We start from the raw sequence: 144179 nt of genomic DNA on the forward strand, positions 1-144179 counted from the left end.
GTGGAAGAAGAGGGGCGAGAAAAATAAATTATTTGACTATTCCTGAAAACAAACCCCTGTTCCCAGCTGCATCTAGAGATGGTGACAGCCCCTTCTTTGCCTGAAAAGAAAAACCCTTATGCACCCAGGAATGGGGGAACCCCTAACTGACCTTCCTCCCTAGTTCATCTGGGATCTCCCCAAGGCCCCAGCAGCCACCTCAGCACCCCAACACATGTGGTGCTCCAGGGCACCCAACCCCCCCAAACCCCAGTGTTCTTCCTCAGCCTCATCCCACAACACTGACATGAACCTGAGATTTGGTTTATTGGGGCACAGCTAGTGGCTGATGTCAGGAGTGAGCCTACCTGCACTGCTAATACAGTGGGAAATAAAACCATGGGACAAAAAAAAATGTTTCACTGGAGTCAAGATCAGCTGGCTGATGGCTGCGCAGGGTTCAAAAATAGCCAGTCTCATTCTCTGCCAACACTCCCCATTTTCCTTTATTCCCTCTGAAGATAACAGCAAGGTAAACCTTCCACAAGCGTCTCACAGCATTGGATGGGTTTCTCAGTCCAGGACCAGCACTGAGCCCAGAGGGGCAGCTCAGCAGCCAAGGACTCAAGAGCAAGATGAAAGAAGCCCTCTTCTTCCATCTCATTCTTTTTTAATGTTGTTGCTTATTTGGGAGCTGTGAGGACTAAATACATATAGAAATCACTGTCAGCTGGAAAGGAGGTGCTGGTGCCTCTGGCAGGGTGGGTCCAGCCCTGTGACAAGCTGGGCACAGTGATGACACAGACCCAGCAGCAGAGAAGCCAGGCCCACTGCTGGCAGTGACTTCCCTGCTGGGTTAGACAGAAATCCCTGTGAAATGTCCCCACCCTGTCTGGGCTCTGCTGCCCACACAAGTCTGCTCTGCAATTTGTGGAGGAAAAGGGAGTCAAACAACCAACCCCCTCTCCAAATCTCCTCCCTGGCCATGTTGCTCCAACACAATACCACAGGGAGCATAAAACCAGGTAGGGCCTGCTGTGATGTACTGAAAATTCTTAGAAGCTGAGGAGCCTGCAGGTATTTAAGTATCAAATTTCTGCTTTTAAGGGGAGGGAAGGGGGAGGATGCCCAGATAACTCAGGGGCTTCTGGCCCTGCTGGGATGGCTGGGGCAACTGGTGCCAGGGGACAGAGCAGTGCTGCCCACTCACTGGAAGGGCTGAGGGTGCTTTCTTAAAGGAGCAAGTTCAGACAGAGTTACAGGAATGCTGATCCAAGCTGTGCTCCGGGGTTACATATAAGCCTTCTTAGCAAAGACCCTTTCTCATTTGCAAAGGAAAGAAAAAAAGAGGAAAGAGGAGTAAACAGGCTGAGCAGCCAAATAACTAGCCTCTAACTGCCCCTAAAAAAAAAGGGGAAAAAAAATCCCTTTTTATTGAAACCATTTCCTTTGGTTATATCATTTCTCTTGAGGCTGGAAGCGATTTTAAGTCTTAAGTGCATTCCCTGCCCTAAGTCCACAGGGACAAGGCTGATGCTTGGCTGCCCACCAAGGGGTGCCCTGGAGAGCAGCAGGTCTTGCTGTGCCCTCTGTCATTTCCCCACACCACCTCTAAGCCCCAGAGCCTCCTGCAAGGGGGGAACCCCCAAGCCCAGCAGAGGCAAGGAGCTGCATGGGTCACCTTGGCACAGCCGAGTCCCACAAGTAGGACACAGATGGCATCCATTACGTGTCCCCATCCCTGTCCTCTGTCAACAGTGACAACCAGATTAAGCTGAGTTCTGCCCAGAAATCCCACAGTGAAGGGACGTGCCAGTGCCAGGGCTTTGCTGCAAGCACAAGCAGAGAATCACTTGTGCATTGGGCACTGGGATTTGATGCTGGAGCAATGTGACTGGGATCCCTTGTACCAGTCACTGGCTCCAGTCTAGGTCTTCTGCAGGCTTGGAGGAGGCAGGGCCAGATCTGTGTTATTAAGAGAAAAGCAGAAGGAGTTTCAAGATCCTGTAGAAGGCTGGGGTGTCCCCAGCAGCTTGGCTTTAGCACCAGCCTTACCTGATTCACAAGACCAGTACAAGCACCAAGCTCCAGAGAGGACCTCTCTGAGGTGGTGGGGACAATGCAGCAAGGAGGAGGAACCGTGGTGTTGAGGCAGGTGTTACTTGCCAGGACTGCTCAAGCCAGTGCCAAACTTGAGCTATTAAAGCAAAGTAAAGCACTAAGCTCAAGTTATTAAAATATATACGTACACATCCTCTAAGGTGCCCCTCAAACTGGGACTGGCAGATTTGCTTTTCCTACAGGCCCCCTCAGCTGCTGCTGCTGCAGTTGTCACCCCTGGGTGCCCTGGCCAAGCAGAGCTGGCAGCACAGAGGCTGCAGCAGGGGAAGAACAGAGACACCCGAGGCAGGGCAGCGTGTTCTGACACCTCCCTGCTGGGGAGCTGCCATGCACAACCTCCAGCTCAGCAGCACCAGGCAATTTGTCCTTCATGACAAAAAAAAAAAAGAAGAGGAAGCTTAGGAAAAGAGGAGGCTACAGCTCTATTTTTCAGGGAGTGCTTTTCCCCATGCCTCAGCTTTCCCTGTTAGGGACCCTCAGCCACGTGTGGAACCCATGCAGGAGCCTCAGCTTTGCAGTGCCTCTGGGACACCAGAGCAGAGCTGCGAGCAATGAAACATCCAAGGCCAGCAGGCACTCAACACAGCTGAGAGTTGAGTGTTTTAGAGCTGGCAGGTCCTTCAATAAGGCATCATGGGGATCCTGACCTCCCCTTTTCCCTTCTCCAACATTCTGAAGGCAGATAATTAATAAAGGTGAGGCCTAGTGACATTTTTCAAATGTTTGATCCACTTCCTCATCTCCTGACTCTTCAGCATCTTATTATCTGGAGGACTCTATTACTTCTTCAATTTCAGTGAGAACTGGCTGCTTCCAGCCCCAAAAGCCTCCCTGACATGTCCTTGGTAGCACCAGATTGCCACCCTGGAGCAAGGACCTGAGGAGCCACTGGCCACAGCCTAGTGCCTGATCATCACCCAGACCAACCAGCAGCTCCTGGACTCGTTGCAGAGCAGTTGTTAATGTGTGGATGGTGACTGTGGGAGAGGCTTTAATCCTAACCTGAAACATATGGGTGACAAAACATTCTTGGTTAGGAAACATTGATTTTCCTGAAGCCCTATTAAAATTGTGTTGTCCAGCCCTGAATGGATGAGAAAAAAACAAGAAGTTCTACATGACAAGTTAGAACTAAAAACAGGCAGAGTCCGGGGCAAGAAAATCCACAGCATTACTCTTTTTTTTTTTTTACCCACTTTATTTATGTGTGTGTTTCTATAAACATTTCAATTACTGGACATTTCATAAACCGTAAAAACAAACCTTCCTGCCCTCAAAATGCAATCTAACCAGCTTTTTGGTCAGACACCAGCGATGCTGTCAGGGCAGGTAGGTGGTATCCCTAAATAACCTCCCACTGGGCATGAGCCAGCAGCACACTGCCTCAGATCCTGAACCTCTGAGCCATGGAGACAAGCCAAATTTAAAGACCTGGTTGCTCTGCTACTTTAGGAGCGGGAGAAAAGTGGGGTGAATAAAGAATTTCCCTTGGTGGAAAGTCAGAGTGTGATGGAGGGGCTGCAAGATCCAGATCAGAGGCAGTGACCTCGCAGGCTTTGGGGCAGCCTCGGGGCTGTGTCAGTGCTGGGGATTGAGACCACGGCCCAAATGCTCCTTCTTTCATTCCTTCTTTAATTCCTTCCTTCCCAGTGGCCGAAACGTTCCTTGTTGCCTTGTCTGCCAGGCACAGCAGTGACCACGGGTGCTCACACCTCCCATCCGCTTTGCTCGCTGGCAGGGCAGGGTTTGTGGGTGCTGACTCCTCGGGGCAGGCCCGGCTGTAAGGCACGGCGGGGAGGGCAGGGGGTGTCGGGGTGCCAGGGGAGGCCCAGCCCAGCCGGGTGAGCCAGCACCCAGTGCCAGGCACCCCGGTGTCCCGGAGGGAAGCACCCAGTGCCAGGCACCCCGGTGTCCCGGAGGGAAGCACGAGGGAAGAGAGCAGCACAGGCACTCTCAGTTGCCCAGGTTCATATCTGCGCCGTGGATGAGCCAAACCAGGCGGAAACAGATGGCCAGGAACCCAGTGCCCAGGAGATCACCCAGGGCAGTGAGGTAGGGGATGGAGAAATTATCTGGGTCCAGAGCCTTCCTCCACATCAGGCGCACAATCAGGTCGGCCACGTAGAGCAGGATCCCCACCTGGGAGAGCAAGGCAGAGAGAAGGTAACACACAAACCCTGGGCTCAGAGCCAGTGATGTGGCCATGGCCAGGGAAGCAGAGCTAACAGGGACCACTGAGCCTTCCACCTTCCCCAGAGAGCTGGGGTTCCTCACTGGGATGGGATGGGATGGGATGGGATGGGATGGGATGGGATGGGATGGGATGGGATGGGATGGGATGGGATGGGATGGGTGTAGCTGGCTCCTACCCTTTGGCATCACATAACCCACAGTGCCACAGCCCTCTGCTGCCAGCCACAAGTGCAGAGACCCTGCTTGAGCTGCTCACCAGCACTGCCTGCCCAAACCAGAGCCCGGCCACCAAAAAGCATCTCCCAAAGGTACAGTTCCTATCCCCATGCCTTGAATGGGAGTGCTCCCACTCATTCCACCAGATGAAGGGTTTTTGTGAATATGCAGGCAACCCCAAAGGACAAGTTCGTAGCCAGACTTTTTTCTCTTTGTCCTTCTTTTTTCTGTTAAAAATTCACATCATGTGTACTTTGTTTTTCCTAAAAGTCTCAGTGGACAACTGGAGTTTGAGGCAGTTTTTACATCAAAGATATCCCAAGCAGAACTGACATGTTAAGAAAAAAAAAAAAATCTTTTTTTTTTCATCTCAACAGTTTAAAAATCTTTGTTGTGATTTCTTTTAATTCTTATTTCATTCCCGATTCTGATAAACAGATGGCAGAAAAAAATACTTCGGTTAAAGATTAAAGACTATCTAGTTAATTGAATTAAGAAGGGAGAGAGAATTTGTACCCCACATCTGTGGTCCCTCCATGGGAGACCACAGCACATCAGGAACCAAAGCCTGAGGCAGCATTTCTAAAGGTGAAAACTGCAAGCTGGGTTGGGAGAAAGGGAGGAGGAGAGATGGGGGAAGTAAATTAAATAACAGAATCACAGAAACTAACACTGGCTGGAAACTTGAGAGTTTTACACAGATTATTTGTCTTCCTTAATTCAGGATCAAATACATCCACATCTTTCCTGATGGAAAATTTGTTTAACTTGTGCTAAACAACTCTCAGATGGAGATGTCACACTTAAAGCAATCATCCCCATGTTTTTTTTCCCCTCCCATTTTTGTTTTTCCCAAGGCCTAACATAAATCTGCCTTTTTCCATTTGAAATCCGAGATTTCATGTTTCCTCCCCTAATAACCACATAGCAAATGTTATTCTGCCCCTTCCTGCAGAAATTTGGCAGTTTAAAGGCTGTTAACCAGACTTTTCTCAAGTCTCTCTACTGTGAACTAGCTAACCCCAGTCCATTCAATCACTCCTCTGAGGTCATGTTTTCTGGGCCTCTGATCTTGGGCTTCCTCCAAGTGACCCAAACTTTCCCTCCAATCCTTTTTCTTTCTGTCTTTCTTTATAAAGTATAACAGAGGGGAGAAAAGGGCCAGGCTGAGTGTACCCTCCTCCACTGGCCTCCACAGGAATCTTTCAGGGTCAGTGGTGTTGCTGGGATGCTTCTCTTTATGCTGTCATTTACTCTTGTTTTTTCATGCTTGGCTTTGGTTGAGGAGTTACCTCAATGCATAAAATGAATAAATATTTTCATTTAAACTGTGGCTGTGCTTCTGGGCTTGGGGCTGTGCAAAGTTGAGAAAAACTGATTGTTTACACACACAAGGAATTCACCCTCAGACACAAGGCTGCTTGTAAGGCAAAGTGAGAGTCAGCCACCTCATCATGCAAATGAATCACTCATTTAAAAGGGCACATGAAGTCAGAGTGTCTGTGAGTTCAGGCAACAGCCACGTGCACTTCTGAGTGTGAAAAATAAAATTTACAGGGTAAGAAAAGCAGCAAAAGAGAACAAGCAGAACAAATCAGATGATCTGCTCATTGCCTACCAGGAACTTTTACTTTTGAAGATGAACTGCTCAGAGCCTGGGCTTTCCCTTTGTTTTTTGCCCACATGGCCCTGCCCAGAGGGCTTCCCTAGGTCTTCACCATAACATCTGACAGTGGTTTCCAAAACGGGTGGGGAAAACTGCTGGCTGGAGTTCACTGCTCCTCACCTTGCTGGGGTGACAAGTGGCAGCCTGGAAATAACTTGGAGCTCAGAGACTCAAGGAGTGAACATTTTAAAGCAAGGTACTTCTTGCTAAGTGTGTCTCTGCACACTTGCTGCAGTTCAGTGGATGCTGAGAACTTTTTCCTCACTCACCCTAAAGCACGGCTCTGCTCACGTGGGAAACTACAGCCTGGCAATTTGGGTGAAGTATTACTGGAGCTACAGAATGTACATGATTCTTGGCAGAAGCACATCTGAAATGACAAGGAACAGAGGCTGCTGCTGAATGTTTTACTGTGGCTCCTCTTTAACCTGGAGAATGCTGGTTTTATGTTATCTGACAGATTCCTTTTGGATGAGAGTTTGGGGTTTACCTGCAGCAAAGCAGCAGCCAGATAGAACATCACAAAGGTGAAGGACAGGGATGTGTGGCCTCCCTGCAGCAGATGGATGGTGTAGAGGAACACGAGGTGCCCGGGGATAACCAGGAGGAACAGGACCCGTGCTGACTTGGAATTCACCCCTGCAGAGCACAGAGACAGAAACAGGGGTAACAGCAGCTGGGGAGGGTGAGAGGAGGACAGGACACTGCATATTTTAATGCATAAACCTGGGGCTGCACCCTCCCACCAGCCTCATTGCTAATGCCTTCTCTAGATCACACAAACATAGGGAGCATCTGCAGGATCAGCCCAGCAGCTTTGCCTAGCACTGAAACTACATGCCAAAGGCTTTGTGCTCCATGCTGATCCACTCTGATTCTTGCAAACACTCTTCTCAGCTGCTCTCTGCCTCCCACAACTTCTGCTCTGCCTCACTGCAACAGATTTTCCCAGTTTATAGTTTGATCTAGCACTAACTCTCAACCTAACAGGGAAAATCAAGAGGAACTCTGTAAAGACAATAGACCCAAAATTGAGTTTTGCTGATGCTTAAGTATTTTTAGTGCTGAAGACAGAGGAATTGCTGATTTTCAGCAAGATTATGGTCTATTCACTGCTCTGTCCACAGGTGATGGCTGTAGGCTGGCCATTAAAATGACTTTCTGTTAGATCAAATCTAAGATTCTTTTTCAATTACTTTCTTTAGAGCTCCCTGAAGGCCACTTTCTTTGCATGCCAGTGAGCAAATACGCCTTAAGCCTTTTTTTCATGCTGCCCACTGCAAGGATGTTTCCTCTCTGATCAGAATATTCTCTGAGGAAGGGGAATGTTCTGCCTTTGAAACCCAGCTAGTCCTTCACCAGCCATATTCCTTGGGAATGGGAATTCCTTGGGAATTGGGAATGTGATGACAGACCTTGAGACATGGACACCAAGGGTTCAGGGTCTACCTGATGAGAAGAATGTAGTGCAAGGGTTGGGCCAATTCTGCCTCATTTTGTATGGCAAAACCCCAGGCATGCTCCAGAAATGCAGGAATGTAGAAATTCGGCTAGCTTGGATGGCAACCAGATTGCCTCCAACACCTGTGAGGACAAAACACAGAAAACCTGTAAACCACCTTCATCACTCCAAAACCTAGCCTGAGGTGAGTCAATCTGCATTCACTGAGAGCAGCAGTGAGAAAAAGAGAAAACCTGATCCCTGCATTCCCTAGGGGTGCTGCACTGTTCACTTTGCAGGAACAGCTCCTAAAATTCACGAAGGCTCCAGTAATTGTATTCTTCTGGCTGCTGGCTGAAAACATTTTCCCTTTCTCCCCAGCACTGGATGTAAATGCCATGTGGCCTCTGAAGATGATGTGATTGCACCTGGTTGGACACAGTCTGTGAGCAACACCTGGGGAAAGCAGTGCAGATGCTGCCCATGGACACTGCTTGGATTTACTCACTCAGAGAAATATTATTGTTCAAAAGACAACAAAACATCACAGAGAGTAATTATATGTCTGTCTGAAGGTACCTAACACACTTGGTAAATGAGAAGGAATCATGAGAATTAATTAGAACCCAAAAATATTAGCAAATTAAAGTAAATTAATTCATTCCAGACTGATTAATTGTAGCAAACATGAAAAAGCAGCTACATTTTCCAGTAGGAAATAGAAGGATAATGATCTGTGGACCAAGCTTCCACCACCCTAAGTATTTTCAGGGTGGAAATGCCACAGAAAAGATAACAGTGAGCCAGATGCTACAGGCTTCTCATGCTTTCCCTTCCTTGGAGAAAAAAAAATCATTATTAAATGTGAGATTTTCCAGATAGGAATCAAAGTGAAAATATCCAGGCTGTCTCACCAGAGCTGAAGATGGGACCTGAGCCATGCACTGCCACGCTTTGCACGTGCAGAGTGAAGAGCTGCCTGTGCAAAGACACAGAGCACTGCACAACTCTGCCAGCAGCTCTGCCAAACAGGTCACCTGTCCCACAGAGCCATGTCTGGGGCTCTCCTTGCTCAGCTAAATGGCTGCTGACTTCCCAAGGAGGCTCCTTGACTAACCATGCTGGAAAGGCTTGTCAGCAAGGCAGTTGTCTTTCTGCAGATCCAGGCAGGTGGCAGCTGGGTGACACCCTCTGGCACTGCAACAGGACATCGTGCTTTCAGGGTGGCATGAAGCCCTAGGAACCTGGGTTTCCCTTGGAATGGGACTGCCCTACAAGAATGTTATAATAGCAGAAGAATAAGCTAGTGGATCTTCAGTGATACCAGGATCCCCAGCAGTTTGTGCTGATAGGTGTGTGTATACTGTGAATATAAATATAAGTATAAATATACACACAAAACACATTGATATATATATATATATAAATCCAATTATATCAAATCCATGCATATAATCTTTCAGATACATACACATGTATAATCTAATTATATTATTAGTTATCAACATTCTGTTTGGGGATGACTGCACCACACAAATTACTGAGTGGAGGAAAGGAAACAAGGGAAAATGGATTTATTGAGACATCCCAGTAGGTCTGATTTTATGAGAAGTGTCAACGCAGCTCTCAGAGATGCTGCTAACCTTTTTGCACAGCTCTGTCCTCACTGCTATATTGCTCAAAACATAAGCAGGAACATGATGGGGACCAGCAGCTTCACTTCCACTCGTGATGGGAGCAGGGACTTGGACACTGATCTCTGTGTAGTGGCAATGGTGGATGCCAGAAGGCTTGGGAGGAAGGGGAGGAATAAATAAAAGCATGCACAGAACCCCCATGCCCAACCTACCATTAATCACAGGTGTGAAAACTGCCATGCCTTCAAAGTTTGGGTCAGTTACAGTTTTGTCCAGGATGAGCCCACCAATGCTGTTAAGGAAAGGACAGCAAATGAGGTTGGACCAGTCTTTTCCCAGGGCAATTCCTACACTGAAAACAGCACACTGACATGGGTTACTGCATCTGCCCCATTGCCAGGGCTGGACTTTTCACCATGTACTCCTTTTACAGCTCAGTTTCCCCCTACAGAAAGCATTACAGATTTTGTTAACAGAATGAGCTCAGAAGGACCTCCTTTCCCACACCCAAGCAAAACTGGTAGTAGTGAGGAAAGCATTATCATCCTCCCACAAAGTTTTGTTACACTTCCATACTAGATTTAGCAGGTTTTAAAAATTCTCTTCCAGATCTCAGCTGAAAGATGTAGCACAGGAAGAAGGGACTACCTGGCTCTACATTTACCAGTATTTTCTCTTTACAGCTGGATAAGAATGAGGTTGAAGCCTGACAATTCGTGATGATCATCATCTGTGTTCAGTTTCCTGTCTTTCACCCATGTGGTGCCTGGATGTGCGAGTGAGACTTAGAATGATTTGCTTTTTCCAGTCCTTTGGGGGCTCCTTATCAGCTGTCTCACAAATAAGAGAGACAGATTGAAACCCTTTGGCACACTTTGTATCTCCTTTATGCAGGACTGAGAAGGACCAGAGGCAATTTAAAAAAACCAAAAAACCTAAGAATCTTCTCTGACAAGAGGTTATTTTGCAGAAGGAGAAGGTGCTGCAGCAGGTGGCACACAGTACTTCAAAATTTTACAGAATCATAAGAAAGTCTGTTGGAGAGTCAGCAATGGCTGGGAAGCTCTGGGCAAATACCCTCCTGCTGTCCCTGCCAGTGTCACCTTTGGTGGCCCTCTAAGTGAGCCCAGGGTGCACACAGGGCTGGGAGCTGTGCCTCCTTTACCTGCTGATGCTCATGGCAACAATAACCGGCTGCCACCCAGACTTCAGGACTTCGGCCAGGGAAGGACTTTGCTTGGCAATAGCAACCCAGAGAGGGATCATGACAATGAATACAGCACAGATCAGAGGAGAAAGGTACTTCACATCTGGCAAGGAAAAGAAATCTTGAATTAAATACCCGAAGCTTCACTGGTTGCCAAAATCGTAATGCACAAAGATGGGAAGAAATGCAGAAGGGCTCTTGCTCCAACCAAGTTATGTTAGAGGAAAAATCACATGAAGCATGATAGTCCCCACAAAACCACCTCATTCCACCACAGAAATCCATAATTAATCCCTGAAATTCGCTGCTAGAGGATGCTGTTTGAAAATCAGCAGGATTCAAAGCAAGTTATATTTGAAGACGAACAACTCTCCAATTCCATCTCCAACTAAGAAAGACAAAAAGTTACAAAATTTCTGGCTTCAGGGTATAAATCAAACAGCAGGGCAAGAGGGAAACTCCTGTGTGGAAGCTGTATCCCACTTAGGGCAGACACCTCATACCTTCACCTCACACAAGAGGTGGGTAGGAAATACTTTAGGAGGCAAGCTGACAGAATTGCTGAGCAGCTGGTCTGCTCTATAGGAACAAATGTTCTCTGGCACGTATAAGCCAGTTAAGATCTGGGATTTCTTTTGTGTGAGCTTGCATGTGTTTCCATTAGGTGCTTCTTTCATTCAGCAGAGGCATAGCCTTGGAGTGATCTCTAAAAGCAAAGAAATTAAAAAATAAGTAGATGTGCAGCACTAAAAGAAAATAAACATGACTCAGAAGCACGAGAAACACCTTCGAGCAATGGGGCTGATGCCAACCCCCTTTTGATACAAAAATGCTTCTTCAACAAAGCTCTCCATCTGGTCTCTGAGCTGGGGCCAAAGGCAGTGGGATGTAATGCTGGCTTTGCAGGTAATCTGGGAGATGAAGCAGCTCAAAGTGTGCATGTTTAAAAGCACCATTGCCAGGGCCTTGGGCTACCTGGATGTGACAGCACTGACATAATGGCATCTTCTCTGCTCATCAAAGGCTCTTACACAAAGAGGTGCAACTCTTCCTGAGTGGCTTCAGTGGGCACTGAAATGCAGCTCCTCCTGGGAGTTAAGAGCTTTGTCAGTGCACTTTACCCTCTGGAGTCATCCAGGACAGGAGGGTTGTACGACAGACTTAGCTGCTGTACTGGATCTCTTACCCACACCACATGTTGTTTTGAGCAATTAATTCCTTCTTAAATAATGCAGGCACAGAGCACAGGAGTTGATCAAACCTTACCAGAGCCCACAGAAAGGCTCCTGGTAGGATGAATGGTCTTCAGGCTCCACATTCCAGTTCTGCTACATTCTCTCACAGGCAGCCCATAAGCAAGCTGAAACCTTTTGGCACAGTTTGTATCTCCTTTATGCTGGACTGAGAAGGACCAGACGCAATTTAAAAAAAATTAGAATCTTCTCTGGCAAGAGGATATTCTGCAGAAGGAGAAGGTGCTGCATCAAGTGGCACACAGCACTTCAAACTTTACAGACTCATCAGTGTTTTTGAAGGATACATATACATTTTGGTAGGACCCAGAAGTTTGTAGAGTGTGACTTGTACCTCATTACACACTGGGCAGGGAAATGGATTTGTTCAAGCACCATCAGCAGTGCTATTCTTCTACCTGCTTCACTTCATGCTCCCAGTGACTTGGTGTCTGTGTGCTGACTATTTTCCATCTCAAGAGGGTCTTTAAATTATTCTGGCAACCCCAGAAATGCTCTCTGGTCACAGCCATAGAGGTTATCATGTTGTTCTGCCCTGTGCTCCCTGGGAGATACTATCTGAGGCACAGCAACTGAAAGTGAGATAAGCTTTATAGAGGCAGATGCAATGGCATCATGGAAAAATCCTATTAAAAAAAAGCACCTCTGAAGCTCAAGGAGGACAGGATGGAAGTGAATCATAGGCCTCTCCCTGCAGTGTGTGCTCCTTCACTCCCTCACTTGTTCTTGCACATGGAATGAGTTATGCAAACTGAGAACAGCTGCCTCACTGCTTCTGCTCAGTCTGAAGGAACAGTTTGGGTTTCAAATGGAATTGAGTTTGCCGGATCCTTTTATTTTCCCATTTCTGTTCTAGCTTAGGCTCACAGTAAACAGCCTAGCATTTAAAAAGCAACAGACATATATCACCAATGTTTTGAACTTCTGAGGGTCATCAGGTGCCCAAGCCTTTGGCAGCCAGCAGCACAGCTAACCCAGACCACAACTCCTGCTCAGAGTCCTGCAGGCACAAACGCTGCAGATACTTCCCTCCAACTGAATATCTTGTTCATCCATGACTCTCCACGTAAGAGGATACAAGAATATCTTACTAGTGCCAAACCCCTGGAATTGCCTTGTGAAGAGGGACCTGCTATTACCCATGCACAGGAAGAAGTTTTGCTTGGCCAGTGACAGATCGAGGAACAGAGTCAGTGTCACATATGTCAGCCTTCTGTTCCAAAGCTGCACAATACATGTTGGTCATTTCTTTGACAAATCCCAGTTGTGTTTACTAGGCTCTGCCTTCCAGTTTGCTACTAAAAGACAGTCTGGAAAAAAACCTCTTTGGTCATTTTTCTACCCCCGTGGCATGACAGCCTCCATTCTGAAACATGCCATAAATGCTGAGGCAGCCTGCAGTAATTTCCCAAGGATATGTGAGCTTCCTTGCTGAGCTGCAGTTCCCTGCTGAACACTGTACCTATGTATTTGAAGAGTGTGCTGCTGATCCCTGCGAGGAGGGAAAGGGTTATCAAATCTCCCAGGCTCGCTGCTATGGGTGTGGCGACATTGTCTGGATTGATCCCAACTTTCCTTGCTCCAATGATCACACCAATCATCACCAGACCTAGAGAAGACACAGAGCAGGCATCAGAGATGACATTTGGCTGTGTTTTACCCCAGAGCTGCTGTTCTGGTTCCCAGAGGGACGTGGGGGTCTAAGAGAAGAAAGAAGCATGTTACCCACAACAGCACCATGCAGCTGGAGACTGGACACCCCCAGGAATTTGTCCTTTTGTTTTCACCAACCTGAAGTGCACGACTCTGTCCTTATAAACTGCACCAAGGGCCCAGAGGCACACAAACAAATTCCAGGGATCAAAGCAGAATACCAGCAGGCAGCCCAAATGGAGAAGCTCCCCTCCTGAGCAGCCTAATCTTTGCTGCCTTGAAGCAGAACCAGGCACGAAGCACACTCATAGATAAGCACACAGCAGGCATGCAGCAGCCTCTTGGTGCCATCCCCTCCTCTGGATTCCACAGCACAAAGATATTTTCCATATTAGACTGAAATTTCTCAAAGTTTGAATCACCAAGGAGCAACAAGCATCCTTACAGTACCCTGCATTAGCCTTTCAGCCCAGCCACCAGACTGAGCCCTCGTGTCCCAGAGCCTTTGGGGCTGCTTTAATTTGCACTGGATGAATATTGATGCTGTGAGCAGCTCCCGAGTCAAGGGGTCACGGTGGTGGCCCACATCTCTTCCCTTGTCCTCTGAGGTGCACCTGCAATATTGAGCTGCTTTTCAGCATTGCTAGGGAGAAGAGAGGTTTTGCATGTCCAAGTAAGTTTAGGAGCACAAACCCCAACCCCTGATGAAGATGTGGGAATCCCTCAGCTGTCAGATCTCTCACAGGTCTGTGGAAGAAGCACCTGGAATAAGCCCTGGCCAGGCTCCACTGCTAAGTAGCAAAGGCAGCCTTGAGACAAGACATAAGACATTCTTTCAAAGTCCTTCTGTGGCTGACAGACTGCACCAAAGGAAGCCCAAGAAATGGGGATTTCCTCCAGCTCACAACCTCTCTGTGCCTGTCTGCACAGCCTCTCCAAAGCTGATCATGCACAGGAGCATCAGCTCTACCCCAAGAAATGCTCCATATGCATCTTCCCTGATGCAACATCCCTAACACAAAAACACATCCTCACACAACGTGACATTTCCACAGCAGCCCTCCCAGACACCCACGCTCCCCTCCCCTCAGCACAGTTCATGCTGCTTCCCTCCCTGGCCATAAAAACAGCAGCTTGCCATCGTGCACACCCACACTCAGGCTGCCTGTGACCATGTCCAGGGAAAAAACTGATGTCAAACCTGAGACAGGACAGCAGCAAAGCCTCTCTGTACCACACCAAGCAGGGAGATTGTAGGGAAGAGTAATGAAAGCTGAGCTGCTGGTATTTAACAACTGCCTCATCCCACGTTTTTCATCAAAGGTATCTACAACCAGCCTTTGATTCCAGTTTAGGGATATGCAGTTGTTCTAACTCATCCCTTTCATTTAGGAAACTTGCAGTATCCTTTGTGCCAGCTGCTCTATTCAGGTATCATGCTGCCCTCGTATGGCAGATCTACAAACTGGAGATCTTGAGACCACACAGAGCAACTCCAGCTGTCCAGCCCATCACATTCCCCTGGAAGAGGAAGGGCCAGGGGAGAGGACTGTCAGCTCACAGCAGGCAAACTGCAGGGCTGGCCACAGCCCTGCTCAGGGTGTGGGGTGACCCAAGCCCATCTGGAGCCTGGTCTGGATTTGTCTGCTAACAGACCCTCCATGGCCTGGGTGACGTTGTTTCACCCTCCCCTGGGAAAGGGCCGGTGTAGATGGCTCATGTGACACCCAAGGGACACGGAGTGGGGGTGTCTGTACAGCCATGCACAGCTTGGGGCATTTTCACGTGTCAGGTGAAGCACACTTTGATTGCTGCCTGTGCATGCCAGTGAGCAACAGATGATGGGGGAAGAGAAGCAAAGGCAGGATGCAGAGAGGATGAAAGCAGCAGACCCAGCTCCCCGCATCCCTCCTCCCTCTGCCAGACCAGAGGCATGCCAGCTGGGCCTCCCTGGTGGAACAGGGACAGCTCATTCCCCACCTGAGTGCTGCATGTTCAATCTGAGGGACCAGAACCACTCACCAAGGGAAAGTGCAGCTATGAAGGCCGTGGTGACGCTGCTGGCACACAGCACAGCAGCCTGGCTCAGCTCCACAGAGCCCTTGGAGATGGCTCCCAGGATCACAGCAGCGACAGCAGCCAGCAGTCCCACCACGGTGGCCTGGACCTGGGCACCAAAGGACAGCTGGTGAGCACACATCTTCTCCTGGCAGCTCCACACGGCTGCAGCACTGCCACACAGCTTGGAGGGCAAAGCCTGGCACAGATGCTGATTGTTTGAGTACTTAAACAGCAGCCCCACAAGGCTCCACTAGATCAGAAAATAAATCCTGACAAAGTTTGGAGAAAATCTCTGGGGGCCTGCAAAGGGCAGATAACACTTCAGCAAAGGACACTGAGTCCATCAGCAAAGGAATAGTCCTGGTCAAGACAAAAGTGGGCTCCCCATCAGCTCTGCACTCCTGGGAAGTTTGGGGCTGTGCAGGGAGATAAGGGAAAGCACACAAGACAGATGCTGCCAGCCCTGAGGTCTTGCCATGTGCAAACTCTAGGCTGGTTCTGGATTTTAACAAGCAGAAGAATTGCCTTTACAGAGGCAATTTCTCCCATCTCTCCCCTCCTGGCCAAGGCTGATTCCCACACACTGCCAGTAAATGACAGGCTTTATCCAGGGGCTGCTGTGGAACAGGGATTGTGCCACAGCTCCTGCTGCAAAAGGAGTTTTATTAGTTCAGTTTGTCCACAAAGGCAATGAATGCCTAGATGTGTTTTACAGCTAAACTACAAGCTCTGGGGCCACAAAGAGCTTTATTGGAGGTCAAGTCCTGGCTCTGCTTGGCTGTGTTGAGGATACCTGCCCCAAATCACCAGCTGTGCATTCAGCACTGCTGGAACAGATGCTGCAGGTCTGCAACACAGCAAGAGAAAAGGGACTTTTTCATCTCCCAGCTGAAGTGACTCACCTGGATAAGGGCTAAATTGCAGGTGGCCATTTTCCATTGTTTCTGGGCATCATCCATCTGTCCAGTGTTAGCCTAGGAGTAAAGAGAGACACTCTGAAAAGCTGTTTCTGTGGTACAGGTGGCTGCTGAAGACAGTTTCACCTGCTCCCTGGGGGAAAGGGGCTGCCAGAGAGAGGCAAATGCAGGTTACCATCTCCCACCTTTCCCTGCACTTCCTTCTTGACACTTTTCCACCAGCCCAGTGTCCCAGGGGCATCAGAGGCTCACACTGGAGGTGCAGAGGTGTTGCAGGGCACCCAGGTAGAAGTCAAGTGGGCATATCCACCACAGCCCACGCAGACAAAAAGCTGAACAAATTAAACTAATTTTTGTCCTTTGTTCCCCCTAAATTGCTCTGGTAAGCTACATTTTCTCCTGAGGCATTATAAAAAAAAAAAAAAAAAAAAGACCAAGGTAAACAAAATTGCTTAGGGAGATAGAAGAGATCAAATACAGAGCAGCAAAAGCTGCTGCAGGTTCCAAGAAGCCTCAGTCTGCTCCTCCCAAGGTAGGATTGCTGGGAAGCCCTCAAGGATCAATACCCACAGAAAAGCAATCCAGTAGTGAAGCTGACAGCTGTGGAGCCCTGGCTTTGTCTCCTTCATGTGTCACAGTGCCCCAAATATCAGCAAATGGCCACCCAGGGATTAATTCACCTTCAAAGTGCAGATGGAAATTCTCTGTTCCAGTTACAAAATGAGGGCAAACACATTATTTTAATGCTCACACCCCACTAGTTTCTAGTTAGCAGCAAAGGGCATCTCTCATACACAGTGTGATTACATAAATTAAGAATCTCCTGATGTCTCCTGCTAATCACCCCCCCCCCTCCCCTCCCAGCACTCCCCACCAGCCTGTTAACACTCACAGCAGTGGAGAGCCTGGATGCCAGTGTCATCTCCAGATTACCCTTCAGACCAACCAGGGCAGGAACCAGGATGAACACTTCTGTAATTGTCCTGAACACGTCCCAGTGCTGCAAGGAGACAAAGCAATGACCTCAGTTTGTGGTGCTGCCCAGCCCAGGGCAGCAGGTTCTTCTCTCACACCTCCAGGTGCCCTGTGCACACAGGGGCAGATGCTGCCCAGATGCATTTTATGTTTTGCATTTTGGGAAGGAAGGAAGGAATTTTCAGCTTGCAGTATTCTGTCTCATCTCATGCACAACAAAGCACTACCCTAAAGAGGAAGGAGCATTCCTTATAGGGGCAACAGAAGATTTTGGAAACCCACCAATTAAAACCTGCCTTTAGCATCAGCCAAGACCAATGTTAAAAGTAATTAAGATTCACAAGGCAACTTTAATAGAGCATGTTCTCCATCCTTTGCACTGGCACTAGAACCTCTATGACTAGAACCTAGGAAGCTCTACTGATAACCAAACTCATAAGAACAAAAACAAAGATCTGGAAAATGATCCCACAACAAGAAGCTGTGTCTATCTTTTCTTACCAAATCAAGCATCTAAGACTGATGGAGGGAGGGAATGAGATTTTTGCATTTCTTCTCCACAGGCAGTTCCTAAATCTTCCTGTTACCAAGCACAATTTCAGTACAGGTGGAAAAATGTTTTTAATTAAGATATCTCATAAGCCAGACTGCTAGGCCAATATCTTGACTGTTGTTGCTCCTCTGAAGCTGAACTGTACAAAGCTGTTGAATCAGCTGCAATGCCAGAGACAATCTGAAAACGTAAGAAACTTTTTTAACTGACATGTGTTCTCTAATTTTTGTACCATACAGTGCCTAGGAATAGAATTCATTCCTCCTCCGTGCATTCAAGGGTGTTGGCAAAGCCCTGCTGTAGCCAGAGAGGTTTAAATCAGGATGAAATCACAGAATGGGGCCACTCAGCATGAAGGAAAAGTAATGAGCCCAGCATCCAAGAGCAGAATACAAGGAAAAAAGGGTGGCTGCAATGAGTCAGATCAAAGGCCCATCTAACCCATCCTTAGCCAATAATCCAATTTGGGTGTATAAAGCAAGAAGCTACAAAAATGGCAAGTAAATGGGATAATTCTCCTGTGTATTTTCCAGACTATGACTATATGCCACAGGGTACTGAACTGGTGGGGGTTTGCTGCACAATGCCCAGTGTTGAAAGGCTTTCTCTTCCAGGTCGTCATCCAAACTCCCCCCTCCAACCCATGTGCCATCCTGTGGCAAAGATTTCCATCATTTAGCAGCACATCATGTGAAGGATTTGTTTGTTCTACCCACTGTGGTCCTGAATTCTGGCACTAGAGGACAAAACAAACCAGCACATCCCTACCCACTTTTTTCACATCCACTGGGATTCTATAAACCTGAATATCCAGGTGGTTGGACAGACACAAATGGTGACACATTCGGCTGCCAGGCTGTTAGGAAATACACACAGGGTGTAACAGCTTGGTGTTTTTCTCTGGCTGTGCCATGGGAAGCTGCAGGAAGCTGTGGGAAGGTGTCTGTCTGCTGGGAATTCATCACAGCTTCCTTCTCAGTCAGGATGAATGAAACTGGGGCTGAGCCAGTCCTGAGCATGTGGTGCAAGGCACCTCAGAAATGCACATAATAGGCAAAAATGTTATTATCAATATAAAAAAGGCACTTTTCCTGCCAGTGGTGGAAACAGGCACATTTCAAAATGTTCAAGGTATGTTACTGTTGCATAAACAACAAACAACACAAAAATTGTCCCCTTATTTGACATGCTACAGTTTTGTTTAAATTTGTTAACATGGAACTTAAATGCCTGAGAAAAGCTGGGGGTGGACATCTCTTTTAAAGATTCATATTCCCCTCTCTCCTCTCTCTTTAATTAAGAATAAATCCAAAACACATCTTTGATATCTTCCAAAGAAAGAGGAGGAAACACAGACTTCACAGTCACAATGTAAAACTCCCCAATCATCTAAAGCACAGAGGCATGCAGAAAATTCATACTTAAGACCTTGCATATTTTGCACATAAAAAGACATAAATAGAAAGCAACAGGAAAATTCGACTGTTTTTATTTTCTGTGCATGCCACCTTTGGGAAATATGACTTTGGTATATCTAGGTAAGGTCCAATCCTTGTGACATAATAGATTTAACAGGTTTCAAGCCATCAGAAGTTTCAGCATATGAGGTATGATTTGTTTTGGGACTTTGCCTTACATATAATTACACCTGAAAGCTCTGAACATTTAATAATCACACAACTGTACTAATTACAAAAAAAGCTGACTTAATTGCCTCTATTGGAGTCTCATTAGTGACTCACCTACAGCCTAAGGAAAGACTCTTAATGATTTATACCACAAGAGCCAGGACTTCATTGTGTTAGTGACTGCAGAAATACAGAATAAACAGATGATGCCTGTGCCATCAGCTTGCAGGACTGCCAGCTGGAGGAGTGATGAGTGGGCAGCTTGGAGCCATGTGGGCAAGGAGATGCCTGAATGAAGACACCTGGACAAAGCCTAGAAATGTCTCTGTCCTTTGAGATGAAAACTGGCCTAGAAAGAACAAAAACATTCCATGCAGCATTGCAAACCCACACAGGCAGATACACAGCCAGAGAGGGACCCTTTCCCACTTCACATTTTCATAATGGAGTTTCAGCCCTAGAACTCAGCTCGGAAGAAGTTTGGTTAATTCCATGTCCTACCCCTAGCAGCTGGATCTGCTCGTGGGGTCCCTCAGAGGAAGAGAGGTTATCATGGATGCACTGATCCAGCCCCAGTCTCATTGCAGCCCCCCAGCCCCATTGCAGCCCCCCAGCCTCATTGCAGCCCCCCAGCCCCATTGCAGCCCCCCAGCCTCATTGCAGCCCCCCAGCCCCATTGCAGCCCCCCAGCCTCGGTGCTGGAGCTCCTCACACTGTCCTCACAAACCCAACCTGTCCTGGTGCCTCCCAAGGACATCCATCTCCCATGGCAGCAACTCAGAAGCCTCAGGGGTTTTCCATTACTCTGAACAAGTCAACAGAAAGATCAAAATATCCTAGAGTATAAAATGCAAGCCAATTCGAAATCCTTTTCAAAGCTAATCATCCCATGGGCTTTTGTCAACAAAGAGATGTCTTATATCTGTGGCTTTTATTTGGACTGTGTCCCACTCCAATGGTGTGGAAAGGGAAAATGAAAGGGAAGCTTTCCTCCTGAATTCTCTGGTTTGAAATCTGATCAGCCAGCTTCAAAATGATTCTTCACCTTACTGTACAAAAGTGGGCCAAACACTGGCAGGGCCCTGTAAGATCTCCAGCAATGACAGCCAGCCCAGAATCCAGAAGGACCAGTGGGCCAAGGATCACTGGAACAGAGGCAAAAATGTCCAGAAGGAAAAAACCTGTGCTGTGCTATCAGCCCTGCAGAGAGACTGCATCCCCTGCACGCAGGAAGAGAAAATAGCAAACATCTACTTCATTGGGCATCCTTTTCCTACAGCATGGGACACCCAGGTCTGAGCCTTGGAGTCAACTAGGCTAGATAAATCTGTTCTGTTGATTTTTCTTTTAAACAGCAATATGAACAGTTCTTGGTTACTCATCCCAGAGTAGATCAGAAACTGCTAAAATCCTGAGAAGTTTGATAGGACACAAATGAGCAATTTACACTTTGTTCTCTTTACAGCAATATGAGCTCTGCAAAAGACAGCATCAGCTGGACTCACAACACAGAAACAAGTTATTTCAAGATATTTTGTATTAAATATCTTGATTAAACTCAGCAGGATTAAACTCAGTGTTATCTATGCTCTAGATACCATCCTTAAGCTTGCCCATATATCTCCCTTTCCAAGGAAGACACAGAGTTTCCTAAGAATGTTTTGCAGTCACTAGGGCAAAACATTCCTTAGCCAGAAGAACCACTAGAAAACGGGCAAACCACAGGCTCCTGGACTTGAAAAACCTGTAGTTTCAGTATGTGAGCCCTCATGCCTGGCAATATGAGTCTTATGGGACCTGGCCTCGAGCAAACAAACTTAGTGTCAGGTTTTAGTTGGACAGGACTGTGATTTTGTATCTCTCACACTTGCAGGAAGTTGAAAATAAACAGCTCAAAGACAAAGAAGCACTAAAGAACATCCCAAACCTTTAAAGGCTAAGATCTCTGCATTTTCCCAGCTGCTGGTTTTGTTTTTAGCTGTGGGGTTGTTGGTACCATGGTAGCTCACCTCACTAACATCTCTCCTGTGCCATTTGTGACTCTCAATGCACTGGGCTCCCTCCTCTGGGAGCTGAACCATGGACTCACTGTTTATATTTCAATATACTTCACCAAATTATACACTTCCTGTGGTTGTGGTTTACACCTGACCCCATTTCTATGAGTCAAGTGAGCAAATACACAAACTAGATTGCACATTGTTATTCAAAGGACAGTTGCAATGTAGGCATACATGGCCTGTGTTTCTCATCAGTTTGGATACAGTTACATTTTTGGGCACAGCTCAGTTCTTAGCAAGTGAATTGATTTCTTCTAAACAAAGACCTATTCACTCTAAAGTACAGAGTGGGTATGTGCTACGTCTTTCTCCTTCTTTGAGATAAATGCTAACTATCAACATAACATCTTGGGTAGTTTGAGAACTTCTGTAATGCTGCAAGACAGGTCTGTGCCTAAGCACTGCACCAAGTGGAGATGACAAACACAGCCCAGCAACAGCCTGTGCCACTCCAGTTAACCCTTCTTTGATATTCCTTGTGCTTTCTTTAGTTCGACTTCTCTGCCTTCTTTGTTTCTTCCAGTGCTAGAAAAAAACAAGCAAGGTATTGTCTTTCCAAACATTCATGTATCCATATTTAGCTCATCCTGTGGTATTAATGCCAGAGAATCCAATGTACTCCAGTGAGCTCAGAGTATAGGATATATCCTTGGGAAACTCTGCCAGACTTTTGATTTGTAAATCTACCAGCATTTGTAAATCTACCAGATCAAATTTTGCATTTCTATTTGTGCCACCGGTATAAAGAAAAACGGATGGGATAGATCCTGGTTGGGACACAATGGTGTAAATGCTGCAGCACTCCCCAACAGTCAGGGGAAGTTATTCTAAATTTATACCCACCTCAGAGACTGCCCAAGAAGCATTCACTTTGTAGGCAATGCTAATCATTTTATGGTGGCATGCCTCTCATCACAGTATCTAAATGCTTTCTAGACCAAAGATTATATTAGGTTGTTTGCAAAGACCTGAAAGCATGAACTTGCCTCTAAGTAAAACAGGTACGTAACAACAACCCTGACCTAGATCTCCTTATCAGCAATTTTTGAAGGAAAGAAATTATATCATGCAACAAGGGAATATGCTGCAGCCTGATCCAGTTGCTTCACAGGAGTCTTTACCAAAGAGTTTAGCTCCACAGAGAAAAAGGAGCGCCCAGTCTAACATACCCAGCAAAGTGCTAGGCAGCCATCTGAAAACCAGTGTCCCACATCACAAGGAACCCAGCTACTGATCTGAAGGAGATGGATGGTGTCCCTCCAGCACAGAACAAGCCCACAGCCATACTGCTGTCTGGCTGCTAGGACCACACTCATTAAAAACAAACAAGCTCAAATACTCCAGGTCAGAGCCTTAGCCCACCCTCTCACTACAGGTTGCCTAAGCACAGGTACCTACTTGAACAACATCCATCAAGAGGCCAGCAGCTACCATTCCCAAGCCAGCCAGAAGGAATGGCACAAAAATCTGGGAGGCAATGGAGAATGAAGTCTCTGGGAGAAATCCACTGGCCGACCTGGTCAACTTGCAGGTGAAACCTCTCAGCTTCTTGCCATGGAAGCACAGTTCCAGCTGTAACTGGGTGACCACCATGGTCACACGCTGTTACCCCATGCTCAGCAGGAAAATGGAGGGAGATTAGGACATGACACAGATCCTTTTTGTAGCTCTGTCCAAAGTCAGAAGGAATGTTTTTCCTCAAACTACAGCAACGATGCCAAATTCCTTTAGTTTCTTCTCCTCCTAGGAGCACGTCCAGAAGATTGCAGCAATGGTATCCTCCAAAATTGGTTCAGCTGGGTTGAGCCCAGGTGGCAGCAAACTCGATGGACACAATTTCTCTGATTTATATCCAGGGGGAAATTAAAAAAGAGAAGAGAAGATTGTAGAGATGCTTGTGGATGAATAGAAACGAGCCCACACCCCATTCAGCTCCCACCGCTTCGGTAAAAACCAGTAAGACCTGCTCAGGCTACAGCACTGAAAGAGTAACAAGTCATACAAGAATCTCTCAGCGTGCTCAAACACACTGGTGTCCTTTCTGCTCGGGTTACATTTCTCGTCGGAGCGCGGCGCGTTTGATACGATGGTTTAATGAGTAAGCCCGCCGCAGAGCAGCCCAGCTCGGCTCCCTCGCTCCCACCACAAGCTCTGCTGGACTTTCCTCACTGTCCCGAGGCCGAGGAGGTGGGGAGTTACCAACCACGATCCATTCTGCACTTCTCCAAGGTGAAGGAAGGTCAGGGGAAGCAGGAGCCCGCGTTTCTCTCAGCTGACGGCATTGCGCAGATCCCGTCCCCAGGCAGGTGACACGGCTGAGCCGCTGGTGACACAGGATCTGCCCTTCTAGACCCCGGCCCCTCGTGTCCGCTCCGTGGTCTCGGCGGGGCACAACAACCAGGCTGTGCCAGCTGTACCTCTGAATGACCGGCTCTCAGCGGGGAAAAGAAGTTCAGAGAACCAGCCAATAAGCTTCAAAAGCGAGCACCCTTATCTGCTGTCATCACTTCAACTTTCTGCTAGTTTGCAAAGGCCAAGATAAGAGTCCTAGCTGAGCTCATTTAAGGTAGCTCCATAATCTCTCTGCACGACAGGCAAGGCAGAGAAAGGGCACGCTGTGAGCTGGTCACCCTTCCTGTTCCGAAGTGAAACACACTGCTCCTGGGTGCTCTTTGAGAGAGGGGTCTCACCCCAAAGGCTTCATGGTTAAGCTTTTATACAAGGTAAAATTAGAGCTGTACCATGGCTACATACATACAACCAAAAAAAAATTTGTATCCTGCTCCGTAAAGGCTTCAGCTCAAAGTCAGGCATGTAGGGAAAAGAGTCATGGTATTATGCCTAGGCTCCTTTCCAATAATTATTTCGGGCAAACTAATTGAATCAGAGGGTGAGAAAGCTTTAAAAACCACCTTTTAGGATGGATCAACCCCTTCCTTCACATTCTCTGCAGAGAGGAAAAGGCTAATGGCTCGTGGACTCTGTCCTTGTGACAGGGTCCCCAGCACTGCGGGGGAGTTGGAGGGAACATGACATACTTGCAGCTAAATTGGGAACTGAGGAAGCTCTCGGCTGTTTAGACAGTGTTTCTTTGGTCTGAATTCACACCAAGTGAGGTGACAGAGCAGATCTCCCTGAAAGCAAGACAGAGTGGAAAACAAATGCAAGCTATAGAGGCTTTGTCCTTCGATGTTATTTTGGTACAGCCCCTAAAACCTTCTCCACTCCCAGCTGCCTTGGTGTGTACATGTGTCTCCACCACCTAACAATGGTCCAGTTAGCTGAAAGCTAACAGGACAGTACCTTTCAGCTAATCTAACTGGAAAAAAGGTCCCACCTTTTTTATGCCACCATAAAATATCTGGAAGAGTCAGGTTAATAAAAATCCTATAATAACTACACATGACCCAACCTCTTTATACCAGCTGGGAAGAGAGAAATGACAGTATGAAGGCCCAGTTCTAGTTAGTCATTCACAGAGGCTTCAAGGAAACAAAAGACAATTTCTTGACAAAATTTCTGGACAAACACATAGGTTTTCCAGTTCTAATAATGTGCCTACCTAGTCCCATATGTCACTCTATCAGCTAACTGGATTGATGACAGGCAGAAGCATTAATGTAAAGGAAATATCAATGAGACTGAATGACTCAAATGACATTAAAAAACACAGCAGCAACACATCCTGTACTAAAGCGTCAGCCTGACAGGGTTTATGAGTTTATCATGCTCCATCTCTCTCCTGCTAAGCAAGCACCATAAAAAGCCCTCAACCGATAAATCAGTATGCAGAGAGGTAATTGGTTCAGGTGACCCATGTGTGTACACTGGGCCATTTTATTATGCATTTAAGGAGCCTCTGATAAAGAGCCACACCATATTTATCAGCAGAGAGATGCATCACATTTTCCTGGCGAAGAAATATACCTTATTTGTCCAGAAAACATACATCAGGTTTGAGAAGAATGAGAGCATTGCTCAACAGTGGGAAAAAGATCGTAACTAGCTAGTGAAAAGACTAAAAAAAAACCCAACAGCTTATGGCTGTGCCACTCAAGAAGGCAAAACCTGGAGAAGTGCACTGCTGCCCTTCTCTGCACACAGATCCATCCTCATGTTGCCTGCTAGTCAACAAGTAGCACTGTCCTGGAGGACAGAAACAACCTCTTGGGTGAGTCCTGACCCTGATCTAGATGCCCCTCCACTGGCACAGTACAAAAAACAGAACAGAAAGATGGCAAGTGTCTGAGAGCACAGTTTCATACACACCCTGCCATCCCTGCAAAGAGGAGACAGGAATGACAGAATGCTCTCACGACGTGGCAGAGGTGGCAGCAGGCAGCACTATCCCAACACCATGGGCTCACAGGAGAATGAAGCTTTGTCCCAGCTGCTCAAGCACCACCACTCCTGACTCTGTGAGCTCTCTGTTACACCAAGCAGTGTATTTTTGTTTCTCACTTGCTCTTCTCCTCCCCATTTTAGGAAAGGGCAGAGAAGAGAACTTTTGTGGAGAGCTGGAAAGCAGGCAGATGGAGAGTGCCTGGGGCCCAGGGACTCTCAGGGATCCACTGGTGTCCCACAGAAACAACAGCAGCCAGGCAAAGGCCAGGACTGGCTCAGGAAGGAAGGGCAGCAGCAAGTCCATGATGAGATGTGCTCAAGAGTCCATGGTCATGTACAAACAGCCACTGTGCTAATTGCCAAAAGCCACATTTCCTATGAGATGTTGCATGGGTTGATTTCCCATACTTTAAGCACTACTATGATGGCTTTTAGTGAGCTCTGTATTTGCAAAACCAGAAAACAGACTTTTGCAGTTTCAGAGTAGAATGAGGTTTGCTTCACATTCTGTTCATATTAGTGGCTCAGTTCCCTCTAGGGAAAAAAAACTCCCAGGGAGGAAACATTGAAGGAAAAGTCCTCTTCCAACATCATAAACCCATCTGCAATCCATTTCACACTTTAATAACTCACAGTAGGAAGAAACATACATTTAATGTCAGAGGTCCATAGGAACAGGCAGCTCTAGAAAGTCTAAAAAATAAAAACGGAAGTGGCTGCTCAGTGTTCAAGGCTCTTGGGAATAATGTCTAAGGAGACAAAAATTAGTTTGACACTGGGTTCTGCATTTGCCTGGTGTTCCATGATCTGACTAGACATTCTGCTGGGTATCAAGTACATGCTAAGGTCAGTTAAGGATACTGTGTCACTCCTAAGCCTTTATAGCTCTTCTAGCTCAGGGAGATCAGCCCTGGGTTAATGACAAAGGAACACAGCTCCACATTTGTGAAAGTTGTCAGTGTAAGCACTGTAGCTTCTGTGTCACTGTATCAGATAGGTCAGGGTAGTTTGACCTCACAGCTAGTTAGTCAAATAACAAGGTTAACAAAAAGGCATGCTGTTAGAGGAACCCAGAGTGCAAAGGCATGGCAATTTATAATCAGCTTTAAACTGTCTAAAATTAGGTGCTGATCATTGCCTTAAATGTCTGTATTGCAGCACCACAGGAAAAAGGTCTTATCCTGATCCCCACAGTGGCAGGAATGGGACTTCAGGAATTCAAGTCTTCTGCTGTGAGGCCTCAGAAAAGGATGTGGTGCACAGGCAGGGCTGAGCTGTTGTATGAAATGTTAACAGTGCTGGGCTGGCTGATGCCCTGTGCAAGGAAGCAGCAGGTGCAGAACTGTCCAGAGCTACATCCACGAGATATGTCACCACTGTGTCTGCTGCAGGAAAGCACTGTGCCACCCCAGGCTGCCCTCACCCACCCTCTTCCCAGGACCAAGGGGAGATCTCTGCATATTCCTAATCACTGATCAATTAGGACTCCCCATTCCTAATCAACCTTCATGTACCCTTTAGTACCGTGTCCTCTTTTTTATCCAGAGAAGGAAAGGCACCAGAAAAGCACCAGGTCTCTTGAGAACTGCACAACACATAACAGCTGACTTTGAGGGAAGGCACAGGAAACTGCTGCAAATCCTCCCTTACTATGCCATTCCCAGACCAAATCCCCTGCCTGTGAAGGAAAGTTCCCCACTTATTCCACAACAGGTATGTCAGATGAGCTTCTTCCCCTTACCTGAACATAATCCAAAACCATGCCTGCCAAGACCATGCCAAGCCCAGCCAGGAGGTATGGCAGGAGCACTTGCAGGCAAATTGAGCTTGCTGACTCTTCCTGTGACTTTGCCATGGCTGCTTTCTCTTCAGCCAGCAGCTTCTGCTGTGTACGCAGAGAGACATCCTCTGCCTCCTGGCTGCCAAGTCGGCTCTCTCTGTGTTTACCCTTGCTCTTTCCTTTGTGCCGGGATCTCTCTCCATTCCTAGACCTGCCCTCTTTTCTCCTCTGCCGGACTTCATCACCTTTCATGGTGGCTTTCTTGACTCACAGTTTTTCTGAAAAATAAAGTCAGAAACAATGAGATAACAAAAAGAAGTATCAGGCAGATGAGAGACAGGAAATTCTGTGGTACTGTGTGTACTCCTGAAGGCAAGCTACCACTTACTCCCCTAACCCAAGATACTCTGCTGGCCCAAATACTAGTACTTAGTTTATCTTCAACTTTGTATAGTGCCAAATCAATCTCCCTTCCTGTAGCAGCATCTCTTCCTAGGCCTGTGCTCATGCTGCAATGCTTGCTGTGCATCCTGGCTGCTCCCCTGAGAACTCCCAGAAGAAAGCAGAAGGCACTGCACATGGCCTGAACTCTTGACCTACCAGCTCTCACACTGGGAGTCACAAAGAACTTATGAGCCCAGCAGAATCCAACCCCTTTCAGGACCTCACCCCTAGCCAAGAAATGGGAGAAATTGACTTCTTTATATCCTAGCATCCCACAGTCCAGCAAAGGACTAGGGTCAAGGTGTGTACTATGCTTACTACCTAGCATAGCTGTCCACCACTCCTCAATAACAAGACGATTCTTTGTTCTTCGTGCTAATCTGGATACTTTTCCTTTTGTGCCTTAGTTGACATGCACGCGCTACATGATTCATCTATCTACAGAGAAGTTGCCATGACCTCACAGCATCTTACAAGAAAAAAAATAAACATGCAAAATTCTAACCAGTAGCCCTTTTGCTGCCATCAAATCTCTTTTCTTGATGGAACTGTCACTCACACTGCCCGTCCCATTGTTGGCCCAGGCAGTGCCGCAAGTCCTTCACCCATCACCTCCTTCCAGCCCTCATCCGGATTAACCTCTGCCAGATGCTCTCATTTTCAGCAGGGGCCCTGCGCTATCCCAGGTAAGACCAGCCCCCTTCTTGCCGCAACATCTGGAGAGCGGAGGGAACAGCTGGGGAGGGGAAGGGAAGGAAGGAGGGAGGAAAGACGGGAAGACCAAGTCCCGCTCTGCGGGAGGACGGCCCGCGGCCCGGTCGCGGCGCTTACCGGCTGGGTGAGCTGGCGGGGCGCTGCCCGCGCCGCCGCTGCCCCGCGGGCGCGGCCGGGCCGATGCGGGCGCGGGCGGCTCCGGCCACATCCCGCCCGCCCCGCGCGGGGCCGCGGGTTCGAGCCCGGCCCCGCCGGTTCGAGTTCGAGCCCGGCCCCCGCCGGTTCGAGCCCGGCCCCCGCGGTTCGAGCCCGGCCCCGCGGGTTCGAGTTCGAGCCCGGCCCCCGCGGTTCGAGTTCGAGCCCGGCCCCGCGGGTTCGAGCCCGGCCCCGCGGTTCGAGTTCGAGCCCGGCCCCCGCCCAGGAGGCGGCGGCGCCGTGAGTGGCAGCGGCCGGTCCTGCCCCCACCGCGGTGCCGCCACGCCGGCAGCGGCCCCGAGCCCCTCCCGGTGTCCCCTTTACTCCCAGCAAGGACGGGGGTCGCTCGGGGTCCGCAGCGCATCCCGCTCTCCCAGAGCCCGGGGAGGATGGTGGGGAAAGGGTGGCAGCTCCAGCGCGGGCAGCGGAAACAGGAGGCTGCGATTAATAGCTGCGGAAAGATGTTTCCTCTGTTTGGGTTCGTCGGGGTGGTTTTTGTTGGGTTGGTTGGCGGGTTTTTGGGGTTTTTTTTCCTCCTCATTTTGGCATTTGCAAGAGGTCGCGTTGCAAGCTTCCTGTGCAAAAAGCTGCCTCCACCGCCGGCAGAGCAAAGCTCCCGTTGATTGGGATTTTCTCCCCCTTCTGAATCGGCGTGTTAGAAACGTGATTACAGCATTCATTTAAGCACAAAAATCTCATTAAGCACTGGAGTAACCGTACTCATGCAAGTCTCCTGAATCATGCAGCTCAAATTTCCAGAACAATTGAGGATATTAAATCATACCTCAGTACCAGAGCAAATTTATATCCTGCTGAAGTCTCTCAGATGTCATGCTACGCTAAAGGGCTCTTACAGATAAAATGGTGCCCCTGGCTCAAAGCAGGGTACAGCAAAAGGAGTTGAAGGTTTTTGGAAGGGGCAGTAACGAAACCCTGCAGCTGCTGCGAGCCGAGGGTGCACGGTGGCTGCTGAACGTCGCCCTGTAAGGGCAAGGCTTTAAATTTCAGCTCACTTGGTGTAATTTTACATCTTTACTTTGCAACTGATTCTTCCCTGAGAGTGGTCAGAAGACAGCTTCTTGGTGTGAGAAACAAGAGGGGAAGGAGCGCGGTTTTAAACAGTAACAACGTTGCCAAGACAGTTTTAGACCTGTTAAGTGTATTCTCCTATCATTTTACCAATGAGCTTCAAAGTAAAATATCTACAGAGCAAGCACAAACTCTCCCGGGGCACTTAATGGACAAGGACACTTTGGTGATGCTTCCAGCTCAGGAATGCAACTGTTCTACAAGGGAATCACACCTGGGTCTGGCAGCAGCCGCAGCAAGAGCTCCCGGCTCTGCCGGAGCTCACTCTGGGTGCAGCACACCTCGTGTGCCATGACCCGGTGCAGCAGGCTGCAGTCCCCGGAGCATCCCCAGGCTGCATATTTGAGCAGGCTGCTTTCACCAGCAGCACAGAGCTGCACTTGCTCAGAAGTGCAGCAACACTGCTTGGATAGATGCTGGCTTGGACGTAAGGGAGCAGTAGTGGCTGGACCTTGATTGCAAACAGAGCTGCAGTGACCCTTTAGATAGGATAGCTCAGCTGCTCCTTGCAGCCTGAGAAGTGCCTGTTGGCACAAAGCCTCCTGCTAAAATGTTTTATCTCCCCCCTGAGTTACAATTCGCATGTGCTGCTTTCCTCTGCTCTCTCACAGACGTGCAGGTAGCACCAGCAGTCACAAGGTGAGGGCTCAATGCACTCATTTCTGTTTATCCCTGCAGTACTTTTGAAGACTGTTTCTTTCAGTAGGGAAAAAAAAGAATAAGATTTGTATTCTCTTTGTCACCTCCATGCTGCTTCACAACTGGACTTTCTTTCCAGCAATTATTCCCTCAGCCAAGGAAAGTTGAATTTTGCAGCTTTCTTCAGTATTCTGTCTGAAGATGTGATTTTTTTTTTTATTTCCTTCCCAGTTTTCTCCTATAAGATGGCATTTCTTGGGTGACTAGGGACTACTGGAGACGTTTCTCAAATATAAATCTTGATTTACGACTTCACTTAGCCTGGTCACAGACTTAGTGGGACTTCTGGGCTTTGCAAGCTCCCATGTCGCCACTGGGGCTGTGTTAAGGCTTCTGGAGACTGCTGCATGGCTCATCATGGGACATGCCTCTGGATACCCACCTGCTGCAGCTCACGGATGCATAAAGGAAGATACATTCTCTAGCCTTTCTCCTCTGTGAGACAGTGTTAGCTAGCATGACTTAAAAAAAATATTTGGAGCTATGTGCATAGACAGAAACAAGCAGTGTAAAACTGATGCATGAACAATACTTTTTAAATTATAAATCTGAGGGTTTAGAGGTAGAAACCAGAAGGAACTTCCTGAAGCTGGTAAAGGGGGAGAAGGAGGAATCTCTTCTCTTTGGTTCTCCTTTATGTAATATTTGAAGGAAAGTGAGCTTTATTGTCTCCTAGGCCAGGCCAAATATATTTTAGATAGTTGTGTTAATTTTGTTCTAATCTCCACCACCTTATCTTTCTGATACAAAGTTCTGGGAAGTCCAGATGTTTTGTGTGCACCAGTGTTACTAAGAAAATTAAAAGTGCCATCTCCTACTTTCTTTTTCGCATCACCTCCCCCAGTTATAGGCACTCAACACTCAGTTGCCATTGCCCTTGGGGCAGTTGCTAAGCCAGACTTCAATAACAGACTTTCCCTCAGGTTTCCTGAATGGAAACAACCCAGCAGTGAAGAGCAAAAGCAGTGTAAGACCTGGTGTTTGTAGTGGGGCACAGCAGTCCTTTGTCTATTCTTCAGAGGAATAAACTAAACTATTCTTCAGAGGAATAAAACCAGCCTAAATGCCTAAAGTGCTTCCCCAGCGCTCTGATGAGAACCATCTGTGCAGGTTTTACCACCTACCGAGCCCCAGGGGTGATATTTATGTTACTTTCTCTTGCTTGAGGCCTTTCCCCTCTCCATTTGCCATTAGATGGCAGCAACTGAATGCAAAAGAGGTTCTGCAAGTCCTGTTTATCCTGTGGCTTGTGCAGGGATTTCAAGCTTTCCGCTTCTAGGTCAATGGTTCAAATCTGGCCCAGGTCAGGAGGGGCCAGAGATCTTTATAATCCTACAGCTGCTCAGCATCCCCTGTGAGAGCAGTTTGTGCATTTCTGCTTCTGATCTTGTGGACCAATGCCCTTCTCATCCCTGGCACTAATTGGCACCGGTGCTTGACACGCCAACAAAGAGGCAGAAGATGCTCCAAGGAGGCTGAATTCTCCTTCCTGAGCTCTGTGTGATTGGACAAAGGGGAGCACTCATCCTTGTGACAAGCCTGCCCTCGGTAATGATGCCAGAAGAATGTGCTGGCCCCATTCCTCCTCTAAGCGAGTAACTGCCCAGAATTATCTCATTCCGGGCAGGAGGGTGACAGTTGGGGTCTTTCAGCAGATAAAATTAATTTGTTATTAATTTGAGATATTATATTCGGACAGAGTAGTGATGGCGCAATGAAATCCTGTCAAATATGTTGTAATACCTATGTTATTTACAGCCTCTGTAACTGCAGGGACAAACTCCATCCAGAACTGCCTTACAAGGTGACCTAATTTGGAAAAGAAAACAGATACAGAATTTTCTCACATTAAAGGACACCTCACTGTGACTTCTTCCCTTACAATTTTAAAGCCCTGTGAAGGACTGGAGCAAGTGATACTCTCCAGAGAAACCCGTGAGATAAGAACTGAGCCTAGCAAGCATGTGATTGTGATACAGTTCAAGCCTGTGTGTGTATCACTCAGCTTGTTCTATGAAGATTTGAGAAGCATGTCACTACGTAAATCCCTCTGGGCAGCTGGGCTCCCCTCCAACACACAGATTTCCCTTGCTGCTAATGAATCAGTCTCTTTTGCTAATTTACCTCCAAAGCTCGTTTACTTGGAAAACAAGGGAGCTCAGGGAGCAGGGTTCTCTCTGTGCATAACAATGACCTACTCGAGATCCTTCTCCTCACGAGGTATCGGAGAAGGGCAGCAATAGAGTGCTTCTATCCAAAAGGCATCTGTTGGAATCAGTCCTAAACAATGCCAGCCATTTCCATTTTGAGACCTGACATTTCATGGTGCCAGTGCCACCACACAACAGAAAATGCCAGTGTGAGCCAGGGATGGGATCCAGTTGCCTCATTGCAAGGACACGCAGCCAGGCCCCCTGCACACCCGGTGTTATTGTCCCAACAGCCCCCTTCCCACAGAAACCTGCAAACCAGAGTGGAAATGCTTCACAGCACCCCCAGAGCAGCGTGGCAGGGAGGCCAAGGGAAGCTTCCACACATCTGGGTATGTTTACATCACTGGGATCTCTCAAGTATCATGAGCAATACAGTAGGGAAAACACAGAAGTGGGAATCTGTCCTTCCTCACTGAGAGCTCTGAGTTGCTGAATTAACAGCACAGCTCACAGGACTACAGGAAAGAGGCACCTGGTACCCCCAAGGGAAATGGTTGGAAACAGAAAATGTTCCATGTGCCATCTTGCCTCTGAGATGTGGGCTACTGCCCAAGCTTGGGAAGAATTCAAGCACTTTGTGATTTTCCCACAGTTAGTGCCCTGAAGCAAAATGGGAGGAAACAGATGATAATGTATTCATTTTGTATTTTGTTTAACTCAAACCTCACCAATCTGATTACAAGGCTCAGATCCCAGACTGGAACTCTGTGGTTTCAGCACATCCATGGTTGATATCCTGCAAGGCAAGAGAGGAACCATTGTCCTGTGTGACTCAAAGCACATAACATGTCTTTAGATTAACTCCTGGTTGAACTGGAGCATTTCTGTTAGAAATTCTGTTAGAATGTCTTTATGAGGCTAAATTTTACCCATTTCGGCTTTCAGCCTCTGAATGTAGTTACATCTTTATATCTTTATATATCTTTATGACTATATAAGCTCATTTCCAAGGTGTCCTTTCACTTTTGTCATTCTCCTTGAGTCCCTCACATTAGGAAAAGCAAATTAACTTCCACTCACTCTTGTGAGTCTCCCCACAACTCCCCACTTAACTAAATTTCCAAATAGTGTGCAAAACAACAGAGCCCACTATTTGGTCAGCAATGCTGAATCCAAAGACAACCAAACTAACTGTGCTATGGCAGCAGACTTTTTTTTTGTCAAACCAGTGATCATTTTAGCCCTGCTAGACTTTTAAAGACTGGCACATTGGCCCATGGATTTTCATAACTAAAGTGCTGGTGCTTTGCCTGTGCATCAGGAGACTGTCAGTGTGTTACAGTGTCACTTCAGCCCATCAATAAGAGATCTCTGCCTGTAACCCATCAGCCTAACTGGATTAATTTGAAGGGACCCATTTTTTCCTAAATAAATGTTCACTGGTGTTAATTACCAAGTTATTTTCATTCATGAGTCACCTCTGAGCTCTTCCATTATTTTGACTAATAACACTGTCACAAGCAGTGACACACAGCACAGCCTTTTTTCCATTCTCCTGTGCTTTGCTGCCTCTGCAGGGTACATTTCTCTCTCTCAGTAGCTCAGGCTACTGAGTAAGAGGGAGAGAGAAAAAAATAAAATCAGTGTTTTCACAGAATCACAGAATGGTTTGAGTTGGAAGGAATTATTAAGATCATCTATTTCCAACCCCCTTGCCATGGGCAGAGTTTTTTTCTAGTTACTCAGTCTGCTTCATCTCCCAAGTTTACTCATGACAACATCAAATATGCTCTGTTCAGCTAATGATAATTTTAGTATTAAAAAGGGAGTCATCTTCCTGACCCCTGAAAATTCAGTAAGATATCATGATGAATAATTATTCTTAGTCATCTCAGCATGTTTAATTTAGCATAACTGTACCTTTGCTAAGAAACAAGGTGGCTGTATTTATGCTAATCCCTACAATTAGTTCCCTGTAGCTCACACCAGAGTATGAGGTAAAAGCAGTATTTCTCAGTTTCCCAGTTTGCAGTGATCACATCAAGATACCTTGCAGAATCATTCAAGAATACTTACACTTGCAGTGCCCTGGTATAGGACACAGCCTGATAATAGTTTTTTTTAGATGCTTGAGTATGATGGAAGTGGCAGTAGGAAATCTTTGGGCTGGGATCTAGCAGCTCCAAATGTAGGTAAGAAGAGCATCATTTCTTCCATTCAGTTCTGCCTGGAACTGATACCTCAAAGTAAGCCAGTGATCCTTCTACTCTTTTTTTTTTTTTAATAGCTCTTAAAATAAACCATCTTTCAAAACCACTCAGTTTTGCAGAAACTTGGATACTATTGAATATTTTTGGAGCTGTCTCACTGCCCCCAAGGAAGATGAACAAAGCAACCTTTCCCAACAGACAAATGCCTCTTGCTTAAGAGGAATTAAATATAGACACTTATTCCTTAGGGCACAGCTGTACTGAAAAGAATATTATTAAGTGACTTAAAAATTATCATTTTGAAATGTCGTTCTGGTTTGTTAGGATATTTCCTCTGGAAATGGTTTCATTCTTACCTTATGCTGATCTGTATTATGAGTTGCTACCTTTGATTTCTTAGCTGTTTGCTGCTGCAAATAACAACAAACTTTCCTCTTTGAACTCTTTCCAGAAAAGCCAAAGCTTTCTTGAGAAAGGATCTGGGAAGTCCCAACAATATTGTTTAGCAAAACAAAATATGCACTCGAAGTGTCCCAAAGATCACCATAAGAAATGGCCTCTAGATTGGCAGCCTCAGCAGAAAACTCAGGGCTTAAAGAGGATTATGAAGTCTGAGTGTGGACACATTCACTACCAAAACCAGGCTTTTAAGAAGCATAGTTACAGCCATAGGCTCTCAGGGGCAGCTTTTCAAAGGAATGGTCTAACAAGGCAGGTGCATTTTGTGTACCCTGTCTCAAGACTTGCCAAATGAATATGTAAACTACACACAGTTATGATGCTAATGTATTTTAATCCCCAGACACCTGAATGCAAAATTCCCATAAGACAGCACTTAGACCTTTTGGAAACCATGGGAGGCACCACAGCTCTGACAACACCCTCAGACTGTGCTCTTGGCTCAGCCAGCCCTTGGTCACCTGGGGGACCAGTGTCCTACCCTGTTGTGGAACAGACACACACAGATGTCACCCATCACCTTCCAAGAGCAGAATCTGCTGGTGGGTGGGGTGGCAGGGAAGACATTTTAGCAGCATGAAAATTAGAGTCATGTTTCCTCCAAGGATTCTTGAGCAATTTACGAGCTTCCTCAAGGAGATCTATTTGTTAAGTAGCATTCTGAGAAGTTGATAAATGTTACATGAATGTCCTGATGCTGCTGTTATAAGGCACAAAAAGGCAGATTTTGGAACCCAGACTCAGTTCCCTTCAAAGTGCAAATGCTGAGGGTATCTGCCCATCAGTCACCATGCACTCCCATGGTGCAGGCCTGCACACCTGCCAACTCTTGCTCATGGTACCATTTATTTGTGCCAGTCCTAATCTAACAAACTCTCCACACTGTAAACCAACAGCAACAACTTCTTCAGCGCTTTCAGTTCTATTTCAGTCATGATTTTCTCCTTTTCCTCCCAAACACCAAGCAAAGAGCCCAGTTTCTTTTCCCCATCAGTGTGTCCTCCACAGGCAGGAGAAAGGGATGCTGCTCATCCTCTGCAGCCCTGTTCAGGGCACGTCACCCACAGGCAGAGAGAACTGAGGGGGAAATCTGTGTCCCTGCTCTGCAGCTGGGCTGCAGTGTGTCAGCCTGCTCACGTATTTAGTAGGTTTGCAGCTGCCTGTTTCCCTGTTACTCAGCTCCACAACAGAGGCTGATCAGGCTCACTGGGGCTGTGCCAGGCTCTCCTGAAAAAAAAAAAAAAAAAAAAAAAAAAAGTTACAAGCCATTTATATTTATTTATAACTAGCTTGTAAGATGGAAAAGTGGTTTCTATATTTAATAGAAAATGTTCCCAGCTGATTAACCCTGGTAATATTAGGTTTGGGGACTTGTTTGGTTCTATTTGAGCATTAGCTACTATACTTATCATATTTCCAGGTCCAATCCTCCACAGAGCGGAGTGCCATATCATAATTGTTTACTGCTTAGAGAGGGAATAGTTTATTCTCAACCTGTCAGAAATCCAGACTTAGAATTGTACAGTCAAGAGGAAAAGAAGACAGTAATTTTCAAGGTTTTTCTGAGTTCTTATTTTATACTTGAAAAAGAGAATTTGTGTTTGAATACACTTGATGCTTTGTGCTGCAGCCATCAGTACCAGGTGAGCCCCTGCCCTGTGATCTTGTAGTACAATCACTTCTGCCTTTTGAGGCCAAATTCAAGGGCATGTTCCCACCTAAATAGCAAGTTTAGAAACACTGCATAAGATCTGGGAGGATTCCCATTTCAAAGGAAGTTTGAGCATGTATTTCCCCATAGCTCCCTGCAGGGAGGCGATGCCGTAGCTGAAAACAGCTGGATGCAGGCAGACACTCACTGATGCTTCTGGAGCTGCCCTGCCAACACCTCAGAGCTCTCTGCAACCAGTCTCCTGCCACCAGAGCACAAAGGCAAAAGACACTTGAGAAAGGCTGTCAAACATGGGTGCAAACTGAAGAAGTTCCTTATGCAGATAATCTCTGAGTTCCAGCATGGGTAGATTACATTCTTCAGATTTGCATCACCATTTCTTCTTCAGAGGTACGCAGTGCATGATCCCTGTACCCTGCTGTGAACTTCTGTGCCAGGCTGTGAAAAAAGCACTGCTGTAACATTCAGTCCCAGACATGGGTACATTCCAGGAGCAGGAGACACTATTTCTGTGCATTTCATTCTACCCTGTCCAGCTGAGCTTGTTTTGAAACTGACTTTCTATTTGTGAGAGACTTTGGAGATACTTGGCTAAAACATACACATAGATCTCCCTTTCTAATTTAGGCTGCATTTCTCCTGTGGTGCTTTAAGGAAACTGAGACACAAGGAGCTCTAATTCACTCGCACAGAGCTACAGATGTGGAAGACTCCAAGTAAAAAAGACTCTGTAACCTCTAGATTGTATCACTTTTCATTGTTCTCTAACCTCTTCTCCCTAATAATGAGGAGCATCTTTCCAGACTCAGACTCTAATCTGGAGTGTTCATATACTCTTTGCATAGATCTCATCCTGATATGGTAAGTCCAGATACTCTGTCAAAGTAGCTTAGAATTCTGATCATATGTAAGTGTGTATATATATAACATTACAACACCAGAGACAAACATAATTCTAGGAAATCTTGGTTTTTTCCTTTCATTTGCAGCCTGGGCAGAGGGAAAAGGCCTTATGTTCTTGCTTGTGTGCCACCACTCCTTTGGTGCAGGGAAATTCTCCGTTCCTGAATGCAAGAAGTGCATGGTCAGAGAAAGTGTACAACCCACATGCTGCCTCCAGGTCTCATACCAGCAGCTGAGAGTAGCCATCACATGCCTTGGCTTCTCAAGAACCTGTACGTACAATATTAATCCCCTGCACACTCCTGGCCATAGGAAGAACCGTTGCTTGCCTGTATCAGCAGTCAGAGGTTTCTATTAAATGCAGAGCCCTTCTGGTTCAGAAACAATGAGCAGCCATAGCACATGATATATGCTAAGTATCTCTTCAATCTGTTTACCAAAAGCTTTTATATGATTCTGAAGGATACTGGCAGCACTGGACACTTCAGAGGCAGCACAGTCCAGCTGTTGAAAAAGCAGCTTTGGAGGAGGCAAAGCAAAACTTACATTTGCACGTGCTGCTAGTTTGAGCAGCATTTTAGTGTCCTGTTCTCAGTCTTCTCATGTCTGCTACCAGGATAATTACAGTTAACAAGTGAGCACAGTCTGTGGTAAAGCTTCCTTAAACATTTGGGTGATAAAAGCTGCCGACAACATTTATGGATTTTCATTCCATTAGCAGTTAGCTTCTGCCACAAATAGGACCCAAACCAGCTTTGATATCTTAAGACGAGATCTATTTATGTCTCTGTGTGCTAAGCAAAAAAACCCCAGAGTCCTTGGAATGACAGACAAGCAGGTTTCTCTGTGTGGAGAGCCAAGCTGCTAAGGAGAACCAATCTGCTGAGCACCATGTGTTTAATGTTCTGCTGTGCCTCAGGAGACAGACACTGGTGAATGGACAGTGCCTTGCCCTGCCTGGAAGCTCTGACCTGGCAGCAAAGTGGTTTGGAGTAATGGGAGCCATAAGTATGTGAGCCCTGAGCTTCCCATATTAGTGGGGTGTGTGGAGCCCGTGGCAGCGCTGTCAGCAGTACATTACATCCCGTGACCTACCCTGTCATAATAACTCTGAATGGATGGTGACATTAAGAACCAGGGGTGGATGCTTTGCAGTGTGCACTCCAGGATGAAGGTAATAATTTAATGAGCTTTTGAAGAATTTGCACCCTTCCAGCAAACTCCGCCTGGGAATGAGCTTTAGAACAACTTCCTTCCCATCCATAACACCAAGGGACTATCACTCTATGTGAACAAATATCACATCACAAGTACCAGAGAGAGTTTTGTGTACAGGTGAAAAAAGGACTTTGCTGGAGCTCTCCTTACTTTTTAAATTGCTCTGTAATTAAATATTCATTAACTTGAACTGGAAGAACCCTCAAAGTCATTTGCAGTTTTTCCAAGGGAAGTGACTGAGAAAAAGGTAAATGTTCCAACCTTCAACAAACAGAGCACTTCCTAAAACATCTCTTTAATGCTATAGAAAGTCACTATCTTCTCGCTGTCAGAATCTAGTTATGTGCAGATGTACTGCAACCTCCCTTCTCCTCCCTTGTCCATTTAAACATCCTTTGGGATTTTTTGCTTTATTTTGTTGTTCATTAATATATTAGTTTAATTACCTATGTTGAAATGCTAGCAAGCACCCACAAACACATGGTAATTTGGCTTCAGCTTAGGAAGAGCTTTCAGACTCCCGAGATAATGAAGCATTAGGTCAGCATGCCTCCAATAATTGACATCTTTACAGGCGTAAACTTCTATGCACAGGGAGCTGAAACAGAGGATGGATGAGAAGGCTTTTAGAGTTGCCTTCCCACTCCATAGTTTGTTAATTAGCTATGATAAACATCAGCTATCCACTTTCTGAAAGTAATGAAGTATAAGCAACTAGAGGTACATCCTTCGGTATTTTATAAATTGCAGTTAAATGTGTCTCATTCTCAGACACTCAACTTAGTTGCTCTGGTTTACTCAGCTACTGCACATTAGCTGAGCCACATAAATCTTTGCTTTTCACAGATAAGGGGGGAAATGTAAGCTGTGAGCACTGTTAACCCAGATGAGTAATGCCTAAACCCCCTGACTGAATATGTCAAAATTGAAACAGGCTGGATCATACTCATTAAGCGTTAGGAAGGCTAGAGAGCCAGGGAGCAAATCATCAAATCCATCTTAAACACGTCTCTTCAGATGGGACCCAGTAAAAGTGCTCATTGTTCTCTGCTGGCTACAGAAGGGATCTGCCTTAAATGCTGAATTTTAAAGTAAACAGACAGCATGAGTCTTGGAAATCTTCAGCACTAAACAAAGCCCAGTAACACTGCCCACCTCTCTGCCTGTGCGTGGATGTGCAGGTTTTGGTTACACAAGGGCAAGGAGGAAGGCTTTTTTCTCACACTACAGTGAACCCAAGATCCAAGTGGCTTCGTGCCTGTAGACTGAGGTGGATTTCTTCTCATCTGGTTAACTACTCTTTTGGCAGAACTGTTTATCTCAGCCCTGCAGCTATGCAGGGAGGTTTGCAATCACAGGAACACTGTGAGAGCCTCTCAAGGGAAACCTGCCCAACATTTTCCCACATTATAGCCTTAATCCTCAAAGTTCATGCTAAGTGTCCCAGCTCACTGTGTCTTTTGCATATGGCAATGGATTCTGTGCAAGGAGACACTGGAATACAAGTATTTAGCATTCCTTTCCTGATGTTGACAATGTGATCCTTTTAGAGCAAGGAAAAAGTAAAGCCCATGATGAGATAATAGTGATATGGATTGGTAAAGTTTCCCACAGTAAAATATAGATCATTTACTCTTCCTTGTCATGCAGCTGTTTTCCTTACCAGTATCTGCCCAATATCCTGCCCTGTCCCAGGCAGCAGAAAGTTCACTGTCTACATGTGCCTACTGACCATCCATCCTCTCCACAAGCAGTACAGACACCTTCATAACATATTCATTTCTCAGTGTGTTACTTCTCCTTTACCTATGCCCAAAGAAATTAATCCTCAAGCTCAAAACTCATCAGAAGAGTAAAGCCTTTAGAAACAGAGAACAAAGCTGGAAAGGTTGAAGTGATGTGGCTCAGTGTTGCAGAGAGCAGGCTGGGTGTCAGAGCCCTGTGCTCTGGTCACAGCCAGCAGTGTCACACGGCAGGCACACACTGAGGGTTGTCACACAGCAGGCACACACCAAGCAGTGTCACACAGCAGGCACACACTGAGAATTGTCACACACTGAGCAGTGTCACACAGCAGGCACACACTGAGCAGTGTCACACACTGAGCAGTGTCACACAGCAGGCACACACTGAGCAGTGTCACACACTGAGCAGTGTCACACACCGAGCACTGTCACACAGCAATGTCACACACTGAGCAGTGTCACACACAGTCACACAGCAGCCCCAGGGCAGCAGCTGCTGCACAGCTGGCGCAGGGCTGGCTCTGGCTCCCTGTGCTCCCAAGCTCAGCCTCTCAGTGAGTTTTGGCATGTGCATGCCTAACAGTCACTTTTGCAAGTGCAAAAGGATCAGAGGTGCTTGCAAGAAGCAGCTCATTTTTCTTTCCACCTCCAACCTCTGTGTATTGGCATGAAGAATAAAATCATCACCTTGATGCAAGGGTCTTCTTCAGACAGAGAAATCTGAGCTGTCCCTGAGGAGGACAGCACTGCCAGGTTAGATTGACTGCAACCAGCTATAGACAGCACTGGTTCTGGCAGAGGAACTCATAACACATCCCCATTAAGGACTTCCACCCTCATCTCACTCATTTCCCAATGAGTGAAAGCCTGCTTTCAATGTCAGAGGGACATTGATGGCTAAAAGGATAAATGTCCTTCAGAGCATAAAACTCACTACATGCTTCTAGAAATGATGGGCTAACCTGCTAAACCATTTGCAGTGAGAACATCTAATCATGGAGTTGTGTATCTCCGAGGGGTGGAAGATGGAGCACAAGATCATAACATTTTCCCCACTGGCTGAGAACAAGACACTTAAGACAAGATTGTTATTTAGCTGGCTTCTACCTAGGTCCTTAGGAGAGAGTACAAACTGAGGAACACTGAAGTAACCAGTTTAAGGTACAATCAAATTGTAAATACAATCCTGGCTTGAAATTCACTAGCCAGCACTCCTGTCTCCAAATCCAGCCACTGCCAAAGCCTCACTCATTCAAGTGAGGCCAGAGCCTGACCCCAAGCTGATCACACCTGAGGTTTTCTACCATGATAAAGATTTGCTACATTTGGAACTCAGTTGTGGGTCAGCTCCCTAACATCACCCATGTTTGGGGTGGCTGGAGCTGGAGTTTCAGTTCTGGCCCTTGTCCATGGAACTGAAAGCCAGAATTTTGATAATGACAACAAAAATATTCAGCACTTCATCCCATAGGGTGGGGTGGATGGTTTAGTCAGAGCCTAGCTAATCAATGGCACAATATCAACATGCCATCAATTATTCATACAACATCTTTGCAAGCTAATATGAAAATATCCTGTGGGGTTGACAGGTATATTTAGATTTATTTTTTCTCTAGAGTTTCGCATATTTCTAGATTTCCCAAACCACAGCAGCAGCAATAATTTTTTAAAGGCTGTTATTACAACCTAGAGGCAACCTGGAGGGGAGGTGTGAATGGATACTCCTAAAGTGATCCGTTTTTACTTTGAGTGTGGCTTTCTGAGCAGTTCCTGTCTGTCTTTTTACCCTCCTGCTGAGGGATTTGGCTGGAAACCTCCTCATCAGCTGCACTGCCTCCTTGATTGTTGGAGGCATTTCCTTGGTGACCAGAAAGTGGCACAGAGGAGTAATTGAACGTGAATTCTTTAAAGGGCTGGCACGATCCCAGTAAATGAGTGATCAGAAAAGCCACTCCACTGAGCAGCTGAGAGGAAGGAGCATTTTGTGAAGCAACCAGACTGGGAACAGAGGCTCAGGTTTTTTAAGACGGAAACTTCTTGTCCAGAGGATCAAAGTAGGTGCATAAAGAAACAGAAAATGAGTGTCTCAGAGTGCAAAGAGATGCCTGGAGAAGATGCTTCCTTTCCTTCTTGGCTCAGGAAGGGGAATTTTGCTTGACCCACATCACACTACTACTCAAGGGTGCTGGCTTTCACACTCATCACTGACTGGAGGTCACCCAGTAGTCTGCAGGAACATATTCCATGCCAGGCTAAGGCTCTAAACTGTTTGATGTCCAGGCCTTTTTTTGCTCTTAAGCATGACACAGATCTGCTTAAAAAAGGATCAAGCTCACCCCAGGGCACAGCACCCTTAGGATTTTTCTCAGTGCAGAGAGCTGTGCTATGTGTTTATTCTTCAGTGCACTCCTGTGTGTCTGTGGGCTGGAAAAACCCACAGCCCCTGGGGATCCATGGGGGATGCAGAGATCCACCCACAGCCCCTGGGGATCCATGGGGGATACAGAGATCCACCCACAGCCCATGGGGATCCACAGGGATGCAGAGATGCACCCACAGCCCCTGGGGATCCACAGGGATGCAGAGATGCACACACAGCCCACATGGGAGGTGGGAGCTGCCCATGCTGGAGCAGGTGGATGCCTGCAGGAGGCTGAGATTCAGTGGGAGACTCCATGGAGAGAGGGCCCTGCTGCCAGGCTGGAGCAGCCTGGCCTTGGAGGACTGCACCCCGTGGAACAATGACCCATGCCACAGCAGTTTTGGGAGGCCTGTGTGCCCCTGGGGGAGTTCACGTTGCAGCAGGTGTGGTAGCACTGCTGCTGCTGAGATTGGAACCATGTTGGAGAATTCACTGAGAATTGTCTCCGTGGGAGGGACCCCACAGCCTCACAGGGGAAAAACTCCTCTCACTGTGCAGTGAAAGAAAACCTTGGATGATGAACTGACCAAAACCCCCCACGTGTCCTCCTGCACTATCAGTGGGAAGGAGGGGTGAAGGTCTAGATTTGAAGCTGGAATCATACACAGACATTTCTAGACACAAAAAGCCATGCTGACCATCCCCACACCAGGAAAACCACCTGCCTGAGGAGCTCACTTAATCCGGGAAGCCTCCTGGAGGGATCCAAAACATTTTCAAATGCTGTAAAATGAAAAACTGAATGAAAATCCTGAATACTTATTGTTTAGGTTGCAACACAACTCCAGCCCAGCTCTAGGAAGGTCATGCTTTTCCTGCTCTACAGAGGTATTTCAGAGATGTTTCTCTGGAGGCTAAGACACTAAGAAGCATGAAATAAGACACTTGGAAGTGGGAACTCAATTCCATCATCATCAGTAACAGGGAATTAACTGCTAAGAGCTAATAGCTGACTGTAATTACATATTAAGTACAGTAATGAATGAAGATGAGAAACATGAGAGCCTTCATATGCAAAATTATCCAAATTACACAGTCCCTTCCAAATAGTCAGTCAGCCACCTCATGAAAAATGCTTGTAATAAAAGAGATTTCTACATTTTATTGTTTCTACAGGAAACAGGAAATGCTCCCAGGAAAGCAGCATGCTTTCCCCAGAAGTCCAGGGTTGCATCTGAAGCCTAATTTGCCTTCTTGCAGCTGAATCAGCAGTTGGAGCCAATAGCTGGGACAACATGTCATATCAACAGTGATAAACCTGTAGTTTTACCTGATGGTAAAGTTGATTGACAAAGAAGAAATTTCTTGTTCCGTAGATATCGCCAGAGTAAAAGCAGCTCTCAGAAGAGATGCTCCTTCTGCTGTCTTCAGAGAGCTTCATGTGCCACTGAGAATAACCAACCTGTTTATTTCCTGATCTATTCACCATCTCTTCTCAAAGGTTGTTCTGGCAGGATGGCATCTTTCTGCAGACATGGGAGCACAGATGGATATACCCCTTTTCTGGAGAGATTCAGAGGCCTGACACCAGCAAAGAGGACTCTGGGTACCACTAAATGTCACTGTGCAATTTGGGAATTTCTTCTCTGCAGGGACAGCAATGAGCTCTTGGCAGCTCTTCCACTACTGGTTGCCTAATAGCAAAACATAACATTAATCAGAATATTTCCCATGCTTATTTTCCATGACACCACTGTGACCCAAAGCATGGTCTCATCCACACTCTCTAGGAATAGTTAGAGAATAACCCCATTGGTTAAAACACAGGCTGGATCACAGGGTGATAAAAAAGGAATTGCATGGGTTGTTCCCAAGTTCCCAGATTTCAGGGCTGTTTGGGAACTAGTTTGAGTGGTAGCACCAAAAAAGAGAAGCTCAGGATATGGAGACAAAGACAAGAACAAAGCCTGTGACTGTGCCCAGTAAGTAGCTGCAGCTTGACAACTCTCATTAGTGCCACTGAAGGGAGAAGAAAGCCCCTGTGCACTCTCACAAGTTTCTTCTTGTTGACACGGTTTTCACGTACCATGAGCTCCCTGGCTCACGTCAGGGGCTGGCTCACATCACTCCTCACAGGCTTGCTTGAGCCTGTATCAGACATGCTCCCTCTCCCCATCCTCCTTTCACACCCACTCCTCCCTTTGCTTTCCCACCACCTCTCTGCCACCCATTTTTGCAGCACCATCTGTCCAGAATGGATTTGTCTGTTTTTCCTCAAACCAAGTCCTTCCTGAGAAGCAAGAACATAATTTGAGCGAGTCCAAAATCAAAAACTGGGCTAATGATAGAAGACACACCTTTCTGACTGCCCTTCACTCAGAGTTCCCACCTGGCAAACGTTTTCAACTCATTGCCAGGGGATTGTTTCATCTGCTGGGTATGCCTTTCACTCCACAAGCCAGTTCTTCCTCAGGTGTCTTTCACGTAGGGTCTTCCATGCCAAGTGACAAACTGCCACCTTTGTGTCAGATAGTGGCAGCAGTTCAGAGAGAACAAGCTTGGAAGCAGCAGGTTGGAAGGAAAAGAACAGGAAAACCTTTGAGATCGAAGGAGACTTGTTTGAATCCCTCCATCAAACACCAAATGCCTTCAGTGATGAAAGGGAAAAAAAAACCAAACCGAACCAAAAAAAAAAAAAAAAAAACCCACCAAAAAAATATAAATACTCTGCCTGCCAGAACTACAGCCAGTGAAAGTCAGCACTGCTCCACTGCCACACTGCCATGTGGGTGACTTCAAACACAGACCCTTCCTCACCCCTTCCCTGGGGAAAGTCCTACAAAGTGCAGACCCACAGGCACACAGGACACCTCTATCCTAGATGCAGAGCAAAATATAGCCCAGCTGAAATAAATCAGTGTATGGCTCCAGCAGTGCAGCGTAAATTTGCACCAACATCAACTTGCATTAGAAGTATATGTATATATATATATAGTATATATATATATATATATATAAGTAAATCTCAAGAAAAGGATTTTCAGAAACCAAAATCAAGCCAAGTTACAGCCAGCTTCTCAACTCCCTCAACACCCTTTCTTAGGTAGCTTTCCAATTAGTGTCAATGGAAGTTTTGCCTGAGTAGTGACAAAGCAAAACTAGAATTATCAGGATTTGACCCAGAGCCTTTAATACACTGAGATAGACAGACCCATACACTGACACACACAGAGAGGGCAAACCTCAGGAGTGATAATGAGCTTTGATTTTTCATCAGCCACAAAAATATCAGCTATGCCGCCAGTACATTCCACAATAGGGCAATATTTATATTTGATCCCTGCAGTGGTTTCACACTGCACATTACACAAGCCAGCCATTCCCCATATAGTAATGGAAACAGAGCATTTGCCATGGTTTATTTCTTGCATCAGGCATTCTTTGTCTGGTACTCATGGGAAGCAAGATGGCAGGGAAATGGCTCTGAACTCCCCCTGTGCCGACTCCAGGGAGGCCATGAACAAGCAGTGCAGGAGTTTCACTCTTTTTTTGGAACTCTTGCAGGAGCTGCTGGCTCATCTTGCCCCCTGTGCATACCTAGGAGGTGTCATGTGCTACGAGAGTGTATTTGCTGACAGAACAAATTTGGCCCCAGTGCCCAGAAAAGACTGGTCCCTGCAGTGAGCCCCTCCTCCTACCTGTGTGAAAGGGATTCAAACAACCTTTGGGGTGAGATCAGCCTTCCCCAAGTGCCATTATTTTCCTGTGATCTTTGCTAGAAAAGATTCTCTACTCCACCCTGTAGAGAATGAGATCAAAGATAGGTTGAGCCCTTCATTAAGCCCAAGGCTGTGGGATAAACTTCTAGGCAGAGTGAAATGAAAATTCAGTGTTACTAAAAGGGACCGACTGTTTAATATTGACCCCAGCATTAACTACACAAAATAGCTACTCGGTAACCTTTTGTGAGGTTACCATCCACCGCCATATGGTACATAAACATATGACTCTAAAAGAAAACTTTGATCCAGAGTGAAGGTGCCACTGCAAACTTGACTTCAGCCCTGGGTTTAGACCCAGTACAGATGTGGGATCATCCAGCAACATGGCTTGTTCTCTGATTTTTTTTTTATTCTGCATGCTTCAGGGTAAGATTTGGACAGATTATTTCCTTCTGTTAGACATTCCTGCTGTTAGACATTCTTAGAGGGTGGAAGCTGTACTATCAAGAACTTCACAGAGTTGTAGCACTGTTCTTTTGAGTCTTTTGGAAACAGGCTGGAACAAAAGAAGCTACCCTAAGCCACATCTCCCACACTAAAGTAGGATCACTCAAGCCTGAAATAAAAACCATCCTTTTTATATCTGAGTGAGCCACTCTATGCACCAGGTACTGTATCCTGAACCCCAGTGGCATCACTGAGGAGCTGGGAGCTTTTAGCCTTTGACAGGCTGGGCCCTGAGTTTGAACAGAACACTATCATCCCCTGTGTCTCACCCCACAGCTGCACAGAGCTCAGAGCCTTGCAGAGGGCTTGGCAGGCAGGGGACATTGTGCTCCACAATTTGCCAGCAGTGCCCAATGCTGCCTGGGCAGACTGCTAAATCTGACTGCAACAACAAGGTCAGGGAAAGAACTGGGGTGGGAGAGCTTGGAACATGCCCCCCGATGAGCTAGAAAGGCCTGGGAGCAGCTTGAAGGTTTTATTGGCAGGGATCAGAAGACAGCAACGCACTTTAAATCTGCCTTTTCTCTATAGCCCATGCAAGTTCTTCTTCTTGGTGCCTAATTGCTTACAAGCTGTGAAGGGACACAGGGGCTGGAGTTTTATCATGTCTTTTGCTTCCAGCAAACAGGCACGATTATTTTTGCAGCCTTGCTGGAAAGAACAGAGCAGACTGTACTGCAGGACTTTGTCACCTCAGGACATATGATCACCATTCCTGTGTGTCACACTCAGGCTTACGCCAGCCTGTTAGCAGGGCTGGAATAGTAAAGGCAGCCAGAGACAAGCTGCATTTCCACAACCCTCCAGCTGTCAAGAGAAGCAGAGACTGACAGAAATAAGCTGCATGGAGGAGACAGGCCAAACCAGAAATAATCCATCATGTGCCACAGTTCCCAGATTCCTCAGGATCCTTTCCGAGGAATCTGATGTCAGGCATTGGGCATGTCAGCAGGACTTGCACTTTGGTGATTTTCCATCTGTAGCTGCTGTTTCTGATGTTATATGAAGGGTTGCCACTGACACAGAACACTTCAGGAACAGCTGGAGGAGCAGTGGCCAACCCTCCTTTGCATACTGAGAGTCTAGCACAGCCAGCACCCACAAGACACATTCTGCAAGGCTGGGAACATCTCAGGAGGCAAGGACAGCAGCTCCACTGGGGTCTCACTGCTCTTGTGTGTGCTGGCACCAGGATGAACACGCTGTGTACAGCAGGCTCAGCCCCTCCTGGATGACTTGCAGAGAGATCTGAGGTCACAGAGAAGCACCCAGAGCCCTGCAGGTCCCCACTGGTGGTGATGTGACACAGTCAGTGCATGAGGAGCTGTACTTACGAGGCAGCTGTGGCTCCAGAGCCACACAACAATCTTTTCTTGAGAAAGATCAAGGCATTAATGAGGGGAGTCAATTAAACAGCCAGAGAGAGGCAGATTTGTAGCTCTTAGTCCATGTGGAACATCTGGGCTATTTTTAAGGGGAGAGTAGCTTGGAGTATTCAGTATCTGGCTTGACAAGCAAAACAGACCTCAGAGAAAGCAAGAGCAAAAGAGGACAAGGATGTTACAAAAACTCCTCCCAGATTTCCCTGTTAAAACTTTCTAAAGAGTCATTTAAGATGGGGCACCCACTATTTTTACTTTTCTCCCTCCTTGAGGATCTTTCTGTTAAAAACCTTTGGAAGCAATAGAAGTCCAAAACCCACACAGGTTCCTTCACCCTCAGACAGCACAGAAAACATTTCTTTTCTGCCCCAGACCTGGCCATCAGTCTCATCCTGCTCGTTCCCTCTAAGCCAGATGCCAAATTCCTGCAGATATTCCATGGGACCAAACTCTGCTGCCAGCCAGCCCTGGCCAGTCAGAGAAAGGGAGCAGGAATCCAGAGCATGGCCCTGCCCTGGAGACACTAGTCAGCAAAACAATCCCCCAGAATCTGAAGTTTGGATCACCCTGACTGCTCACATGCACATTTCACCATCAATCCTCCCCTTGCTCTTCATGTCCATTCCTATCTATTCACAACCATGTTAGGCATTTCAACAAGTATGAGGAGAAAAGGATCCATGAAAAGAAGGCAGCTAAAAAAGAGGTAAATTGGTATAATTAGGATTATTTTGGAAAGCAGAATGCCCTCAGGAAAGAAGAGTACTCATGACTGTGCTGTTTCACGTAATTTCTCTTTGTTGTGGGGCTACAGCACCACAAGCATTAGACAATATGGAAAGAAGCAACTCATGTTCAGAAGTAAAACACTCGAGGTCATCTGGATAAGACACCGAACAATGCACTGAACAAGAAATTAAAAGGTATTCAAGAAATGCCAACCAACAGAAAGAAGAAACACAGTCACATTTCTCAGCCTCATGTCCCAGCAGCTGAACTTTCTGTCCCCTCCTGTCATTTAATCCCAGTTTTTCCCAAGTCATCAGGGTGCTTCAAAGGAAACTCTTCACCAGAGTGCCCTGCACAGCCCTCCTGTCTCAAATTTAACACCTCTTGAGCTACTGCCTTTCATACCATTAAAAGGGCCTTATGGGTATATTTTAGGCACTAAGTGATCATTTGCAGCATTTGCTGCAAGGAGCTCACTGCTTCCTTTCCTGCCTTTATCAGGGGAAGTTTGGTGTTTATTTTAAAATCTTCCTATTCTGATTTTAAATGGCTTTTTTGCCCACTCCCTCAACAATATTTTGTGTTCTTCCACAAAGTCATGCTGCCTTGTATGCCTCTCTTCTCATTCAGTTGTTGCAACTGAGCTGTTGCAATCTAACCAGCTAGACTGAATGGACAAATTCCTGCACAGGGTTCTCCTGGAGATATTCTCAGCCCTCTCCCTGCCTAAGTGCACTCCCTGTTCACACAAAGAGAATTAGGTCATCTGGTTGCAAGTGTACACAACAAATGCTGCAGCAACAGATGTTATGGGCTGTTCAGTGACGCAGTTTACCATGACCCAGTTTTGAGTCTATACCACTGGTTTTCCAAAATGTAGGAGCTTGACTTAAAATAGAAAAATTCACATTCATTCCACAGAAAGCTCTGTGGATGGTTCTATGGCTGAAGTGCTCATACAGCTGAAGAAAAAGAAAAAAAGGCATTTGTGCAAAATAAGATGCAGAGCTGCAGCTGTCAGCATTGTCCAAGCCATGACGTTAATGTTTGCTGCAAGAGGGTTGGGCAGAGCTTCAGCACATGCTGCGCTACAGCAAAAAAATCCACACTTATGACTGGGGTGGCCAAGTATGACAATGGGGATCATCACTGCTTTGCAGAGATCAGTTCTACCACTGTTTGCTGGTTTTGGCTGTGACAAGGTTAGTTTTCCTCACAGTAGCTGGTATCGGGCTGTGTTTTGGATTTGTGCAGAAAACTGTGTGGATAACAGGGGGATGTTTCATTTATGCTGAGCAGAGTTTGCACACAAGTCAAGTCCTTTTCTGTCTCTCACCTCACCCCACCAGCGAGTCAGCTGGGGGTACAGAGGAATGTGGGAGGGGACAGCTAACCCCAGCTGACCCAAGGGATGTCCCACAGCACAGGGCATCGTGCTCAACTCACAGAACTGAAGGAAGAAAGAGCAACAGAGGACACTGGGAGTGATGGTGCTTGTCTTCCCCGCTGACCATCACACACACACGATGGAGCTTTGCTTTCCTGGGGATGGCTGAAGATCTGCCTGCCCATGGGAAAGGGTGAATGAATGCCTTGTTTTGCTTTGTTTGTGTGCACAGCTTTTGGGTTACTTACTAAATCACCTTTATCTCAGTTCATGACTTTTCCCATTTTTACTCTTCCAGTTGTGTCCCCCATCCCTGCTCAATAGTACTGCCATGAGATGCCAGAACAGGACAGTTCAGCCCTCCATATCTTCTGCTCTTTATTATCTCATGTACTATCAGCCAGCAGGGATGGTCACAGAAACATAATATTTTAGTAAAAATAAAGAATAACAAGCTATCCTGTCTAGAGAACTTTTTGGAAACAATCCCTTCGCTTCTTAATCAGGAGAAACACCCTCTGAAGTCAACAGCACAACCTATTGCCACAAATTCCCAGCTCAGGCAAAGGAGCTGAGGTTCATATTTCTAATCAACTTCACCACCAATGTTTGATTTTTCAGTGACTCACTTGGACCCAGCAGGGAATCCCAGAGGAGAACCCAAGAATGGAGATCCCACAGCATCAGCATCCTTTTTTTCAAGTAACCTCATCTAACTTGCTTCCATCCAAACCTTTCCCCCTTTCAACAAAACTTCTCACTGGTCCAATTCTAGCTCCAAAGCCTTTCTCTTTCTCTTGTGGGGCCCTCGTGAAAGTCTTGGACTCACCAGCACTGGGAATTAGACTGTACATGGCTGTCCTAGCACAGAACAGAGAGAACATGATGTAATTTCCATTTTTCTCCCGTTTGTGCTCTTTCAAAGCCCCAAACTACTTATGGTTTCCACGCCACGTATTCTTCTGTCCGTTGCCATGGTGCAGCCACTGGTTTGTCATTAATATTGTGGGTAACTTCAGATCCTTGACCTCAGGGCTTTCAGAGCTTTTCATGGTGTATTTTCCTCTTGATTGAATTGCTCTGCATTCCCAAGCACAGCTAAAACAAAAATAAAACAGTGCTGCTTTTGAATGGTGAAAATTCATTTCACAAAGACTGGCTAGCAAAGGCTGGAAACCCATTGAAGAACAGCAGATTAAAAGGAAAACAGCCATTCTCTGCAGACGTAGCAACTGTGGCACAGATTTAAATTTACCTACAGCATCTGATTCAAGCGATGGTCCCCAGGGCCCATGCATTAATTCAATATCTGGCACAGTTCTGATCCTAATAATGTGCCACCCCACTGGAGAGGACCTCAAATCATTCCATAAATTCTCATCCATGAAGTTTCACAACAGTTTTAAGAGTTCCTTGTTCCCAGATCACAAATTGAAATAGTGAAGTATAGAAACAGAAATCTGAAAGAAGGTGTAGCTCCTGGCTTCCCGTACACGTGTCCTGCCTTGATCTGTGCTCTTGCTTAGGGCAATTTACACACCCAATGGTGTGTAAATGTGGTCAATGCAGACCTCTGCAAATGATTTTGTGCCTGTGAATTTTGCCCAGCTGGATTATTATTTAGACAGCAATTAGTAAGTCAAGTGCTGCCTGTCATTCTCTATATTCAAGACTTGAATTTACTGAGAGCAGAATTTAATCTCAAGTATTGTTTAATGCTAGTGATAATTCTTACTTCAGAAAGCAGTCCTTTCCTAAAGTCTCTGAGAAATCAGCAAGTTTGCATACACTAAACTGAGCCTGTGGTATCCCTGATTAACAGAAGTATGATTTTTTTTCTGGCTTTAAGAAAATAGCCATTACCATGAAAAATGTATTAATTGTCATATGAACAGGGAATTGCCAAAGCTAAATTATTCTCCAAGTGAAGAGATCTTAATAACTGCATGTACTTAAAGGTAGTGCTTTCACACAAGCTCTTTTTGTTAAATGGGATCTCAGAAACATGGATTTGCATTTAAAAGCCCTAAGCCATCACATTTCTGAAGGTCCAACCTTCCTGCCCAGCCTGGCAGTAGTTTTTTGCTGAGGGGCTCTTCGGGATATAAAACCCCAAGGGAACAGCAGCATTAGCATTTTCCTTTATTTCCTGGGGGTATTATTTGTTTAAAGGGAAAAATGAATCTATTACCTGCTTGGGGAAGATGTTTCAGAGGATGCAAAAATCCCATCTGAATCTACAGGCAATGCAATACTGCATGTGCCAGCCAGGCAGTTTTATGCACTTAAAAATGCCTAATAACAGGACTGGGAATGACAATAAGCACTTGATCATATCAGAAGCCATACAAGCACCTGTCAGGAAAAATAAAGAGCAGCACATGGACAGTAAGACACAAAGCCTGAAGGGATTTCTGGAAATGCCGAGGGAGCAAAAAACAAGCAAAGAAGAGAAGCCCAAGTAACACAAAGTTATATCCATACTCCTCAGATGTGGGGTCTGGTTGAACACACATTGCCCCTGAAGCAATTTTAGGACCAGAATTACTTCAAGAGTGTCTCCCTTAGCACCCTCCCTGGTCAGGACAGCTCTGTGCCAGACACAGAGCAAAGCCATATCACAAGTGCTTAAGGACAAAACCCTCCCCTGCCACCAGCACGTCCCTCTTGCCAGAGGCTGGGAGAAAAGCCAATCCCACAGTTTCTTCCCAGCAGAATAAGGACTCCCTTCAGGATTTGCTCAGTCGAGAGGACATTCCAGCTGGCTCCACTCCTCAGAAGCCTGCACTCCTGTGCATCCATCCTGCCACTCCAGCCACAGCAGAGCCACTCTCTCTGGCAGGGAGGCTGAGCTGGCTGTGAGCTCCCTCGGGCAGCCCATTTGAAAGCCTTTCATTGGGAAGGCCAGGCACATTCCACTTCAGACAAAAACCCTGCCTGACAAACAGCCTTGTTCCTCAGATCCCTGGCTGGAATAAGGAAAAAAAAAAAAAAAAAAAAAAAAAAAGGAAAACATAGAAAAAGGAAAGGAAAAAAAAAAGGCCATGAAATCCCAGATCTCCTCAGGGAAAAGTGTCTCTGTGTGCATCAGTGTGTCTGTACCTGATATTTGTGCTTATAAAAGCAATTGAGAAAAAGTTTTTTAAAAACATCTTATGTTGAGGATTTATAGAAGCACAGTAGAAATGCTGAGAAATGCCAGATATCCCTTGCAGGGCTAAATCCTGTGAGATGCTAAACATTGTCACCTCCTTCTGAATAAGACTATTTAAACCCCTGTATCATAATTTAGTTTTCCTCATATTATCAGCCCCATGCTCACAATCAAAGTGCTCACTTTGGAATCAGGTACCAGCCTACTGTTTCCCATTATCATAAGTGGTTTGTTTTTGGTTTTTTTTTTTTTTGCTTATGGGAATTTTTAAATACAATTATGAATAAAATAATGCTGTAAGTGGAACCTCTGTCTGTATATTGCAAAAAGCCACAGCTGTTCCCACAGAATGAGCCATGCAGGATTAGCCTAATAAATTCTGCTGTAAATTAGATTAATAGCATCTTAATACAACTAGGAAGAGAAAAATGCAGGGTACCTGCTGAAATAGAGCAGCCTGGCCTTTCCCAGGCCCAAATCCATCCATCCATCCATCCATCCATCCATCCATCCATCCATCCATCCATCCATCCATCCCAGAGCAGAACCAGTCCTACCATGAAGCACATAGAAACATAAGAAAATAATTTCCATATTGTATGCTTTGCCACCTTCTCTGCTCCAGAGGGGTCAGAATTCAGCTTGGACACAGAATTGTACCTCTTTTTCACAGAGGAAAGAGATTAAAGAGCCTCAAAAATTAATTTCTCAGTTGAACACATTTCATTAGACAAAATTTCTCCCACATGGAGAACAGGATGCTGGAATGGAAATAGCTTAACCCATTTTATAAATTGGCATGAATCAAGGTAAACAGCAGGTGTTAAACAGGCTCCAGTCATGCTGTTTGCGTGCTTCACTTACTCTATTATGATATAATTTCATCACTGTTGATTAACTAATTTTGCTAGTATCTAGAGTAGTCATCTATCAGGGCCTTGAGGTCTCCAATTATTTCTTTGCCAAAGTTATGACCTACTTATACATCATCCAATTACCTAACAGTGACAATAAAAATCACACCTTGTAGTTAAACTGCAAGAGTGAAAGTCAGGAAATGGAAATTTTGCCCCAGCTGTGTTACTCATTTGCTGTTTGTGGACAGCTCAGGCCACAGTTTCTTCATATCCACTAATCTGGGAATTCCTGTTTCAGACAACCAAGATCTCTGTCAAGAGAAAATACAGATGCTCTCAACAAATCAATCTCTCAGCGCCTCCAAGTGAGCTCCCATATGCAGTAGAGTCCTACAATTCAACTGTGTAATGATTCCTTAGCCATTTAATCAGGTACAACAAGCCTCATGCACCAACTGATTCCTACTGATGTTCCCCCAAAAGATGCCTGGAACAGCTGCAGCGCAGATCCCTCTCTCCTGATGCAACATCCCATGCATCAAATGCACTGCAGCAGCCACCCAGCTTTGTTTCGTATATGGAGACAAAACAAGGGGTCACATTTTGCTTGGGGTTGGGCCACTGAGGCCAGAGGAGCTGCAGGAGCAAACAAAATCCCCAGGTGCATCAACACAAATCCCCAGGTGCATCAGGTGCACCCTGGAATGAAGGGAAAGAGCTCTGCAGAACAGGGACAGTGAGAGTGTCAGCCTCACACAGGCTGGGACAGGTTGAGGAAAGAGATTTTAGTTCATTTATGGAAAAAGTGCTGCACAACTCTCCATTCTTGTGCTGTTCTCATGCAGCACAGCAAGTTTTTACCACTTGTTTTCAGCCCTGTAGCCTGGTTAAAAGGAAACACTGTTCCACTAAAATGGAATGTGCTCCGGGCAGCTGAGCTAAAAGCAGAGCTTCGTGCTGAAGCTAGAACAAGGTGAATCCTTTACACCATGGCACCTACTCATGGTACAATGTGCAAGCATGAAAAATGAAACCAGCTGAGTTCTGCACAGAGCTTTTGTGTGTGTCTGTGCCTGATGTGCTCTGTGAATCTTTTGTCACAGCTCAAAGTGCTGTCCCCAGAGAGGGGCAATTTTTTCCTTTCCCTCAACTGTGTTTTATGGTTTTATTCTAATTTTACAACCAGTCTGTGACAGCTGGTCACACAGTGTGTCTGGGTTGAATAAAGCCCAGGGTCCCTTTGCCAAACTTCTACGCAATGTGCTGAGCTTAATGCAATGTGTCAGCTCCTCTGTGAATCGTGCATTCATGGAACTGAATGAATCAGAGTTTTCAAGGAAAACTTAAGGGATACATAACTGCACACAGCAAATTCGGGGTGTGGGGGGGTGATGCAGAGAGGAGAGAATCCCACAGAAACACTCAGCAGCTCTACTAATAGCCAAATAGATCCTGATATCTGGAATTTAATCAACCTGTTTGAGTAAAGATTTGAAAGTACCAGCCACTGCTGAGGCCTCAGGGGAGACCAAGTGTGGTTCAGTGGCTGAGTTAATATGTTGTGTCCCAGTGGCTGAGGTTATAGTGCAGCTCTGCCACACACATCCAGCACAATCCCAAAAAAGTCACATAACTCTGGGGCCTTTCTCTCCCATTTATACAACAGGAACAAAAGTGCTCCATTCTGGCTCGGGTTGCTTCTCTGATCTATTGAGGTTTTCATCCTGGCAGGACACTGACCACTCCTGACACACAACCCTGCCTAGTCAGTACTTGAAACCATTTTCACATTTGGGGTGGATAGACATTTGAGGGATGCAAGGTACACAAAGCAAAGTGCATAATGCAAACTCTGATGAACACAAAACTTGCTAATTTTGACAAGAGGACTTCAAAAGGTTTAATATTTTCCTGCATCATGTCAATATGTGAAAGTCACGGTGCCATTGCATTTCTTATCCTTGCAGTTTGTTGCTAGAAATCAGTCTATCAGTAAAAAAATTTCATGTCTTGATTCTCTGTTGGAAGGAAAAGGAGACAGGAGTGCTCAGCATCCCTGAAAATCATGCATGGTCTGGGAATTGTTCTGTCCTAAGAGATTCACAGGGGAAATAGGTAAATTGTCACTGTTACCTGATGTAAAAGAGTGTCAGTTTTCCTTTCCTTCAATGTTTTCAGTTAGTTTTCAGCTAAACTGCCCCAAAACCAGACTTAATTGTGCCATACTGACCACTCCAATGCAGAGTGGGGAGATCTGTAGAAAGCACTTGATGTGCATGGCTGGGCTGCACTTTGCTGTCAAAGTCAGTCTGACATTTCTGGATCAGACAAGAAGTTATCTGATCTTGACACCAAGGAAAACAGCAAACACACTTGCACAAACACTGTAAAACAGGAGGACAGATGTCAAAATGTGGATGTCCTTTGGGGCAGAGTTAAAAGTCAAAAACAGGACTCCTGGATGTGTTAACGCTGCTTTCAAAGCTTTTCACCTCTCACCAGACGCTTTTACCTTAGAAGTGCTTCACTAAAGAACTTAGCCTTAAAATATCCTTTTAGATATTCTATTTTACATTAAGGGAAACAGAAGATTAAATGACTCCAGCAAACCTTACACTTGTGTTGGAATCAGATATAAACCCCAGCTATCTTTGCTCCACTCCTTGGCTTTAGCCCAAGGCCATATTTTTTCACCTCTTAAAACAAGTCCTGCAGACATGTGCTCAAAAGAAACTTCCTCTGCAAACAAGAGCCCTCAGGCTGTAATCACAGCTCTGGACTCTGCCAACCGGCCACATGCACTAAGAATGCAAAAAACCAAAAAATACACAACCTTTTGACAAGACACTCTTGAAAGTGGCCCAGATCCCACTGCACTGTCTCCAGCCACCTTCCTTTTGCACCTGAACCAACTGCACCATCTTTCTTGCCCCTGAACTCTCCTTCTCCTTCCACATCTGTTGCCTGCAAATCTTCCTGTCACCACCTCCTTTTTTAAATGCCAAGATCTGGATTGCATCCCCATTCCTTCAGACCTTGATCACTTCTGGCCATGGGGAAGAGCAAACTCCACTTCTCCCATGGAGCCTCCCCAGTTGCCCATGGCACTGACCTTACCAGGTGCAGTGTGTAATTTTCCACCCCCTTGCCCTACATGGAAAGGTGAGATGAGGGCCAGTCCCACGCCGATCAGAGCCTTGGAGGTTGCATCAGGAATATGAGATCCCACATGTAACAGGATGGAGTCCGGTACAGTGCTACTGGGATCCAGGCTGGCACCCACAGCCCTCTGATTTCACCAGTAAACCTTTGAGACAAGACAAGTCTTGCCTGTAATGTATTGCCTACATCCCATTGGCTCTGGGATCCAGTTCAAAATAATCCTTTTGGATTTTCTACTTCTCTCTCTTTTACTGCTCCCTCTATTCCCTAATGGTCTTCATCGTGACACAAATGCACTGTTGGTGCAAGAGCTTTCTGCTGTACAGAAAACCACAGGGTCTTCCTCTTCTGCTCTGGGGATGAGTTTGTGAATACTTAAATATATTCCAAGTATTTTTAACCAAACCTTTGTGTAATTACTAGTTCTATTCTCACTATCCTGCATGTCATTCTGGATATGGTTTGGGAGTGAGAGTGATTCTAGGCCATGGCAGCGTGCTCTGTGTTGAGCCTAATGTAAACAGGGTTTACCCAAGAGGAAGGATTAATTTAAGTGTCTCAGCTATAGCAATACATTTAATTCATATGTTTGTAGACAAGCCAACCTGTTCAATTCTAATGACCTGTACAAGAAATACATTTTTCAAACAAATTCTCATTAGGATACTTTTCTTTAGCATCTCTGGCAAGAAGGATCTGAGGTGATTTAGTTATGAATCTTATAACTTGCTCTGGAAGTGTCCTTAGTGATGGTTAGGTTCTGAGTTTGTAGAAGTGTTTTTAATTACTAAAAGAAGAAAAAAAAGAAGTCAAAGCTTAGCCAGCTGCCAGAGCTTCCAGAGGACTGACTACATTCACAAATCTTGTAATCTTTTTATGTTCATTATGAGGATACTACAAAAAAAAAAAAAAAAAAAAAAAAAGGCAATCAGATTTTGGCCAACAAATTAAATGCTTATTCAAAGATTAATTCACATCATCTGTACTCCATTAGATGTTCTCCTCTGCCAGGGAATATAATGCAATATTTTCAGGGGGAATAGTTGCTGCTATTGCCAAGAGCTTGCAGTTTACTGGCTCTTGCAGCACTGACATGGGAGTCACTGGGCTGTGGGCACAGCTAGAGCAGATAGTGGAGCAATATTCAGTGTGAAACATATGGACCAAATCTGCTTCATTCTGGTGTTAAAAGGTACTGATTATGACCCTGAGAAGCAGCCAAGTGACAAGGGGGGAAGCAAACCCATAAACCAATAAAAGTTTATCTTTCCTTGTATCATGAATGAACAATTTGTTGCAGCTGGATTTGGGCTCCCCCTCCCCCAGTTATAAATACATCAAGATTTCATTTGAAAATCACAATATATGGTTGAGGGGAGTGGGACTTAATTTCAGTGTATCTATCTTGCAGCCTCCTAAGAGGGCAAACCTTCCAAGAATAAATGCATGGTACTGTTAAAGGCATATTCCCTGAATATTAATTTAAAATCCAGCTTTCCTAATCAATTTAGGATTCCTTTCAGAACACAAAGAGCCACAATGCAGCTCTCCTATCCTGCCCATTTATACATTTGCTAAACATGAAGATTTTACCTTCCTTCTGGAGCCAAAATAGTAATAATTATCTCCAAATAGTCCTTAATTATTAAAAAAAAAAGAGTTTTCATTATTTTTTTATTGTTTTGTATCCAGGGTTCCTAATATAGTGAGCACAACAGTCTCAGAGGTGTAAGACTTCTGATTAAAAACTGGCATCTAAATGACAGATGGCACTGCAAAAGCAAACACAGAGATTACATCCAGGAGAAGAGGCAGATCATTCCAGCCACTGAGCTGATCTTGAGAATTCAACTGATAATATGGAGGTTGACTCATACTACACCTCTGATATGGGTAGGCAGTTCTTGTTTGTGGAACACTCTGTTCCTTCCAGATGTTCTATTGCATCTGTGTAGTTGAAAGAGATGAATTTACAGCTATTGCAAAATTTGCTTGCAGGTATTTTTTATTTTTATTCTGCAGTATTTACAATAAACAAATCACCATGAAATCTAGATGCCACAGTGCCACATAATATACCCCCTCATTTGATTCATCTGAGGTTCAAACCAAAAACAAATTTTGTCCTTCTATTGACTTCCCTGGGTACTGGAAAGGACCCTGATTGCATTTGGCCATAAGACAGATGCTAAGATGTGGCCATTTCAAATGGCTTAAGAGCAGAACTAAGTAACAGAAAGTTGTTTTTTCCTGTAAAAGCCATGCAAAATTTAGGGTACCTAGCTCAGCTTTTACATAAGAAAGTAAATTTACTTCCCAAAAGAGTTTTGTGCAAACTGTTACTTTCTGCCTGATCCGTGAAGATTTAATCTCTGCTCTCCACTATAATGCACACTGCCTGTTTCTCCCACTGGCCTCTCAGAAGTAAGGTAAATGCAACTGCTCTGTTTAATGAGCTACTATTATTCTTATTATGATGCTCAATAAAAATTAGGATTTATTTTCCTGAACTCTTTCCTTCAGGAAATGTCAGCCAAACATAACCCTGCAAAAGAAAACACCATGTTTGCCTTGGCTTCTTGGACATGCCACGTTCCCAGAACGAGGGCAGAACAAAATATTGGGGCCTAGGCACATTGCCTGGCTTGCAAATTGGGCACTGAGGAAAGCTGGATTGCAGATACTGAAAGCCAAACCTGTATTCTGAGATTTGCCAAGTCTGGTGCTTTTCCTCCGCTCTCCCAAGCCCATGGTAGCCACATATATATGTATCTGAGAAAAGTTTGAGTGCATTTGAGGTGTTATGCTAATATCCTCTGTTATGTCCTGCTGCAGTACCTGTCCTGAATAACATCTTGTAAAGGTTTTACAGACACCAGTGGTTTTGGATTAATTACCAAGCAAAAGCCAACCATTTTCCTGTGTTACTATACATTAATATAATCAATCAGCAGAGTCTAGTTGTCAAGCAGCACCAAAAATAGGGTATTGAGCCAGGTTTCTGAAAAACTATTTGGACACCCTGCTCTCTGGTTTTGGCCTGTGTACTGTTAGAAAGAGGACACCCTTATTTCTTCACATTTCACTGATGGGATAGGTTCATATTTTAAATTACTCCAACTTAAATTGTGATTTTATTCTCTGCATTAAAAATTCCAGAACATAATTCATCCTCTTGTCACTGTATTTTGACATGAATACAACTCCTCCACAATCAGTGGAGCCAGACCAAACTGGGGTGTTAAACAGGCTTTTAGGAAACTCTCTTTTTTTCTAAGTCCACCTCTAACCAGTTTCTACTTTCACTAAGAGGACAAGACTGAACTACAAAATTTTTCCATTCCATGATGTTTATTATCAAAAAGCTCACAATCCAAGCATGGATTCCTTGAGATTGAAGAAAACCCACACACAAACCTAAGCTACCCACAAGCAGGGCATGAAGGTTAGCCAAGTCTCCCTATCCCAAGATCTTCAGCTGTGAATGCAGCTGGAAAATGAAGATTGAGATTAAGAATTGTGTCCCCAACCAGCTTTCTTAAGGGACAAAACAACTTTGAAATTTCATCCTCAGATAAATAAATTTGCTTCAGTTTTCAGTCACATCTGTCTGAACTACCTGTTCCTACAAATGCAGGAGCTGTCAAAATAGGGTACAGTTGCTATTTTCAGGATATACAAGCACAATTTGCTAATCCCTCTGTTTATCCAATCTTGATTGGAATGGAAAAGTAGAAATGGATGTGATAGCAAAATGGGTAGAATTTCACACCCTTTTCCAAGGGACTCTGTTAGTCTTGCCCCCATTAGTCTTTGCTCTGTGCCCATCATTAGAGTCCCTCCTCCAAAGTGGTGTCTGCAGAATCCTTCAGTAATTTACACTGCCTTTACAAATGCTGAGATATGGAATTCCTGAAAGCCACATGAACTTGTGCACTTCAGAAAATCAAATTCAGGTCAAGGTGTCAAGCTCTTATTTGGTGTTTTCTGAGTCTATGTCCTGACATCTCAATGTTAGACCAGAGAACTTTCATCAGAATTACTCCTCCCTAACAGGAGAAATCTCCAGTGTTGTGATATCAGACTGCATTTACCATATGCCACATTTAAATGCAGAAGTTTTCATTGGCACCGCATTGATCTGAAACATGCTAAGCCTTTGGAAGGAAAATAGAGAGAGAGAGAAAGAGAGAGAAAAAGAGGGGAAAATAACCTCATATCTCCAACAAGTTACCTTATGAGCAACCATCTTCCAGGATCCTGGCAGACTGGGACCTCTTCTAGGGGAGAAAAGGGGATGCTGAGACATGCACATGAAATTCAGTCTATCACAAGACAATGCTGTTTGTCATTCATATTCTACTCCTGTATGGCTAGTAAAGCCCACAAACACTGAAGTTCTACTTTATCAGCATGTTTCTGTTCCTGCACATGACCATCATCAAAGAGCTCTGCCAGCAGCTAAAGCAATGAACAGGAAAAAACTACCAATAATCCCAGGCTCTGTAGTTTTATCTTAAGCAGCTTTGACAGGACTTGTTGAACAGACAAGAGATCCCTGAAACTTTCAAGATGAAAGCAGAAATACAAGCAAAACTGTCAAACTTCATTTGAGTTAACACCTCTAATAAATATTGTGACCAGAAATGCTTTTCCAGAAATGCTGGCATGAGACTAAATATGTAACTGAAAGACATTGTTCCTGGACTGTAATCCCAGCTCTGCCACTGACTTTTTCAGTGACTTAATTTGGGGTATTTATCCCCTGGTTACACTACTTTCCCTACTGGCAAATGAACACGAGGATATTGAACTTCCTGGGTGAGGCTAAGGCAAGCGTATGTGTTCTGACATCTGTTCCCAAGGCAAGTACCATACTTGTGTAAAATAATCAATATGTTAGCCACATGTTAATTCCTGTCTCCATTTTGCTAGTGCCAGCAATTCTCTATTTATTTTAATTGAGAAACTTCATACTCCTTTTGCCTTGGGTGCCCAAACTATAACACACCTCATGGGAAGCTGCTTCTAATAAACGCCTGTAAATCCATCTCATTCTTGATTTAAATCCTTACATCACAGCATTCTGCCACTCTAAAACATGATGATGATGAGGCAAGCTCATAAGCTGACAGCTCCTCATGTTGTGCCAAAACCAGCTGTGACTGCACGTCAATGAAATCACGAACAGGAGGTGTCTGAAGCAGCACTCTCCACACATGTGTGAGCCAGAGTGTTTCTGTACAAAACAATCAGGAGAAAGCAGCCTCAGTCAGGGTAAGCTGAGAGCAAGTTTGAGACAAACCAGAGCAAGAAGTTTTCCACACAATGCCAGCTGTGGAGCTTGTGACCACATGAGCTCAAAATGGGATTAAACACTCTCACAGGGTCACAGGCTATTAAAATCACCAGTTCAGAAATGGGCTAACCTGCCAGTCAGTGTTCTGTCAGGGTTTAGACCACTGAACACATGCTCTGATCCCTTCCTTCCAGCCCTTGTCACCAGTCACTTCCAGAGAGAACATCAGTTTAGACAAACCTGTGCTCTCACCCAGTATCATACCCTTACATTGTTAGGTAAGTTAGTAAGAATTGCTTTTTGGCAAAAGATTATTCCTTCTGGCACAATACCATGGTATATTGCTTCTAGCTCAGTGGCAGCTTTCAGCAAGCTCAGAACCCCTGCATGCTATTTCTTGTCCTTGTTGATACATTTTATTTAACATGCACATTATACAAAGCAGGACAATTGTTCAGTCCTGTTTATTGAATGCTCAAGAATACTCTGTGTAAATATTACACCCTAAGGTGAGCTGTCAGAGAGCCCTTGTGGAGCAAAGACATGCAGGCCTAACCTCCAGCCCCCTCAATCCATCACCCCAGGTTAGCTGATATGATAAACAACGTAAATAGAAACTACTTGTTCTGAGCAATAGCTGTTAAACCAATAAACATCCAAAACTTTGGAGAAAAAACACTGCTTTTCCTCATTTATCAAACAAGACTCTGTATCTATTTTTTTTCTCCCTCTTCTTAAACAAGTTCAGTTTGTAAAGATTGAAGGAAAACAAGACATCCTTTCAAATCCCTCCTTTGGATCAAACCTCACTGGGTTTTGATGTCAATGGTGCATAGAAGGCTGACCACTGCCAGCACAAGTATTTGGCAGCCGGGCTGTTACATAATACAATCCTGTCTTTCACAGGAGAGAGATCTCTGTGCTACTCAATGTGCTAAAATTTAACCCACTGCTTTGCTCCATCCAGCCAAAACAACCTTGTACATTTTTCCATAGCACTAAACGATGGCTATTAAAAAAAAAAAAGGAAAGCTTCTGCTTGAAAAATGAAATACGCAGGAATACTAAAACCACATATAGGTATTTATTTAAGGAAGTACACATTTCCCTTTCCCCACCTCTGACCGAAATCTGCTCTGAGAAGGGAGATGTTTATCCCAAAAAGCAAGAAGGGTATTTAAAATACTTGTACACCTACTGCAAGAAATATACTAACAAAAATAAAAGAAGTGTGTTACTCTCAAACTGTGTCACTGCCTCACGTAAATGTTTGGATTCAGAACTCTGGAAACATAAAATGCTGTCCAAGGCTGTTTACAGTAAGTTTGAGTTTTCAGCTCCCATGAGTAGGAAGAAAATGTCTAACTTCAACTTTTTCCAGAATAGTTTTTTAGCTGTTCCTGTGTACCCTGTGATGCTAACAAAAAAGATTATCAGCTTTGAGTGGTGTAAATCAGGGGTACTTTTAGTCCCATTCGTAGTTTCTGCCAACAAACTGACATGGCAATTTACAGTGCCAAATGCTGACAGGTGATATTCCCACTGAACCCAAGTTTTAAAAAAACAAATTATCTTTTCTGAGCCCCAGTATAAAACAGCCCATATAATATCACCCAGCCATCCCTGGACCAGCACCAGTATCTTGTGTTCAGCTCATGAATACCCTCCAGCAAAAGTGATATTAGCAAATCTGGGAAAGATAAATCCCAGTTATGGGACTTACTGGAACTGGAAGAAAGGCCTTCAGGATTTGCTCCATAGAGAATGAAATGGAAAGAGCCCAGGAGGCCCAGATTTTCACAGTCAGTTTACAGTCGCCAATAAAGATTACCCAATGGGACTCTCTCAAGGAGATGGAGAAATATTTTGGGGATACAAATCCATATTCAGGCACAGAGTTAAGGAGAACTGTGGAGCAGAGCAGAGGGAAGAGATGTGTATTCCACCCCACGCTAAAGACATGAAGCATGATGTGACCAGCCACCTTTTCTACTCCATGGGTAGTGCCAGGCAGACAAAATCCTTCTCTTGTGAAGCCCTGGTGCCAGCTGCTGCTGGAAGAAGAGTTTAGAGTCTTAGGCATTCCTTTATGGAGTGTGGACACAAGTAGCCACAGACATCTGACACACAGCACATATTGTATAATGTCTATAATCCCCTGTCCTGGTCTCCTACAACAGCAACGAGTGATCCTGAAGAAGGCAAGATGTCCACTGAGGCATTTAAGAAAACTTCTATCCATAAGCCCCTCTGATAGTAAAGTCAGTATAAGATTTATTATAGTGATTTATACAGTCTGAATTGTCCACTGAAGGCTCTCCAGGCACTGAGAGGAGAAGCCTCAGAGAAACCGGGGAGAGCCGAGTCCCAGGAGCTGAGCTCACCTCTGGGAACACACCAGCCCAAATGCCCTAGAGCAGAAACTGGACAAGCAAAGCCCCATCTCCCAGTGGAGGGTGGCCAAGCTGGCCTGTGTCACTGGAGCATTCCCATTCAGACACTGTGCTGCCACGGTGTCCAGAAAAATCCTCCTCACACAACCTGGAGATCACCTCTTGGTGCTCCTCCAAACCCCAGCTGAGCCCAGTATGTTTTTAATTCAGCTCTGTGTCTCATGAGTGGCCATTTTATTGTACACAGGGAGGAGCATATCAGGGGAGGAAGGAGGTGGGAAGTGTTATTTATTTAGCTTTAGGGAAATTTAGTTTACTTCGGAATTTATCCTTTTGTTTCCCCGAATCAGGAATCAATTAGCCCACGTTACTCTCTTTGTTTAGATGTTGTGTGTTATGCTTTGCTGGTCGGGGAATAGGCCTAGAGCAATAAACAAACACTGGTCACGGTTCCTTGGAGCGTGATGGGAAACCTGGAGATACAGAGCAGCCAAAGAGGGAGACAGACGGGCCCAGGCTGGTGAGCGGGCTCACACGTGTCCAGTCCCCTCAGTCGTCCCCTCTCACACCCCACAGCCTCTCCAGCGAGAGAAGATCCTGCTCGTGGCCCGTTCCCGAGCCTCGTGCGGAGGCGGCCGGTGCAGGGTTTGGGGAGGGCGCTGCATCCCTGGCAGCCCCGTGGGCCCCTTCCTCCAGCTGCCCAGTCCTCGGAGGGATGACAGCAAAGCCCTGGCTCCCACCGAGCGCTGCTACAGCCAGAGAGCTCAGAGGTTTCTCTTGGCTGCCTGGCTGCCTTGTGTAAGCAGGGTGAGGTGGTGTGGGGAGCACGAAGGACGGAGCTGCAGTGGGGATGGAGGGAGCGCGGCCGCGCTTCTCTGGGTGCGAGACACAGTGAGCAGCTCGGAGCACGGACAAGAGCTGGGCTGTGCAGAACACTGGCTGTACTGAGAGCTGTGGAACACCTCTGTGGGCCAGGGCGTAAGGAAACCCTGAACCAGCAGCCCCTGTGCAGGTCCCCTTCCTCTTCCCGCTTCACTCGAAAGCAGTACGTTTCTTCCCCACCTTCAACGTTTTCTTTTGGTTTAAAGTGCAATTCTTTGCACAGATCCCCGCTGGGGCATTATTAACATTTTGAATAATTCAATGCCATGTGTATTTGATTCCCTGATATTCACAGGTAAGAACAAAATTGCTTTGATTTTTTAGCAAGTAGGCATTTAAGTGGATCAATAGAGGAAGGCAGTACTTATACAGAAAAAGGACACTGCTCTCTTATGACGTGACAATTCTAGAAACAACACTGCCTGCCAGAATTTGCCACATTCTTGCTGAAATCAGGATATTTGTTGTCCTTTGATTATTACAAGTTTGCTTCATGCTCTCTCTTTTCAAATGACAGGTACTGAATAGTAATTTTATGAGAGTCCCTTGGTGCAAATAATACAGAAGAAACATAATTGCTTGTCATTCATGCTTGGATATTATTAAACTTCCATCATCAAACAGAATAACTCTTTATGACTACACATCCAAATGGGGGACTATTTCAACTGCTCACAATATTTTATCATGCAAACACTACGGGCTACATGCATCATTCAAGGTTAAAGTATGCTGAGGAGTATTCAAAAGCTTTAAAGTGCCTAAATCACTCAAAATCACTTCATTAAGTATTTAAAATCTCACTGAAGTCTATCATCTTTCAAACCTCCATTTTTCCTCCCTCCTAATATTGCATTACACACTGCTTCAGCCTACAGACATGTTAGGCCTGAACTTGAAGTCATATCAAGAAGAGCTCTGATCAACTTACAAACATCTATGACCACATAAGAGGGTTATTTGCATGTAGAATATTGTTTGTTAGCTGAACTTACCAACTTCTACAAACTCCAGGCCACCAACATAGTCCTCACTTACCCATAAAACAGAAAATATGGCTTTGGACTGCATTTAAAAACCACATGACACCTTTGGTACTCACATCCCAATTTGGCTTCCTTGCCCTTGCCTGAAACCACATGAGAGGTTAAATTCAAGACATTAATTTAAACCCTCTGTCTTCCCTATGATTTGGGAAGAGCTGAGCAATGCAGCCCACAGGCATGTTAGCTGAGCATGAGGGTACCATGTAAGCAATCCTGTTCTTATTACTGCATGGTACTTACTGGTTTTCCAGATAAACAAGAAGATAGAAGTGACCAAACAAGAGCATTTTTAAACTACTGTTCCATTAAACCATCTAAATACTGCAGAAGCACTTTAATTAACCACTGATTCATTCTTTGCATCCTTGAATTTGGACTCTTTTTCTAGACATGTCCCCTTATAATTATCAGATATGCCATTCTTCTTTGCAGATAGGATGTTCAACTGTTCAATTTATTAAATAAAGATAAATTCATATCCCATAAAGTCTACCCAGAGACAACAGCCTTTGGCTTTAGCAGCTCCCTCAGAAGTTAGAAACCCAGGCTTTCAGCTGGCCCACATTCACCATTATTTATGAGCCACTAGTTGCATGTACCTCGGGGCAAGGAAAGCCCTGCAAAATCATCCTCCACCTATTTTTTCTCTAATGAAACTGTTTGATTTAATCCTAATTTTGTGTGGAGGAAAAAAAATACATATAAATAAAAGTTAGCAATCAGGGCTTTAGTCTGGAAGCAGACTTGACCCCCACACGAGCAGACATTTCTGCAGAAATCTTCAGTGAAAAGCCTGGTAATGCATTCAGTTTGACCAATGCATGAGGGATCAAAGCAAGATCGTTGGAACTTAAGTGATTTGTTGCTAGAACTCAAGCTGGAAGCTCAGTTTGTTTGAGCTGAACAGCCTCTAGAGACTGAGCAAAGATCTCTGTACTGCACACTCAGCACATGGAAACACTCCCCAGTGCCCTGCACTGGGCACTGAACGGGAGCCAGGGCTCAGCCCCCCTTGCCCTCACAGAGAATCCCCTGCTCCACCCTGAGAGAGAAAAAGATGTCTCAATAATTCATGAGTGCTAAAAATAAACTCAATATTAAATAAACAGTTTATCAGGTTGGGACATTTTGTGCTACAACAGACATTTTTTTTAATTTATTTTCTTTAAAGCTTCATTTGGCAGAGCAGCTTATTTCCCAACACAGCCCAGGCACCCTGGGTTACTTCAGAGACGATGTAAACAAGCCAAGTTTTTCAGATTTGCAAATTAGCTACTGCACACGTACATGTAGCATTTGCAGAACAATTTCCCAACACGTACATTTGTACCAAGAGCCTTTAATGTCCCTGTGGTGCAGAGTGATTTATATCTGAGGCGTGTGTGCCTGATCCATGTTGCCCGCCCAACGAGGTTGTGGTATATGCCATATATCAATCCTCAGTCTTGTTTTCTTTTCATTCTCTCTATTAAAAAAAATTAAATAAACTTAATCAGGGAATAAAGAAATGCAATTTGCCAGCCTTGCAGATTTTTCACAGTGAATTAAATAAATCAAATCACTATTATAAAAGGGCCAAGATCAAGAATAACTATTGCATTAGAGAACAGTGCTCTGAATCTGAACCAACTAACAGAATAGCCTTGGGTCTTGACTCTTTCCTTTGAATACAAGCTATACAGGAGCAGCTTCAAGTAATTAGCTCAAGCAGGGAATTGTCTTCATGAAAATATATTAAGCACCAACATTTTAATATAACAGCTGGATATTTACAGCTTTATAGAAACACCACCGTGAGCCACATTGTCTCTGGCCCTTGCATAGGACAAGCACAGCAGGAAAAGGAAGACACAAGGAGGTGGCAGCATTGTGCATCTTGTTCAAAATCTAAAGATGATCACAATTCTTCTGCTGAGGATTGTTAAAGCAAGGGCTCTGCTCCATGGGATGTTCAAAATCAACTCATGCACGTACAAACAAGCATTGCATGTTCTCATCTAGGGGATGCCAGATTTAAACACTCCTGAGTTTTGGGAAAGTTTGGATGAAAAATCACATGGCTCAGGTCCACTTCACACTGCAGCCAAGTGCCCAGTCCTGATCTCACTGAAAACAATGGCAAAACGTCCTGGAGAACAATCCAGGTCAGAACTAGCCAACTGTCTATCATTTTTCTCACTACGTAAGCTCTTATTTTTACTATTATACCTGACTTGACTCTCCAAGTTATGTGTTTTTTCCCACCCTGATCTCACTTGAATGATGTCAGACAGGGAAGAAGGGAGACAAATACAGAAATGTGGTAAATGACAAAGCTGGAACCAGCACATCCAAGAAATAAATATAATAAGTAGATACAGTGCCAAGGCTGGATACAGCAGCTGAGGAAAAATGGGAAATGTAAAACTTTCTTGGCAAAGGCACATGGATTCATCCAGCTGAAAGAGGCACATTCCGGCCCACACCATTGTAAGCAATAATTTATGTCTCTCTTGAGAAAATACAGATGTTTGTAATTTTTTTGATTTTTTTTCTTTGCTGCTCAAATGAAAATAACCTTGTTGTCTTGAAAAATTCCTCTAGGACTTGGTATTGCAAATGTTACTTCTGTACAAACTGTAAACTGCTGATTCAAACCAAACACACAATTACATACAGGACAGTTTTGAAATGCATTCTAATAATAAAAATGTACTTGAAGATTGACTGAAGTTAATAAATTAAAAATTAATTCAGGCTAGATAAGATGCAATTAATAATAACAACAATAAAGGGACTGCAATTAGAGCTTTTTATTGTCTGCAAGTGTCCTCCTCTTCATCATCTATTTCAGAATTTTCTTTCTGAATTTCATTTTTTCATGAACACTGAAAAATTATTTTCATTCTCTTATTTTAATTGAGCTTGTACTTCAGTAATTTAATTGTCTTTTAATTGGATATTGCTGATTTACAGGAGTGCAAGTGGTTGAAGAGTACAGTCATCACATTCTTAGAGAGGCTTACTGAATTTGGCACCAAGTCCTGGCAACTCGCATGATTTCGGCCAGAGAAATACTTTAACTGAAAAGGCCCAATTCTCCTCTGCTTTATTTACATAAAACATATGGTTACTGTTGACTTCAGCCCTTCTGATTTTCACATCTTCTTGGGGATATGGACAGCAGTGTGCTGGGAAAATGCTTCAATGTTCAGATGAAAAAACTTCAGTGCTCAAACACATTTTATTACACAAGTTTTCAGTTTTCACATTTAATCTTTCTCTACACTAACCAGAAGCCTGATTTGATTGTTCTTCTCTTTATTCCTTTCTGGCTTACAAGTGCCGTAGCTGCAGTCAGCCTCCTGGCTGAAAGTCAGCCTTTCGCTTTTGTCTAGCTCTAGGGAAGATGATGAATTGGGAGAATTTAAAGTACTTTGTCACAGAAGGGTCCAAGAGTCACCACTCAATCTGTCAAGCTCAGAGCTGAACCCGAGGCAGTTGCTGGGGACAAGTGTCAAATCTGCTGTCAATCTGCTGGAAGCCCTCCTGGCTTTGTTGAGCACTGACAATTCACACCAGCAAAAATCCAGCTTCGTATTTCAAAAATGTCCATCATTAACCTAGAACCCTTAGAGATGGGTTAACCTCTGAGTTCCTGGAGATGAAAGACACTTTCTACAGATCAGGGTACAACCATCAAGAATAACAACATATCCCTTCCTGTATGGGATCATCACTCAGCACTAAAAGCACACACTCTTCTACAAATAGATTCTAGTTCTTTCTTTGAAGGGCCCCTTAGCAGGATAAGGTGTCAGGGAATTATCCAGGTAGCTTATCCAGGTAGCTTATAAGAGCTTTGTGTAATCTTCTTTAGATATTCCATCTTCTCTTTTACTTGCAGAAAGCAGCTTCTTAACAGCAAGACAGGAGGATGCAGGTGAGCAGAGGTAGTTTTTTACACCTTTCATTATCTGCTTCAAGCAGGTTTCAGTGTTTAATCTTTTTTACCTGAACACTTCTCTGACAAGTCCTCAGTGCCCTCCTTGGTAAACAGTTGTGGTTTTTAATTGATCACAGAGTTAAAAGCTTTTCAAATTTTCTCACTTAAATCTACATGTGTTTAATTTCACAGTGTAAGTCTTCGCATACTTCACCTCTGTCTCTCTCAGACATCATCTTCTCCTGGCTTTAGTTTTTTTCCACTCTCAGTTATTCATGTCTCAGTTTTCCTCCTAAGCCTTGTAGGGTATTAAAATTGGCAATTTAGATGCACTGTAAAAATAAGAACACTCCTTCCTGCTAAGAGGACACATGGCTTATTGTTTTCTAAGCTCTGCTGTGTCAGCTCCTCCAACCAGCAATTATAAAATTGCAGCCGCCAAGGTTGGTAAAAGTTAAGTTCTTATTAGCATCTAATTATCTACCAGTACATTTGGGTCCAGCCTTCAGTGCTATTGAACACATATGATATTGGCTAGGACAAGCAGAAAATTATGATTTCATTTTTAAGGAGACTTGTGAATAGAAATGGAAAAAAAGTTGGATAGCACAAGGAAAGCAATTAAAAACCTAATACAAACTTTTTGTATTTCCAGAACCTCTCCCCTCCAATTCCTTTCACTCCACACATCATCCATTATGTCTAACAGACTCAATTTCCATGCATGCTGCAATATCCCACTGGTGTAAGCCCTCTGAACTGAGAGTGCTCTTGAGTGTGGAGCTACATCCACTCCTTCCTTCATCTGTAAAAGTGCAATCAGGGAGTTTCAGACTGGTTTCCTCACAACATCTCCCAAAATACCAGACTGACCTGACATGACAGATATCTATCTGTTCTCTCTGAAGACAGACAATTCAGGAGGTGTGGTGGCTCACACAACAGGTAATTGATCTGTGTGATTCCCTGGCAATACAAGAAGTTTACAAAGGCTCAATGGAAACAATTTACTTGAGAAAGATCTATTCAGGGTTACTAATTAGACTATCCACAGAAGGCTCTTGTCTCAGGGAAAATAGTTGTCTGTTAAGAGATTGCCTTGTGCAGAACATCATGCATGTTGGTCCTGTTCCTGATCTTCCCTGAGTATGCACTTGGACACCATTAGAGCTGGGGTATTAAGCTGGAGGTCCTTTGGCATGTTCTCAGCAGTTATTTTTATGACTTTTAAAATTAGGATGATATACATAAGTATATCAAGTGCTGAGACAGCATACAGAAAACTGCAAACACACTGGTTTGTACCAAGGATCTGCATGAGAACAGGCATGGGAGGTCCTTCCTGGTTCCAGTTTCCTCCCAACCCCATAGAGCAGTGGTTTCCAAATAGGACAAATGGGACTACCTGGATATCATCACATAAGGGAACAGCTCCAAGTTCAGCACAAAAATTCAGCAGTTTCATTTACCTCTGGCATGTTTACTCAAGGCTGGGAAACCCTGTGTAAGAAACCAGAATGGCAGAACGGGGCCTCTCTGCACAAACAGGCTGACAAGCTTTGTTAGTAGCTTGAATTGGATGTGCTTCCCCCTGGTTTTCCTCCACTGAGGAGAACCAGAAAGTAGGCAAAAAAATGAAATCTTCACAGAGTCTGTCCCAGCACACTGCCCATCTGTGTACATGCTCTCATTTACCTTAGGAGCCATTTCTGTCCCTTACATGCAGCAACACCCACTTTGTTCATGACTGTCACCTTAATTCACCAGGAAAAGAGGGACTGACCCCAAATCCTTTGAAGTTGATTAAAAGTCTTACAAAGGGGCTTTGAACAAAGTCCTTAGCCACCTTCAATCAGTTGTTACTGAGTGCTTCACCAGCATGGTGGACCACTGTGGAGCTTTTCTTCGTGAATTTAAGACCTCCAGATCATAAATCAAGAGTTAAAATTAAGCATTAAAAAGCTCACTATTCAAGTAGATAGTGAGCTACCACAGAATCATGGAATGGTTTGGGCTGGAAAAGACCTTATAGATCATCTAATTCCACCCCTCCTGACATGGGCTATCTTTCATTATCAATATCTTTCATTAGATAAAGTTGCTCAGGGCCCCATCCAACCTGTCTTTGAACACTCCCAGAGATTGGGCATCTACAGATTCCCTGGGCAACTTGTGCCAGTGCTTCATTGCCCTTTCAGTAATTAAGCTCTTCCTAACATCTAATCTAAACTTACCCTCTTTCAGTTTAACACCATTTCCCCTTGTTCTGTCATTATCTACCTATAAAACAAGAGTCTCTCTCCCTCCTTTTTATAAGCTTCTTTAAGGTCACTGAAAGGCCACAATGAGGTTTCCTTGGAGTTTTCTCCAGGCTGAATTCGCCCAGCTGCCTCAGCTTGTTTTCACAGGAGAGGTGAGCAAGCCCTCTGAGCAGCTCTCTGGACCCTTCTGGACCTGCTCCATCAGGTCCATGTCCTCCTCATGTTGTGGGTCCCAGAGCTGGACACTCCAGGTGTCACCAGGGTGAGTAGAGGGGCAGAATGTCCTCCCTCTCTCCCTGCTGGCCATGCTGCTCCTGAGGCAGCCCAGGACGCTCTTGGTCCTCTGGGCTGTGAGTGCACCGTGGTAATGGTTAAATTAGGGTGTATTCCTTGAAAGGTCAGTGCAGAGCCCTGAAAGCTGTGTTCTAATAACTTGGATACATTCACATGAAACATTGGCTTCTCAGTGTATATTGAGAATTCAGTAATTTAACAAACAGGATTGTTTTCTGTTATAAGTAATAACTAGTGACTGTTAGGATCATTTCTTTCTTATCACCAATGGACTCAAGACACGCAGTTTGGATCCAATTCCAAACAATCCCCAAATTCAGGGAGCTTGGATCTAGTATTTGATTTCACTTCAACCCCTTCTTTTTTATTTCCTTACATTTTGGCCTATCTTTAAGCATTACAAGGGCCAGAATAACTATTTCCAGGATCCCGTTCAAAAGGAAGCCCTCAAGCTGCTAAGAAACGGGTTTGCCATTAAATTACATCCTCATCTTCCAATTTTACTGCTGAATAAAATCTGGACAGCTGTTAGCAGCTTTTTCAGAGTCTTGATTTGTAGAATTACAAACTGAACAACGTGTAACTTGTACATGACTGTTATATCTCAATGCTTGTCAGACACGGCTCTTATTCAACATGTAAGCCATCAAAAACTAGAGATCTTCCTTCCTCAGCATGAGGAAACTTGTTTTGCTTTGCTGAATTTGTTGCATGAAAAAACCTGGCCAGCAATTGCAGAAACTTAATTCTCCAAGGATAGTGAAAATCATCTACTTATTATTTGGTAATTATCAGAAAGTTTTGGATGAAAATGTCTAGAGTCCACTGTCCACATTTCACCCTGACAAAGACAAAGCTGGCAGATAATCCAGCACCAAGAACAAAAGAGTAGGAAATTATTTGGAAACATGCTAAATGTGGAAGACAATCCTTTGAAACTGCAAAGGAGCCTCTGATTAAGTGATTACTCGGAGTATTTGTGATTGATTCAGAATAGAAGAAATGGAAAAATGCCAATTCATTTGGGACTTGGAGCTGAACTGAACCCAGAGTAGGGAACTGTCCTCATCCTGAGGGTGCCTTAGCAAGGCTGGAGCTATGAGGGCAAAGGGGAATAGGAAACCCCAATATATAAAAGTTCCACTTTTCAAAGAGAAATAGGGGATTTAATCTTACTTTTTTTATTACCCTCAGTTTATATCCTTGCTCCTCTGGATTAAGGTCTCACAACAACTGACCAGTACAACTACCCAGGGGTTCACAGCACCCCCATCCCACAGCGACCTACAGAGAGCAGCACATAGGTGTCTTGGAGTTGAACTTAAAATCACAGCAAGACCTTCATTCTAGAAAAGTCTTTGATCGTATCCTGGGGTTCACAGAGGAGGGACGAAGTCTTCCTTTCCTCTCCACTCCTGGATGAGTTACACCTTTGCTTTCCATTTCCTCTCTCTCAGGTGACAGTGACAGCAACTTGTAAAGCAAGGAGCACTGTGAGTAATAATCTGGAATCTCCATCCCAGTTCCAGAGGCTGGGGTAGGATGCACTACATCCTTGGGAACATTAAGAGCCAGACATTCATGCATACACAGCAATACATACTACACCATCTCAGTTCAAGAGTTGTTCACACTTCTTTGCAAACAATTTAGGCATCTTATTAAATGAATTAAAATTGTTGCTAAGTTATGAATAAACTGAGAGTAACTTAAGACTCTCAGAAATCTCAGTTGAAAATAAAACATAATTTCTGTTCCTAACTTACTTTCCTACTTCAGTAATAACCAAACTAGGGTTAAAAATGCCATTTCCCCTAAAGGATTGAGAGATTATTATTTTTTTTAATAAGGAAATAAATAAAAAGTAAATAATTTCAGAATTTAATTGGCTGGTGTCTCCCCATGACAAAGTAGAAACACATTCATGACATAACATGCCTTTATCTTTAAACCACTCACTTACAGTCAGTGCCATGGAATATGGATCTCATTGAGCAGGGTGGAAAACAACCCAAGTATCTTTTGGAAAGAATAATTTTGTTACAATTACAGATTTTCAAAAAGGCCTGAAATCTGATGATTTCCGAGCAACAGGGCACTAAGGCATTTCCCTCCAGGGAACTAACTTTTGTTTAGGGACATTCCAGGAAAACAGTCTGGACAGATCTATTTTGTTGGCTGTAGCTTTTTTGCAGATTTGGTTCTGAATGCCATTAATTAACTGAAGAGGCCCCAAAAGAGAGCCTATTCCACATGAAAGCAGCAGCACACCAGAAGACTCAGAGCTCCATGATGAAATTGCTTTTCTATCCTGTTGTTTTGCACCTTCCATATCCACCGAATTTCATTGCTGTACAAGACAAGAGATCTTTCCTAAATTAAATCAAACCTTGCATTTTGCTCTATTTTTGCTTCCTACTCAACCACACGGAGTCAACCACCCCGCTGTTGGCTTTGATAACCACATCCATCATAGGAGCTTCCTTCTACTCACAGCACTTGTTTCTCAGAGGTTGTCTGCAAAGGAAAGCAAACAGTGCCTCAGACCAATTTTAGACCCAAATGACCTTTCCAGAGAGCATGCCAAAATTTCTGCACCTCACTACTGAAAAGGGCTGCAGCATCTTTTCTTGCTTTTTAGTTTAACCAAACCAAAATACCAGGACTAAAGCTAAGAAGTTTTTTATTTGCAGCCATTTAAAATAGTTATTGTACACAAGGTGCTGATGCTGCTTATCTCTTCTTTAGTTTTACATTTCCTTCTCCCTTTCTTTGGAGCTCTTAAGCACACAGCAATCAGTCACAAACTCACAGATGCAGATTGCCAGTTCAAATGGGACACCCCAGAAACAAAAGCAAAAACCCCAACAACCAAAAAATGATTACAGTGTCTGTATGTCTTATGTATTGTCAGTCACAACCAAACCTCACTACCCTTTCAAAATACAAGTATCTTACTTCAAAATGTGTTAGTGAGCTGATCCTAACTCATCATTAGCAGGTTTATGGGCTGCATCTGCTCCAGCAGACCAAGAGCAAGTTTGCAAACACCAGTGTGCATCAGATTCTGCTTTCCCCAGGCTGTGTTTTGTTTCACATGGTTTCTCTTTGACTGGGCAGCACAAAGGGCTCTCTGTACAGCCAATGCACTCAGATTTTCTGGAAATGGCCATGTCTCCAAGAATTTGGGGGGGAAAAAAGAGCCAACAGCTGAAATCCAGATGACTTGAGTATTTTGCTAACAAAGAAAGATTGTTGGAGGCTAAATGAGACTGATCCTTCCTAGAAAGAGCTCTGAACAAATAAGTACTGCATGGTTAAGTGCTAGATTAGGACTCAAATGAGGATTTCTGCATAGATCATAAATCAAACCTTGCAGTGGAAGGAGTTTACACAAAAGCAAAGCAGATGTGCAATCTCGCCTAAGTGTTCTGTCATTTTCCTTCTAAGATAAGGAGTTTCTGGTTTAAATTTGGAGTTATCCTTATGATCTTGCCAGCTTTATGAAAGGCAGTGAGCAGGAAAAGGAGGGATAACATCTTAGATTCACCCCTTTCCATTGGCTGCAGCCACTTTTACTCACAGTCTGCAGCCCCAACCTCCACTTGCTCTGGGCAGTCCAGATGAATTCCACCAGTGCACATTTGCCTGAATTTCATGCATTTAACACCAAGCTCAACCCTGAATGCACAGTCATGTGGGAGGGGTACATGTGTGACCTGGAACAGATTGAAATCCACACACAAGTTCTCCACAGCAGAGGCACATGCCTGGTGCTAGGGGATGATGTAACAGGAGGCTGTAGCCCAAGGCTGCACCCAGGGAAGATGCATTAGGCCTCACCCACAAGTATATTTCTTGGCATTCTGGACATAACTACTAAAATTAAGAGCTCATCAGTCATCCTTTTTTTTCCTAGGTAAGAGGAGCTTTGAGCCCAGGAGCAAGAGTTCCCAGTCTGCATAAAACTGTTCTGTTCCTTAGAGAACAGTATGTAAATAAAGCTTAAGGTGAAAGGGGAAATATTTATGTATGTGTGTGTATGTACATATATATATATATATATATGGTTATAGATGTAAATATATAGATACATGAGTTGTTTGCTTGGTTTTTTTTAAACAAGATTTAATTACACAAACCCAGCACCGCAGTCTGTACATTAGACTTCAGTCTCCCAAATCTCAGGCCTGTGATGCAAAGTGAACACAAAATGATCCTTTAGCTCTAGCAGTCCCAAGTTTTCCTCATTAGGCTTCCAGACTCAAGAGGCCACGTTTGTCCCACATACTTCAGCAGTTCCCCTTTCCAGCTGCCAGGGAACAGTGCTGGGACCATTACCAATGCAGTCCCAGTGAATACTGCCTTCAGATACACACTTGCTGCACTAGATATGGAAAACATGAGCTTTCTGTAGTGTTCACCATAAGCTTTCTGCTATGTTCATCCATAAATAAGTGGGAGACATTTTTCCTCAAAAAAAATCAGAACATTGTTATGCTGCAAAGTTGCTTCTGTGAATCAAACCTGGTCACCTGGTGCACAAACAGAAGAAATGGGTCCCATGAACCCTTTTCTCAGGAGGCCTGTCTGCAGGGAATGCCTGGAACCCAGCACCTTTTGGGCAATCAACGTTTTGGGACTGTCCTCCAGCCAGATCTGCCTTCCACTCATGAACTCCAAAAGAGATGCTGTGTCCTTTCTTCCTAGACCACATCAGTGAACAGGCAAGTAAAAGCATTTGTCCCCTGCTGATGTCCTTTTCACAGGGCCCCTTCATTCCCTGGCAACTGAAATCCAGCTGCAAACATGCCACAGCCCATGCTGAGGGAAGGGCTTTATGAGCACAGGCACAGCCCTGCTGTAACATGGAAATCCATCCCCGAGCCAGCCCAGGATGTGGGCACAGCTCACCCAACTTCCAGCCAGAGTTCTTCTGGATGGAGTGCTCAAAATGTAAAAATGTAAAAATTACAGCTCCTCAGCTTGGGGCTGCAACTGCCACGCCAAAGCCTGGAACTGACCAGTCAATAAAGTGAAGAACACACTGTCAATGTCCATCCACAAAAACTGGGCTCAAATAACTTCCCTAGTGACAAGGAAGACCTTTGGGGGCAAGAGCTGGCACAGGCTCCAGCCTAGCAAGGTGCTACTCAGCTGCCCTCATAAGGACACCCTCCTGTATCATCTGCACCCTTGGCCTGGATTCATCTCACAACATACTCCTGCCTCTCTGCCCAACACAAATTCTGCCCCAGAGAATCACCACCTGGTGTCTTGAAGCTGAGATCATAGGGGATGTCAGGAAAGAAAACTGAACAATGGGAGACTGTGTGACATACTTATTCATGAAGTAGCCAAATTAACCTTTCCTGTCCTAAGGAGCACATGCCCTTGCTTGAAACACTGTAATTTGTTCCACATGGCAGTCAGAAAAGTAAACACAGACATAAAAATAGGTAAAAATCACATGCTTTAAGGCAAGGCTTTGAAAAGCCATTCGTAGAGCCCCTACAGCGTGAGTTCAATGGGGTTTCCATTCTTTTTTTTTTTTTTTTCTTTTCTCCAAATAGCCAATATGTGGCTGCAACATTTCTGTGGAGACAAATACATCTTTATTTTAGTTACTGGAGTCCTCTCAAAAATGTGCCTATAAATCCTCTGGGAGCGAGGAGGAGTCACGATGGAAAGACTGATGGACGCGCAGCACCAGCATGCCTCGCACGGCCCCGCTGCCATGACTGCTCCTCTGTGGCCTCAGCGTGGCTCTGTGTGTGTCACCAGCCCTTAAATATGCATTTTGAACTGCCATGTCCAATATAGTGGGCCCTGGTGGATAGTTAAAGGCAGCAGAGAAAAAATAGAGAAGCATGGAAATGCGACGTGAAAAGACTCACTCTTTAAACAAGAGAATAGGAGCTGTTGTTGGACATGGTGCCTGGTGCCCAGTTTATTCCACTGGCTTTGAGGAGATAAAGGATTTAGTAGCACAGCCTTTATGAGCTTGCTTAGTTGTACACTCTGAATAAAGAACCAACAGTATTTGGAGGCTCTCCTTGCTTCTTTTTCTTTGCGTTCTCAAGACCAGAATATTCTCCAGCAACGCAATTTCCAGCTGACCTATCTTGAGGCCAAATGGAAACAAAAGAGAGAAATTAATGGCCCAGGAAACTTTGAAGAGAACAATAGCACAATTTTGTGATGAACTAGAACACGTGAAATGTAATCATCTTGGAGGAGGGAAGGTAGTTCTGCGAAGAGAAACCTTTTCCATGGCTTATTTAACAATGAGTGTAAAATGAAAACGTGCCTGACTGTTTTGATTTAAAATCTGCTGGCTATAAACAATGATTTTGAAATAACATGAGTCAATATTATTTTTCTTAAAATTTGACAAGGTCTAAAAGCCAAGCTGTCCTCTGGGTGAGGCTGATACCAATGTGATCAAAAGCAGAATTCATATTGATTGCATTTGGCACCAGTGATGCTCATACATGAGACACGGGCAAGAAAAACTCTGTGAATGAATGGGTTTGATCTGAAAACAGTAACTGGTTGTTCCAAGAGGAAATGTGCTTTTATTATCAGTACAGAATGACTCAATGGTAAATAAATCATTTGTATTGCAACTGAAATATTACTCCATTATACATCAAGGATGTGTGAAACTTTTCCACTTTTTTTTTGTTTCAGTTTGATGGTTTTTTTCCAGCTTGTTAAGTAGCTCTCCGAGGACCTATGAACTAGCAACTAGAGGTTAAAAAAAAAGGCAAAACAAAAATATCCTAAGCAGTGTTCATATTATACAGAAATCTGTCCAAGCCACAATAAAACACACAAAAAAGTCTATAACTAATCAGCTTAAATTGTCTTTCAGTCTCTGCCTACCATTGCCTTACCCAAAAATCAGCCTTACAAAGAATCTATGCAGAAAGACAATCTTTTCAGAAGGCAACCGAAATCTAAACTCAGGCTATCCAAGAAATCAAACATTTTCAAGAGTCTGGCGGTGCTTCCATGACCTCTGGAACAGGTCATGCACAGCTTTCTGTGCCATCCTGATGGCAGATCACTTGGTGTCACTTAATCATTTATGACACATAGCTGCTCTGGTATCTCTCACAAGATCTTCTCATGTGGCTTCTCTGACACCTTTTCAGAGACGCCACAGACTTGCCTTTCCTTCTTTCTTTCGCAGAGCTGCTTTTCTCTGACGCAAGTAGAAGGATAACAAACTGATATTTCTCTGTCCAACAGAGCTGGAATATACCAAGGGCTTCTAGCAGGAGAATGAGCCCTAACACAAAGATCTAAGTCATATGGCTTCAGAAAAATTAATTTAAATACAGTATATGAGAAGTTGTAGGCAAGGATTTTCTATCATGGACAATTATACTAAATGTGCAACAAGGAGAGAAAATCCTAAAGTAACTTTAAGATCAGATTTAAAATACTCCTGAAAAGAGTTATCCTTCCACTGCTGCTGTTGTGTTTGCATAGTAGGGTAGAAGGCTTTTATGTACTTTCCTACCAGCCTTGTGTCTATGCTGAGAGACTCAAACTTCCCCTCAGAGCCTTTAAGGAATCAGTGGGCTGGACAGAAAAATTATCTTTAAGAACTCACTAAGAACAGTGAGCTCCAAACACAACTTAATTTCTACCACGGTGTCCTGGAGAGCCCTTTGTAGTCAACATATCAAAGCTGACTAACAGGTGAAATAAAAGGATCATAATAATCATTATGTATTCCCAGGAGAAATCAGATGATCTGATATCATCAGTGACACATATGCTTTGCCCAGCTGAAAAGCATTTAGAAAATTCCAGAGTGTTCCAGTTGCATCTGCTCTTATTTTGATGACCTACTTCCTGTTACCAGGGAAAGGTGTAATGTGGATCAAAACAAAGAGGAACTCTGTGTGTCACAGGCAGAGGATGTAATTCTACTGTTTTCCCTTTCTTTAATCCAGATTGTCTCACAGCTTTTTTTATTTATGCAAGGAGATCATATTTCCCTTCATGCATCCCAAAATACTTCCACATGCACGATCAGCCACTATAAGCAAAAAAAAAAAAAAAAAAACCAACAAAAAAAAAACAAACAACAACAAAAAAAAGTGTGGAAAAATTAATCCACCTTATAGAGGTGTACAAACAAAATTGACATGAACATCTACAAAACATCTTGAACGCTTAAACATTCTCCTTACATTGGTATGCACTACATATAAATGACAACTGTTGAGTGGAGACATCTGTCCTCTGAAGAATGAGCAAGCAAAGTCAGAAGCAAAGGAAATATCAGAAATGTTAGAAATGTGTCCTGCATCTGTCCACACCACCGAAAGCAGAGATTGTTAATCCATGTTAGAGGTCAGTTGCATGGCAAGGCTGGAAGACATGGACTGGGAAAGAATCAACTCAGCAGCTGAAATCAATGTTCCAGTTTACAGTATTTCCACTTTATTAATACTTGGATAAGTTGCATGGTAGGGATGAGCAGACAGCCCTCCTTTTACTGTAACACTTTTAAAGGGTGGACAATACTCCCACTGTAGTACAACCTTTAAGGTTCACAAATTTCATGCATTCACTTTAAACACAGGGAAATTCATTTCATCCTCCTATGTTAATTTTAGAACTGATTGTTCATAAAACTGTCCTTTGCAACCATCTCTTCTTTTTAGGGAGAAAAAAATCTAATTAATATTATTCCACAGCAAATTGAGATTTAACTTTACAATCAACTCAGACTAAAAAGCAGGAGAAACACATCTCTTAAGAAGGTTGGGAGAACATGGGGAGTAACACTGCTGTGGTTTCTTTCCTCTTTCTTCATTTCTCATTTGCACCTTGCTTGTTTGAATAAGTCACAGGGATGAAGCCTCCTTTTGGAGTGATTTTACACTTTTCATACATCCCACTATTCATGCAGAGCAAATGGGGCAAAGAAAGCAGCACCTGGTTTCCTTCTGTTCTCAAAGCCCTGCCCAGTCAGTGTGCTCACTTCATTAGCCCAGGACACATCAAGAAAGGAACAATTTTCATCAGCAACTGCACTTGAGCAGCAGCAACCACAGAGGTGGCTGCAACCCCTGACAATCCAGCCCTGGGCACTGGCTGTACTTTCAGGGTCTGGCACCAGTGGCAGCAAGCAAAAAAGTAGCTGAATAACAGCAGACAGAGATCAGTCTGAAGTTTTGCAGGCTGATATTCCCCAAAACATATTCCCCAAAACACTCCAGGGAGCTGCTGAGGCAGGAGCCAGCACTGACACTTCCTTGCGGCTTTGGTGAGGGTGGAGTTGGGACCATTAAATGGGTACTGCTTCAGCCCATGCCATGATGGAAGGGGAAGGCTGGAAGGGAAAGCAAGGAAGGTGGGAACAGGAATTCTTTTACAGTATGTGGGAAGCTGGACTTTTACTCTTTAGGAGAATTTATCCAGTTGGATGCAGAGCCAAGAGGCCAAGCTGGGTGAAGTGCTAAGGGTACAAACTTGACACCTAGGCAAACCCCTTGTCTGATTTGGGGACTGCCTTACCTGGGGACTGTGCCCTGGGCTGCAGAATGTTCCAGCCCCATCCTGAGCTCTGTGCAAAAGGGCTTCAACTCAACCAACAGACCCTGGACATGAGCAGACATGAAGCCTCAGCAGCACACAGATCTTCAAGGAGAGAGCATTCAAACAGCACAATGTGCTTGCCTCAACATGAGAAGGAACTAGAGCTGAAGGTGTTTGGTGGTTTTGGAGAAACACATAAGGCCCTATTTCACCAAATACCTGTCTTTTCCTTTTTTTTTTTTTTTTTATTTAAAAACAATATTTTTTCCTGTTTGGGAATGCTGTGCCTGGGATGTACAGATTCCATTAATTTGTTCTCTTTCCTATTCCTTGAAATTTCTCCTCCAGCTGCTTTCTCCAACAGCAGACTTTGCAGACCAACTCTCTCTCCATATGCCTGGTTTTCTCTGTGGGAAAATTTATCTTCTGGCATTCTGTTTAGCAGAGATGCATGGTCCTTCCAACATCCACACTTATACACACTAAAACAATTAAACCTGTTTCTTTTCCAACCTTTTGTTGTGCACTCAGCTTGCTAATTGACACACTTACATGCTTGAAGATAATCTCATCCATCCTGGATCTGGATCTCCTGTCCATGTGTGAAAAAAGTAATAAAGTTCAGTGAAGACAGGACACTTGGCCAGAGCCACAAGTTCTGCCTCTTTCATTCTATTCTAGCACAGAAAGCAGAAATAAAGCAACACTGACAAGTAAATTGGAAATCCTGGCTGCTTTGGAACGTGTGTTCCCTCCTCGTTTCTTTATAGCACTTTGGCTTGCTATTCTCTATCATGTGAGCAGTGTCAAAGAGAGCCAGGTCCTTCTTGCTTGGACATTGATGGTGTATGTACCAGCATTGATCCAACTGCCTTTATGGTCCAAGAGCTCCATTTTAATCTTTTTTTGTCCCCTCAAGCTTCTTAAAGTTCCAGGATAGATTGATACAGAGCCCTAACATATATATACGCCTTCATTCAAATCTTCCTTTTCTGAGGCTGCCACGAAGTTTGAACGCAATCCCAGGCCAACAGTTTCCACATCCAAGCATCCCACCCTTCTCTTACGTTTATACCACTTGCCCTGCTTACTTTGACTTTCTCCTGGCTGATTTCCCAGAATATCCTTTGCCTCTGGCAAGATAATTACACAAGTGTAAAATACTGTCACCACAAATCTTAGTTATAATATATGCTGTTCTCAATACACCCAAGGAAGCCTGTGGGAGAGAAGTGCTAGTTCCTGAAGAGTTAATTATCTTTCATGTTCCCAAAATCCAGGACAGTCTCTCCAAGTTTAGAGTTTTGGATTTTTTAAACCTGGGGTAAAACGTTCAGGTTCTATCTGGCAAGAGAGAAATAGTGAGTGAGGGTAAAGGGAGTGGATTTTTGTACACAAATTAAAAAAAAAAAAAAAAAAAGCAATGTGGGTATTTTCACACCTTTTATTTTATTCAATACTTAGTCATCTGCTGAAGAGCAAATGGAAAATTTTAAGCTGCTGTCTTAAAGCGTTTGATGCACTTTCACTACACTTTTCTTAACTGTGCCTTTAATAGAATCAATGTTACCAGCCAAATGCCAGTCAATGACACAGCAGAGACGAAAACCTCAGGTCAGTGACCCTTCATGGGCGCCATGAAAAAATTCAGCCTTCTTTCCAAATTTAGAGGGTGAGGATGATGAGAGCCACCTCAGCCATGCTGGCAGGGCAGCGACGGAGCGCTGAAGTTTCAGCGTTCCATGGAGGCAGGGCATTACTGCCAGACTCACCTCTCTGCTAGGCAGCAGCAGCCAGCTCCTGCTGCTCTGGTATCTCACAGGGGCCAGGCACTCACCTCATTTCCCAAATCTGCCCCAGCCCTCCTGCTACTCAACATCTGCCCACTGCCCTCTTTAACAGAGTCTCTGAAAAAGGGCCACTGAATTACCCTCTCTACCACTTCTTTGCAGGCAATGGCAAAACATCCTGCCCCCTTTCTGTTTACATCAAAAAGGCTGTTCATTCCAGTTTGTTTCTATTTCTGATGTTTGATTCAGTCCATGTCACACATCTTGGTGACATCGCTATTAGCACACACTAGCAAATTGATTTTTGTCTTTACCATTAAGGGCAGACAGTATTCTACTGTCTTCACTTTCACTGTTTTTGTTTTGCATGTGTGGTGGAAAAAAAAAATAAAGGGTGGGGTCTCTCAGTCAGCAAGGATTGCTGGCACTGGGGGAAATTTGAGGATAGTCCCACAAGGATTGTTTGTGTGATCTTGGGATAGGAAGCCAGACGTAGGCGTAATTGCAAGGACAACAGGCAAGGCCAGGTAAAAGTTTCATGCTCTGAGCATTTTTTTTCCCTGTGCTACAGCCCTTGAAATCCACAGGGCTGTCTGGGAGGGCATAAGGCACCTAGAGCAGCAGGTGCTGATAGCAGATAATGGGAGGGGAGCTTTGTGAGAACAGCCATTAGTGCCCTCAGCCTCAGGTCTCCTCCTTCAGTCTCAACTCCAGGCATTTGGCATGTCTCTCATTACAAGAACAGTCTGATCCTGCTCCCATTACTGTTTCCAACTTCACCTATAACCTAGAGAGCATTGTGCCAGGTCTGCCCACCACCTAAGGATACTTAGGTATTTTGTCTTTCTTAAATGTGAAGTGAGCTGGATCCTTTGAAAAATCTAGCCCTGAATATCTCAGATCTTTGTTTGGACTTTAGGATTTAGTAGCTCTTCTGACATTTCCCCAAGTTCTTGAGTTCCTCAAAATCTTTCTTAGCACTCTGTGTGTTTGTGCCTCCCTGCCTTCAGCTCTGTAAGGCGTTCTTCAATGCTGACCTTCCTCCTTGCATACACATGCACACTCTGGTATTTAAAGGAAAGTATTTCACTTTCACAGCAGAGCAATTGCTTTAAAAAAACCTAAAAAGTGCTTTCCTTCAGCAGAAATCCTTACTTAGAAATAAAGAGGAACTTCTTATTCAAACAAAAGGTTAAACAAAGGACAGCGATTGCCACACTGCTCAGCAGCAAAAACACTGATCAAGTATGATTGAACTCAGTCCAGGATTATATTGATTATAATCACTTGGTATTCTCTTTGATGAAACTAAAGAGATTGGATTCTACTCTCAATTACACCACAGGTTTCAGTGAAAGCACTTTGAATTCGTACTGTTGTCACAGGACAGCACACACCCCAAGTCTGTAATTCTTCCCACCCCAGCATAGTTCCTCTCACGTAATTCATGGCCAAATCTCCACTGCTGAGGTTTAACAAGTACTCAATGAAAAAGGCCATTCTTCAAATAAACATTCAGGAAAATGTTAATAAAGTAATAAAATGGCCATCAAGTCAGAAGCCCAAGTTTTGTAGTGTGTCAGGAAAGCAAATTTTATTTGGAGCTTGGGAAGTGAAATTACAAAACAATTCCATTAGTTGGTAGAAATCCAAAGAATGGTTTTACACCCAAATTTTTGATGCCCAAATTCAGAATTGCAAATTACACTAAAGAGTCCAGCATTTCTGGCTGGGCTGATCTAGGCAATGAAGGATGAAAATGGAGTTTAAAAAGCCAACTTGCACACAAATCCTAACAACCCTTATTCTTATTTTACTCATCCCCATGAGCAGCACAGTTGAGGAGAGTATTTCAACAATCTGCGTAATTTTATCTTTCCTGTGTTCTTTGGATATTATGTGTCATCCCTGTTTGCACAATAGCCAAGTGCCTGATCCTGCTTTCTTTGCCAGCCATACAGATCATAAATCACAGAGCACAGCTCATAAATCATGTGCCACTGAACACTGAATCAAAGTAGAACAGCACTTGGTGGGACTGCAGGACTTCCACGGGGCTGGGGGCAGATGAAGCATCCCCTGAATACGTGGGGATAGGCACAGGCCCAGCTGTCCTCAGCAGTAAATGTCCCCTGCTGAGGTGCCTTGGCCAAGCAGGGGACATTTCCCAGTCTGCTCCTTCTCCTTGGCCCATCCCAAGCCCATCTCTCTTCCCATGCCACATACATGAATTGGACAGTGCAACTTTATGCACAATGCACCATACTCCAGGCTGTAAATATTCTGAGTGAGGGGAAAAAACAGTCCACAAAACATTCAGACTTCTGTGGGTAGCGATTTTTGCTTTCAGTGACACAAAGTTTCTTTCAAATCTTCTCTACGTGTACATCTAAGGGAAGGCAACCAGCCAGCAAACAGCCCAGCTGTGCTCAGTGAGGCACTCCAGAAACATCCTTCTGAAGGTGGAATGTGGCCCTGAATGCACCACAGCTGCTCACAGCACCCAGCCAGCCAGGCTGCTCGTGCAAGGGCTCCTCAATCCAGGCAAACGTGAGCCAAATCAGTCTGAACACCGGATCTTGACAACCCCATCACTTTCAATCCCTTCCTTATGCAATGCAGGATGGACCATCTGTACAGATGCCGTGCCACAGCTGAAAAGAACCATGCAAAATGCAGCTAAAAAACCCTTATATACAAGGATCATCAGAACTGGACTCAGCAAGCAGCCTGCACCCCTTCTCAGAGCTCTGTGCAGCAATACATCCCTGGATGTGGGTGGGGTGGGGAACATTGCTTGTGCTTTGGGGAAGAGCAAGCTTGGAGTGACTCAGTGTTGTTTTTGGCTCTCTGTTTTTAGAGACACGGGGAGGAGAAGCTAACAACATCCCCAGTGAGCTGAGAAAGAACCTACAGCGGAAACTTTCTCATTGCCTGATCTCTATTGTCCCAGTGGTGTAGAAATACATGAAAGGTCTCTTAGCAAAGTCCCAGATAATACTGGATGATAGGAGAAGAAGAATATAAAAACCTGTATGCACAGGAACAAAACCATGTGCCAAGAAGTTGTGCTCTCTATCCATTAGATACCTGGAAAGTCAGTCTCGTGCTGACCTGTCTGTTTGGTGGACTAGCCCACAGAACTGCAAGACCTAAATTCCAGCTTAGCAGAACCCAGATCTCAACCTATGTCCCACCTAAACTTTGATGGGAGTTTTGGAAGTCAAAGAAAATGAAAAGCTTGATTTTCTTCCAAAACCCTGGCAAGTTGCATACTGTTAACACAGACATCTGTCACAAGCTGCTGAGGGATCACATTTGGATATTCTTCACCTTCTATAAGGAGACCACATCTACAACTCATTAAGTCACTGAACCGAGATAATTTGTTTCCCCAAAAGCAAGTTTGCCCAACTGAGGTGAAAATGTTGTGGTGGATTATATTAAATGAAAACTGTATTTTAACCACAGTCCACCGATTATAAGTGAGGAACTGCAGTTTTTAGAGCAGAGGTGAGACCTTTCTAACTCTAGAAATCAAAACATAACACACTAAAGTACCACTAGTCTTTTATTTCCTTGTCTCCCTAGAAATAGTATCAGGTACCATCACAATTTCATACCTATACTCTGCACTGCAAAAATCTGCTTTAATACAGACTTTTCCCACACCTTAGATAGCTCCCAGGAAAGAGGTGACAGAGAGAAGGATGGACCAGAGGAACTTGGCTCCTGGAAAAGATCAGTGTGGTCTGCAGGATCAGAACAAAGGCAGCTAATGGGAGGGAGCTGAAAAAAGGAGGTAAATGCTCAACCTGTGTCTGCATCCACCTTGCTACTCATTACAAAGTTTTGCTTTTAACTGGTGATCTACGGGTTATGCCAAGGCAAAAGTAGAGTGCTTATAGTTCCTCTGTTGCCTCAAATGCAGAATAAACACTTCAGGATGCACAGAAAATAGGGTCTTTTTTTTCCCTTTCCTTTACATTCCTTAAATTTTGGGTTATCTGCTTGCTAGTGAGAATGAACACTAAGTAGCAGTAAGAATACAGTGCCTTTCCACAACAGTATTCTGAAAATGACACTTGTAAACAGTTCCATCAAGCAGAGAACGATAATGCAATTTGGCAGAAAGAATCTTAGAAGCCAAGTTACACAGAGAAATTATAGTTAAAATTACATTAATCAAAACCAGTTAGGAAAAGATGAGAGGAAGACTCTGGCAGAACACATGTGGGATGTTACCAATTAAACTTGTTTTTCTTCCTAAAAGGCTACAGCATTCTTTTTAATTAGCCTCTGTCATTGTAATTCTAACAATAACCCACAGCACAATTACTATTTGAGCTACTTGAAAACTTAAAGCATGTGCCCAGTTTCTTTAAAAGACTCCTCTGTGGACATCCAATGGGGCTGGGTAGAGAGAAATAAACAGTTTCCTTTTTCATTCTGAAGCTGAGTTATATTACAAGATTTATTCAAATGCTGAGAAGCCATTCTGGGAATAGAAAAAAAAAATCTGTAACAAATAAATCAACTAGCTAAGAGTCAGAAATAAGCAGAAAGACATTTCTTTCCAGATTTAACTTTAATGTTCTCTGTGGAGTACCACACTGGCATTTGTGAACCACCACAGAGTTCTGCACATACCACTGCCTCTCATGAGCTCACAGCAGGCACACACTGGCATTTCTCCTGTTCCTGCTGCTGCCATTGGCACTGAAGAAGTTAATGCCTCTAGGCTGCAGTGCTAACCCCAGTTTGGCTAATCCTCTGGCATTACTACACTTTGCAACATAAATGCTTGGCTGAAATGAGATTAGAAAACCTAATGGCATTAACAAAAGCCTGACCTATAAAAGCTACTTGAAACATAGAAACACTGCATTTTTCAGGTTCTCTGCTCTAAAACACAGGCTCACCACTTCTCCCCACTGATACAAGCTCAGAATTAGAAGTGCAATACTTCAGGCCTTCCAACCTCAACACAAAAATCTGACTTTTAGAATTAGGAAGTTACATTTTCTCTGACTCAATTTGTACTAGATTTGGGTCTTTGAAGTTTTTTTCTTCCTTCACCACCAAGGACACATCTCTTCATCTGTATTTCAGTGGTGTGAGTTATAGAAGATAGTTAGGGATGACAGGAAAGGTGAGAGTTTGTTAAAAGCTGAACAGTGTGAAAAATCTCAGTTCAAAGACAACTAATTAGACCTGCTCTAGAAACACACATTAAAACAATTACACACCAAACTCGTAAAATACACCTGTTGTTATCAATAATCTGTTTTCTATCCTCATTGTGACCCATTCTATGTGCTGAAATTCCTAGTTGGGGTAAAAATCTGCAATATATTCAAGTTATTTATTTTCTCTGGGAATGTGGTACTTCTAAAAGGGTCACTGCAATCTTCATGTCTTTACTAGGAAACAGAAGACACTGACAGAAGATGTATCTGCTTTCCAGCTTTTTCAGTGCTTTTCCTGCAGCAGTTCATATAAATGGATAGTTTCCCCTTAGACAATGAGATTCTCTGACATTGAGTCAAGATCTAAAGAAGGGTTTTGCAGTCAGCTCTGTATTATGAATGTTCACAGTGGTGGCCTTTTTTCCAAAAGTGTGGCATAGCCAGTTTCCATCTGGCCACTTTTAACTTCCTTCCATTGTTACAGGACAAGACACAAAGCAAAGTCATGAGTCAGGAGAGCTGAAATGGTGGAGATAATTTGTGCCTGCACAAAACACATCCCCTCCATCCAACTGGGGAGACATTCCCCCAGCACACAGCGCAGGATAAAACAAGCACTTTGAGATACAGTGAAATGCATTGAAGGACTGGGAGAAGGATTCAACCATTACACAGATAATGAGAAAAATATTCACTGTGATACTAAGTAGGATGTGAGATACCTACCTTCAGGCTCCAGGATACCAGCCAAGCATTAACTGCCAGGAATTCAGAGAAAAGTGTCTCTTAGTAATGATACCACATAATTATTTAATAGGATTTTACAGCATGCTCTGAAGCATCTGTTAAAGTACTGGATGGAATACCTGGCTTGACCAACTGATGTTAAAAAGGGTGCAAATAGTCATATTTTGCCCTACAAAAGAACAGCATACAACTCATAACAAAGATTATATATCAACCATGCTTTACAGCCTCACTTATTCTTGTCATGTGCAGTTTCCATTAGAGGCTAATAGGTATTTTAAAAGCCTCTCAGCTCTTTTACAGAACAGAGTTTTAAAATAGCCCAGCATAAGACATGTGGTATGCTGGCAAGCACTGTGTATGTTGGCAGCCAGTCTGAGACCACTGCTGGCAAAAACAGGACACCTGTTGTCAGTATTCTATCAAACATGATCATTTTAGCATTGGGAAATTTTGGAACAGCTCCATGAAAACCTGCCTGATGTCACATTAGCATCCCAGCCAAACAGCTACTCAACTGAATTTTCAAAATGTCAATTGACTAATGAAGTGACACAAAAATTTAGATAGGCCCATGGGTGAAACACAGAGCAAGTCAACTTGAAATATTTACTTGTAAAAAATACATATGCTAAAAATACTATTTGAAAGGCACACAAATGTTACAAACTGGTATTTTTAGTGGCAGCCCCAATGAATGAAGAGGAATGACCAGAAATGCCTGGCAAAGCAGGCAGAAGAATGCTTTGAAAAAAAAAAGCCACGTCAGAGATTGACATCACTCCTGTAACTAATCTGGGAACTTGAAAAAACAAGAGGAATGGAATAGCCAGGATTCCACCAGCTATGCTAGTTCTGCCCTTTCATGCTCTCCTTTGTGAGCATCTTTTTTGTATTCTCTTATTGGAAACAAGTGTCAAGAGCATTTCTAGAAGGAATCATGATGTAACCTTCAGAACAGTTTCAGACTAAGGCCAACAGAAATGAACCTGTGAGATGCTCTGGAGAACAGACACATTTGGCAGAAGAATCTTGCATCAACTACTGCAGCAAGAGGGCATTTAGAGGAACATAGCTCAGTCAGAACAGAAATACACTGGGCACTACAATTTCTATTCCAAGGAATCACAGAGATAGCACAGTTTATTTATAAAGCTACCCTGAGGCCAGCATTCAGAGAACTTCCCTTTTCCAGGATGTGTATTGCTGCAAATTCAACCAAGGCTCTTCCACAGAGAGCCTGAGAGAGGAGAACGTTTGTGATTCAATACCAGTGGTTGCAAAATGCATCTCTATTAATGTCACTGTGATCGACCATGAATGTGGCACTGCCCAAGCCTGCCAGCTTTATTTCTAACATCAGTTAGATCTGAGTTTGATCAATAAAACTCTGGTTTTTACAGGAGCTGAGCTTGTCAAACCCAAGAAGTCTCCTCTAAGGCAGAGAATACACTGAAGTACTCTTGAGAATCAGAGTATCAGAGCAAAACAAATCCTGTAAAATCAGGAATCTCTCTCATTATGAGAACAGGAAGCTTTTGAGAATGCATGGAAAGAGGAGCAGCAGAAAGAGAAAGTTAACCTATTCATGTCCCAAAGTGAGGGCCTTGATAGCATGCCCATGGCACAGCACACAGTATGTGATGGGAAGAGTTGTGTTGCACAGCAGAAGCAGCTCTGATTCCTCCTGGAATGTCACAGGGCAACAGCTTTACTGCCATCAGCCTGAACTGATGCCCTGTGGATAACACTCAGCTCCCAGATGCAGACTCAGCTTGATAGGTGTAACCTGGGAATGACTTCACTCATTGCCACTCATGGCTGGCACTGTCAAAAGCTGAAATCTGTGCCTTTGGAAAGGGATCAAGAGGAAATGCTGAGCAGAAGAGTAAGGAACTTCCAGAACATGAAAGAAATGGACAGGCATCCAGCAAAATGTGAAACCAAAAGGCAATTACCTTCCCATGTGTTCCTTTTGTCTCCTTTGTTACTGTTAATTCCATAAAAGCTTAAGGCTCTCGAAAAGATCAATGTCTCTTTTCATTAAGCATCACATAGACACACAGGGTGAAATGTGGCCTCCAAAATCAATTCAAGTATGGTTTTGTTACTTATATCAGCAGAGGCAGCATTTCTCTCACAGCAATAGGCCTTCCCTGCCATAAGGTGTATTTATTTAAATAAGCAAGACCAGTGAAGAAGGGAACAGAAAAAGATGAGCAGACAAAGATAAAGCTGAAAATTCACAGAGTAAATCATCAACCAGAGCAAAGAGAACCAGAACTCCAAACATTGATTCATGTGCTGCAGTCCATAATGATACAGCAGGATATCCTGCCAAGCTGCACAGCATCAGCTATGGATAACACAGGAGAAAAACCATCCCTGCTCTTAAGCTGGTATTTAATGGCCAAAAAAAAAAAAAAAGCAGAAAGAATGTATTCAAGACATAAATAAGATTATGTTAATCCAACCAAAGTGGTGAAAGTGGTACTAAAGGGTAGAGAACATTTACACTGTGGGAACATGCCAGCTCTTTGACTGGACTTAGATGTCCTTTGGGTAATACCAGGAGCAGCTACCAGACAAATCTTGCCAGTGTCCTTAAATTCTGCTGTTAAAGAGCTGCCTGAAAAGGTCAGATAAGCCTCTGTGATTGCATTTGTCTTGACTTCTCTGTGTACACAGAGGCCACTTACTACCAGAACTGTCTGGGGTATTGACAGAGAAATCATAGTGGATAACATTCAGGCAGTATGGCAAACAACGCAGCAAACCCATAATCTCTTGGGTCAATTCCAGCTCCAGTGCACATTTCCTAAACTACTCTGCACTTCCATTTTTTACTATAAATGCAAACAAGTTCAATAGTGGAAAATACACAGAGAAGAGGGGCCAGAGACCAGAGCACAGTCCTTAATATATGCAACCTGACCCTCCTATGATTTCCCTGCCTGGCAGCACTGATTTGCTGTGAGTAGACAACATTTGGATGCACAGCCTGGGGCATGAGGCGGCCAGGGGTGCTCAGACAGCTCTCACTTCCTGGGTGCTGCATGGAAGTTCAGAGATCAGGTCCTCCACAACTCAAGATGATTTGCACAGGCAGAACGAAATATCTGCACAAATATTACATCAGCTTTTTTCTTACAGGTACAGTGATAACATTGGCCTCCACTGTTTTATAATTAACATCCTTTAACTGCTCCATGCACAGTCAGCAGTAATTTTCACCAGGGCATTTAGCAGTAATATTCACCAGGGCATTTTCCATACAAACACACAGCCAGCAGTCTGAATTTTGCACTATACTATCTATCTGCATTCCCTTTTTTTTTTTTTTTTTTTTTTTTTTTTTTTTTTTTTTTCTTATTCCATAAGATCTGTCATATGATATAGTCAGGAAGAAGGCAGGGTTAATAGGGTTAATATAACAAAAAAAAAAAAAAAACCAAAACAACAACAAAAAAAAAACCCTACTATTTTCTTTGGGTGGGAAAGATCACCATAATTTTTATGCAGCTTTATACATATCCATGATCCTAAAGCAGAGAGCCTCATAGTCTAAGAGCCTGGAATGTGAGCTCTCACAGCTGGTAATGTGGGGGAAAAGAAAGGGAGAGCAGAAAGAGATGCTGAAAGTCTCTTTTACAGGTGCTGCTCCCAAGTGCTTGACTTGATTCTGGTTTAATTTACACCAGGGGATTGCTGTAACAATCGAGTTTCATGTCTAAAGCAATCTAAGAGTGAGATCAGAATGGGAGCTACAGGATTATTCCTTTGCAAAATCTTACAAGTTAGATCAGTCTAGACATGATGCTACTTTATTCTGGGGGTAACTTGGAGACATTTTTTTATGTTAAGCACCATCCCTCCAATCTTTATTACACAAAATTGTCTTTTCTCATTAATTCCTCTCTCTGTTAGCTGATCTACCCCTAAGAGGTTTTGTAGTGTCCTAAAGAATCCAGTTAGAAAATAGTCCCCTGCCTTGTGTCTTTAGTTTGATACCAGCTTGGAGATAAGGGGACCATTTATAACTTGAATTTCTGGAGAAAAGTAACAATGGCTGCACCAGAATGACTCCAGGTTTATTCCAGGGTAACTGCAACCACAGTTTGTTACCAGTCCTGTAGGTTATGTAAACAGGCAGAGTAAATAACAGGTCTGCAGCAAACAAGCCACGTCCTGTCCTCTGACAGCACAGAGGAAGACTGAGCACACCTAAATGAGGATGTCCACAAGAGGAACGTGGAGTCAGGACTACCATGAAAGAAACACAAAGCATGTCTTTGCCCTGATGCCCTAATGACAAAGTAGAGTTGGCTACATTCCAGTGTTTTCCAGGTACAGTGCCAGGTGGCTGCACTGATCCTACGAGAGCTTGCACTCTGCTGCATCCCAGCAGCATCTGCAATGGGCACCCTCCCTGCAGCCAAGTCTCACCTGACTCCAAAAGTTGCATCAGGACTCTCCAAACCACGTGTGTGGCAAGAGGGAACTAAACATGAGTTGTGTCCAAGTGCCAAGGGAAAGATGAACGTGTGGTCCTGCTGTCCTCGAGTGTCTCTGGTCCCTGCACTGCCTCACCTCTGCATGAAGCAGCCCCAAGGTGTGGCTGACCACAAGGACACAGGTGGAGGGAGGAGTTTGCCAGATTGGATCCAAAGCCAGTACAGCTCCTGATGAGAAATCAGAATCCCTCACACTCAACAGCTTCTCCTGGTTTGTGCCAAAACAGAGCCAAGCCTGCACCTCAGCTCCCTGAGCTGGGCTCCCTGGCAGATGCCATAGGCTGATCAAGCCACCAGGACTGTGGTAATATTATTTCAGATTGCATCATTTTGTCTTTTATAGGCTACTGATAGGACAGGAGGCACACTCTCTAAATGTGTGCTGAGACTGTTCCTGTTGCCCAAAAAAAAATAATTTAAAAAAATCACAACTGGACAAGTGGTAATGGCTTTAAACTAAAAGAAGGTAAGAAGGTTGATCTAGATTAGATATGAGGAAGAATATTTTACAATGAGGGTGGTGATATTGGAACAGGCTGTCCAGAAAGGTGGTCAATGTCCCATCTCTGGGAACATTCCAGGCCAGGCTGGACAGGGATCCAAGGAACCTGGTGTAGTTGAAGACATCCCTGCTCACTGCAGGGGGTTTGAATAAATGGCCTGTAAAGGTCCCTTCAAACCCAAACCATTCTGTGATTCTATGAACAGAGGCTCTCACTCCACTCAGTCCTCAGACCACTTGAAAAGGTGAAGAACTCTGCAAATGTATCTCATTTTCAAAGTTTTTTTTACAGTTGATTTATCCAAGAAAGCCAGCTGTAGTGCCTGCCAAAAAAAACAAAGTCACCATATGGAAGTGAAAGAATGACAATAAGGAAACAGAAACCTCAGGGAGAGAAGGAAACAAGAACAAATAAAAACAGAAAAATCCAGCCAAAAACCCAACTAATGAAATCATTACATAGTAATAATCTTGAACACTGTTCTGAAATGCTCACATTATTCTCTCTCAAACTATAGTGTACAAAATAAAAGAAATGGGCTGAGATTGTGAATATAGTATATAGCACAGTATATATATGTATGCATTAGTGTATATGTATATGCAATGTTTTCTCCCTCACAACAAAGCTGTCTAATAATCTCAGGGTGCAAGATCTTTGGGAAAGAGCATTTGCTGTGGTTGACAACAGCTGAAATTTGTCAACCTCTGGCTGAGACAGCAGTACAGAATCATTATTATCCATTCTGTGAAAAGACTATTTCACCAGGATAATCTCTAACATCATGGATTTACTCTCGAAGAACCCAATCTATTTTTGCTGAGTAACTTGGATCTGGAGTAAGGAATTCAAGTACACTCATTACATCTTACAGAGGTACCAGGAATTTTTGCTTTTGTTTTGGTTTGTGGGAGGATTTTTAAACTGTGTCATGGTTTAAGAAACATCACCAACATAACAAGAGTTGTTCTTGATTATTTTACTAGTATAAAAAAGATAATTAATATTAAACATATAAGGCCTGCTTTGCTTCTAACATGGGGTAGTTCTTTAAAAACAAAGCATGGCAGCCTTCCACAGTTGCACTATTAACTCATTTCCTTTTTGGAATAGGCTGGTCAAACCTATGGAGATTGGTGCCAAAGAGCACCGACTCCTGAACCATGCCAAGGAATTGTTTGGGAGAGTGCTGCATGACCAACAGCATGCCAGGGACAATGCCAATGATATAAAGGCACAGGTTAGAGAGTTTCCATCTCTGAGAATATTTCTAACATGCTTTTGCATGAATAAAGGCTTAAGGGCTTAAGTGATTTTTCTCCTGCTACCACTATGTAAGTACCCATGCAAAAAAAACCAGAGATAATAACCCCAATATGTTGTTTACACAAACTCACACTAATATAATATTATAGCTTCTCTACCTTAAAAAGTCAGAAATACTTTAGAATAAAAAGTAGAATAATGTGCTGTATTTGATAAGTTGATGTATAAACACTGTATTTTAAAGAAGAAACTGTTCAAAAGTAAAGTCCTAAGGACTGCACATAGCTGGGAAGATTAAAGCTATTAAACATACAGAAGAATACATTGCCTGAGGATGTGTTAATCCAGGTTCTATAATGAGGCAATTAGATAAATCTTCAGGAAGAGCTTTCACAGCTTTCATGGCATTCAGCTGATACAGATACAATGATGGATTTCTTCACTTCTGTGCAAAAGGTGTTATCTACACAAATGTAGAATATTGGAACACCTCACCTGTGAGAGCAGGCAACCAGCCACTGAAAATATATGTTGCATATTTTGAAGCATTGTGAAACTATGGATTTAGGACAGGACTCTTAAAACCTTACCCTTAAAACTCATCCCCATTTCCTGCCCCTAAACTATTAATAAATAATAAAGGACAAAATAACACAGTTTGGCTTCAGTCAACTGGTGAAAATCTGGAGCAACTCAGCTGAGGCCAGTGTAACTGAGATCAGAACTTGGCCCAGGCTCAACAAACTCAGCCAAATTCATTACCATGCTCTTTCTCTACATGTCTGCATATTTAAGAGCATGCTTTTTTGGGGGTTTTTTTTGGTTGTTTTTTTTTTTTTTTTTATTTGGCTTTTTTTTTTTTTTTTTTTTTTTTTTTTTGAGTGCACATTTCAGCCAGTCTAAAAGTACATTCTGTAATTGTGACAAAAATGCCAACTGACGTAAAGAAGCTCCCCAGATTTAATAATATTTTGCTTGGAAATGGGTGTAGAAATGCATGCATTTTCTAATCCAGTGTGCCTTGGCTCTGAGCTGTAGGAAACACCTTTCTGAGAAGCAAGAAAAGGGAAACTTTTCAACCATGTGCAAAGCTTCAAAGATGTCAGCAATTACATTTATTTTTATCAACTTGGACATTGTCTTTAATGCTTAGATGAAGAAAATTTAATCAAGATAAACAAATTAAAAGCAGCCAGAAATGAAACCAGAAGATTTTGGACACACTGTATGAGTCTAGTGTAAAAATCTTCCTTATTACCACATTACCACCTTTTATTTTTATCAATTATATACTTTTTAAGCCAAGCCTGCAAAGTGTAAGAGCACTAAATAAATAAAAAAAAAAAAATAAAAGGGTAGTTATCTGTCTGTGTCTTTGGTCTTCTTTCAAAAGGTAAAATTAAAACTTTGCCAAGTTCTGCCCCCACATAAAGAAGTTCTTTGGTAGTCTTGGTCCATATTCATGAATGTGGGCATTGAAAACCCTGGGCACAGCCCTGAATCCAAATCATGGCGGGGAAGGGGCCAAGCACAGCAGCAAGTGCAGCATCCAGAGAGGGAAAAGCAGAGGGGAAAGGGGAGGGATGTGTCATACCTTGGCACCACCAGGTACATCCCTGTGCACCACACCACAGCCAGACTTCTCCTACACTTTAAAGCACTGAGTTACACCAGGCAGGTGTTTTGGGCTCAGACAACTGAAATCATAATCCAGCTCCCACAGCCAGTGCACAGGTTTCTCAGTAGGAGAATCATCCAATTTGATTGTCCAAGAAAAGGATGGAATTTATGTCATTTTGCTCTTGATCCAGTGAATTCTGGGGGGGACAATTGGTACCCACAGCACTGTCAGCTGAAGAAGAGCCTGGAGAATCTGAAAACAATTGGATTTTTGGTCAGTCTTTTCCACTCTGTTCCTAGTTTCTCCCAGTGCCTCAAGGACTCACCCTCCTTATGCAGACACCCTCAGAACTCCTGGGACACTCATAGCTCTCCTTTATGCATTCTCTGTCCATGGAATAGCTGTGGAGGGTTCCCCTGCTCCTCCCCTGCCATCATCAGCTCCCAGCCTGGACCCGGTGCACCCCGGGAGGAAGGATGAGCTCTGCCAGAGCAGCGTGGAGCACAGCTACAGACAGACTCCTTCTGGAGGAAATGGGTGACAGAGGCACCAACCCCTCCACTGCTCCTCAGGTGCTGCAGAGGCAGGAGGAGATGCAGCACGAGCAGCAGGAGTCTGTCATTCCAGCAGTGACCTCCAAGTCAGCACTGGTGACGTCTACATTCGCTTCAGGGCTGGTCCTCACCACCAGATGTTCTCAAAGTGGCTGTGGAGTAAATTAAGTCTGGCCTTATAAAGCCTGTTGATGCTGTCTCACTTAGCAAAGCTCATGGTTACAGGGATTTATTAGGCACTTAACTTCATGAAAGAGGAAAATATTTGCTTGTAATTTCAATTGCTCTGTATGGCTCTCTGACTCAGTGGCCTCCAAAAGCACACAAGTATTTTCCAATAAACAAAGAACTGGTTCAAACTGCTGTCCATTGAAAATGAAAAACTGAACACAGACACATTTTGATTAATAGGAATTTTTATCCCCCAAAATCTGGAAAAGGTAGAACATTTATTTTTAAAAGTCTAATGTGACTAAAATCTTCAGTTAGGATGTCTACACAGGGCAGCAGCTCCTTCAGGCCTCAAGGAGTCACTGATTTAACTGAGGAGTGAAACAAAGCCTTAAGTTTGCCATTACATTCATCTCAAAAGCACAACAGCACTTGCTCATCATTTTGATCCTTGCTCCAAACCACCTTCAGTGGCTGAGACCAAACCAGAGATTTCTTGCATGCAAACATCTTTCAAACTGAACCCACGTGTGGAGCTATCAGTGAGTAGCTTTCGTGTGTAGGTCAGATTTATGTACATGTGCACCCACACACAGAGGACCCAAAGAACTTGCAATATCAGAAATCAACTGGAAATCACAAAACCAAGTGGTAACTAAATAACTGAGCCACTGCATCACATTAGTGACTAGGCTGAATAGGCAAAAATCAGTGAACACAAAGAAATGGGTCAGGCTGCATCAAGAGAAAGGTGTTCCATTATCCTTAAGGCTCCCTGTTTCCTTGTCACCAGTGGCAGCTTACCCAACAACTGCTGTTTGCTTTAGATTTTCAGTTGTCAGAAAGCTTGTTAGAATGTTGTCAGCTGGGCTAATTTCTCATATTTATTATGCAAATACTTTTCTATTTGTTCTTCCTTTGTTGCTAGCTCTCTACATCTCCCTTGTGACTACAGAACAGACAAGGCACCAACCAAAACATCGAATTATTTGTAGTCTGGCATATTGAATTGTGCTTCCTCATCAAGCCCAAGAGTTCTCTTTGAACTGGTATTTGTTGATATTCATACTGAAATGTATCTTGTTCTCTACTCCCTCTATTTTTGTATGTTCACTTCTCAGTATACCTTGAAATTTTTATTTAAAGCCACTGAGTCTCTTCTTAGACCAGTTTCAAAATCAGGCTCTATCACTCTTCCAGGAGCACCCTTAATAATTTGGAAGAATGGAGAGGAAGGTTGTGCCTGGTTTAGTATTTAAAATAATAATTTATTTTTGAAGGTCTATCAGACCTAAATAAAAAAATCACTGCCCACAGGTTTCACCCCTTTTTTCCAATCCTCCTCCCCATCCACCCAACCTTCAGGTACTTAACTGACAGCTGAGATTAAACCACAGCAGCACCTGCACAGACAGCTTCACTTCCACTGTCAGAATACAGCTCCTACACATGGAATATTCACAGCAACTGATAGAACAAGCTGTTACAGTTAATCCTATCAGTGGGTTTAAACAAGAAAATCTGATTTAGAGAAGTTCTTCATAACTTGGTACTCTGGGAATGAAGAAACTACCAACGAAGCAATTACTAGCACTATTGTTTACAGGATATTTAGCAAGCCATTAACACTGGCCCAAGTGCCTGCTGAACTGACTTTGGTGTCCCCTGGGAATGGATTTCTCTATCAGTTTGCTCTTAACACCACAGGGCATCTGTCCAAAACTGTGTATTAGGAAGAGTGTGCACATTTTTGCATCTCTAAGAATTGAGTAAAATCTTGTCTGTGTCAAAAGTTTTCTTCCTGAATTATTTCTATCAGTTGGCTTAATTTCTACTATTTATTGGTTTATTTTTAACAGAGGAATTTGAAACTTTGTTAGAAATTTGCTCATCACATAATTGAGGTAAGCTGCATCTTTCTTCTCCCAACTGTTCTTAACTAGAAACAGGGTCTCTAAAGCAAATTTTGTGTGAAAAAGTTGCTCCTTTTTTTTTTTTTTTTCTTCAAAGGAATCTTCTGGATCCAATGAAAAACTAATATTTTTTTTTTTAATTTTTTTTTTTTTTTTTTTTGGTCAGAAGACAAAATTTCCTCCTCCAAATGGAAAAATTTCAAAACTCACTACAGGAATAACATCTTAACTCTGGATAGAGCGAGACCTTATTTCTCTGGAAATACTTTTCTCAGAGGATGAGATGTTCAGAACAAAATGAGAAATTATATTGAGAAAGAAAACAGTGGAGTTCTACATGCAGCTTCCCACTTACTTCCATTTAAAACAAAGAAGAAAAGTTGCTTTTGTACAGGGGCCTTTTCTGTTGAGAAACACTACTTAGAGAAACAGAATCAGCTTCCCACCAAGTGACATACATTGAACAATTTCAATACAGAGAGCACAAGAGAGGCTCAAATGTGATCTGCTTGATGAGTGATGCACTTGTCCCTGCCCAGAATTTCTTTATGTCCAGCTTCTTCCCATAGCTGCTGGTTTTTCAGGCAGCAGGAGACTGAAGGGACACTCCTCTGGATATCAGGAGTGGAATCAGCTCCCACCAAGAGAACACATCTTTGTGCTCACATCCATTTCTCACAGGAAAACTAACGCCAGAAGTATTTAAATTTATTGACCTGCCACATTATTATTCTTAAACCACTCCTTGAACTTCATAATCTGTAAATCTTCCATTTATAGGTGAGCATATTAATAAAAGATTTTTTTTCATCATCTTTGGCACAATGTCAAGATTAAACATCACACACAACCTTGAGGGAAGACTCACATATGGGGCACAGGGCTTGCAAAACCCAATTGTTTCACATATTGACTTTTGGGGTTAGAGGACTGTCACTATGAGGAAAACTCGTTCAGCCATTTACCATTGCCCCTTTGAGAGATTACAACAAACTGATTGCTTTACCATGGACTATGAATCATAAAAAGCTGTGCTAGATTCTGGAAAGTCCTTGGTCTCATCTGGGCCCAGATCACACACTTGACTCCTCCTGTCAAAGAAGGAAAAAAAAAAGGCTTATTTCACAGCATTGCAAATGTCATTATTTCATTTTGAAGCTTGTGATCAGCTCTGTCTTGTGATTATCAACAAGTCCCAGCTTCCCCTTTAAAAAGTCACTATCTAATTTCAGAGTCCTTAGAGAACAACATAATCCCATGGTACCCTTAAACCCCAAGTGGTTCAAAGACTAAGCCATAGAATGTCCATTTAACTCTGGAGAAAAAAACTTTTCACAGCACTTTGGTGTTAAAATCCTCTATTATTTCTTTTTCTTCCTTGTGGAAAAATATCTCCACCACAAAAAAAGAAAAAAAAGTTAGCAAACGTGTTTTGAAACATTGAAAGCACCTCTCAATTCCAAAAGCTATTTTGATTTTTTCTTACAGTTCCTCCATAATTTTTCATTAATCTGTGTTCTGATAGCCAAGCCAGCAATATTTAAGGAGGACTTAGAACAACATTTAAAATCTTAACTATTGCTCTCCTGTATGAAAGATTGAAGTGCTTTCAGTTTTGCATCATTCCCAGTATAAATGCTGAGTTTTGTGTAACTGAATTATAAACATATTTTAATTTAAGATCTCATAATACCTAGGAACCATAGCTTTTAGAAAATAAGTTTCTCTTTTGTGGGAAAAACAGCCTAAGATTAAAAAAAAAAAAAAACAATGTAGACTGATGAGTAAAATAACATTTATTTCCTCTTATTTTCTGATTCTTTGAATTGAAATCATTATTGTAAACTATGCTTACACTTACTGGAATAGACTTACTCTTAATTGAGCAAATCTATCACTGTGGATTTGACTGACCAAGAATAGCAGGAGAAGCCTTGAACAACATAACAATTGGGCTGCTTCTGCTTTGAGATCACATAGACCTAGAAATAATATTTTCATTTATTCCCATGGTTTTGAAAAGCCAATATTCCCCTGGAGAATAACTAAAAAAAAATCTGATTTTTTGATTCTTCGTATGATTCACCCTTATTTATCTTGATATAATTTTCTCTACAACAGTTCAGCAAAAGGGACTAGAGTCTTACACTTACCATATGTTCCAAATTATCACTGTTTGAAGCTTAAGTGGCAGAAAGCATGAAATTAATTCCTATTTCCCTTAAAAAAACCCCACAAACTGACAGAAATAAGAGAATTTACTCCATCTGCTTCCAGTCTCAAGTCCACCTTGTAAAGTTCAGTACTTCAGATTCAGTACTATACCAAAAGTGAAACATGGGAACAATAAAGGCATTCAAAATCTTAATAACGGTGAATTTATTTTTAACTGTATTGTCCTAAATTAGACTGGAAAAAAAAAAAAAAAAAAACATGTCCTGAACAAATAAATCCAGAATTCCTGATTTAAATGCAGACAAGTTTTATATCGGACATTGGCAACAAGTAGTCTGGTCTCCAAAGTAGTTCAGTGACTGGCTCAGTCAAATGGTGTACAAAACAGTCAGGTTTACCCTGCACAGATCTGTTGAAAAGCTGTTTATTTACAGCAGTGGTTTGTATGCAGCTATGCCCTGACATTCCTTCTAGAGTGCTTTTGCAAGCCTCCCCCTTGCAGAAATTCCTCCTCTACCTTAAAAGCAATAAAGAGCAGATTGTTACCAGAAAGCAAAGAGTGTTCCAACCAGCTGCAAACACCGAGGGGAAGTAAATATGGGATGACACAAATTAGAATCTGGCCAGGGGTCTGGGACCAGGACAGAGCTCCAAACCTCCAGCTCTGTATCTGCTGATCTCATCACTGCTATTTCTCCCACCTCCCTTAAGGCCTTGCATTAAAAGCAATAAAGAGGTTGTAGCCAAAACAAAATGTTTATTTCAAAACTCTCAGCACAGCCTTTAGAGAAACAGTTCCTGTAGAGACTACTGAAAATTCCTCTGTTACAACGAGGAAGGAAATGCAAATATTGGACTCTCCAGTATCACACAGTCATCCAGCAACCTCCAAAGTCCTCAGAATGTTTTCTCCAGCTTCTTCTCAGGACAGTCTTTCTTTCCACATCCTATAAAGAGTGAGCAGGCATTTTGAGGTAGCCACAAGAAGCACTTCCAGGTCCTCAAGGACAAGCACCTTGTTTCAGGGAAGCTCCAAGGTAATTAACTCAGCTTTAGCAGCATTGCAAGAAGGTCCCTTAAACACAAATGAAGAGGTGGAATGGAGAGGAGGGTTCAGACTGAGGTGGATGGGCCACCTACATTTAACCCAGAAAAGGGAGCTCCATAAATTGTATGTGTTTAATAAATAGCCCCATACCATTGCTACAGAAATGCAGCCATGGGGAAAGGTAAGCAGGGTAAACAGCTCCACTGCTCCAAAGAAAATGATCATTTTCTTTTTCCTGACTTATGGCCTAGTGTGAAAGGAATGCAGCTGTCTGACATCCTGATGGTTTTGTTTGTTTTTGCAACAGATAATTGTCCTTTTAAGCTCCACTAACTCCTTTGTGTTATTTGTACTGTCCAGGGTAATGCTCAAGGCTACGAAGACTGAAACTCAAACAGCTCTTTTTTTATAGATATTCTGAGCTTCAATGCAACAGCAGAGAGCACTGCAGCCCTACAGCCTACATCAAGTGTCCCTCAATCACCCACCATCAGTCTTCACCTGCAAGTCTTCCCAAGGTCAATGCTGCTGTAACTTCACCTTCCTTGAAGAGGTTTCAACCACCTTCAGGGGAATTAGCAGCAGAGAAGATATTCTCATTTCCTACAGTACTCTCCAGAGCTATGCCAGAAGCACCAATCTCTTCACCAGAAAGAGGAGAAGCGAGTTGAACCTCCTAAGGAGATGGGGACAGTGAAATAATTCCCACCTTGAAACACAAGCAGTTGATCTTAGGAGCTGTGGCAGGATCCAGCATCAGCCCAGTCTGGAGCATCTGGAAATGCTTTTATATCTGGTGACAGAATAAAACTCATAAGAAAAAGATCAATGTTTGCTGCCCTGGGAGTTCTAACTTAGCTTCAGTTCCAGATAAAACATCTCTCTTATGGGTAAGAAGCAAATGAAAAAAGGCATCTATTTACGGGTTCTGTGACTTGCAGTCAGTTTCTTGGAGGCTAGTTCTGGGTCCCTCACTTCAAGAAAGACATGGAAGTGCTGGAGAGTGTCCAGAGAAGGGCAACAAAACTGAGGAGTTTAGAGAGTCAATCATACAACAAATGCCTGGGGGAGTTGGGTTTTTTTGACCATCCTTCCTTTCTCTGTCCCCATTCCCTTTTACAGTTACTGTGTAAATCAGATTTCTCTCAAATAGCTTCTGCTAATCTGACAGCTCATCAGGGACTAACCTAGTCACTTCCTGCCTAAAGATAAATATCTGCTACAGCACAAAAACTGAATAAGAAGCAAGGGATGCTCTAGGTCAACAGTTATCTTTGTATCATGGAGTGGGTGGGACCCAGGGGAAGAGTAAAAGCACCTCAGACAGTGTCTTTGCCATCAAAATCACAGCTCTGAGATACAAAAAAGAGGTGAACCATGTCTGCCTATCCACCAGGCCACATCAGACCTGATCAATGTGGCTCACAGTTTCTGTTAAAGGCCAGTGTGGATGTTCATTATTTAAACCTTTCAAATTTTTCCTATATTGACCATTAGTACTCCCTTTTACACTCTCAGAAACACATCCAGCCCGCTCTCATCACCAGAACAGTGGTCATCTCACAAGGCTACAAACCCTCCTGTCAAGAGGCAATAAGCCAACAGAGAAAACAACCCAGTCTGTAATCCTTTCTGCCCCCCACACCCACATCCACTCCCAAGACTAACAGAAAAGTTACATTTCCTCCTTTCTTCCTCACTCCTCATTCTTGATGCACCTTTCAGTGATGGAGGCAGGAGGTGAGACAAAAACAAGGTATTGTGGGAATTTCAGGATGGGTGTTTAATACCAGCTGCCTTGTACCCTGTGTCACATCAGAGGTGCCACACAACTCACATTCAATCTCCTAAAACTATCACCATGTGGGTATGAAGAGAAAACAGAAGGAAGCCCAGATTTATTATGTTCAAATTATCACAACTTAAGGCACATCCAAGCCTGACTCATGAATTAGGAATGACAGGAACAGATGATGTAAAATACATTTAAAGAATAATGCATAATTGTGATAGCTCATCACACCTTTCCTTCAAGTAGCTGCATGTGCTGTAAACCCTCCTGCTTTTTCACTCCCCTGGCAATGGGAAGCCTCACTTTCCAGAGGAGTATCTGCACCATTAGCCAGCCTCCACCAGCTGGGCATCACTAATGAGAGCAATGCCTGGAATACTCCCAGCATAAAGAAGCCCAGGAGGTGATCACTGATGTGTTTGTAGAAACACAAACTGACTCCAGACTCAAATAACAAAGCAGGAAGAGCAGCCAAAATACTCAGGTCCACTGTGAGCACCTGGCTGGTCACTGGGTACACAGTGGAGCTGGGTTTGTTCCCTTATTTCAGCCTTTACTCTCTGTTCTCACACGCAAACCCACACTGATACTGGCTTGAGAGATGGGGGAGAAGCAAAAGAGCAGCAAACTGCAGCACCCCAGGGATGGGGCTGCTGGTTTAGAAGCAAGCCAAGATGTGCTGTCACCCACAGACAGAGGAGGTGTCACTGATGGCAGCTGAGCAGAGGTTTCAAGATTGAGGGACATCCAATTCCCACCACAGCAGCCTCCAGAAGGTCCTGCCAGCCCACGGACACAGCCTGAGACCAGTCCTCAAAAGAAGCATTTGCAAATGTCACACGCTGGGAAAGATAGTGCCAACTTCAATTCTGGCTTGAGAACCAAGGAATCCTTGGTTCTTACCCTAGAGATTTTAAAACCTGAGGTCATATCCTAGACATAATTAGCAGCACCTTCCATCACTAGAAAAGATTGTCAGAGTTTTGTTTCCACTCAGCTGGTTGCAGCTCCAAGGAAGATGACTGAAATTACATCATGACAAAAAATAGAGCCCCTGAGCTGGGCATTGAGAAAACAGCACTGGGATACACGGGAAATGCACAGAAATACAATTTTTCAGTAGAAGACTGATTATTTTAGTGGCAGTTGAGCTGTGCATGACCATTCAAAGGATATTTCAGTCTTGATTTGGCTCAAGTTCCTCCCATCCTACCATTCCTCAAAGAAACCACAAAAGACAAAATATTGCAGCAGCCTCCTGGAGAAATGAAGTGATTGCTGCCTGTGGATTCCTGTCATTACTACAGAAAAGGCTGCATTTAAAAAAAAAACTTTTGAGTAACTTTTCTGCTCTCATGTTACCAACTGCAAATGTAAAAATATAGCAAGGACATGGTACTGATTAATCTTCAAGTTACTTCGGTTAGAAAATTTACTCCATATTTTCATCTTGGAAATGCTGATGTGCCTTTGTTACATTAAAATTAGTCTCAAGCCTATGGTGAAGTTGATTAAGCACTCTTTCCCACCCTGTCCCTTTGAGAGCTCTCAGTTTAGGGTTGCAGCAGGGCTGGAGGATGAGAGGCAAGGCAGCAATCCACCAGGGCAGCCCCCTCCCTCTGCATTCAGCCCAGTGCAGCAGTAACACAGCACTGGAGATGTGCTACTTGGAAAAAAATTAAAATTAGGAAAAAAAGTCATGCTCAGTTATAAAGAGAAATCTCTAAGTCAGTCTTCCAGAATGTAGCATTTAGACTCTGGAAAACTTCATTCCTGGATCCCAGCTTTACAGCCTGGCCCTAAAAACGCATTTTATCCTTTAGCAAAAACCCAGCAATTGTCAATGAGTTTCCTAACTGCCAAGAATTCCTTTCCTAGATACATATCCTTCACTGTCCATTGTTCAATTTACTTTTAACTAACTACTTCAAGCTTTAGGCCTGATCTTGCTGCTCCTTGAGCAATTCTTTTTCTCTGTATGCTAATACATTTTAGAGACTGTGTAAATGGCTAATAAAAATTTCACCATCTCCCTGATCAGATTAAGGCAAGATATTACCTTTATCTGTTCTCTAACTGCTAAGGAGAAAGGCAGGATAGAAGAGTCTATGGAGGAATGAAGGAAAATGTTTTGTTGAAGAGGTCAAGACATGGGAATGGAGAATAATTAATGCAGTAGAAAGACCAGATTTGTGTAAGGCAGCACTATTTCTTGAGAGTAATTTTGCTTCACCAAGTTCAATTAGAAACAGCTAGGAAGGTAAATTTGTTGTGTTTATTAAACTATAGACTAAGAATCTGGAAAGAGAGAGAACAAGCAAATGTCACATACACAAGCTATCACAACAAACTCATAGAGACCTTTGTGTCTCTTAAATACTTTGCCCACAGTGGTTCAGTAGGGCAAGCACCACTTCCCTGTGGCTACAAAGGCTTTGCACGTTGTAAGAACCTGAATGAACGCAGTGATGGTGAATTAAGTCAGCATAATGCAGGTTCATAATCAAAGTAGCCTTTATAACCCAGTTCAGCACTTTTTCCCCCTCCCTTGCACTGCCCTAGGCAGGGCAACCTCAGGAAGCTGCATATGCAACAGAAAATCACCCACTTCCTCCCCTAATATGCTCCCATACCAGTTTCTACAGTCCTCACAGTTTCCCCACCTCTTCTGACTGTGCACACATCTGGCTTTGGTTATCAAAAGAACACTGGAGCAAACCTCTTGGCCACTGCAAACAGGTCAAAATTACCCATCAGAAACCAGGAGCTAAACAATCTGACCTGAACAGTATTCATTTCAGGAGTGAATCGACTCCGTTTGAGGCAGTCCCCCAAAAACTACAGGTTAAGCAAACACTGGGTGTGATTTCTCAGTGGTGGGGTTTATGTCAGTGTTGGAATTAATTTGCCTGATGAAAAGCACTTACAGGAGTGATCAAAGTAAGGTCAGAATGACACCTGCACCTCCCTGCTCCTCCAGCACCTTTGCTCTCTATGCTGTGCACAACAGCTTTGGCCTCAGCCACTTTGATCATCAGCTGAGCTGCAGAGTTTCTCCAGGAAAGCAGAACCTGGCCTCAGGCTTTTACAGCACACCTGCAGCAGACAATGCAAAACTTGAGCAGTGGCCACTGCTGAAGCCTCCTTCCACCAAGAGCAGCTGGAACATGCAATGACACAGGAGCTAAACTGAGATCCAGCCACACATTTCAGCAGTGTACAGTTGTGTAACTGTTGTCACAAGTGAACCAGCACACGCCACAACAACATCACAAAAACTTTCCTGTTTCACCCCCTAGCACAAACATTTCTTTGTTTGAGGAGGACTCCAAACCTCTGCACTGAAAAGATATTTTGGCTTCTCCTAAGGCCTGAGCCTTCACCAAATAGAAGGAAGGATGGAGGGCTGTGAGCCAGGACACCCTGAGGTCTGGGAAGCATCAGGGTGGCTGGTGCCTCACCGAGGCACAAACAGCTGAGCAGGACAGGGCCAGTTATGCTACCTCACTCTGCTGCTGGCACCACTGAAATCTTGAGAGCAGAGATTTATGCATATGAACAAATGTTTTAATTGCTTCTAATCCCATCTGTACTTTCTCCTCCTAGGCTTTACCATGTTCTGGTTGCTTACAAACATCTCAGCTCATTAAGTCTAAAGAGTTAAAGTTTTGACCTTTGCATCACATTCAGAGACACTTTCCTACCGTGTTAATATAAAGATGCTTCTTCAGCATGTTTTGACACACCTGCCTTTCTCAGAAGTGGCAGAACACCTCTCCCATGAGACATCCTGGGAGGAATCAACAGGAGAACTAACCAGAAAATCTGCATGGGAAAGGCAGATGTTTATATGGGAGAAGAGCTGCTACTAATTACAGCTATTAGAGCACTGAAAGATATCGGCACAAGTTCATGTTTAATGGAACAACATGTTATGATACAAAACATCCTACAAGGCCTGATCTGACCCAATTCCCAGAAGTTGTACCTTATTAACAAGTGTTATTAACTTCAGTGCAATTAGTCAAACAGACAAAAGGCATCCACAGACAAGTCCTGATTCAGTAACCTCTACAACGTGACTTGAGCTCTGGAATGTGGGTACTCAGCATTACTTAGAATGACTCAGGTCACTCTAAATATAAGATACCTACTTTGCCTTATAGCTTTAGAAGGTTTTAAATCACACATAAAATGATCTCATCATGTGCTGCTTTGCACCTTATTGCTCAAGCAGGTGTTGCTAAAGAGAAGCATTAAGTGATTTATTGTATAGTAGGCAGCACTCCATAGCACACACAGTACAGAGAATTCCACTCTAATTCCATCAGCAGTTTACTGTGTAACTTCTGGTGCAGGCAATACATTACTGTGTCTTGTATAGTAATTTATAGACCCTTAAAGGTTTATAAGGGCTGAAAAGAATGCATTGCATAATGATAGATGCTACAAAGTAAGACTGATTTTGAAAGTCAGAGAAGCACTCTAATAGTCTCTACAAAACCATCCCTCTGTCATTTGACTTCTTTCTCTGAAGTCACAGATCTGATAAAACTGAGGTGCAGCAATGTGCAAATGGAGCAGAAGGAAGATGCATGCAAATCTGAATTGGGTCACCATCAGTTAGTGGACTTGTGATTATTTATACCAGCAGAGATTTGGACATGTAATTGTGTACACTAAGTTTTACTCAGACTTCTCCACAGATTAAGAATTCAATTTTGATATTAAAGCCTTCTTGCCTTCAAGAGGTCTCAGTTTCAATCTTCAGAATCTGGAGGGGAGATAGAAAGGATTATGGCCCATGCATATTTTCCCTTTTTCAGCCACCTTTTTTTGGTCATTGTATTTTGTATCTCATTCCCCCCTTGGCTAATTCTCTGTATTAAGGTGGAAGAAAGAAACCAGCATTCCTGCACTTCAGACACACAAAGCTTTACCATAGCTGTGGCTATTTTGTGGGTATTAGTCTGAAACATCTTCCTTACCTAAAGCCAGGGAGTACAGCAGATTAGGAAAAAGACTGGAAGAATTCACTATGAAAAGCAAATTCCCTGTGAAAGACCTACACTTCCTAATGCATGCTTAGGTTCTGCATAAACTTGCCTGCTTGCCCTAGCTCCAAGGGAAAGCCTTGGCTCTGAGCAGAGCAGCAGCCCTGTGAGGAACCCAGCCCCTCACCTGGCCATGGAGGAGCCTGTTCCCAGCTGGCTCAGGGTCCACAGGGAGATTTAGCCAGGACAGAACACTCTGCTCTTGCCACCTCCTACTCTCACTGTGTAGCACAGCAGGAAGGTCTTTGGTGAAGTGGAATTCGCAGAAAGCCCTGAACTCCCACCAGTTGTGCTCAGCTGGAAGGAGACACCACATTCCCATCTCCTGTGGGAGAGTACAGATCCTTCCAGAAGAGACTTTTCCTGTTGGTATCTGTCACCTTTAAGGCCCAGAGTGAGTTGAATCCAATCCCAGCTGCAAGTCTCATAACTCTCTGGTCAATCTGTTCCTCACAGGAGGTTATAACACAGAATAAACGAAAATAAAATAATGCAGGGTCTTCAAACAACCTTCAAGTTGTATGTGGCCTTCAAGTTGTATTTTGCTTCTGAAGCACAAAGACCATAGAATGTATTCTCTTCCCATCTCCATTTGAAATTCGTTCTTGTATTAAACCCAGCTCAAAACCTTCTGTCATTCAAAACAGGCCTGTGCTTCCAAGCAGTGCTATGACTCCAGTAGCAAGTTGCAATATAAAGGGTTGCACCTAACGAATTAGGTCCATCTCAGTTAATAGTTCCCCGTGGAAAAATTAGAAATGTCTTGAATAAAAGCCAAAGAGAGAGAGAATTTTAGAAGAGTCTTGCTAGACTTTGCTACAATTAGCAGGAAATTTGCTCATTCCATTTAGGGAAAAAAAAAAAGAAAAGCAGCAAGGGATTAAATGCATGAGATATTTGGAAAGAATGGGTGCACCAAACGGCAAGACCGTGCTGGGGTGATCTTTAGCTGCAGAGCTGCACACAGGAATTCAGACAACAAGTGCTCACTGCAATGGTGCAGAGAGCAGCGTGTAGATGAGTCTGTGCTGATCTGGGATGAGATTTCTGGATCTGTCTTACCACACTGGTGTTGCTGTCTAGTGCTGTACACATCCCAAATAAATTAACACAGGTATCTGGCGAGTCCTTCACCCAGTGCCATATCCAGGAAAAATCAGATAATTTCATCTACAGTCGTATAAGGGGAACAGATCTAAAGCAACTTCTACCACCATTCTCTTTGCCTGAAAAGAAAACATTCTCCTCACTTGTCCCACCAAGCACTTGCTGCTCATGTGCAAGGGCCCTGTCGTTTAGAGATGTGCACAGAGACAGGTCAAGAGGTACGAGGGAAACAGGCTGAAAAAACCCAACCAAGCACCTCACACCAATTATCACCCATTCCATGCTTTTGTCAAGATTGTTGATATTTGAAAGCAGCCGCCAAACCTTTTGAACAAACAATTTTTAGCCTGAAGAGATCGGGGACCCTTTGCTGCCCTTTCTTTGTAGGCAGATGGCATTATTTCTTCTCCAACAGCATTTTGAAAAATGAATTACAAAAGGGAGAACTGCAAATACTTGTCTGAGCACAAATTGCTTTGTTTGCCTGAGAGGGAAGGTGTTTATATGAAGAACAATCACTCTTTTACAGGCACCCTCAGAGACAACACGCATTCACAACCACAGTGGAGTTCCCACAGCAGCTCACCAGTGAGCAGGAGCACCAGCAGCTCATGCCTCCAGCGAGATTAATTGGGCACTTTCTCAGTTCTCATCTCCACCCAGGAGCTGGCATTCTCAGGCCTGCAGTAAGTGATCCACCACCAGCCATCTGTCTTGCTGTGGTCCCCATGAAATTAAACATACATTATTTCTTGCCATTCACCTTGCCTTGATGCCTGCTGGATCACAGAAGCTTCAGTTTGGGAAAATTTCTCTCTGCTTCATTTGAAGACTTGTGGTTTGACGTAACCCATTATAAGGAAAACAGATCTGAAGATCAGTGCTTCTATACATACACTCCTCCAGCACCCCAGGAGTTACTGGGGAGAGGAAATTTGCAATATAGGTTGGGCTTCTACACTGGCATCTTTCTCAGACCTGCAGAGGGTCCCCTGACCCTTTCCTACAGCAGCTCCCCAGTTGTGGCAGCACATACCACACGCTCTCAGTGCCAAGATCTTGCACAATTTACTTGCAAGTCTTTAAGACACTCTGCTGCCTGTTCTGGGCTCAGGCAGGAGAGAAAGGGAATTCTTGCCCAGCCAGGTGACCCTGCTGCATTCTGAGCAGCTGTGCTACAACCTGGACTCCATTTAGGTGTCTCCTGGTGATGTGTTTCTGCCATGAACATGTTAAAAAACTCACAGGAAACAACTCAATGTGAAATCAAAAGAAAGCTCACTCCATGGTATTTGTTTCCATGCCCTCAGTCCAAACACCTAGAATTGCCACAGCACAAAGACACTTTCTACCAGACTTCAGGGAGGAGCACTGGATAATTTTAGTGCAGGAAACTGGTGTCTCTCTTCTTTGAGCTGCTATAGCTCCATCTGAACTGCATGTAAATTCCTAAACTTGGAAAAAAAATCTGAAAGCATATTTAAGCATCACAGTCGGTCCCCTTTTCTGGGGTGACCCTGTGAGACATATGATCACCTCGTGACTTTAGAAATTGATCCCATCCTCTGTCAAGAGCAACTATCACAACCTAAAATATTTTTGTTCTTTTTTTTTTCCTTGAAAAAGTACCCCCACTCCGATACAGGAAAGTGGATGAACAAATTTAAAGCACCTACACATCAGAGGGTTACTAAGGAAAAAGCACACACTCTCTAGGACATTTTGCTTCAGTTCTCAGGCCCCAAGTATGCAAACATATAGGTCTGTACTTAATTTTAGTACAGAAACCAGCAGGTTTTGTAGCACAGTTGTGCAAATTAGGGTAGGCACACTCCCACCTGAAGATCCAGGGCTAAAGCCATGGCCTCTTACTGGAGTGACGGCTGAGAAATATCTCCATCTTCAAGACAGAAATGATCAAAGTAAGGTCACATAATCAGAGCAGAAACTGTAGGGGGAAAAAACCAACCCTGTTGGTAAAGCCACAGTGGATGGATCTGCAACATCTGTTTAATTTGGTTATTTAATTTGGGAAAAAACTGCAGTCTGAAGGGCTTTCCATTTCTATCCATGGGACACTTAGCAAGTATCCAAATATAGCACATATTACAGCAGAAACGTCAAAGGGTTAAGCTCATAATCGCACAAAAGGGGACTAGGGAAGCATTCAGATGGAGAGCACAAGCCTAGAGCATTCCTAATCCCAGCTCACATATTGGAGCAGCAATTTTAACCAGGTGCTGTGGCCACCTTCTCACTGCTGTCAGGCTGGAATTTATCCTAGTGCATCTTACCTCCCAGAAGCAACCTCGAATTAAAAATGAAAAAAAAAAAAAAAAAGAAAGAAAAAAACCCGAAAACAAAAAGCCTTGTTTTTCATAATCTGGGAGGCATCCACTCAGCAATAAATAGCACAGCGTTCATTTAGCAACATCCCCTTTCCTCCACCCACTCAGCCTGGGCTAAGCTTTTAGCACCTCATAGTCTATTCATTCTTAAAAGCCATCAGGATGCAAACAAGTACTCAGAGGGGATCAAGGATCTGTGCCTTCCTGTGTATGATTCATTACAGCAGACTCACCGTGTTCTAGTGAGCCTCAGTAAAGGTACTTTCATGAGAGTTCCTCTCCAAGAACAAGAATAGAACGTTTGAGTAGAACATCCTGGTGTGCGCAGATTTCTGATTGCAGCTGCCTCTCCCCGTGCCTGGCCCTGTGACTCCCCAGCAGCATCACCGGGAGCCAGGGGACCCGGCTGAACTGCTGCTGTCCCATTGCTCCTTCCCAGGTACTGCGACTTCCACAGCAGGACTTTTTTACAGCTTCACTCACCACTTAAAAGTTTCCTATCACAAACAATTAGCTATTCAATGTTTTAGATAGTTCTACAATCCGAGTTGCATTGATGGTCTTCCAGAAGCTTGGCACAGCACATTAACAGATGGTCTATTTGGCATTTGAAGAGCTTTGCTTTTTTGCATTGGTCAGATTTAGGAATTTGGCCTGCCCCAGGTAGCAGCTTATTTCACTGGTTTTCTGTACTGATACAGAGATCAAGATCTCAATCAGAAGCAGCCCTACTGAGCAGGAGCTGTACAAATGCTGAACAAAAAGACATCTCATGCTTTTTACTTCACTTTGAAATAGATATTTAGATGTGAGACAACAAGATCTTTCTTCCTCACAATAAGTACACGGAGCAGCATAAAGAGAGATGGACAGCAGAAAAAAGTTCTTTCATGGAGCTCCCCGAGGAGGGGCTGAATGGATTGGTAAGCAGGCCTGGGTCTGAAACAGGCTTTGGGAGACTTCTGCAAAGCAGTGGCTCGCTGTGTTCTCTTCTCCCATCACTTAAAATCACCCAGACAAATACATACACACACAGCACAGATTTCACTTAGCACGTTCCCAACAGTGTCTGGTTAATTTTTTTAATGCATCTGTTCTTTGCCTATAAAAGCGAGCACACGCACAGGAAATCCTTTGAATTTCAATCTTTCCTTTCGGGTGATGATTTTACTGATATTATTTCTAGACACACACGCTCCTGACAACTCCATCGTTTATTGCAATTCCCAGAAAAAGCCCAGAGAACGCTGACTAACCCCGTTTTTGAAGGAAAGAATAAGTGATGATGCAGCCAGCTGCGATAACCTGGTCACAGTATGAAATTGCAAGGGCAAGGAAACAAAGCCCCTGTGCACGCCTGTAGAGAGAGCTGCACCTACTCTCTTACTCACTGTCACACACAACTTTTGCATCAGCTATTGCCGTGGACCTGAGATCTAAAGAGCTGCAGAGCCTATTAGATGCCTAATCAGCCATGATTAATTCAAATGGAGCTCTCCCATTCACAGGAGCACTCCCTGCTTCCAACAAGAGCAGCAGTGTTCTCCATTGTGTCTCAACATGCTCTATAAAGTGTGATGAAAGAGGACAAGAAATTTTCCCCGAGAAAGACAGCAGTCTACTCGTGTTTTAATAAACTTGTACATTTAGTTCTTCGCGAGTGCAGACTTTTATTACCTGTGGCAAGCCAAAACTGCTAAGAGACCCACGCCTCTGGGATAGCCCCCTTAGAGCTCCCAGAGCCCACATTAACATGCCAAACACGGCAGGGTTTACTTCTCTTTGTCCCTCTCGCAGTCCCATCTGCTGTTTCCTTAAAGCGAGACCCAGTTTCAGCACTCACACGGAGAAAGACGAATTCTGGCAGGTTTGGAGCTACATCTGCTGCTCCTTGCATAAGGCTTGTGGATTTTAGAAATAGCAGGTCACGTCCTTGGCAGCCCGTTCTCACCTGTGTACTACAGCAGACAAAAGCTAAGCAGGATTCTCTGAATCAGCCTCTAGCTTTAGGGTACTTGTAGGTGGAGCTATTTCCCCGCAGGTAGTTTTTCTTACTCAAGGAAGAAGGTGAGTGAAAGGTAAGAATTTTTCAAATACATATATCATTCAGACAATTCACTTCTACAGCACCTGGAATTATGTGCTGAAAAGGCCCCATAAACCTCACGGACAGGAGTGCACACCTGCAGTGCAGAAAGGGAAAAAGATGGGGTACACAGACAGGGCTGATGCAAAAAAAAAACCCAAAAACAAAAACAGCAAACAAATAAAACCCCCAAAACCACACACGGGATTCTATTAGAGGTCTTGCACTGAGACATCCAAAATAATCAGTTCTAACTAAAAGTCCCACCCTGAACCCTTAGGTGATACTCTGAGCTCTCTCAACGATTTCTTGTTCACTCCCTGCCTCAGTTTCCTCAGTTACACAATCACAAGATTAAATCTTATTTGCTAATACTGAATGTGGATGACAGCAGTTTGGGAGGTAGTGGTGGTGCTGTTTTCTTTTTTTTAATCTGGGACACTTCCCATGAATTACTGCTTCATGCCATGCAAAAGCTCTGTTTTGGGTGGGTTTTTTTGTTGTTTTGTTTTTGTTTGTTTGTTTTTGTTGTTGTTGTTGGTTTGGGGTTTTTTGTTTGTTTTGTTTTTATTTTTTCTTTTTTCCTTTTAACAACTGCAGAAGCCCCAGCCTTGGCTTGGGACATGCAGTTCCAACTGAAAATGCCCAGAAATTTTCTCCCAACCATAAAATTTCATGTGGAAGAACCATGCCAACTGCATCAGCCAAATTCTGCCTCTATAACCCCTGTGAAATGTAAAGAGATTCATAAACCCAACATGGAGCTCCTCCAATGCTGTGCTGAGACACCCAAGCCTTTCTCTTGTCATCAGTGGTACCAAATAACCTCTTGGTACTTCATTTTCAGCCAGACAACAATGTGCATGTTATCCTATGGAAAATGAGTTGTTGTTAACAACAAAAAGAGGTGTTACAAGTTTACAGATAAGTGGAGACAAACAGGAAACTAGAATAAAGCAAATAATAAAAAAAACAACCTAACATCACAGAAATACATGCCAGTAGCTCCAGTTCAGCTGGCCTGATCCAGCTCTCCAAATACACCCAGAGGGTGAAAGAAGCTGCTCCCACACACATGCTGTGAGCAGGGTCTGCACCAGCAAGATGACACTGAGATAAATGAACCCAGAAAGTCCAGAGAGCCTTCCTGACCTGCTGCCCTGGACCTTCCCCACCTGGCCCTGCCAGCTCCACACAGGCAGTGCCTTTTGGGATGAGGGGACAAGGCCAGTGCTTCCCACCCCCAGAGCAGCCAAGCTGCTCATTCCTGCAGTAAAGGCAATTTACCACAGCTGTGTAAGCACTCTGCAAACTGAGCCCACCCTCCTCTGCTGAGCAGAGGGCTCACAGTGCCCCTGCCCAGCCCCAAAGCCCCAAAGCTGAGCTGCTGTCCCTTGGCACCTGGGTGCTTTCAGACAGCCACAGCCACCATCCCTCTGCTCTCACAAGGGAAGAAGAAAAGTGAGAAATTGCTAGAAAGGAATCACCTTCCTCCCAGGGTCCTGCCCAGGGATGTTAATTTACCCCTTGAGAGAAGTGCACCAGTCCCTCAGCACTTTTGACAAGCAGGCTCTGGAGCCTGTGGGGAAATGACAGCTTTGCCCAGGGCTGGGAAGGGGATGGGCAGGAATTTGGAAGTCCCTTTCTCCTCCTGGTAAACGGTGAACTGTCTTGGGATAAGTTTTCAAATTAGCAGAGTACTTCAGGCATTACAAGGCTTGTATTCTTGCAGTAGAAGAAGCCATGGGCTACTGTGAAATGGCCACCAGCTGAGGCACTGCATTGCTTCGAAATGGCCAGAGCACGCTGTTAATGCAGATTTTATAGGATCTCTGCACAGCCACAAGTCATGCAGGATTTTACACCCGGATCTGGCCATCCTGTAAAAACTACCTCTACCTCTCCCCTGAGTTCACATCCATCTTTACTGTGAGTATGAAGAAAAAATGAAATGTTGTCCAACAGGGAGGTCAACCTGCCTTCTCAAACCAAAGAAAAATGTGTGGTTAGGGCTGTGAGTTTCCCTTATGCATCTGAATCATCAGTTTCATAAAAAGGACCACAGGGTTGACCAAAAGCTCTGACCTTCTCAATTTCACAGGAAGAAACCTCAGTGTTGTAAAATCTGTCCTCCTCTGTTAAAAAAGGAATCTATATGACTAAGAAAAAAGGAACCTATAAGACTAAGACTCAGTTTATTCCTCCCACACATCACTCCTTTAAAGTACAACACCACTGCTCTGGGTTGATGCAGTTTATTCAGTTTTCTTCACCGTTCCCAGCTTGTCCTTAGAGCTGATGAAGTTATTTATACTGAACTCAACAGTAAAATTCACCTATGGAATGCACACAAGCTCCCAAGTGGCTGCCAGATGGCAAGAAAGCCATCTGATTTCTATTAACTTCATTGGATTTGAACTTGGGAGCTGAAAAGCCCCACATCTCACAGCCAGTCCTTGGCTGAGTCCCTTCCCTGCTGCTCTCCTGTCTTTGAAGACTGAGATTCCATTCACAAAGTCTGGCCAAGCACCACCTCCAGCCCCAGCTAAGCTAAACCCAGCTGCCCACGTGAATGATGAGCACAAACTGGACGATGCAAATCTTTGAAATAGTGTCTGAGCAGACACTTGGAGGTCATCTCTCCTAGGACAAGTATAGCCAAGCCACCCGCACCTGCATCTTCCAGAAAAAGAACTTCAAATATAGTAATGATTTTAAATTCACAGTAAGTGTGACTGCTCACACCACATTGCAGTTCAAAAGCCACGAGTCAAAGGTATGCTAATCAACCCAAATCCATGGCAAAGCTTACAACAAAACCCAGCTCTCTCTGCCTATAGTGTTAAACTGTGACTAGAAACACAATCTTCCTTTATATTTACACCTCCTCTGCCCAGTGTCATTGAGAATAATGAGATAAAAATTGCAGCAACATAACCGGAATGGAAATTAGTTGGAAGTCTTTGATAAGATTGTCTTCATTGCAAGGTGATAGTGCTTTGTTAGCTTCCAGCTGACACAAGGGAACTGGCAATAGCTTTGTGGACTTGCGTGGAGCCTGAAATGGATCCATTCCCAGCTCTTCAGCTGAAAACTGAATGTCATACATTGATTTTTCTGCTCAGCCTGGAGGTGTCCTTCACAACCCGGGAGCTCAGGCAGCTACCCTGAGAGCCCAGCCTAGAACTGGAGATTTTGACAGGAAAGTTCTACTAGATATTACACCATAACTTTGTTTGAAGGGTGTGGAGGAAATGCTGTCCAACATGTCAACTGCGTAAAAGGCCCTTTGAACTGCAGTTACCTGTTGGCACAGAGCTCAGTTAGGCAATCTTAATTGTTTGCATTTGATTATACATACAAAGAAAATGTGGAGCTGTGTCACATTGAACTAGGATATTTTCAAAAAGACATGGATAAACAACTCAGGAACACGCTGCAGGAACACTTGGAAGTTTGCCAGGGGAAAAACAGAGGAGAGAGACCTCAGATCAACCTTTTACATTCATTCATCTGGTTTTTCATCTATTCACATTCACCATCCTCCTCTTTAAGTGCTAGTGGGTTTTGGTAGAGCACAAAGAAGGAAAGTTTTGAGTGAACAAAACACAAAATGAGTATCCTCATATGGTGGCCAGTCCTTACGTTTGGACTGGACTCTCCCACAGCATCTGCATTTTGGGAGAGTGAAGGTTCACATTCCAGACCCAGGTTCACATTGCACACATGCAAAGAAACACAGCAACAGGCATTTATCAGGGGGTTTTATGGGACTGGTGGCAGCCTAAAAACACACAGGGGAGCACAAGGTGTTCTGGTCACCCAGTGTACAGGCATCCCCCATTCCCTGTGGCCAGGCTCTCAGAGGGTATTTATTGTGTAGTGTGGGAATTTTGGCAATGGGAAGATTAGCAGAGATACAGAAAGGCAGCTGGTTGGGTTAACACTGTGACTGTTTTGTAGAGGAAGAATATAGGAATGACTAATGGAAGAAAAACAGGAGAGGACGAAGATATTTAATGTCAAAGGGCTCCAATTTACATCCTGATTTTTAGCATCAGCCTTTTTGGATCAACACATGTCTATATGGAATGATTCCTGGGTGGTGAGAAAGCAAATAAATGTAGTTCTGTAGGCTATATGTCAAAATGTTCCTGACAGCTGTAGGTGATTTATAGCTTACCAGACACTGAGATCAGTGCTTGGACCACACTGGCTCTTTTCCCAAGACAAGGCACAGGTCTATATAACAGAGAGGGTTTAGGGCCTCTCTGTCCATCTGAGACACTCATGGGAAATCAGGTTTCTGATGCCAGGGGGAAAAAAGTTCCCATTTACTGCCTGCTGGCTCTGCCCCATGAGCTGCAGCTTGTCATGTGCACCACTAGTGCTTCAGCTGCTGTGTTTGCTTACAAAGCAGATGTTTGACAGGCACAGAAATAATTCCTTCAAGATCTGCAACAGCTGTGGCCAGCTCTTATTCAGATAAGAGGCTCTATATTTCTACAGCCACCCAGCCAAGGCCTTAAGCAACTTGGTTAAATTGCCTTTTGAGACGCTGCCTTGCCAGCTCGAATAAGTGGCAGATACATCTCTATGGAGAGGAAAATAAGTCTTTTGTTAGACGTCAATTCGCTTTTCCTTTGGGCTCACATTTTGAAACACTTTATTTTTTCCTTGTTTGTGGAAGGTTTTCATAATATGGAGTCTTCATACATCAAAAACACGCTGTTCCTGCCCCTGCCAGCTTCTGTGCTTTGGTGTGAAGGCACGTCAGTTCCATCTCTGTAGGATCACAGAGCTTTCCTGAGGTCCATTGTTGGACTCATTGGTGTTGAGTGGCTGTTTTCATAACCCCAGACCTCATCCTCTCTTGCTGACACTGTTCACTCTGTGCAGGCTAGACTCTACAGCTGACATGGGAAGTTTAAAAGGTTCTCTTTCCAGAGCTAAAACATCATTCCATTACCATTCTTTAAGGAAGGGGAAAGAGAAAAAAGGCTGAACTCATCAAAATCCTCCTCTTAACCAGTAGAAGAGAGTTCCAAAATATTTTTGCACACAAATGGGAAATGTAGGAACATATAATACTTGTGTACTCATCCTGTGTGGACACAAGACTTCCTCAGTAGCTTAACACTGACCTAACATTGTACCCACTGAATAGAGCAAGCCCAGCACCAGGATTAGTCCATGGTATCAACAGCACCAGGTTCTGCAGACTCAGCTCCTCTTGGCTTAAATGAGTTTTTCTATAGTCCCTATCTATGGTTTTATCACAACTTCCTGGTTCACTGAAATCACACCTGGCTCAAAATTTAAACACAGGACCTGTGTACATGAGGCAACAGAATGTCAACCTGGCACATTTCACATGTGTTTTTTTGGGTTTTTTTTTTTTTTTTTTTTAAACTAGAAGTAAGGGGATATGTGCTGATGACATAGAAGAGCTGACACCAAAGCAGCCAGAATTAACCACAGATCTTTAATTGGGAACACCCTGAGAAAAATGCAGATAGGAGAAAAACTTCCATATTTCCAATGAGAAGCTGAGAATAAAACTGATCTTCATCAGTTCGGACATGAATTTCCTCCAGGCTGATTGCTCTGGGAGTGGCCATCACAAAGGCAGATCTAGGAAATAGAAAAAAACATGAGAGAAGTTCAAAACAACAGCATATGACCAGTCTTTGTAAAACAGGAGCAATAAAACCTCAAAGGAACTATTAACACTTCACCCTCCCTCTGGAGGACTTCCCTGCAGACACGTGCCAGACTGTGACACCTTTACTCTGCACCTCATTATCTATGTGACCCCATTTCATTTTATGGTTCAAAGCAGTATCTGAAGTACAAAGGGATCAGACTCCTGCCCTAACTGGTGCAGGGTCAGTCAGCTTAGCACTGATGAATGTGTTGAGTCGCTTTTCCTTGGCTTTAGTTTTGATATTTAGAGTCCAATGTAGCATCAGTTACAAATACGTAAGTCTGATAAACAAGGTACTTAAGGAAAAATTGAAAACTACAATTTTTTGGTAGTTTTTTGAGGTGTTAAGCACTGCTCTCAGTGGTTGATACATTACATATGCAACTGCATTATTTACTGGATCAAAAGGTATCAAGGGTTCTGGACTGCTCTTACACCTGATTTTCCAGATTTGGGTGAGGGACCAGCTTAGCTCCTCCTTGGAAAGGTCACTGAGGTCAGGCCCACTGAGGCAGGGGAAGGTGAATCAGAAGTCTGCTCTGTGCTACATTTCACCACTGTCCCACAGTGGCAATTCCAGAGTGAGTAGTGGTGATCATTAGGTCATCCCAGCATGGCACAATCCTGCTGCTGTCACAATCATCCTAATAAAAAAATCTTCACGAGGCTTCTCTTGGGTGGAGCTATCATTAATAAGCATTTCCTCTTGCAATTTATCTCAGTTAAATTAAATGAAAATTCCTCTAAGAAAGAATGTCCATATAGCAATGGTATGCATGACATGATCCTGCAGGTAGTCAACAGTTAAAAGAACTAAAAAATTTTAAATGTTTGTATGGACATTTCACAGTACTGAGAAATTAAATTACTTTAGATGGGAGGGGATTAGAACAATTCTTTTCTGGCCTATATTGTGGGGATTTCTGGGAACCTGAATTCACATTGTGAATCCATTCTTCAAAGGAGAAAGAGATGGAGTAGAATTTCTGAGACATTTTCTGTTGTTTCTTCAACTCCCAGGTGCAAATTGTGTTGATTCTTGTCTTTTGGCCTCCTTCTCTGAATTTTGAGTGTTTAGAGGAAGTCCTCCTCAGCTTTTGACAGGTGTATTGAGGTAGGGACTGCCTGAATGTCCCGACTGTTCATCTCTTCACAGCCCAGGACTGGGGGGATCCTCTGCTCTGCCATAATCAATCAACATCTCAGAATACTCCTTAGGACATTTCTGATTTTGTGTCATGTTCAGGTGTTGAAGTGACACTAATGACAGAGATGCTTCAGGGTGGGAATCAGACCTAGTCAGACACTGTACCTTTGTGTTTCAGTCAGTAGCCCACACTTTGAGTCAAAGCAAGCAGCTGAAACACTGACAGAGGGCAATGGAGTTCTCTCATTTATCAATGGCACAGAGAAACTAAAATAAAAGCTGCCCAAGAAGATGAGGAAGAATGCTTTGAAGCACCAGAGCAGTCTCAGGATCTATTTCACAGTAAAAAATACCTTCATTACAGTGTTGTTCTTTAACCAAGTATTTCCATTTCTGGTTCTTATTGCTGGTGTTTTATCTTATAGAGTTTCTTCAGAATGGGGAAGATCTTCTCATTCCCCTGAATAATTGCTCAACATGCTCACAATTTTGAGACAATCCACATTAGTCAAAGGCAGAACTTGGACTGTCATGCCAGAATTTGGCATTCACAACTTTTCTGCAAGCATATTTTTTGGTTTAACCCTCAGGTCAGACATCTAGCTGATATATATAGAAATTACTTTCTGTGGACCCAACTCAAATGAATCTGAGTGTCCAAAGAGGCAATTATTGTTTGCCTCTGATTGCAGTTCGAGTTGCAACACAGGGGAGAGTGGTTTTTTGCCTTTTTGCTTTTTCCCCCTCGTCGCCTTTGGAAGTTTCACAACCGCCCGTTAGCCAGACTCCGAGTCTGAGCTGAGGATCTTGCAACACTGGCTCATCAATGCCACTGAAAAACAAATCTGTACAGTGTCATAGCTTTCATTGATCCACCAGCTTGGCTCCAAGCCGATAGCAGACCACATGAGATCTCGGGCAGAAAAAAGAAAAAGTCAGATCTCTTGATTCAGGCTGCCATGGAATTGCAGCCTGGCAGCACATCAGCCTTCTGCTAGCACAGAGACCCATGGCCCAAGTCTCACCAGGACAAACTCTGACACACTGCAGTGAGTCAGGCATGTCCCACCACAAAGAGAAGGATTCTCATGTCCTGGGACCTGTGGGGCACAGCCAGGAGAGGCCCTACAGCCATGTTATAGTGCAGGGTCCTCAAAGCTGTAGCCCAGGCCAGAGACCCAGGTGCCATTCATCTAGATAAGCCTATATAATCAATGTTCACTAGTCCTGCTCTTGCCCAACAAGACAAGCTCAGGACTTAGGAATGCTCTCATTGATGCTTTTGGAACATGTGACCTTGGGGCTGTTGGTTTTGTTTGCAGTTTCCTCTTTATTTGTTCTTTGTTACTACGTTAATGTAGTTCTCCCTACATGTAGCCTGGATCTGTCCCATGTTCTTGTTTGTGTCACAAGCAGGGTCATGACCACTTGTGATAGCACATGCTAAAACAACACTTCAGAAGATAAGGAAGCCATTGGGAGGACTGACATCCTAGAGACAGAAATCCCCCTCCTGTGTGAAATGCCCCATGTCAGTACACCTTTAAAGAGGGGGAGAAAGATCTCTGCATCAAGCACTGGATTTTCCTTTAGCTCTCATTCCAGGCTCAACAGAGAGACAAAGGATCAGGGACTTAATGTTGACTTCATCTCTTCCATCCTGTATCCTTGAAGAAAACAACTGAAAACGTGAGAACTGACCTTTCCTAGAACCCCTTCCGCTTTTCCTGGAAGTCAGTCCTCAGTCACATGATAGGGTTTTGCTGCTCTTCAGGAATTCCAGATCCTGAATGAGGCAGACTGTAAACAAGGAAACCTGATACCTCAAGGACAGAAGGAGAGAACAAGATGTCCATAGACACACTGGAGTGTTTTCAAGCATTGCAATGTGTTCTGTGGTTTGTTTGTAAATGTGCCTGTCTCTGAGTGTACACACACATATACACACACTCCTACAGAGTACATGCTACCATTTTTTCTCACACATCACTGCGAGCACAGAGAGTCAGTCATAAACAAAGTGACATTCTCCAGGACAGGCACTGCTCTTTCAGCCCAGTCCCAACCACAGCTTTGTGTCTGCAGCTCTGTGCTTTAAAACCCAGGTGTTTTCTAACATAAGGCTGAGATTGCAGGGTCTTGTTTGTGGGTGCAAGCAGGTATATGAGCACCCACAAGTTACCACTCAATATCAGTCTCTCTTGACTAGTTGGTTACCAAAAGCCTGCCTGGTATTTAAGGAATGTGTCTGTGGCTGCAGGAGAAGAGACATGGGGTGGGCAAACAGAATTTTTTCAGCAAATAAGCAGTGTGGTTAAAAAGAGAGGGCACAGATTCCTCAAAATGCACAAGGAGAAAAAAGAAACTTGAGGAATCAGGGTAGCAGCTGAACTGGTACACCTCAAGGGAAAATGAGAACTGCAGGAGAAGTTGAAGCTTTACACTAGAGCATGTTCTTTCTCCTCCAAGTCAGATGCAGTTTGAAGTCTTGTGCCAAGCATTCACATTAACTACTAGGAGCTCCTTATTTCTAAGACAATTTTATTCCTAATATTAAATATTTACCACTTATCAAAAAACTAACTAGCCTTAAACCTAAAACATCTGGAACTCAGTCATAAACAGGGTCAAAAATGGCTTCTTCACCTTCCATTTATAATAGGCAACTTTCAGACAGTTGGACACAAATATTTGTTATCAAGGACTTCCCAAATGAGTTAATTTCTTCCCATTTGTAAAATGTTGATTGGGAAGCCCTGTTTGCTCAAGTCTGTTTTGGAGGCATAGCTCTGAGAGGTACTGTGAGAAGAACACTCACAATCACAGCATCCAGACCATTAATTAAAGCCTTATAAAATCCCAGCAGATGTTATTGGAAGGATTCCCATTGATCCATTAGATTTTGGATAAGTCTTGAAATGCAACAACTTAACTGACAAACGCAGAGACCTCTTCCCTCTCTTGCAGCATTTTTCCTGCTATTTGAATCCTTTGCACTTTTCCTGCTATTTGAATCCTTCGAAATTTGTCAAATGCCATCAGGATTATTGACCAAAATCTCTGCCAGAAAGGAAAGGTGGTTTGTTTTGTGTGTGGTCACTTCAGGATTGGTGTTAGGGCTTGGTTTGAGCTGCCAGGTGCTGTCTCCATCTTCCTTCTGCTGTGGGCTCTCCAAGGCCTTGCAATGCCAAGAGAATTGTGCCTGTCCTGCACAGAGTAAGGAGAGAGCCTACGGACAGTGCTGCCATATCCAACTGAAATGGGCTGAGCTCTTCTGGTCAGGTGGGCAATGACCTCTGAGTATTTATCTGAGCAGCTTTGTGTAACAAAACTGCTTATACTGCTTGTGGAGCAGCCATCCAGAATCTTTTCTCAGTCCTCTCCATTGTGATACTTTGCTTTAGCCAAGGAAACACCAAGAGCAAAATAGTGGAGAGATGTAATTCTGAAACTACTGGGAAGAAAAAGCCTCCACCATCTCAAGGACTCTGGCAATAAAGCTTCTTGCTTAGGCAGCTGCTGGGGACTCATTTTGTTCTAGCCCTGAGCAAAGCACCTGCCAGGCCATTTTTCTGCTGCAGTTTTACTTTCTGTAAAAATAGAGCTAATTATAAATGTCACTAATACAATTTATATCTATCTTAAGAGGCCTAATAAATAGTGGCAAATTCACGAGGAAATATGCTTAGACTTGAAATATAATGTTAATACTAATCACATAATTGAAAAATTCAGCTCCCCTGGAAAACCAGAGAGGTTATGACATTCCTGTTGTTCCCTCCCGTCCAAGTACAGCTACACAAACAACTCCCTGTGACTGCCATCCTGCAAACTGCCCCCTTGGAAGTGTGCTTCCTTGGAACATGGGAAGATGCCTTCTACCCTCTGCAGTGTCATAGTGGGCAGCTGGGCTCTTACTGGGACAAGCCAGAAATCAGCCCCAATTTATTTTGGTCATGCAGTCATAGCCTCTATCTGCTGCAAAACAATTCTGGTCACAGATTTTCATCTCTGGATCCTCTGGAGATTTTTCTAATGGGCTAAAACATCTCAAAGGAAGATTAAAAAAAAACAGCCAACAGCAATATCTTTGGCCAATCAGCAAATTTTTTCCCAACAATCCACCAGTGTGTGGATGCCTGATGGTTTATGTCCTTTCTGATACTTTTCTCTCCTATCACTTATAACTGTGAATCCTCTCATTAGTCATACTGCACTCATTCCAGCACATCATTTAATCTTTCTTCATCAAAACACCATTGAGACAAAGATGATCTTATTTGAAATGTGGCTGCTGTCATCACTTCCCTCTCTGCTGTATTTGTTCACTGCTCTATTCTTTTTTTAGCTAGTCGTGCCAGGTAGCTTTTGATGAGTAACACACTGTTCATCTGTTGCTGTCATGTAGCCAACAAAGCCCCAGAGATGCCATCAGAAGTAAAAATAAAGCCCATTGCACGATACTGAAAACATCTTTTCTGCACGAGAGTGTGAGCCCTTCGCCATCAGACAGCTCTTTTTCTTACCATTCTCTTAATCCTCCTCAAGAAAACATATTGTTATTTTCATGAAATGAAACCACAAATCCCCTAGAATTAATTTGAAAGAAGCATTAAAAAATTAATTGCAGATAAAAGTTGCTAGAGAGGATGCAGGACACTGCACAGCTGCTTAGAGAAGCAAATTGTCCATATTGAGGTTAGTGTGAGCATGCCTGTTTCTTGGCTGAAAAGTCATGTATGCACCATGGATGTTTTCAAGCATAAGATAATTTATGTTATTGATGAAAATGTGTTTGCAAGTAACATACTCAGCGTCAGAAATGTGCTGTGTTGCCTTGCTGGTTAGAAGTGGCCAGCAGAATGCACTGTACGTGCAGCACAGATACAAGATACAATCTGGATCATTGCTCAATGCCCACAGGGCCAGGGTTAACAAAGCAAAAAGGAACAGAGCACCAAAGCACTGTTGATATCTGTATGTGCACCAGGGACCATTTCATTGGCTTTGTGGAAGAGCTTTTTGTCATGTAATTGCTCAATATTCAAAGCAATACTTGATACTGCTTATCCAGAGATCGACAGTTCCAACCAGAAAAATACATAGACTGACAAAAAGGACAGTGTTGGGAAAGTCATAGCAGGAGTTGCAATGAAATAGCAACTAGCCAAAGAAAGAAACTCAGTATTCAAGCAATACGACATAAAGGTTGGTCTAGGATCTCTAATGGAACTCAAACTTTGGATGTTTGGATAGCAAGGGTGGAATTCTGGAAGGAATTAAGGGATTCCCATTCTAATTTGAAATGGACTGCAAATTATTCCCATCACAAAGGTTGGAATGAAGGTTAAGGATCTACCCAAAATCTTGTGGCAGAGAATTAAGCAAATGTGGAGTCTGGTGATTGCTGCATGTGAAACCAGCTCCTTTCCCCAGGTACCTTCTCCTTGCCCGGAACAGCACATCAGATGCAATTTGTGAGTACACCCATGGAGGAAGAACTTGTGTTCAGGGGAAAGTTTCAAACAGGAGTAAGAAGTAAAAGGAGGGAAAAGGAGACTGCTGTGTCTTGGTCATGGCAGAAGTGGAGCTGGGGGTGCAGAAGGAGACAAGACTAGAGTGAGCAAGGCTGTCAAAACAATAGCCAGCCACCTCTGGAGGAAAGGCCTGGGACACCCCCACATTCCCTTCTCTAACACATGGGAAGGATTTGGGGATCTGGGCTAGAGGAGGTAGGAGAAGGAGGTGGAAAGAGGGACACCTGCAAGCCAGATGTGGGCAGCATTGCCCCCCAGAGTCAGCTCCAGCTGGGGAAAGGAGGGAACCTGGCCAACCTGGGATGCAGCTGTATGGCAGGCTCCCTGCCCAGCCCGAGGGCAGAATTCTGTAGGTTTTCCTTCAGCAGCATCACAAAGACACAGAGAAACCAAGCCAGACACTGCCAGATTAGAGAGCTTTGGGACAGCCACCTAGTCACACTCATGTTGGAGGAGGAGCAGTTAGAGTCCATCTTTCATAAAGTGGCCTCCCAAGCCATGGGACAGTGGCTCACAGCCTCTCTTCTCTCTAGTACAAGCTCACAGAGGGTCTCAGCTGGCTGGGCAGACTTCTCCAAGGAAGGGAAGGGCAGGACCTGACACAGTTTGTTTTGCACATGTTTTAATCAGCAGAGCAGAGCTTCATGAGCACTCCTGTACATGCCAGAAGCATCCCTCCTACACAGAGCTGTCAGTGATGTTAACCAGAGTGAGGAGGCAAAAAGGCCCAGCCTCACATGGGCCAGAGCTGCTATTTTCAGGGTCAGACCCAGAGCCTGAGGGCTGGACTCTGACTCAGGAGATTTTCCTCTCAATTCTGCTGGACAGAGTGAACAGGCTCTGCACTGTTCTGTACCTGAGGATGTGGCAGGGAGGACAGGAACCCCCTGCAGGAGCTTTTTATGACAGGCAGGTAAAGCTGAGGTTTTCCACAATTGCTTGAATGAACAAGTGCCTGTCTTTCCTCTGCTGAGTTTGTATTTGTCCTTGTCAGCAGTGCTAGGTTGCTGTTCTACTACAGCCCAATGGCTGATGACAATAAGATAATGCAGAGTTTGGACTGCTGGGATCTTATAATCACTTCTTTGGAAAGTAATTGTAAGTATATGTGCATGCTTTCACACAGATACATGCACACAGATATGCGCATATATGTGCTCACCAATTGATATCCTGCACATCTTCTGTAAAAAACAGGGAGAGGAAAATAATACTTAAAGACACTGACAAATGAGTCTCAGATTGTAGGGGCTTAACCCCTTGTGTTGCCATTAAAACTAGAAGTACTTTTGCCTTCAGTGGGGTGATAAGCTCAGGTTGTTCTTTGGTACTGTGGGGATCTGTGCCTCAGACAGTCACAGAGTCATAGATCCTTATTTGAAATCGTATTTTTATCCCTTTTTAGCAAGAAAATATTTTTAATTCCATTTGTAGTAATACAAAACTCCTTTTAAGCATTATAATAATTACCACTGGTAATAATTTCTGTAATGATGAATAGCAACATACAAGAAACACCTACACTTTCCCCTAAAATGATGCCAGGGAATTGCTCAGGAATACTAATCATATTCTCCCATCCTTTATCACATTGAAAACAGGAAGAAATGACAGCAGAGCCAATGAGTTGGTGGTTCCCCAAGACCTGTGCCCACCACCAAATCAGAACTAGGAATGCTGGTGCACAAATGGAGTCTGCCATGGGAAAGAATCCTACTCTCAGCAGCTTCCTAGGATTGCTGTGGAGAGTGCAGGGTTTCTCATCTGCAGGTCTAATCCTGTCCAACACAAGCAGTTTAAGTACAGACTGCTAAAGATCCCCTCGCCTTCCATGGGCTCATGATCAAGTTGTAATTGCACAGTTATTGCATCTGTTTGCCTAATTAAAACCAGCTGTCTCTGTGTGAGCTCCCATCCAAGAAATAGCTGTGCAAATACATTTTTTACTGTTAATGTAAAGAACACATCTGTGGCTCCTGCCCTATCTGGCCCTTCAAAAGCAGCATTTTTGTTTTAATTCCTTCCAAGTTCACACAAAAATGTGATCCCCAAAACAATCAGGTCCTGTCCTTTCCTACTATCCAGCACAAGGCCTGAGACATTTCCCATTTATATGGATTTATTGCCTAGTAATTATAGTTCATGAAATCCATTCACAGTAAAGTGTGTCCTGGATACTCCCACTCATCCTGGCAAGCCAAATGTTTAACATCATGAGGGGTATAAAAATATAAGCAGTCGTGTTTGAGTCACTTTTAGTACAACAGATTAGTTTGCAGGGTCTGGCAGTGTTTATAGTATAAATCACACTTTAGAAATGGGAAAATACTCTGAGATTATCTAGTTCAACTGAGTTTTTATGTAAGTATGTATTTTCTGCTGCCTTCATCAAAACCCAAGTTGAGAAACATCTTCATGTACAAGATTTCCACCACTTCCCTTTGGGATTATCCAAGAATTTGACAGAAATCACTATTAGGAAATATACCCTGACATTTAGATCTACAGTTTCCATTGCTCAGTTTTAGCATCTCATTCCCTTCCTTTCTAACATCCTTCAGTGTTCACAGCCTCCAGATCCTTGCAGCTGGTTCAAACATCTTATCACTGTTACTGTTTGTCCCAACTCACCTGTGTGCCAGTTTAGACAAGAACACTTCTCCAGCTCTGCTTCCCTTCAGGTCAGGAATCACCCTACAACTCTTGAACCTGGATTTGTCAACAGCAGAGAAAAAAAAGGATTGCTAAGGACTGGTCAGTGGCCAAATCGAACAGGTATGCTCACATAAAGGAGCCACTTCCAGTATTTGGAATTATTTCAATTTTAATAGGTGTTTTTTCCCTCTGGTAATGGTTCAATCACCTTTCCCTTAGCTGAACCACTCCCCTGACAAGAAAACAGGAGCAACCAACCGAGACGTGTTTGGAGCTGAAGGCAGCTGCTGTTTACTTGCCTATTTTGCTTTCTCACAGCAGCGCTCGGTACGTTGTGGCCTTGACGCTGAGCAAGGAGAGACTGTGTGCATGGGGCATGGAAAGGGCATATTCCCCTCCTTGGCAGGAGGCCCTTGGCAGCAGCAGCAGCTTCAGGCACAGCTCAGAGCCCTGACTTCCTCCTGCTGACCCCCCCTAACTGCTCACGGCCCCGCGCGCGCTCGCCCCTGTTGTAAATGCAGGCAAACCCAACGGGAAGAAATGATGATGTCTGACTCGATTCAGAAGGCTGAATGATTTCTTTATTATAACTATATTAAAATACATTCATATACTATATAAAAGGAGGATACTAAAACTACATACTACTTTCTCTGACTCTAACACAACTCGTGACCCTCTCTCTCTCGAGTCCAGCCACTCTGGATTGAATTGGCCATCAGGCTCAAACCATCCTCACCAGAATCCAACCAAGCACACACTCCAGGTAAACAATTCTCCAAACACATTCCACATAGGAAAAACAAGGAGCAGAAATAGAAATTGTTTTCTCTTTCATTTCTCTCTGTGCACCTCTATGAAAAATCCTGAGAGGGAGAGAAATGTGCTTGCCACACGCCCCTCTGCTCACTCAGTGCCCTTGTGGGGACGGCAGAGCTGGAGCCTGGCTGAAGGCAGCTCAGAATTCCCACCAACTCCTCTGGGACCAGGATTTCATTTTAAATGACCGTTCTCCAGAAGCAATGAAGGATTAAAACTGTGCCACATGAGTGCACTGGTTAAAATGGAAGACTTGCTAAGCAGTTGCAGGGTCCAAAAAGAGTTACTGAGGGTCAAGTTTCCAGTTCAGTGAACCCTGTCAGCTGTCCCAAGGCACTGCCTCACTTGGGACAACAGACACACACACACCAAGGAGAGTTAGAGGCTGAGATTTCCAAAACTCAGGGCATTGGACACATGTGCTGGTTGGGAATTAGATTCCTACCAGATCCCCAAGTTCAGAATCGGATTTTCAGGATCTGTCAATGCCTGGCATTGCCACAGTACCTACAACAGCTCCACTCAACACCACATGGCTCCTGGAAGAGGTCCCAGGTCTGCTGAGAGCCACATGCTGCTCCCAGCAGAGCCATGCTGTCAGGTGCAGTCACTGCTTTGGTGGCCACAGGGCTGCATTGCTCCCTCTGCATCCCTACTTTTTGGCACAGAGGAAGCTGGCAGCAAAGACATCAGGGAATGACTGAGATTAGTGAAAAGGGAAGCAATGAAGGAAAGCATGTAAGGCAAGGAGAAAATCTTTCCCTTTCAGACTCTCTCACTTCTTAGGAGTTGGTACCTACATGCTCATACCACTTGAATATAAAATATGGCAGCTTAAGGTGCACATCATGGAATAACCTGTGCTATTTTATATATGCAGCAAGCACTGAACTGCTTTGTTGCCAACAATTTAGCCATATTTTAAATAAGTGCAATACAGACTATCTCTTTAAAAATGACTGAAACAAGCGCCTGGCCAAACTAGGTAACCCTGTCTTTCTTTTACTGAGGGCAAAGCTCCTGCTTGATCATCTTACAACATGCAGTAACCTGCAGCTGGGAGAATAAACCTCTTCTCATAGAGCTGAAGTGTTTATAAAACAGTGACCTGCAGCAATGGTAGAACAAACACAATATCAGGTTCAGCTACTTCTGTGCCCACTTTCCGTGTGTGGAAATGTCACCAGCTGGACAAGGTTGGCACACAAGCAGAAAAGCACCTCAGCCATTTGTACAAACTCCTGCTCCTGAGGAATTGCCCTTCTTAGTCCCCAAAACACATATCTCCAAGGAGGCAAAATGCTGCTTTCCTCACATCAGCACGTTCAAAAGGGCCCAGGTGAGGCAGGGGGTAAGAAGCAGTACAATGCAGAATGCCACGGAGCCAGTGTTGAGCTGAGCTCCTGCATACACTGCTCCTGCTGAGAGCCTGCAGCAGAGCTGGTCCTACCAGCACAGCACGAGCATGGGTGTGTGCCAAAACCTCCATTTTGACAAAACAAGCCCTGTCTGTACAGAGCTCTACAGAGACAGGAGGTCTTCCATGGTGCCAGCAAACCAAATGCCCTCCACTTGTGTCTTGGGCTTAGTGCTCTGATTGTTACTCTGAGCATGCACCACAAAATGCCTCTGCTGTGCTGGGATCCCAGTTGCACAGGATGTAAAGCTCTCAAGATAAAAATTTTAAAGTTTAAATGAAAAACCATTCTGAATGCAAAGCTGAATTCAGTTGAAGGTCATAGTTTTTCTTGTTCAACATATCAGACCCCAACATCTTTTGTAGCATATGTCAGTCAAAAAATCAGCAGTTTTCTGACAAACCTTGGCCCTTTGCAATGCGCACTTCTCTCCTGGGAGAGTGCAGCGTGAAGATCTACGCAGTGTCCTGTCATCTCTGCAAGGTATTTCATCAGTCACCAGGCTGTTCTGCAATGTGCTTAACAGCAATATTGTGTAAACTCAAAGAAAGTGAAGGCAAAGAGCAACTTTGGTAATCCCTGGCCAGGCCACTGAAGGTGATAAAGTCTGGGAATGGTCCTGCCATTCAGTCACATTCAAGGTGCTGATTAGATATTTGCCAAAGGTTTTGCAGGTGTTTGTAGTGCTGAAGCAAGGAAGCAAAGGCTCTGAAAATGCATAGATGTAAACTCTTTTACTGCATCAAGCTGGTTGACTAAATACAGAAAACTGTAACATTTCATATCTGTGTTTCTTCCCTTTGCTGGAGCTAATACTTCTTGATAAAATTGTGGGTTTTAATACCTTTATGAGAAAAAAGGTAATCAGCAGTAATCATAATCAATACAAAAGAACAGCTAAGAGAGCTGAGCAAAAGAATAGCCAAGGGAGCTGAGCTCAAGGGAATGGATTTAATCCACTTCATTGACATTCGGCCTGGTTAATATAACTGGAACTGGTCTTCTGTCTTTTTTAAGGAAAGAAAGTCCTGCCAACTCAGCACCAGCAAACCCCAGACTGTTCATGAGAACCAGTCTTAACATTAGATCAGGGAGGGGGGAAAACCAACAAACCACCAACACCAAACCACGTTTGTTTTGTGTTTCTACAAAGCTTTCTCCTGCTCTGAATGACACTGCAAGAGCTGACAGCGGCTTCCTCCTGCCCACAGGATTTTGGTTAAAGAACACCTCACTTTGTTCTCTGGAAACAGATACATTGAGGTAATTCACACTTGAAAATGAGATGGGGTCTACAGCCTCAATCTTCCTTTCATTCCCCCATGTACTGTGGGGTGTCTTTGCATGCTGCTCTTCCAACTTGAGGGATAAACAGAAAAGCCATAGTTTCCAGGAAGAGAGGCAATGCATCCAGACAGGAACCACTCCGTGCAAGCCACCTGGCAGGACACACATGCTGCCCTGGATGGGAGCTTGGATTTTTTTCACATGGTAAATGCACGTGAGGATTGTTCTAATGAAAGGTGCAGAAGTCCCGTATTGATCTCCCTGACAGACATCAGCAGCACAAGGTGCCCTGGCCCTGACCCCAGGGCTTGCCACTCTGGGTCCCTGCAGGGCCAAAGCCAGCACAGGGGGCAGCTAATGTCACCACTGGGATGACCAGACAGGACATCCATCGATTGGGTAGGTGAACCCAATCCCATCAGGAGGTAATTTTGTTTAACACTGCTAAACATCTCCGAAGGACTTCTTAAGGCTCATACCCTGGCATTGCAAACCATGGAGGAGTCTGCACAGTGGGTGCTTTCTATGGAAGGATGGTATCAGGGCTGGCCACTGGCAATTCATGCAGCAGCATCCTGCCTGCTCTGAGGATGCTGCAGACAACAATACTCACTGACCCCAGACAAGGATGCAAGCAGTCCACAGGAAAACCTTACCTTTAACAAAGGTTAAAGCAATTCAAAGCTGAATCAAACATTTTGTGCAGAGATACAAAGTCTTTTTGGCTCTAAATAACCAGTGCTAATTATATAACTTTTATTTTATGATGGTGACATTGCAAAGTCATGATAGCTCAGACAGTTCCTGGGTGAAATGAGCCCAGTTCAGCTCAGAGAGGGCTTTAGGCAATGAAAGCCCAAAAGCAGTTGCCTTTAGGCAGAGTCTTGGCTTGTTACCTCAGCTTCAGGGCCAAGGTTTGGCAATCCTAAAACAAAGACTAGCTTTCAAAAATGTCTCTTCCCTGTTGAGAAACAAACCATGTTTCTGCCATGCTTCCAGCAGCACAGTGGTAAAAAGGTGTTTCACAGACAGTCATGGAGACAAGATTCCCCACATTAAAGACTTACAGTCAAAATAAAAAGCTAAAGAAATAAGAGAACACAAAAGGGACAAAAATGGAAAAAATTAAAAAGCAACTGGAGTGCACTGATTGGGGTCCTTTGGGACACTCTGCCAGAGTTGTTCTGGGGACTGGCAGATAATCCCAGAGCTTTGACTCTGAAAACTTCTGCCAGCAGCATCCTTTGGTCAGAGCAGCAATATAGTCAAACACCTCAAAAGGGGCTGCCAAAGGCATTTGGATTCCCTTGTGGCTAATTATAGATTTTAAAGCTGTTGAGGGAGCGGGTGTTTCCCCATTAATAAAAAAGTATAATTGTATAACTCCACACCCCCTTCCTTTCTAATGCAGTGCACATAGGGAACCTCATACATCAACTACAAAGTGTGCATTGTTCTGTGTCAGCAGATAAATAATTTGCCATCTGAAGACTTGGAAGCTGTTCTCTTAGTTCAGAATTATTGTTCCACTTGAAGCATGAAGTTGGCAGCTTTACTTTCTTCTTCTTTTCAAGAGAATTGGATCGTTCTAAGACTTGAGTGACTTCCAGGCTAATAACTCACCAAGATATTTGTGTGAGCACACACATGCATTCTCTGGAAGGAGTTAGGTGGAGAGGTGATTTCATTTGTCTTTTATTGTCATGCATTCTTAACTATACACTTAGAAAAAAAAAAAAACCATGGTGTTGAAACTGTTGCCTCTTGAATTTCTTTCAATCATCTTTAAAATCTTTGATGCTCTATAAGCCAAAAGCTTCAAGTGAGGAGGAAAGGGCTGTGCTCCTGTTTGAGGGTTTGTTTTGCTTAAAAAAAAAAAAAAAAAAAGTATGGGATGAATTTTTATTAACACACATCTGACCAGGATGTCTCTTTGTGGTCATGTCTGTCCATTATGACAGCCTGCCCCTTGCTAGACTGCTGCAGCAATCAAAGAAACACAAGTTTTCCAGCAGGCATGGATGGACTGGTCTCATACACCATTTTTCAAAGGGGAAGTTCAGATCATTATCCAGTAGCCCCACTCCTAATTTTCAGTAATCCAGAAAAACAAAAAAAATCAATATAAACCTCCACCAAGAGGGCAAATTTCTAATGTGGTTATGCTTTTGTTCTGGTACTCTTAATAGTAATTAAATTCTCTTGAAGAAGTATGTTTTTCATTGACTTCAGCAGGCTTTGGATGAGAAACAGTCTGGAGGTTTTTGACAAAATGTTATTTTGACAGAAAATGCAGACTCGCTAAAATTGAACCAGTTCCTGGGAATAGCTTTCACAGTGACAGCTCAGTGAAAACGCTGTTGTTATCTCAGGTCCACAATGTACTTTTCAGAACCAGAGCTGGAAGAGAAAACATGAAGTAGCAAAGTGCTCTTGGCCAGGCCATCCACCCTGAGGCAGCAGGCTGAGTTGGGTTCAGACTGTGGATTTAAACACCTCTCAGCTTCTCCAAGAGAATCCAAATTACTGGGGCTTTTACTAGTTACAATGGGCTGCTTCTCCTCTCCAGTCTGGGAGCTGTCAGTCCATCTCAGCACGGAGCAGGACTATTTTTTGAAGGTTTCAAGTGTTCTTCAGGATAGGAAAAAGCGTTTCCTCCCAGCTGTACTTTAAATTGGGCCATAAAGCTTTACATTTAGAAATGATTGTGAAACATGACTCAAACAAGATGCCCTTGGGGCTGCACACTCAAGACAGCAGCAGCTCTGCCATGAGCTTCAATGAACACTCAGCTGTACATTTGCAGCTCCACATTTCATTAAAATATTTATACCTCTCTAAGAAAGAGTGGGAACTTTCTACCTAGAAAGAAAAATGTATGTAGTGCTCACAGTCTCATTCTAGACCTCTGCCTATATCAGGGATGGAGATGCAATTGCTCAAAGAAAAAATTACCTTGAAAAACAGAGAATTCAAACACTGTTAAGACAAACATTCAGAGAAGCAAACAGAACTCAGTCAGTTCCTACTGCTGCAAAAACAAGTGGCCAAAACCTCATTTGGTATTAAGTGGCATACTTGCTGTGAATTCAAGAAGGCAATATTGATTTACATCTGCTTAGAAGTCATCACAAAAAGAGTTTGTAAAATAGAACCAACATCCGGGGGAAATTGGAAGAGTTTAAGTCTGGGAGAAGTCCAAGAAGAAAGGACGTTCTAGCCAGAAGTTGTATGTGAAAGGGATGGAAGAGAAGCAGCAGAGATCTGGCATGGAGCTGTGTGCCACGCTCAGCACGTGCTGGAAGGGCACAGAGGAGCCCTGTCCTGGCGGGAGCCAGCCCGTGCCACACCTCAGGCACCGCGCACCGAGGGCACGGTAGAGCGCACAGAGATAACTCTGCAAGGAGAGCAAAGCAGACTGTTTGCCCTCTTAAAACAACATCACTGAATAGCTCAGTGCATGTCAGAAGAGGGCACAAAATTTAAGGTTTGTTGGTTTGTTGTGTTGGTTTTTTGTTTTTTTTTAACGGCACGCAAGAGCCCATGGCTTGGAATGGGTTGCGCAAGGATTGCATTAAACCCTGTGGTACATTTCCAAGCCTTGTTTGTCTGAACAATTGACTCTGAGCACAGACACTTATCAATAGAAGCCTAAGCAAATTTCAGAACAAGCTTTAGTTGGTTTTTTTTTTTTTTTTTTTTTTTTGACTTGAACATCAAGGTCTTCCAGGGCTGCAGTTGCTGTAGCAACAGAAAGGAGCTCATTAAATGATCAGCCTGAAGGCCAAAGCTATCAAAGTTGAAATGACCACAAGTTAATATTTAACCTAAATTCTCTTATTTGTTTAAAAACATGCATCTCACTTGTATTAGCAGCTGCCTCATGGACCTACTTCAAATATAAATGTAGAACCATGAGATGACCAAAATTTTCATACATGTCCCAAGATAATTCCCAGTTCCTCAGTGGGGCAGGCTCTCAGAGCTACTTCCTACCAGAAATTGTGCAAAACATGTAGAGACCTGTTTCTTCTGATCTTTTGTGTCTGACAGTCACTTGTCACTTAAATGATTTCCACAGTTTATTGGCATTATACATTATTTTGTTTTAAGAACTAAAGAAAAGGAGTATGGTCCTTTTCTGGCTTCACTAGATTCTGTGCTTTGGACAACTGTTCCAGGGGCGAGTTATGCTTTGCCTTGGGCCCAGCAGGCAGAACCAAATGGAAATAGATTGCTGTGGCAAAATTACATGACCTGTCCCCTACTATTGCTTAAACATGTCTAGCCTGCCTCACTGCTGTTTCAAATGCCTGGCAGGCCACTCTTTGCACAGCTTTCAGTGCCAGCTGCTGGTTTTCTTCAATGAAATAGCATCTGTGGGCAGCCAGGAGGGACCTGTTAACTGGGGCTGCTTTAGGCTTGTCCACCAGCAGAGCAAGAACACGTTAAAGATGGCCCTCACTTGGTCAGCTCCTGCTTTAGGAACACACACACTTTCTTCAGTTCACAGACACCAAAGGACCTCAGCAGACCTTTGCTCTCAGTGATTTCTTGTGTCCTCATGGCCAGGCCAGGTCCCACCTGTCTGTGCTAACACCATCCCAACTGAACATAACTTTTAATGAAAATGCTAGGAGGAAAAAATATCTCTCTAATTCCTGCTAGCAGTCCTGGGTCAAAGAAGGGTTCTGCCAGCCTGGATGTATTCCTCTGCCTACAGTTTCTTTTTGGGATATCTCATTGCAGATAGTAGCTGCTGACACAAATAATTTACACAGAACAAGAAATTAGTTGGGCAGTAATGTTCAAGTCTGCCCTGTCCCAAGGTAAAGGCAGTTTCTCAGGACAGATAGGGCATGGCAAGTCTACCTCATAGGATTTCTCCAGGCTATTCAAGGCTTTTAATACACAGAAGAAATGCCAGTTCACTGCCATTTGTGACCTCATTAAACATAATTTTGTGATTCTGATTAAACAGCAGCTGATCCCAGGCAGAAAAATGCAGGTCATGCAAGCAAGTGCAGTGACATACACAGCACTTTCTTGTACTTCTTATCCTCTTTCCCCTAGGTGCCAAATCCACAATGAAGACCACACAAATAAACCCAACATTCAGGTTTTGCACATTAATAGTCAGCAAAATCACCATTTAAGTAAAGCTCTGAAGCTGATTATGTTACCCAACAGCTTCACAATCTTTATTGCTAGTGCTGCTGGAGTGGGAGGACCCAAAGCTTTCTAAATATGTTGAAGGAGCCCAGCCCAGGTGTAAATGCCTGTCTGGGGCTCCATTTTCAGACTTGAACCTGACATTGCCTTTGTACCAGGACAGCTGGAGGCAGTGGGGTGGGAGGGTAGGTCTTAATCCAATGCAAGACTATTTTTTTAGTTCTAAAGAGGCATCATCCTGTTGTGTCTGTTGCAGAGCTAGAAAGAAGTGTAGAAAGACCTGAGACACCCACCCACACATCTTAACGTGTCCCAGTTTGACAGTACCTTGCTTCAGTTTTTTTTTGTTATCCTTTTGCCCCTTGTTCAGCATGTTTCAGCTGACCCTGTGATGGAACAGAAATAGCAGTGTGGCTGGCAGGGTGGCACCCCACAGCTTGCAAACAGGAATGGGAAGGAAGAACAGGAGTCATCGTGGTGGATGCATCCACATGGAGTTTTTTCAGCCACCCTGACCTCGCAGCACAGGAACAACACTTGTCATCATGAGACCCAATCTTCCCTTCCCAGAGACCCCCTGCCAAGGCCTGGCATGCCTTGGGCACACTCTTCCCTCAGCTTCCTCCTGTGTCTCCTTCATCCTTTGCCCCTGTATTCAGCCTTGACACAAATGACCACGAAACCAGCCAGGAGAGGTTTGCTGTGAAAGGTGCTCTGCAAGTCAGCAGAGATATTTCTGCATGGGTAAGGCATGCTCTGAGCCTTCCCAAGGAACAGCTCCCCAAACAGTAAGGCCCAGGAAACAAATAAATAAAATAATAATTTTTAAATCATCCACAAAACGAAGCACAACAGCAAAGGTGAGCTTTGGTGGTGGTATCTCCTGGCTGCTTTCTCCAAGGAAGATATGCATTTGGACTTTACACAGGCACAGTCAGCATGGAGAGAGGCTGGGGAGGATTTCTTGCCTGTCCCATGTCTGAAATGCTCCCCTGTATGATCCAAGTGCAGCCTGCACATCTGCAGCTGTCAGGGACTCATCTCTCTCCCTGTGCTTGGTAATCCAAGGCTCTGCAAGCCAGCAGGAGCTGCTCCCCTTGCTGCCTTCCTAGGGCAACACTTGCTCAGCAAACACAAATATGTTTACTGTGGAAACTTTGTACTTGCCTTACTGCCCTCGCTCTTTGCCAGGTGTTTTTCTTTTTATACCCAGAGGAGATGCAGAGCCATGTTCTAATATAGAAATATAGGTTCGTGTGCGTGTGTTTATTAATAAACAGGTGGGCAAATCTATTTGCTTACTGTCTCATTTGAGTGATTTATTTAGTTATTTTTAGACTTGGTAGCTGTACAGCCTCAAAGCAGCAACATCAATGGCTGACTATTGTAATATATTGAAGTTATATTCAAGACTAATTTTTCCAGAGAGAGGAAAAAAAAAAAAGGGGGGGGGGGGGAAAGAAAAAAAAATGAGAAAGCACAAATCAGCCCTGCTTTCCACTCACCAATTTTAATGTTGCTGTCATTATTGTCTTTCCTAATGGTGACCTGGGGATAAGCTGGAAAGAAATTCAATGCCTAGGGATACCAGGACCCCCTCAAAGGGCTGCAGTAGAGCACCATGTCTAGGCATCCTGACTGCATTGCTTAGAGCAGCAACTTTCTGTTCTATCTATGGGAATATATACACACACTGCAAGAGGCCATGGTTTTAACTTCTGCTATAAAAAGGAGCTTGAGATACAGCTTTTGTACCCCCAGCTTCAGGGGGCATCAGAAGCAGACCAGGTAGTCCATGAGGAAGCCACACAAAGCAGGAGGGAAGGAGAAGTTGGTGCCAATGTAAAACAAGGGGCTCCAACCCCTGGTATCTCCCCTTCCTCCTCCATAAGAAATCTTGAGAGATGCTGAGCATTCAACCCAAACAAATCCTTATCCCACTGAGACCTGTCTGCTTAGGGATTCTCCCAGCAGTAAAAGCCCCCTTGCAAAACCCACTTGTGTTATTCACAACACAGAAGATGAAATGCAAAGAAATAAGATGAAATGCAAAACCTCCATTTCTGGGGTACTGTTTTCACTTCCTGAGGATGGAGTCCTACCCAGATCCATGAGGACACACCACAAGGAGAGGGCCTAACACAGCACAGCCAGACAAGAAGCACTGAGGAGATGGAAGAGAACCTGAATGGTTATGGGTCAATCCGTGTCCCCCAAAAGCTTTTGCTTTGACAAGACCGTTCTTGCTGGCTCCTGAACCCTGTCTCCCTCTGAAAATTGCACAGAGCCTCCCCAAGGTGTCTGCCCTGGGTTTTGGATCCCTCTGGGGATGCAGACAGAGCTGAAGAGGCACTTTCACTGTTTCAAGCATCCTCCTGCTGCCCTGTTGCAACAAGCAGAGTTGCTTGTCAACTCCAGCCAAATAAGCAAGAATAAATGCCAGTAAAA

The 144179-nt window shown here is 43.9% G+C and overlaps 1 protein-coding gene and 1 long non-coding RNA gene across 6 annotated transcripts; one reads left to right on the forward strand and one right to left on the reverse strand.

Moving 5' to 3' along the window:
* Positions 1-3285: 3285 nt before the first annotated feature.
* SLC41A3 (solute carrier family 41 member 3) lies at positions 3286-29993 on the reverse strand. Of its 5 annotated transcripts, XM_021531846.2 has the most exons (11): positions 28960-29024; positions 27646-27962; positions 17237-17344; positions 16330-16401; positions 15389-15533; positions 13176-13322; positions 10419-10563; positions 9466-9545; positions 7625-7759; positions 6666-6814; positions 3286-4239 (listed from the first exon to the last, which is right to left on the reverse strand). In XM_021531846.2, the coding sequence occupies exons 2-11, from the start codon at positions 27934-27936 to the stop codon at positions 4054-4056; spliced, it is 1458 nt and encodes a 485-aa protein (XP_021387521.2). In that variant the 5' UTR covers positions 27937-27962; positions 28960-29024; the 3' UTR covers positions 3286-4053. The 5 variants fall into 5 exon arrangements, with proteins under 5 accessions (XP_021387521.2, XP_021387536.1, XP_077642253.1 ...); XM_021531861.2 differs by lacking the exons at positions 27646-27962; positions 28960-29024 and adding an exon at positions 22959-24021; XM_077786127.1 differs by lacking the exons at positions 3286-4239; positions 28960-29024 and adding an exon at positions 29822-29993 and having other exon boundaries at positions 6004-6814.
* Positions 28768-106427, forward strand: LOC144246997 (uncharacterized). The gene is made up of 2 exons (XR_013340715.1): positions 28768-28814; positions 106015-106427. It is a non-coding gene; the product is annotated as an uncharacterized LOC144246997 (long non-coding RNA).
* Positions 106428-144179: the final 37752 nt, after the last annotated feature.

The sequence above is a fragment of the Lonchura striata genome, chromosome 12, assembly GCF_046129695.1.
Source record: "Lonchura striata isolate bLonStr1 chromosome 12, bLonStr1.mat, whole genome shotgun sequence".
Lineage (NCBI taxonomy): Eukaryota > Metazoa > Chordata > Aves > Passeriformes > Estrildidae > Lonchura > Lonchura striata.

Excerpts from the sequence above, each read along its gene's own strand:
- SLC41A3 (XM_077786127.1), bottom strand. The coding sequence starts at position 27,936 with ATGAAAGGTGATGAAGTCCGGCAGAGGAGAAAAGAGGGCAGGTCTAGG. Across the intron at positions 13,323-15,388 it reads CATAGCTGCACTTTCCCTTG|GTCTGGTGATGATTGGTGTG; the intron begins GTGAGTGGTTCT and ends TGTCTTCTCTAG. Across the intron at positions 7,760-9,465 it reads TTTCACACCTGTGATTAATG|GTGTTGGAGGCAATCTGGTT; the intron begins GTAGGTTGGGCA and ends TTGTCCTCACAG.